Source organism: Macadamia integrifolia, chromosome 1 (genome assembly GCF_013358625.1).
Source record: "Macadamia integrifolia cultivar HAES 741 chromosome 1, SCU_Mint_v3, whole genome shotgun sequence".
In the NCBI taxonomy this organism is placed as follows: domain Eukaryota; kingdom Viridiplantae; phylum Streptophyta; class Magnoliopsida; order Proteales; family Proteaceae; genus Macadamia; species Macadamia integrifolia.
In genome coordinates this window covers 3278352-3411957 of record NC_056557.1, presented here as the reverse complement: position 1 = coordinate 3411957, position 133606 = coordinate 3278352, and the positions used below count along the sequence as shown (strand labels likewise).

The following is a 133606-nucleotide window of genomic DNA, read 5'->3' as shown; positions in this document are numbered from 1 at the left end:
TTTAATTGCGTGGCTTGCGTCTTTAAATTCTTAGATGACGAATGGTTAGGACGTTATTTTTAGGACGGTAATTAGAATTAGATCACAACCATTAATCAGTTCACTTTTGCATTATTAAAAGAAATAAAAAAATAAAGTGGCTGCTCTCCCTGTGTTCGACCCGTAGCTACACTGATCCGTACGCTTGCGGTTACATTTTAAATCTCAAACAGGCCTCAACTCTTTCTTAGTATAAAATTTTCTGTCATTCATAGACATTCTTTTATGACATGGATGATCATGACTAATTGTCTTTCGACTCAAGAATTTCTATCTCAAAGGAATATCTCCATCTCTAATTGCTGCTTATGTTGGAATTATTTTGAAACTGTTGAGCATCTGCTTTTTTTAATGTTCTTTCTTTAATTCTGTTTGGGGAACTATCCTTTGAAAAATATGGTCTTCTTCCATAACTATTCTTCCATTTGAAAAGAACGAAAATGGATTTTGAAAATTTTAATGGCAAAAACTCACGTGACTCTATTGGCAAGTTGATTTTTAGTGCAACAATTTATCATATTTGGTGGAAAAAAAATAAAAGAAGATGGACTTCTACATCTCATACTCTGGAGCAAATTCACGAGGGTATCAATTTTGATGTTTGGAACAAAGTCCTTTACAAGTGTGTTGGTTGTCCAAATACAAGTTGGAACAGACCTCTAACTTCCACTTAGGATCTCCCGCTTTTCTCTCCCCCTCAGTTTTTATTTTATTTTTTTCTCCCCTCTTTATTGGTTGTATCCTCTGTTTTTGTTCTGCTTTATTTCCCCTCCCCTACCCCCCTTTTTTCTTGTTTCCACCGTACCTTGCTTTTTTCTTCTTCTCCATCCGCCCCCTTTTTCTTTCTTTCTTTTTTTTTTCCTTCTTATAGTCCCTGCTTATTTGCTGTTGTTTCTTCCCTCCCCCTGGGTTGGGTTTGTCTAACCTTGCACTTAGGGTTTGGTCATGTTCCTCTCTTGGTGGGTTGCCCTACTTTCTTTGGTTGAGATGCTATCCCTTGTTTAGCGGTTTGGGCTTTGTCTGTTGTATTTGTATTTTTTTTTTCTTTTATCTTTAATATATTTTCCATTCAGAAAGAACACGTATGTATAATAATTATATGGAAAAAAGAAGTTAGAAGGCAGGGTGGCTTCTACACCCTGGTAGAGAGAGGGGTGAAATGAACTCCCCACCCATGAAAAATGGGATCCGCTGTGGTTGTTGTTTCCGTATGTGCTCCCATTGGTCCCCACAGTGGTGTAGGGCCACATTGCTTTTCAGGAAAACCTCTTCCGAATTATATATATATATATATATATATAAATATATATGTACATCCCGGTATTTGGATTCGGATGGTTATTTTAATAAGTAATAGTGCGAGTCAACTGCTTCTTAATGATTAGTTTAATAAAAATACACATGTATACTAATTATATATGATATATCTAAAATATTATATATGTATCTTATGATCTAGATTTTCAAAATCGAATAAAAATTGTACTAACTATTGCTTTTTAAAACTGAATAAGGAATTGTTTACAGAACATAATAAAAACTATATCGAAATCAAACCGACTCAGTACAATTTTCAGTATTGGAAATGAATTTATGTTCTCTGTATGGTGTGGTTTTGGTTTCTCCTTTCTGTCTCTTGTATTGAATCAAAATCATACCAATTGACACCCTTAGTGGTGGTCATGATTGTTCACAAACAAGGCATGTGGAGGAACTTGGAAGATATGATCTCTTGTGATCTTCACCACTTCTAGTTGCTTAAGATAATAAATTAAAGAAGAAAATACATTACAGTTTTGAAAAATATTTTCTGTTCAAGAACGTTGTCAATAAAAATATCATTTCATAGAAGTATGAGAGAGATAGATATAGGTGGAGCTTTGACTTTGACCACTTTCTGGGATAGAAAACCCCTTTTATTTCACAAACACGATAGAGGGGGTGCATATCGATAACTTTATATGAAGATGAAAGAGATATTGAGAGGGTTTCCGTGGTCTAGTTCAGAAAATCTTTTCCTATAAATTAAGGAATAAGGATTTGAATCCTTTCTTTTTCAACATAGTGGGTAGATTATAGGTACACCTGATAATAAATTAAGGAAGATTAATTTTAAAATTTTATTTTATTAATATAATATGAAGATAATAGGTGTATGTCATATCTAGTGTAAGCACCAAGAAATATCAATAATAAAAAATTTATAAATTTAAGAGCTAGATCTGGCCTGTAATTCAAATAATTAATTAATATGGTAAATTTGACATTTGATTTTTTTTTTTTTCCCCTTCTAATTTAGTTTTCTTTATTTTGGCATTGTTTATGCATACGCAATATAATAAAGCTATTTCTGTTTGAGATAGAAGTAGACCTTAAACAATGTATTAGAATATTTAAGTCTTTTTTTTTTTAGGTAGTCACATGTGTTTGAATGATGTTTAAAATATTTCTTGAAAGAGCTTAAATATCCTGAGAAGCAAGGCGATGTGAGACAATGTCCCCGGTCGGACACCTCATTCTTATGTGGATCCCACTTTTAAGACAATTGTGTGTAGCAATTTGTTTGTTTCATGCAATTTAATTATTAATTATGGATCGAATTTTCCTTCAGCCACAGTGAATGGGACCGCTACTGGTCAGATGTGTATGGAGATGTTGGAAGGGTATTTTGGGAAGTACATGGATGGAGTGGTGAATGTTCCAATTTGATTGAAGAGAAAGTTTCCTAAAATTATTGGATGATTCTATATGTATTATTCATATTTATATTTAACAATGAATTAATGCCTTTAACCGTACATTTTGTAGAAAGTTTATTAAAACAATTATGGGAGAAAGAATCATGTCCATCTAGCATTCGCCACACCCACACATAGATCCTGTTTTCGGAGGCTGTGAAAATATGCCCCGCCTTTTGAAAATAGGGGCTGTGTGTGGACATGAGGAACTCTAGACGGACAACGTTACTCCTCCCAACAATTATTTATTTCAAGGTTACTGATCTTTCTTTTCTTTTCTTTTCTTTCTTTCTTTCTTTATTTATTTTTATTTTTATTTTTGGATTGAACAAAAAAGGGAAGTGTGAGGAAAGATGACAAGAAGACACTAGAACATGAATATAAATTGATTTTTTAATTATTTAATCACATTTATCATTCATCATTTTATAATCTTATTTATTAATTCTTACTTATTGGATACTTTTATTTTCTTTAAGTTTGCCCAAACATTTGAAATCGTAAGTTGAAAGTATTTTCATATGAGAGAAAATTACCTTTCACACAATAGAAAGACTCAAAAAAACAAAAAAAGTCTTCCTTAGATCCTCACCCAAGACCTTCCCTTGGATAATTAAGGATCAAGTTTCTTGTGGATAAAGAAATTCCCTATATTTATTGCAGTTAATCCTTTTTTTATTTTTTTGCTAAAATTCAACAAAGTATATATTAAGCTCAAAAAATAAAAGGATATACAAGATTTACATCTGAGCATACCCAAAGGAGCAAGATGCATAAATTTATACACAAAAGGACTTAATTCTCCACCTTCAGCATGTCCATCAGCAAAGAAAAAGAACCTCAATATCCATCTAAAGGAGCCATTTTCGGCATTGCCATCAGCAGCAACCTTTAGACAAAGAAAATGCAAACTATCTAAGCATTGTAGAGACAAGAAAAAAAAAAAAATCAATCAAATTGGTATCCAGGTCTTTCCACACTATCCCAAATAACATCACGATAGCCAAAACTTGGATATGATAATCAATAATAGGAGTTTTGAGTCATAGCACATCTCTTAGCGATGAAATCTATAATCACATTCTCTTCCATGTAATAATGGTAATCTGACAAATAATAGAGTTTAGAAAATGTTGAAAATAAATTCATTTTTGCTGGAACTTCGGAATATTTCCTTAATGAATGGAAGTAACTATTATACTAAAATCACTCGCAATCCATAATTTCTTAAAGTCATTATCCTTAGCTCTAATTTATAGTCATTCGATCCTCTTCTTTTTTTTTTTTTTTTCTGTAGTAATGTGATTGTTCATTAGATCGTGAAAAATATGCGACTGGAATGTTATAGTTTTCCTTCAGCAATGGGGTGGAAGATAGCGAAGTTGTCTTGCACGAAACCGAAATGGACCGAAACTTTTTCCAATAAATAGAAACTTTTTGCAATAAATAATGGATCTTTGAAGTCTAAATTTCTAATTGATAAAGAAGAGGAAGCCTTTTTGTTTTCTATCTTGGACATGACATGAAAGCTATACCACTTGGAGTCGTTGCTCCTTCCTCGTCAGATGTGCCACTTCCCTTGAAGTGTCGCATGATAGAATTCCAGACAATTCAACTCTCACTATAATCATTTCATTCACTAATATGAAGGACCCCAATCCTTATTAATTAGGTCAAAGTATATCATTAGCCTAACGAGAATGATGCAGTTTGTCAGCCTAAAAAATCTATCACATGGCATGTCAGATGGGTCCAAATTTTATGAACAAGTAGACCCATAAGTCTATGATCATCATGTACATGTCTTTCAATCTAGAGCTTTGAAAATCTAGGACTATAAGAAAGTGTGTAGCAGTGTAGTATAGTAGGTTTGCATGATGTGAACATTGCCATATACATGAAATACACACTAATACACGGAGAGTATATTGTTAAATTTGGATCTAAAATTTATCAAACAGCCTATCAAAAATGTTCATCTCTTGAACAGAATTGCCACATCATTCTATCACATAGCAAAAACTTGTGAAACGGTAAGAGATTATAATCTTAACATGTCCGTGAAGTGGTATTTTCCTATATTGATTGTTGCAATACTTTAATAAATGAGTAGATATTATGTACCTGTTTCATATAAAAAACTTTTAAATTTCTAAATTGGGTCACTAACCATTTTATGTTGTAGTTGTAATACTCCCACCTCCCCAGCCCCACACCCCCAAAAAATAAAATAAAATAAAATATTGCCATCTTATAATTTTATCTTTATTGCAAGTTAAGGACACATTCCCTGACCACGTGATAGACATGGACAATGCCATTTTATGAAGCAGTAGCATTTTTGTAATTTTATCACACACTTTATGTAGTAGGGACTGAATTGGTCTATTCTGGTTAATTTCTCTGTGACATAGACCCACCAATGTTACCCACATGGCAGGTAATGAATTCTAAGGGGAGCATGTTGTGCTAAGCTTTTATTTCTGGATTTTGGACTACAAGTCTACAATCATAAGTTGGGGCGATGAATAGTGTAGCCAAGGAAGTTACCAATAGATTTAGCTAAGCAGAAAATATGGTGTTCATGGACAAAGATTAGTAATCTTTAATAAAAGGGTTTTGCTAAGTCTGTTTAGGTAAAAAAAGGTTCATGAGTTCCCACTAGGTTATAGGACTTATGAACTCCAAAAATAACTCTGACAGGGGTTTAAGTCAATCCAGAGAATGGAAACTTGTTAGGTTGTAGATCAAGAAAAGAGTAACCACCTCAGGCCATCCGGTTAAACATGTCTTCCTAATTATTTAGTATTTTAATTAAAATTAAATATTCTCAAACTAACAATACATTCATTATCCTGATCTTCAAATGTAATTTAAAGTAGAGAAAGAAATGAGAGTTTCTCGAATCTAACTACATTACTTTTTTTTTTTTTTGATTAAGAATCAGAGAACGAACTTTATTAATGAAGAAAGAAATTATGGAACAAAGATCAAGATCAAAACCATTGAATTACAATTCCACCTTCGACAAAAAATAAATAAAAATTACAGATATATATATATATATATAAATCTATTTCTAGGTCTTAGTTGAGAATCTCAGTCAATATCTTAAATGGAATTTTCATGCTTTAGATGCCTATAAGTCACGTTCACATGTGGAATGGAATTTTCGTAATTTCCAACATGTTCCTATTGTAGTCTAGGTTTACCGTATTTCTTAAATCTTAGGATTTTGTATGTTTGCTCTACATGCAATATACTAACCATGTATCGTAGCTTGACAAAGATGAATTCATCCTCTATTTTTTCGTATTCTTTCATGATGCATATTGGTTTAGATTTTCTAGTATACTTATGATTGAAGTTCGATTTAATTGGGTGTAATGAGATACCTAATACCTTCCTTGGACCAAAACCTAACATGAACCCAACAGTACCTCCTATAATAAAGGTTGCAAAGGTTAAGCATGAGCCTTAAAACATTCACATTTGGTGTGAACTGATGAGAAACACCTCTAGGGTTTGATGGTGAACTTGTAAACCATTAGGTTTGATGGTAAACCTAAAAAATCATTGCTTCGGTTGTGAGGCTGGAAAACAACTAGTGTTTACGTAGTGAGCCAACTGGTAAAGCGGTCAAACCAGTAGCTCAAGCCGGTTGCCTTTGGGCTTCTCGGATGCTTTGTCTAATAGAACTAGATGGACCAGTTTTCAGGCCACCTACCCAGAGCCTTCTCTGGTTGCTAAAACCAATAGAATTGGTCTGACCGGCACTAAAGTCTGGTTGCCCAAATTTGGGCTGAGCAAGGGGATTTTTTCCTCATTTATGGTCAGTCTTAAGTCCTTTTGATCTAGGTGAGTCCCTAATGTCATAGACACGAGAATCACCTTACATGCTCTGAGGATATAAAAATGAACTAGAAATTACAATACACAACCCTAAAATATATAGACTCATCTATTTGATGAACACTTTTTGGAGAGAATCCTCTTGAAACCTTGACCAATTTTTTAATCAGTTGATCTCAGACTAGGAGTTGCTGATGGAAGCTTTCATCTTCACCATGCTACAAGGATGGACTTACAGAAGGCTCATGGTCTCTTTTGAAGATGTTACTTTCTACCACAAGGATGGTCTTACATAAGTACATTGAGGTTACCACTTGCTTCCATACATAGGAAGGCCAAGCTCACAATAGAGACTTGACCAACCAAGAACCACTGCACACAAAATATCCTGCATAGTACATACTATAAAACTAAGATTGAGAAAGATTAGATACACCAGTAAGGAAAAGTTTTCACCTTTTGAACAAAAGGAAGGAATCATCAAAAACAATCAAACATATATAATGTCCCAGCAAAAATTTCCCAAAAATTAATGAAAATTTGAAAGATTTATGAAAGATCATAAGTTTAAAAAAATATTGAAGAAAATACAAAATAATATGCAAATTAAATCGTTTTCGAACTATATTTTGGCATAAAGAGCTTGAGAATGAAAATCAACTTATTTCAAAAGTTAAATCGATTTTTTTTTTTTTTTTTTTTTTTTATGGCCACCCCTACTGGTAAGACATCTAACGAGATAGGGTTGCTATTGTAGTACGAAGAACCTACTTTAAAAGGGCTAAGATCACTTGGAGGTCGTGCAATAGAGAGACTACAGGTAACCTTGATCTGCCCTTTTCTTGGTGATTAGTTCTTTAATAGCCAACTCAACTAGTAGGACAATCTAACGAGAACGGGTTGCTATCATGGTAGGAAGAATCTACTTTAAAACGACTAAGATCACTTGGAGATCTTATGATAGTGAGACTGTAGGTAACCTTAATCTTCCCTTCTCTTGTTAATTAGTTTTACAATGGCCACCCCTACTGATAGGACGATCCCGTTCATTTCCCAACACTAGTCAATATGGGATCAATCCTTAGCACTCCTCACATTTAGAACGTTATGGATGGCTGTTCACATTGCATGTGTGGTTTGTTATCATGTTAAAGGATTCACCCAAAAACTCAAGTGTAGTGGCACAATTAATATTTTACATTACTCAAAATTTCAAACTTAAATGAAGTGGAATTATCCCCTAACATTCAACCATAAGAACTACTAGTTTTGTTGATTTAAAAAACTATATGGAACACCCACACTTCACTATTGTAGCCTATCTCAACTATATCACTGAGTATTTAGTTTATTTTCTCCCATACACTATTAGCCACCAGATTAAGATCATATCAATAGATGATTGATGTGCTAATCTACTCTTTGGATTTATAGAAGATCATGCAAATTGGCCAACTGTCAAATTTTAGGCATAATTAATTGAATGGTCTCCCATGCAAATTGGCCAGGATGAGGATGAAACTAATCAAATGGATAGGTAATCACGTGGATAAGAAGAAAATGGAAAGATGTTTGGCTTTCCTACATAGACTTTCTAATGAACTTCCATGATAACGTCAAGACTAAGGAACAAATATTATGTTAGTAATTAGTAATAACTAGTCTAATGGCATAGGTGTAGCTCCACTCGTCTGAAAGATATTGTATGTTAACAGATGTCTTTAGTTCGAATTTTCTTATAATTAATCTATTAAATGGGTTAGATGCAACTAACCGAGCTTTATCTTTGAATCTAAATCGTAAAACCAGTAAGTTCAATGGATTTCTAATAAGCAAAGTATATATATATATATATATATATATATTTATATGGGGCCTAATCATAGTTAGCAAATTCGGATTCGGGAATTATTCGGGCGGAGAATTATTCGGAATAATTCGATTGACTAATTTAAGGATTCGGTCAAAAAAGCTTATTGGGTTTTTTTTTTTTTTTTTTTTTTTTTTTTTTTAAATACTGTTTAAGTGGACCGAATAATTCGGTTTAATCCGATTCGGTCCGAATTATTCAATTTTTATATTAACTTTTAAAAAAATCGCAAATTTTATTGAATTTTATTTTTAATTCGGATTCGATCAGAATTTTTGATTAAATTCGGAAAAATTCAGTTCGGCCAAATTGATAACTAGGGGCCTGATGACCCCATTGCTAGCCCTCGTGGATCCCCGGTATCTAGCCCTAATGAGTCCCTGATCCAGTGTGGGCCTTGCACCCAAAAATAAAAGAGTAAGGAACCAATAGTAGAAGAGTGATTGAATGGTACGGCAACTAGCATTGACAACAGGAAAAAAAAAAATTAATAAAAAGGAAATGAAATTTTATACTGGTGGTGAGATAGGTGATGGAGCTTGTAATCATGTTGTTGGCTGCATGCAATGTGTTGTGTCAATTTGTATGGTTGAAAGGTTGGCAGAGGATAGCTACGAAACCAACTAAAAGAGATAATTAAAAGGATTGGGAGACTGGTGAGGAACTACTGATTTCATTTTGAGTTCCCATTCAATTTTGTTTCGAGATGACAATTCAAAATGGGACTCAATCCACTGTATTTGTTTTTTCCTTGTAGTCTTCATGAAGCCACCTGAGGGTGAGAAAAAGCATCCACTATATATGGATAAGAGTGACAACTAATGAGGATGTGTAAGTTTTAACCTTAAAAAGGCAGGTCCTGGGATGCCTAGCATCTCCCAAATTATTGGTCTAGATTTCCTTTTTCATTTACATTTCTCAGTTGTCACTGGTTTTAGGCCAGATTGGTCGGGTTGTAGTTGGCAGAAAGAAGTTCCATTCTACTCCACTGCTTTCCTGTGGTTCTCTTCTAAGGATCTAAATGTGTGCTTCTTATCATAAAAGATGGTTTTAAAACTAGACCACATCAACTGCTTCCTCAATCAGGGGGAAAAATAGATTAAACCTTCTTAGACCAGAATTAATTGAAAGCATGTTTAAGAAACGGTCTGGGATTGGACAAGTCTGATCGATCTCGATCCAGATTGGTTTTGATTGTTGTGTCTTTAAAAATTTTGGTTTTTTTATCCTACTAACGGTTTTTTTTTTTTGTTAAGAATCAGCAAGAATACTTTATTAAAAGAATTTCAGATTGCATCCTCATTGAACTGTTATTCCACCTTCGGCATGACCATCAGCAAAGTTAACGACTCAATCAAAAGAAACCCATCCCACAACCCCCCCCCCCCAAAAAAAAAAAAGATTGCGAGAACTTGAATCTTGGCCTCAGTTCAGCGTCCCAACTCAAATTCTGAACAATAAACAATGGAGGGATATCCCAGGTTGTAGTGGATATGGTTGCAGTAGCATGTTTTGCCATCTTATCAGCAACCAAAACTTTCCTTATGGAAACGGTGAGTCACTGTCTATGATGAGCTATCCAAGAAGTCGTTACAATACTACCATTGCTCCTATTACCTTCGTCATCACCGATCCAGCGATATGGTATTGGCCAAGAATCGAGATCAGACAAGGCCAATACCAATCTGATATGGTACGGTACAACACCCACGATACGATATGGACTAAATGTTTTTCCTTGTAGTGTATCGGCATGTATCGTGTCGATAGCAACAGATACTGTCACACCTCGTTCTCACAGAACCAAACCAGTGACCTAGTTAACACCTGTTAACCCAAAACCTGTTAAGATCATTTGATACAGTAACCACTACACAGCATACTCACAACTAAAGAAAGCAATTTCTGTGTTTCAGCGAAAGTCTTACATGCAGATACATGTAAATATTCTAATACTCTTGATACCCAAATTGTATTACATAATACATATACCTGTGGGCCCGTAGGCATGATATATACATAAGAATTGTACTTTAAACATCCAGAGTAGAAAAGGGGTAACATCATAAAATAATCAAAAAGAAACCCGGGTTGGTATTAGTGTTGCTGTCCCGCAACACAACTCTCGTATGGGCACTTAACCCCATGACCAAGATCTTCAGGGACCCATCAGTCTTCAACTGGAAACTCCACAGTGGGTCCTAGCTCTAGTTCTTCAGTCGGATAACTTGCAAGATCATCTAAAAGTGGTGTATACGTGGGATGAACTCACTAGCCCAATAAGTGAAAAAAAAGATCAAACAATCATTCGCAATACAAATGCATCTATATGTGTGTAAGTCTATTTTTGTTATCTTAAACCAACTAAATATCACATCTAAGTCATAGGTCATGTGCTACTTACAATCACAGTGCGTGTATGCCCTGGGTACGAGCCACGAACCTTATCCCGCCATACACCTATAGGGTTGCTGGAGAAGGCCAGCCGTGGGTATTGAAAAAGTAAAATGGGTCTTGACCTGCATTAAAGTAAAATGGGACTTGCCCTATATTAAAGTAAAATGGGTCTTGCCATGCATTAATTTAAAAGTAGTACGATTAACCCTCTTGCTATATCACCAAAGTTGCTGATAGTCCTAGTGATCAGCCGAGCGGACTTCTAACCGCCACCGTTGGTACACAATCTTGAGCTTCCCCCCAGTGATATACCCAACACCTAAACCTCTGTTGGGAAGGGTCGTGGCATAGGGATATGTCATTCCTAACTGCATGCTCCTATATGATATAGTAACTACATAGTGCCATAGTGTCCCATTCCACGGGCCACCAATGCATTAGTGTCCAAGCCGACTACAACATCTAGTCTAGCAATGCATCATATGCAATAATTTAAAGTCATCCATCTCATATCTCAAGTAGGAATAAGTATTTAACAATTAAAGATATCAGTATATCAAGTCATAAATGAATTTCATAATACACACATCAATGCATGCAAATGGCATTCGAAGATGTCTAGGCTACACACAATAATGAAATGATGACATGGTTAGTCTACGACAATAATGGAATGATACAAAAACACTCCAAAAATAAAGTCAATGTCCTCTTCCCACTTACCTAATTATGTACAATGATCACCCTTGATACGAGGAAGATCCGACGTGCGATGACGTGAGTTCCTAGTACAACCTATCATAAAGAGATCGAGCTTAATATATCTCTACTTTAAGTTCATAACCAACGGGGTATGATGATCCCAACATGTTTAGAATCACCAGAGGAGGTTGCCCAACAAATTTGGGCCCAAGTGGAACCCGAAGGGTCTGATTGGTAGGTCAACCGACAGACGAGGTACTTGCCGATCCTTGCCTGCAGCTCGACTCAGGGGCCCTATAAGGACCGATGGGCCAGAAGCAACGAGCTAGGTGCCCACCGATCCTCGCTCGACACTCGGCCTAAGGGTTCTACCTGAACCAACGGGCCAAGTGGCCACCGATCTTCCTCATCAATCGAGCCAACAGCCCATCTAGGACAGGCGGGCTCCGGATTGGTGGGTCCAACCATGTCCAGGCACCCACCACTCAGAACCGAGATTTTGCTGTTCACTCCCATTCTTCATCCCACCTTGGGGAAACCACCATAAGTCGATTCGACCCCATTTTTCACAAATTTAAGTTTCTATATCATGATTTCAACATAGATCTAGGATCGATTCAAAGTTCTAAGCTTGGGTTTTACCTCTTTACTCAAGAACACTTCAAAAACCTCAAATCTCCTCTCTAGCTCAAGAGATCAATTAATGCTTCTCGACTCTTAAAATTTCTTCCTCTAAAACCTTCATAAACAACATATAGGTCTTTCATTAAATCTTTGATTCATCATCTCAAGTGGGATTAACAAGATCTAAAAGATTCCTACCCAAATCGAAGGGTTTCACTTAGGATTTCTTAGGGGTTTAAGAAATATAGACTTTACTCACCTCAAATCGTAGATCTCGAGATGAGGATAACTAATCCAGCATTAAAATTGAAATATTCAACCCTGGCATCGCACAATGAGCATCTTCTTCCCCTTTTTCTTCCTCCTTTCCTTCTCTTTCTTCTCTTTCTCTTTCTTCTTTACTTTTCTCACCCACCGTGTAAAACAATAAATGAGGAAAAGAAAGGTAATAAATGCTATTTATACCTGGGTCAAAAATATCTAATGACCAGAGTGGTAGGTTACACTGGTGGGTCCGACCCACCTATGACCACCTACCAGTCAGTCAAAACTTAGCCAAAACATTGGGATTTTCGATGGGACTCAGCCCCGACACATATTCTACTCTCGGTAATTGATCAATACACGTTCTTGACATAAAACACAGCTACATACATTTACTTTGCGTACATGGCCCAGTGATACGTGCAAGTGCACGACTTGGACATGCGGACTTCACTAGGCGCCGACTCCAATTCATCTGACCAACCCAAGTTTAGAGTCATCTTTGCCATCATGTTCCATAAGGTACCCGACTCGGCTCGCTCAGGTTCAGGTCCTGCAAGACCAAACAGAACCAACCAAAAAATTAGACCGGGTTTAGAAAGTAGGGTATCATAGATACGATACATATCGACCGATATGTACTAATACTTTAAACCATGGGAATGATCATATTAGAGTTGATTTGGGAGTAACTACGATACATAATCAACTACGAACTAATCATTTGAGATGGAATGGCCATGTTCAATCGAGGCTTTTGAATGCTCTAATAAAGAAAAGTGATTTGATTCATGTTAAAGGAACTAAAAGAACTAAGCACAAGCCAAAAATGACTCTAGGAGAAGTGGGGAGAAAATACATGTATAGATTATGCCTTGTATCAAGTATGACCTTGAATATATATCTAATTAGAGAGCAAGGATCTATGTAGTCAACCTCATTTAGTTGAGATAAGACTGAGTTATTATCATAAAAAGGAAAAAAAATTATGTTACAATTTCTTTTTCATCAACTTTGACTAAAAAAATATAAATTTTTTTTTTCTACAAGATTTTCTATAGTTAAAAATATATATGTTTAACATATAAAAATTAGGTCCAAAAAGGAAAGGATTCAGACCGCCCTAAATATCTTCCAAATAGTATTTTTTTTTTTTAACATGGTATTTTAGTTGATTAAATTTGTTGCACATAGTATTCAAGTCACCGTCAATCATCTAATAGTAGGCCAAGTGCATGTTTTCAACTGTGTTATAAATGGTTGAAATTTTGATTCTAGCATCTAATACTAGATTGAAAAAATTATGTGCCATTTGTTTGAAAGACTCCTACTTGACTATGGCTAATTATGGTGTCATACTACACCGTTAGTGATCTTCCACATAGTTCAAAATGTAGACCACGATGGAACCCTACGGGTAGCATTCTTTCTTCCATATATATATATATATATATATAAATATATATATATATATATATATACATACATACGTGTGTGTGTGTGTTTGTATGTGTGTGTGGGGGGGGGGTGGTTTTTTCTTATACACCCACTAAAGTGTCAAATAATTTTTCACCTTACTTTCTTCCCTCGTAATATTAATAAACTGTATTTTTCAGTGAGTGCACATCTTGTTTTTTCACATATGTATTAGAAAAATATTTTCTTTTCTAATGACATAATGATAAGTCACTTCCAAATTATTTAAAATTTCTTTTTTACCACTGACTTAAAAATATTTTTGAAATAAGATACAAACAATCAAAATATGGTTACAAGTTCTAGTTATACTTATAGATCAATTGTCATTTAGACAGTCCTATATGGGAGAGGGTTGGGCACGTCACTAGCTTTCATAGAGTTAGGAGGTCAACCAATGGGGGGCTAGGATGCAAAGGGCCTTGGGTCATTTCCAAAGGAGAATGAGAGAGAGTGGCATAGGCTAGGCATCTCAACAGCGTGCCCAGCCTCACCCATCACAAAGAGAGAGAGAGAGAGAGAGAGAGAGAGAGAGAGAGAGAGAGAGAGAGAGAGAGTAGGGGCCAATGAGAACACACTTAGAGACATCAACATGGTGGGTATTTCCACCTTTCATGGGGGTTGGGCGATAATTTGGATGACCCTATGTTTGTGTCTGTGTCTGCACATAGGAGAGGCCAAGCAACCAGCAACTTTTTTTTTTTTTTTAAAGAGAGTGTTTAAAACATAGCTTGGGATTGCTACTTTCCTATTCATTGCTTTATAGGCTATAATCTCAAGGGTGCTAACTAAATTATTGCTAGACTTTATAAAAAATGGATATTTAAACAAAAGATGAGCATTTTCCAAAACTAGATGGATGGTTATCCATGGCCAAAAAGAGTTGTTGTCGATTGCCATAAGAGATCCAAGTTCCTCTATGTTGCTCCATATCTCAAGGACATCCCACTCTTCTTCCTTTGCCTTTCTCAACACATAGAGAAAGCCACATACTACTACTTCATAACCTTTTCCAGTCATCAAATAGTTGGCATAGAGTAAGACACAATTCTCCTCTTATGAGGGCAATTTTCCATCCAGTAATATTTCTTTTGTTATTTGTTATCCTTGTAGTAATCAAAACCATTTTATGAAAGAAATGAAAACATGTTATATGAACAGTTACGGGTTGAAAAGCAATCATCTATGTGAAGATTGGGTTTCTACAAGCCAAAAATTACTTGAATCCTAAGCTTCCAAATATATTAGCACATGATGATGAAAATGCTAAAGAAATCCATATTATTCAAAAGAATGTCATCAAAGTTATACATAATTAAACATGAAAGTGACGGAAAGTTAAGAGTCCCAAAGGACTAGCAATCCAAATTCTTCTTGACAAAATCACAAGAACGCAAGACATGCCATGTAGTCTTATGTTGGTTGTGGCATAAACCACAAAGAGGGTAAATATCTACCAATTTTCATGGAATGTCTTTTGTAGGAATTCCTTCAAGTGTAAGCCTTCAAAAGAAGAGCTTAAATTTGAGGTGGATTTTGAGTTTTCAAAAATATCACCACTAATGTAAATAAGGAGATAAGCATGGGCCACTAGGCACAACTTGGGCCATTTACAAAGGGGTGTTTTGTGCTTTTCACTATTTTCAATGAAAGTTGAATGGTTTTCATTCAACTCCGATATGACCTAATCCATGCAGTTGTGGGGTCAGTATAGACCCGCGGGACTAATCAGGTTGAAAGCCTAAGTACCCGTCGTTAGCAAAAATATATATATATATATATATGTAGCATTAACTATAAGCATCCACTGTAGTTAGTAATTTATTAACCTTGAAAAATCTGACAACTAACTTAGTTGACAAAAACCCTCATTTTGAGATATGACCCCACCACTTATCTCGATCATTGAATATGAAGATTTGAATAATTTTATTGATGAGGGGATGAGGCAACCATTTTCATTTTCTCTCTATTTAGGTTTAGTTCAAGCTTTCATATGGACAAGCAAAAGCATTGGATGTATATATATATATATATATATATATATATATATATAGAGAGAGAGAGAGAGAGAGAGAGAGAGAGAGAGAGAGAGAGAGAGAGAGAAGAGAGGGAGAGAGATATTTGCCGACATCACTATCAAATCAAAAGATAAACCTCTTTAGATTTTGATCACGTTTATTAAATGAGGATTTAAAAGACGGAAAAGGAGAAGCAACACGTTTCCTCATTGATATTTCATAGTGGCCCATGCCACTGTTATAATTCCTTCTCACCTCGCAACCATCTTCACTGTCAAAGTCCCAACCAGAATAAGTGGGAAAATTTTTGGAAAAGGTTTGGTGGTGACCTATAGATTAAAGGGTACAAGAATTTCATGGTCCCCTTGCCTCATCTAGTCATCTATTACCATCACTTTTCCCATCTCTTTTTCCCTAGTGATTTTGATTGGTGTCCATCATCTGTACCTTACTTGCTGTCTTGATGTGTATGGGTGATTGTTTGGCTGTTAATAATACTATTACGTCACCTTTTGATGATACTGTTATCATAATCCACATGTGGTGTTTGGCTTTATATATAGCCTCATCCACTCCCTCCAATGTATTAATAATCTTCTTTCTTCTTGTCCAGGATCCAACATCTCATTAGTAGTTCAAGTTTTTTCCACTGTAGATTGCCTAGAAAGAAAAAGAAAGTCTTCAAAGTTTAGAGGGTGTTCTTATCCTTCACTATGCATGGTGACACAATTATTTTTCATTAATTTTATGTAAATATCATTTCCTTAGGCATAGGTTGTGCTCTTACATTAAAAAAAAAAAAAAAAATTCATTTTATTTCTCCATCTCTTTATTCCTCTTTTATTGTTTGGACCTTAGTTTTTCTTACTTTGTTTACATACAACCATGTAACCAATCTCTATTAAATTGGGATAAAGTTAAGTCTGTTGTTGTTATTATTGTTGTTGTTGTTGTTGTAAGGCATGGTAAAACATGATAACCATGAAGTCTTCCTATTTGTCACTATACATAGGGAATTTTAGCCTCTTTTTTTTTTTTCTATTTTTCCCCAAGTTATTATCATGTGGCCCACTTGTATTGCACAACTTTGAGTATCTTCGAAGATACAAACCTAAAAAAAAAATTTGTTATCATTTCTTCTTTGCTTTAATCAAACATGTCATAGTTATATTGAATTCAAATTCTGCTATTATAATCAGAAAAAGAAAGAAAAAACTCAAACTTTGCACATAAGTAGTCAGTTGGCACATAGCACACAGTTGTTCAAAAAAAAAAAAAAACACAACGAAGATTAAGTTATGACTCTCTTCAAATTTCACAATGACAGGAACCTTGTACATTAAATACACCATTTTCCTTTTAAAAAATGCAGAACGTAATATAAATGGAAGACCATCTAGAATCTTAGTTTTGTACGTCTCTCTTTTTCTCTTGGGCAATTAAGTTCAGTGGGATTAATCAAAGTTTTGTAATGTCGATCCATGTCTAGAAACTAGGATATAACCCTACAAGTCTATCACCAAAAGAGGAAAGGAAAAAAAAACTACAATTGACAACACATGTTGCCATATATTGAATATGAGAGCTCATTGATGTGTCACAATCAATTTGAGTGTCACAGCACGGCATCAAATAAAGACTTTGTCATTAGAGCACGTGTTGTAAATTAAAGGATTAGTTTCTTATTATTAGATTAATGTTTCTCTTTATGTTCAAGTTATGTGATTCACTAAGATGTCACTAAAATAAAACAAAAACAAAGAAACAAAGAAAAAACAAAAGTTGATTTAGTAAGAACATCAGGCTCCATTGTCCCCTCTTTGTGTGTGTGTGGAGAAAGAGACTCATGACTTTTAATACTTTCTTAGAAAGCACGGCATGTTGCATTGATTTTGTTATGTTAAAAACGTGACTTAATTTGAATTGAGACACTTTTTTTTTTCAATTTATTTATTTTACATCTAACATCTAATTAAGTTTAACAAACTCTTCAAACTGATCATACACTTTTCAAGTCCCACTTTTATTGCACTTTTTTTTTTTTTTTTTTTTTTTTTTTTTGCTCTCCTCACTTTAATTGGGGAAAAGTTTTCATCATGAATAACGTTTCAACTACGTTTATACTGATGATTTGCCAATCTGATCTTTTAATAGAATTGGGTACTCTTTTTTTTTTTTGGTTAATCAAGGTGTTTGGGTCAGCTTACGCCTGATTGTTCTTGATTGGCCATTGTAAGAACTTGGATAGGTGCCTTTCTTAGAGTGTGTGTGTGTATTTCTTCTTTCAATTAATTTATTTTGCATCTCATATATGTTGAATTTCAACAAACACCTCAAACCAATCATGCACTTCTCAAGTTTCACTTTATTGCACCCTTTTTTTCATAAGAGAAATGTTTCCTTAATGAATAAGGTTTCAACCACATTTATACTGATGATTTGCTAAGCTGGCTTTTTGAGAGAATTGGATGCTCCTGAATGGCCATTGTGAGAACTTGAATAGGTGCCATTAGCCTCCCCGCCTCTCCCAACAGAGAGAGAGAGAGAGAGAGAGAGAGAGAGAGAGAGAGAGAGAGAGAGAGAGAGAGAGAGAGAGAGAGAGTGTTTTTTCTTCCAATTAATGTACTTTGCATCTCATATTTGATTAATTTCAACAAAGTCCACAAACCGATCATGCACTTCTCTAGTGTCACACCTTTTTTTCTTGTCCTTTTTTTAAAGGGGAAATATTTCCTTAGGGAATAATGTTTCAACCATGTGTACTGAAGATTTTCCAAGTTGACCTTTTGATAGAATTGACTGCTCCCGATTGGCCATTGTAAGAACTTGGATGGATGCCATTGGCCACTCTCTCACACACACATACACAGAGCGATGGATGATGTGCGTGTGTAAATTAGAACTTTCAAAGACCCATAGCGTTTGATACTTTCTTGAAAAACATGAAATACTTGCATTGATGTTGTCATGTTAAATACCTGACTTAATTTGGATTGGTACTGTTTCTTCTTTCAATTAATTTATTCTGCATCTTACATATGATTAAGTTTAATAGACTCCATGCACTTCTCAAGTTCACTCCCATTGCACCTATTTATTTGTTATTTTACAAGGAAAAAGTTTTCATCATAAATAACGTTTCAACCACGTTATACTGATGATTTGTCAGGTTAACCTTTTAATATAATTGCATACTCCTGACTGGCTACTAGTCAAATTTGATGTCTTTATCTCAACCATATGTCATATCATGTATTGGTTTTCCTCTTTGATTCATCAAAGATACTTGTTGAATTCATTTTTCATTATTTTTAAAATTTTTTTTAGTAGAACATGGAATTGTCTTATTGATTTGGAATATTAACCATAGATAGATTATAATATGAATAACATGTATTCATCTTGTATAGAAATTATTAGGGTTATGATGGAATGGATCCAATTTGCCAGCATGTTAGACCAACTCTCTTAAATTATTTCACTTTTAGGTGCTAACATATCACCTTTATTTTTTCCAAAAAAAGATATCACTTTTGTTTTAGAATGGCTTAAAAATATTATCTTCAATGGATTGTTCCGTCCAAGTAATGGGGGAAGCTGCACAAGGACAACCTTTGCCATATATGTTTATTAGATTTGAACTTTTGTGGATATGGTATCCATATCATCATCTAGAAAGGTTTAGTTTTTTTTACCAATCTACCATATCCACTATGGATAGACACTTTACAAACTTTTGAATGTTCAATTGTACTTGAAGAATGGGACTCTTGAAAAAACTTATCAGTGTAATTATTTGCAGATGCAAAAAGAAGCGTATGACGTCAATGTGAAATTCTTTTACATATCCACTCACATAAAACTCATGAGTCAAACTCTCTCTCCTCATTAATACTCATTCTTATTGGATGATTTGTCACCCTCCCCTCTTATTGGTGTAAAACTGCTCTCTAATGTAATATGAAACCTCTCCCTTTGTAAATTGTTTCAATTCTTAGTGCAGAATGGGTAGCCAAAAAAAAATTAAAAATTAAAACCCAGGAAATTTGACAAGCCCAGGAATCTGGGCCTTATGATGGATGGGCATGCTACAAGTCCGGCCATACAAATCCAAACTCTCTTTTCACATAGCTAGCAAATACTAATTCTGCAGGAGCTACCACCTCTTAGGCTACAACATGCAAAGTAGTTTATTTTGGGGGTCGTTTGGTTAGATGTGTAGTGGAGTGAATTGATATAATTAAAATGGGGGTGAAAGTTCCCCACGATTTGTGGGGAAGGATCGGCAATCCACACCAATGATGGTGCGGAGAAAGGTACCACTCACATGACACCCATATAGTCATAGTAGAAGAGAGGGAAATAATTTTGTGGCATTATGGAAAACTTTCTCTTGAAGGAAAAAATTGCAATCATTACCAAAGGAATAAAGAACGCTCTACCTGTTTGGCGCAAGAAATGCCCAGATATAGCAGGGTGTGGGCCAAGCCCAGCATGCACTGAAGATGCTACCACTCACCTTTCCATTGGCCCATGTGCTGGTGTGCACCTGTGCTAGCAAGATAGCGTTCTTTCTCCCTTAACTTTTTTTTTATAGAAGAACAAAATCAATAAACAAAAAATTATCTACATCATTTTTTTTTTTTTTGGTAAGCAAGGAGGGAAGTAGGTATCAGCCAAGAGGTTCAAATTTGAGACCTCCTAGTGAGCATAGTTTTTTTGCACACCATAGCTCACCAACTGCACTAAGCAGTTGTTAAAATTATCTACATCATGGTAAAGGGTCAATGAAAGTTTTCTTTGAATGCTTAACCAGCCCTAGTGGCACATGAGTTGTAATAGAAGTTAATTCTAACAAACGATCAAAAAGTTCCAATGGCCAGCCTCTAAGTACCTTGTGTCAACCAAGTGCAGAGATCAAGGATTTAGATCCTTTCCAATTCTTAATTGTTCAATTCTTATGCAATTCTCTCTATGCACGAAATATTTGTACATTTTCAAAATCAAATGGTTGTGGAAGTTTAAGGCATTTGAGGGGTTAAAATGGATTTAAATTCTAAAAAAATTTATAACCATCAGATTTTGAAAATGTACATGTGTCGTGCGTAGAAAGAGAATTGCACAAGAATTGTACGTTTTAAGACTTGGAGAGGATCAGGATCCAAAGATCAGTTACTTGAATACCAAGAATACTTACGTAACTAAAAAAAAAAATTAACGATAGTTTTGAAAGAAAAGTAAAATAAAATTCACTTCCACATTTAATATGTTGTTTAGTTAGTTGTCTTGTAGTTATGAACCAACCTACTAGAGTGAAATAGGCATGAGGAAAGAGCAATAGACTGGACCAACCTACAAAAACGAAATGGTCCCTCCACAACTAGTCATCCATAATATCAAACAAATCTTTTTTCTCTTTGGTAAATCTACCGGTCATAGGTAAATCTATCGGTCATAGTGGATACCTATTCAACCATTTTTCTTTCCGATTTCTGGTAAACGTTATTTATGTGGGGTTGATGTTTCTCTGTCTTTGTTGATGGGCACTTTGTTCATAACGATGTAGTTTTACATCTAACCACCAAGAATGGGGATGAGCTTCTAACTCTGTCGCAGACTGCTAAGGAGTTGGACTCTAGCATAAGTCAAGTCGCCCAATGGACCCCTTTGCTGGCCCTCGTGAGCCCTTGTGTGGCCCCTCAATAAATCTTGCCAGGCATAGTGGCTCTTGAGCTAGTGGCACCCAAAAAATAAAAAGTCAAGGACAAAAGCTTGTCAAGGACCCAATCGTTTTTTGGTAAATTGTTAAAGGCCCTATCAAGCATCTTGGCCACGTCACATTCAAGCGTTATTCAATAATATAATACAATACTAGCCAGCTCAGTTTGATGCAGTTTGCCTTTATTGATTTTTCAGGTTTTACATTGCTGGCTATAATTTGGTATGGAGGTGAGCCCCGAACCTCAGAGCCACTGACCTGTAATTTAAACAGCTAATAGATAATACAAGGCATATAATTTAATCATATCACCAAATTTCACTTCCACCAATCTACCAGCCACTTACCTATCCAATGCTAAATATAGTCTTGAAACTTGAGATAAAAAAAACACCGACCATACAAAGTTCAGAAATCCAATTGGTGCATATGGTTAAGTGAGACCATCAAATTTCACGTGGCAGACTGATAACCACATCATTGCTTTACATTGGCTCAACACCTTTTGACACATTTTCAGATAGTAGAATATGGAGAAGCTGCTAGCTCCTACCTGCTCCGAAACTTGACTCTTGTGTAAGAGCTTCTGAAGCAAAAGCCTTGTGCAGTTTGAGAGCCAACCAAGGTGTCAGAGACAGATAAAAGCTCAAAATGGACAACCCTTTTCCAGAGAACACAAGACCTTCCACATAACATCACAAACAATACAAATTCCTGTAATTGCATGTATATATAACAAATATCTAACATACATGAAATAAAAATAAAAAATACGAGCTGAAAGGGAGCCTTCAAACCCCTTTAAAGAGTCGATTGAAATAAAGATTATCACATAACCAAGAATATTTAATTGTCATAGATACTACTACTAATGCTACAGTGTCAGCCACCAAAACAATGTTAACCTTTATCAGCTTTGTGGCTACTGCCTGCCTCTCTTCAAGCTGCACGATGGGCACTTGTACTGCTTTATACTCTCAGCCTTGGCAGGTGTTATCTTGACACATTTTCCATGGAACCATCTTTCACAGATATCGCAGCCAATCCAGAACTCATCAGCATTGTAGTTCCCACCACAACTCCCACAAAGGGTTTCGCTGTGTTCATCTTCATCCTCCCCAAAGCTATCGTCAGCTAGTTTCGAATTGTTTTTCACCTGTCCATCACTCGATCTCTGCCAAAGAGGAAAAATAGTTTACATAATTAAAATTCCGACATTTGAGAGAATGAGAAGAGACTACAATCTAGTTATCTTGTCTCACTTTTGTGCTGAGTCGGGATTTGCTTCCACTATCTGCACTGGGCTTGTCTTTCATTGGTTTCCTATCAGCCACAACTTCGAAGACAGTGGGAAGATCATTGATCATACTAAACAAGCGCTTCCTATCAAGAAAATGCCACAATGTTTATGAGCAATTGTAGTACTCGCAATAATTCCGTTTGAAGCAAGAAAATATATAGCATGACAAATACGCACAAAAGCACCCTTTCCACTTCCCCCGCCTTCGCCATACATGGCAGGCTAGAGTGATGAAGTTCATTTTTTTTTTTGGACGAATAAAATACATTTGCTGGAGTTTAATTATAACCATCATTCAGTTACATACTTTTTCAAATGATAAAGGAGAAAAAAATGTCATGGAGCTGCAACCATGCACATACAGATCAAATTCGGAACTAGTCACCAACATGAACAGCACAATGTGATCTGATTGGTAAAAAGACTCCAGTGATTGCAGAGGTAATAAAATATTTGAATTTTACACACGTGATAAGTGCATAATAAGACACATCCAAACAAGGATTAAAAGCATCAAATGCAGCGGAAACAGAAAATTAAAATAACAGTATCTCATTAAATCCACATAGTCTACATACGTGGATCCAATAACACAGATATCCATATACACTTCCAAGGTGGGTAGATCCAATATCACTACAACAACAACTCAGCCTATTCCCAACTAAACAAGGTCGGCTACATGGATCCGTGAGAGCGTAAAATAAAAAATAAAAAAAGACAAGGAAAGAAAAAGAAATGATGCAACACTATTGAGACATCCCACGTAAAAGCGGTCGACTACACGTATCTTTGCCCTCCAAACAGCTCTACTTGATGTCATACTAGAGTCAAGACCTAGCTTCTGCATGTCATTCATTACATCATCATTTATGGTCATTATAGGCCTGTCCCTAACTCTTTTAGCTCCTTAAATCTAGATTTGATCACTCCTCCATACTGAACAAATTTGACCCAGACCATCTTCTCCCTTCTCTCCTTGCCATCCCCTTTGACCCCTTTGACGACAAGATTCTGGCGGCTATCCTCTCCCACAAGTCCAACAAAGCCCCGGGCCCCTATGGTTTCAGTATGGGACTCTTCTCCTCCTGCTGGCACATTATTCGCAATGACCTCATCTTTGCCATCAAAAGTTTCTTCCTCCAAACACACACTACTCTGCCTCATCCCTAAGAAAAAGGGTGCCCTCTCTATTGCTGACTTTAGGCCTATATCCTCTGTAACCTCCTCTACAAATTCATAGTCCAAATTCTGGCTAACGTGATTCGGGTGTTTATAGATTCCTCATCAATCCCAACCAATTGGCTTTTATTGGGGGTAGAAGCATTACAGACAATATCATCCTCTGTCACAAGATCATCAGGAGCTTTGACCGCAAGTCCCACTCCCATGCGGCCCTCCTTAATATTGACATCCATAAAGCCTTTGATTCCATCCGTTGGGACTTCGTTTCCAAAGTCGTCCTCCAGATGTCTTTTCCCCCCTCTTTTGTCCACTAGATCCACTTCTGCATCTCCACTCCTACATTTTCTATTCGCATCAATGGTAGCCCCACAGGCTATTTCTCTTCCTCTGTTGGCATCAAACAAGGATGCCACCTCTACCCTTTCCTCTTCTCTCTTGCCCTTGAGGTCCTTTCCGGCTCTATCCAATCCTCCATTGACCTCCACCTCATTTCCCCCATCCCCAAATGCAAAGCCCTAATGCTCACCCACCTCACTTTCGCTGAGGACCTCATAATCTGTTCCAAAGCTGATCCCCGATCCTTCTATTCCATTATGTCCTCTCTCCGCCTCTTCGAATCCCTCTCTAACCTCTGCATCAACCTTTTTAAATCCAACATCTTCCTCTCTGGAGTGTCTGATTCCCGTCAGGCCCTTCTCCTTGCCAGCTCGGGGTTCTCCCTGGGCTCCCTTCTGGTCAAGTACCTGGGCCTTCTCCTCATCTCCTCTAGGCTCTCTACTCACCATTGTGCTCCAATCCTTGACTTGATCAGGAAAAAGCTTCAGCTCTAGAAAGGTAAGCTCCTTTCTTATGTTGGTCACCTTGTCTTCATCAAGTCAGTCCTCCAATCCTTGTAGCTTTATTGGTCAAGCATTTTCTCCCTCCCCTCTTACACATCCAAAGCCATCGATTCCCTTCTTTGCTCCTTCCTCTGGAAAGGAACTGAATCCTCCAAATTCCTTCACTCCACCAGTTGGTCTAAAGTCTACTCCCCCAAGGCAGAAGGTGGCTTTGGCTTGAGATCTATAAATGACATCAACTTATTAATTAAGTATATTTTATTTATATATTTTATTGTATAGAATTGTATAGATAAGATCTATACAAAATTTATTTACAAATTTTATCAGCAATTCCATTTCAATAACGTAAGGATTTAAAAGGAATATCTTCAATAGAAAAGAAGAATAAATAAAGAGTAAAGAATACCTCTTTGATTTCAGGATCTTTTTTTTTTTTTTTTCCTATTCCCTCGGCCTGGCCTGGTCAATACATAGCCAGGTTCTCTTTCTTTATTTGTTCCGATGAATCATACTCCGTCAGCATCCTCAAGCTCATATGGAAAAATGCCTCCAAACACCACAGCATCCGGATCTCTTGGATCTACTCCTCCCCCCTAAAAAATGACTCTCTTTGGTTTGTTACGAACTCCTAGGATGCTTCATGGATCTGGAGACTATTCTTAGCTGTAGGCCTTCTGCCCTCAATGGCCTATCCTGTTACTGGCATTGGCTCCTCCTCCTCCCTTTGGCTTGATCCCTGGCACCCATTTGGTATCATTGTCAATTTGGTCCCTCCCAGAGCCATTTACTCCTCGAGGTAACCCAAATCTGCTCTGGTTTCTTACATTCTCTCCCACAATGGTTGGTCTCCTCCCCGTTCCTCCTCCCCTCTCAAACCTCTGGTTTGATCTTCCGCCCATCCCTCCTGGGCACCGAGGAAGGGGAGATAAGATCCCTTGGGTGCCCTCCTCTATAGGGTCACCTCGGCCTTTGTTTGGGAATTCATTTGTATCAAGACCCCGCTCATTCCTTAGCATAAAACCATTTGGTTCAAAGGCCATATCCCTCGCCACAAATTCATTGTCTGGCATGCCCTCTCCAACTACCTCCCTACCAGTCTTTCCTCATCCACCAACGCATCCTGGTCCCCCCTCCTGCTGCCTGTGTTGGAATGGTACTAAAGATGTTGATCTTTTTTTTTCTCTTGCCTCTTCTCCTCTTTTGTTTGGAAGGCTCTCAGATCCATTTGGCCATCCCATAGAACTACACTCCCTTGTCTAGAGAGTGGATCTAGAAAAATATGACTTTTAGCGGTTCTACCATATACGACATAGTAGGGAAGCTCACCTTTACAACCACGATCAACCATATTTAGATGGAGCGCAATCTCCGAAGATGGACTTCCAACTCTCGCTCTTTTGACAAGATTTGGAATGCCATCTTCGATGTCAACTCTAAGATTGGCTTTATCCGTCACAGTCCAATTCGAAATACCCCAATGAACAGGGCTCATTGTTGTCTCCTAGGGTCTCCCTCCTTCCATTATCTCCCCCCCAACTGATGTTTCCCCCCTGGCATTTGAGCTCTTATTGGCCTTTATGCTCTTTGGCTCTTCCCCTTCCCCCCTCCCTTTGTATATTCTTCCTCTTGGTAATGAATTATTTATTCTTAAAAAAAAAAAAAAAAAAAAAAAGAGAGAAAGAAAGAAAGAAAAGAAAAAATGTCTCCATTGAACATAGCCATACCACCTTAAAAGACATTTTCAAAGCTTGTCTTGAATCGGGGCAACTCCCAAATCAACTCTAACCTGGTCATTTCGTACTCTCTCCTAGTTTTTCTAGACATCCGTTTCAACATCATCTCTGCTACACTCAGCTTATCGCTTCTTGACTGCCCAACATTCCCCCCTCCAATACATCAAATTCGGTCTTACAACAGTCCTATAGAACTTTCCTTTAAGCTCAAGAGGAATGCACCAATCACACAACAATTTGGATGCACCTCTCCACTTCATCCATCCTACTTTAATTCTGTGAGAGACATCATCTTCTTTGTTTATGGTTGACCCCAAATATCAAAATAGTCGCTTTGTGGTGTCTCTCTCTGTCCTAGAGTTTCACTACTTTGTTATCCATCCTTGTGCAACTAAAATAACATGCCATATATTCTATCTTCGTTCTATTTATCTTAAGACCTCTTGGCTCAAAGGTAGATCTCTATAACTCCAACTTATCGTTAATCCCTAGCACTGTCTCATCCACCAAGACAATATCATCTGCAAAAAGCATCCACCATGAAACCTCACCCTGAATATTCTTATTCAAATCATCCATGATAAGGGCAAATCGATATGGGCTTAAAGTTGATCCTTGATGTAACCCAACTGTAATTTTGGGAACTCACCACCTTGGCCTCACACAATTCTCACACTAGTCACCACGCCCTCGTACATGTCTTTAATTATATCCATATTTATTCAACACCCTTCTCTTTTCCAATACATGCTTAATTAATTCTCCAAGGACTCTGTCGTAGGCTTTCTCTAAGTCGATGAAAACCAAATGGAAGTCCTTATAGGCTCTAGATCTTTCCATGAGCCTCCATAGTAGGTAAATAACTGCTGTCGTTGATCTACTTGGCATAAAAAAGACTTCGTTCCTCGAGATACTAGTTTCTCGTCAAATCCAATATCACCGTGATCGAAAAATCCATCACTTTGTCAAAAGTGTGCTAATTAATTGTACTTCTAATTTTTCATATTTTATTTTATTTTATTTTTATAAAATAAGCGCTTAGTTTCAAAGAGCTCTTTGTTGTCAATAAAGTTTTCCATTTGAGCCATAGCTTAATTTCACAAACTGGCTGAAATTAAAAATTTATTATCATAATACAATTAGAAATATTAGAAAATTGAAATGAAATCTCAAGATGCCATCTATCAAACAATAGATCTCACAATGTTTCTTTCTCCATACAAATCAAGATCAAGTCAATCTCTTCAAGCACATGCACATGAATATGCACATGCAGAGATTTCGACGAAATCTCAGAATTTCAGTTTTTTTTTTTTTCCGAAACGAAATAAGGCTCAAAATAACATTTGTACAAAATTTCGGTCGAAATTTCGGTATCATTTTGGTATCTCGCTTGTCTCGGTACATTCCACGTGTTATAAATACCATATCTCGGTCGAAATTTCGACTCTGTCTCAGTGGTTTCGGTTCCATTTGCATATTTTGAAGGAAAAACACTCCAAGTCTCCAACAAGTCTCTAATTAGCCATATCATCACACATTTTGACTTCCAATAGGCTCCTACAAGATCTACACATTTAAAGCTTCGGAAAGGTAAAGTTCTTTCTCCAAAACCAAGTAAAATTTTCAGAACAGTTCAACGGTTGCTGCCAAACAAATGTGCAACTCTAAAACAATGTCATATCCTAATATTTTTGCATTTTTATGTTCTAAACATGTATATTCACCTTAAAATAAGTTACCCACCAAGTTTCAGGTCAAAATATGGCCGTTTGACCATTGAAACAGTCAGCCGAAACAAAAACAAAAAAAATACACCATTTCGACCGAAATTTCGCTGAAACGAAACGAAACGAAACGAAACGAAACTTCAGTTTCTGAACCCACCGAAACACCGAAACAAAACAAGATTTCGAACCTTGATGCACACTACTATTTTGAAGCATATACATTGTTAAGTGATGTACATGTACCGCAAGGGTATTGTTCAAGGGTTTGAGTATTAGTATCCGGTATTGTATTGGAGGGGTATTTTAAGAAATGTATCGTATCATATCAGAGAGATGCAAGATATGCTAAAGATATGCATGAAAATGGTAAAAAAAAACACGGATGTGCTTATGATACATATAAAATATAGTTCTAAAGCAATAAAACACCTTATTATGCAATATGTAAAAAAATATATTAACTCGATACAAGGATTTGAGTCGTTTTAACCTAATCTAATAATGCATAACAAACAAACAAAAAAAAAAGAGGAGATAGATCTGCAACTTTACCACTTTTTCGTCCAGATCTACTTCGATCAGTGTTTAAACACCAAGTCCCCAAAACTTGTTTAAATAGTGCATATCATGAATGATTTCTTCCAAATTTTATCGAAGAAAAAAAAAAGTTTTCAAGGCCTTCAGTTGCTCTCAGTTTCGTATCTCAATCACGGCTTCTGTTTTGCAAGTGTAAAGGATATTTATATTACCTATATTGGACTGTATTGGTCCCATATTGGACCATATTGGTTGATACAAACATTTAAAAAAAAAAAAAGAATTATATCGATACCTACCGATACCTAAAACCTCAGTATTGTTGTCACCTACAGTATTCTATTGAAATTAGGCTTCTTGTTGTTGATCACAATAGGGGGAGTGTCCCTAACATGATGTGGTTATGTTTCAGTATTTTTCTTTATTAATTTATGACTAGGATTGTACTTTGAGTAGGATTCTTACTTAGAGTCTGCTAGCTGTTAGCTAGTAATACAAATACAGGAGAAGCAAGGTTTTAAGTATCCTTCTGTATCTACCGATACTAGTTTATATGTATCTATCTTTGAGGTCCCAATAAGATACGTAAAAAAATTTGTTATGAGTACATATGAGAAACCTCATGTACATATAATCAATTCAATACACTTGTCTCGTCGTACTTTATTTTCCTTTTTATACATGATATGTTTTACATATTATTTATTTATAGTTTTTATGTTTCAAAACTGCATTTTACATATATCTAATGTAGGAGCTATAGCTCAACCATAGTCGCCTAGGCAACGACTAGGCATCAAGGCGGCCTAGTTGGAGTTTGGGTAACTGTCGCTAGCCTAAGAACATAAACTGAACTTTTGGTTGTAGGGGCGATTTTCAAATTTCAAATGTTGGGGTTTTTATCAATTCTGAAAATTTTATAAAACTTATCATGGTAAAATATTGCTAAAAACCAAAAGTTCGGTAAAATAGTCTATTGTTTTGGAGTCCAAAAAATTTTCATTTCGGTGATTTTAACAACATTTGTACACTTTAAAATGAGTTTAACCGGAATATGATTAGTCATTGCAACTCAAATTTAAGTAATCTTAGACTTGTTGAAAAGCTAGTTTAGAGCAGAATATATTAATTTAGCTCACAATTGTTAAGGCAACTACGTGACTCAAGGCATTGGAAGGGCGCCTAGGCATTGCCTAGATGCCCTAGGCATGCAGAATATAACTATATGAAATATAGAAATGAAAATTCTATATAGTTACGCTTAGATGCAACATAAAAGCAATATGATTTTATTATGCTAGTAATGACCTAATATAAAAAAATTAACATACAAAAGAAAGTCTCATGTAAAAATAAAATCATTTGACTAGTCAAACTTATTAGAGAACAAGAACTTTTCTCTAAATATTAATTTTTTATGACTTGATGTGGCTTAATATTGATTTTTTCGATGTCCTGATGTGGTTTAATGTTGATTTTTTATGATACAAGGTGTATGTAGCATACTAAATAATGTTAGAAAAGAAAGAAAATAAAAAAATAACACTTGGCAACTTAGGTGCCTTATCAACGCCTAAGCGGGCAACTTAGGTGCCTAAGCGTTTATACAGCCTTCCACCGCCTTCGTTTGCCTTGGCACCATGACAACTATGAGCTCAGATAAGAGCCAACTCTACAGTAGGATCCTAAACATGACCAATAAAACAGATTCAAGTAGCAAATCACAGCAACCAATCATGACCAATCTTGAGTCACTATAGACTTCCCAAAAAAAAAAAAAAACCCAGCTCGAGTAAACCGTTCTGCAGGATTTCCAGTCACAAAAGGAATGGCAGTAGCTTCCACACACCTTGTCACCTTGGGCATCGATCTATCATGGACTTCAGCCTATTATTCCTCTTTTGAATGAATCTTCAACAGCTCTTCACATTTCAGAATAGAATCCCGCACAAAAATTGATTGAAAAACAAAGAAAAGATGATTATAGAAGATAGATAATGGGGATATGGGACTTTCTCAGTCCAGGGTTGCTCACCCACGGCCTCTCATCAATCACATTGTTTGGTCTCTCATAAACAGCGTCTCACCATACTCTCTCAAAGAGCAAGCACAAAACTGTATTTCATTTTTTTTTTTTTTAATCAAATCGTTGGCTGTAGATTACAGCAACGACCTTTTATTTTATGATGAAAAAATCGATTACAGTAATGACTCTTGCTTGCGTGGAAAGGAAGCTCCTAGACTTTTCTCCTAATTAGAAACTAATTATAAATCAAATCCAATCTATCTAGTTAACTAAACTAGAAAGAGTCCTAGGAATAAAACTACCAAGTACATAAAGCTGCTTATGAAGTATAAACTAACTTTAGTTAATAAATCCCCCACACAAGGAATAAATTTCCCTAAGAACGCACTAATACAAGTAGTCAAATCCTTAATATTCTTCTCCATGTATGGCCATGGGGCCCACTTAACATTTGGAAAAAATTTCCTCCAAATCAGATCAGCTTGACAGGTTGATTTACCTTGAAAAGAAAGCCTATGCACATATTGGTCTTCAATCTCGATCTCATCTAGTTGGCAAGGGGCCCACAAAAATCTGGAAAATAAATTTCCAAAAAATAAGAAAAATTGATAGCTACCATTGGCCCCAACGAAATCTGTTTTACAGCCCAATCGTAGGCTTGAACTACATCAATATCCTAAGCATTTCTATATGTTTCTTGACCATTTCCATACGTATCTAGTGTAGGTTGCATCTCCTCTTAACCATTTCCATACGTATCTCTTGCGTCTCTCCGATATGATATGATACATCTTTTAAAATCATCGTTCTGATACATACATGATAATGATACTTTAAACCTTGGGAGGGAGGACTACAATAGATCTCTCTCCAAATCTATTCTGGTTCAGCATATATTTTCTACCTCTTTCATTGTTCTCTCTCCTCTCCTCTCTCTTCACAATCGCAGGTACTAGTTTCAAGTCCTGGTTTCATTACATGGTATCAGAGCTATAACTGTTAGAGTTTATGTAATAGGGGTACTTAGGAACTATCATTATATTAAGTTGTATTTTTCCTTTTTTCTCTTTTACCCCCTAGGGAGGACAATGTAATTTCCCTAAGTTATTAGTTTGAGCTTAATATAGGTAGGAAGAACAAAATGTTCTCCCACGATTTGCACTCTTCATTCTCTTTCTCCTCTCAACTCCTCCCAACTCCTCTCCTTCCTTCATCCCTTCTCTTCTTCTCCCTCATCTCTAACCCTAATCCCTTTGATTACTAAATTAGTATCAGAGCCACAAAGTGGTTTGAGAGTCAACTAATCATCTCCTTCCCATTCTTTGATTCTCCCTAATAGCAGCACACTCTGTAAAAAGATTCAACAAAAAGATCTAATGAAGTTCTAGAAGCAAGTTGAATGCTATTGGAGGGAGAGTTGAAGGCTCCAAAAGCTACTATAAGCTCACAAGGAGAAGGGGAGCTCACCTAGGCATTACCGCCAGCCTTAGGTTCTCTCTCTCTCTCTCTCTCCAGCGTTGGTTGTGGCTGCGGTTGGGCTGAAAAGAATCGCCCAGGGGTCCTCTTTGACCACTCCAACCCTTGATTCGTAATTGGGTGTGGTGTTGGAACACAACCACAAACTCTTCTTGCCGCAAGGTATCGCCAGCTTCTCTGTTTGTTGGTTTTTTTATCTAGAATGACTGGTAGTGTGGTTATTGGTTGCCATTGATGAATGTGTTACATCATATGATGCTTGAATATGCGATTGGGATGAAGTTCCACCGTTAGAAGCGGTTTTTATTGGTTTTCTATCAAGTTTTCATGGTTTATTAACTTGCTGGACTTTTTTTGTTTTCTATCAAGTTTTCATGGTTTATTAACTTGCTGAAATTTTTTTGGGTTCTGAGAAGAAGATATTTGGGACTTGTGTTGCCCTTTGCTTTGGATCTCCAACTGTGTTTGTTTAGGAGTATCCATAATTATGTCTGATCCCACTGAACCTCTTGAAGGTACATTAGGTGGGTTGAGTAGTACCAATCCCAGCCCGATTGTCTTTGATAACCCCAACACTCAGATTTCCCTTGTCAAGTTGGATAGAACTAATTATTTGGACATGTCACAATCTGTAAAGTTATCCTTGAGGAGTCGAGGGAAACTTGGGTATATTAATGGGACTATCAAGGCTCTCCCTGTCACTAATCCAGAATACCTAAAATGGGAAACTGCAAATTCCACTATTATGACTTGGCTCCTTCTTTCAATAAAACATGAGATCGACAGAAGATTTATCCAAAATAAAACTGCTTAGGATATTTAGGGTAGTAACTCTCAAGACCTATGACATAGTGGGTGACTTTGTTAAGGTCTATCAGCTCATTCAGTAGGCTCTCTCCATAAAGCAAGGAAATAGAACTATCTCTGACTATTATACTACTCTCGTAGGACTCTGGGAGGAGTACAATCATTATCGAGACTTCAGTTGTCTAATCCTGAAGATGAAGCCAAGGTCTACAAATCCCTTGAAAAGGAATGAGTTCTGATCTTAGTAGGTGGATTGAACTCAGACTATGAGCCAATCCGGATACAGATTTGGGTCGGTCACCCTTCCATCCCTTAATGAGTTGTGTAGTTACCTATTGAGGAGACCAGTAGAGGTGCTATGGACCCTGCTCCTCCACTTGAGAGATCTACTCTTTCTTCCACTGCCCACAGAGAAAGGCGTGGAGGTGGCCAAGGCCAAGGGTCATCACGTTGAGATGACAAGGATAGACCCCAATAGTGTGATCATTGTGGGAAATCTGGGGCACACTCGAGCATAGTTTTTAAGGCGACGCTAAGGCGTCGCCTTACCAGCGCCTTGACGCTGATGCGGTCTAGAGATGGTAAGGCAGTGCTCCACCTTACGTGAAGTGGCGCCTTATGAGTTTTTTTTTTTAAATACATTTTAAAATTACTAGATGAAGATTCTGAATATAGATTTTTTATTGGTAGGTGTATGATTTTGTTAACACTTGAGATGTATGGGATCAGCTTTACTCCACCAAAAATAACCAAAACAAACAAAACAAAAACACGATTCACAAACAGGGTTTGGATTTTGTCAAAGGTTTTAAGAAAGGCCTTTGAGAAGGAATCAAGGAACAAGGAAGAACCACTGATCTAGGCGACCATTTTGCTCCGGCAACGGTGAGCTTCATTCTTCTCTGACAAGAGTAGAAATATAGTGGATGACCTTAGGGCTTAGGCACTCATTTTGGCATCATAGAGGTAAGTATAATAAATACTTGAATTTTTTATGTCTTCTTTTCTTTATATTTATAATTTTGTTTCATAATTATGTATTTATATTATATGTTAATATGTTATGATGGTTGATAACTGATGATTGATGATTGATGAAGATGAACTTAGTTTATTTACTTTATTGATTTGTTTTCTTGATGAATATCTTACATTGGTATAAAAATGAACCTTTAATATTTATTTAACATATGAGTAATAAGATTCAATTAAGATTTGAGCCAAATAGATCGGTTTTATAAAAAAATTACACAAGAATGCTTTAGTTGATAAGGCGACGCTTTATGCCCGCCTTATCGCTAAGGCGATCCGAAAGACCCTCAAACGCCTCCGTCGCCTTACCGCCTTAAAAACTATGCACTCGAGAGAGGTGTTGAGTTCTTCATGGCCGTCCTAGTACCCGTGGTGGATCTACCGACACACATGGTGGCCACAGATGAGGGGCTACAGCCCACGCTACTATGACAGAGATTGATCCTAAAGGACACTCACAGGAAGATACCAATTCCTTTAGGGATAATATTGCAGTGCTTTACCAGTTCATGTCTCAGCTTGATAGCCCATCTACCTCACAAGATGCCTTCTGTTATGCATGTCACCACATATCTACCTTTTATATCTCCGTCGTGGGTCATTGCTCTGGTGTTACTGACCACATGACTGGTACATCCCATTATTATGATTCTTACTCCATTTGTTATAGTAAGGATAAGGTTTGTGTGGCTAACTGTACCCTCTCCCGTTTCTCGTAAAGGCAGTATTCCCATTACCCCTTCTATTTCACTTAATTCCAAGCAAGGACGCATGCAAAAAGATTGACGGGTTGTGGCTAATTATAATAAATGCTGACTGTCAACCTAACACACCACTACAAATCAAACACAGGCTTACTATAATAAGGTTTCAGCTCTCTACCTGACGCACCACATAGATCGGTTAAGCCAAAGCGTCTTACATATAGGGAATATAAAAGACATGAAAGTGGAAACCAACTAAAATAGGAAACTAGCCTAATCTAGGACACAAGTCATAAAAGGAAACAAGGTCTAAACCGACTTACGTTCCTACTCTGTGAAATAAAAGACATAAAATAAAATGATCAACTACTACTAATTACTTCCAACCCTTGTTGGACCAAAACCCTGTGTAGAAACGCAACATTAAAACAAGGAGACCATCCGAAGGAATACGCTTAATGAAGAACGATCCCACTATCTTCTTGAGCTTAATTTCTGGGAGATCTTTGGTAGGATGAAACTTCATAATCTTATTTCCGTGTTTGGAAGCATAGGTATTGGCATAGCCACAATGCTATACTTTCTTGTCAAACAACCATAGTCGACCAAAAAGGATATGGCACACCTTCAAAGGGAGAACGTCACATTAGATTGTATACTGAAATCCACCAATAGAATATAAAACCAAACACTTATCCGTGATCTTCAGATTAGTGCAGTTCACCCAAGCAATATTGTAGGGATTTGGATGTGGCTCTGTCATCAATCCCAGCTTACGAACATCTTCAATGACAACATTAGTGCAACTGCCTCCATCAATGACCAAAGTAAACAGTTGATCATTGCATTTCACACGGGTGTAGAAAATACTACTGCAATGCCAATCTTCATCCTAAGCAATTTTTGGGCGGTTAAAGCAAGACGAAGAACATAAAATAATATGGGTCTTCATCAATGGGAGCAAGGATAAAAGTATCGGTATCAATCGCAGTATCGGTTGGCCAAAATTAAGATATGTATCGGAAGGTATCGTATCGTATCGTATCAAAGAGAAACTAAAGATATACACATAAATGGATAGGAAACATTTTTTATACACTTTTGCATAAAAAAAAATAGTTAAAAAAATCTATACAAAACATGTATTATGCATAAAAATTAAATTGAGAGTATCGCACATAAAATCCAAGGTTTATAGTTGTTTATGGGTGTAAAATCTATATTCCCAACCTTGATTTCCACTTTAGTTAAAGAGAAAAATTGCTGGCAGCAACTTTAGAACAAAAACCCCTCTCAAAAAATCGTGTTTTGCTAAAAAATGACCCATCTTGGCCACATTATCTGACCGTAGTGCACCCGATCAGTACATGTACTGTATTAGTATGCATCGTGATAAATACCAAAACATACATTTCGCCTCGATTTTTAATTTTCCAAAGAGTATCCGTATGTATTGGTACATATCGGTGCATATCGATGGCATATCGGTAATGTATCGTACAATACATATCGATGCAAAAGGATTTTAAAAATTCCATACAACATATAGGTAAGGGCCGATACCGATACGGTACGTACGCGTTGATACTTTAAACCATAACTGGGAGTGCCATTGACTTCACCTAACACACGCTTTTCCCTTAAATCAACTGTTTTAGAACCAAATTGCATTCTGGAATATAAGGTTTAGGAGAATCCTTATAAAGAAAAGCAACCAGACAATTGGGACACTAAGTACTGAAATGTCTATATCCTTTGCATGCAAAGGACTATTGGGGAAACTTTGATGTCCCAAAAGGTTTATTGAAACCATGCCAAGGTGAAAAGGACAATTAGACTATGAAGATGACATTTCTGAATCGTGTCAAGGTGGAGTATACGATCAACTAGGTCATAAAGATGCTATGGATGAAGCACTAGCCTATATAGGCTGCTGAATGAATTTTTTCTTTGGTAAAAGGATGTTTCTTAATGGAACCTATACCTCAAAGATAAGTACTTGTAAAAGCTCTCCGACTGTAGGGACGTTTCAGACTTTCCCCAATCTGATATGCTACCTGTACAGCATCTTCCATTGTAAGCAATCGACTGGATGCAAGGCAGCATTAATTTGAGGGTTCAAGCCATTGCGGAACTGTGCCACCAAACTTCTTCATCCCACTCAAAATTAGAACGATGAGGTCAAATGGCTCAATAATCAAGAACTTATAGCAGAAACACTGCTGCCCAGAAATCAAGTTACAGCAACAGTAATAATGAAACAGCCCTGCAAGTGGTCTTCAAGCTGGTACTAGACGGGTATTCAGCACTCAGAAAAAAAAAATAAATAAAGGAAAACAGAATTTGATGGAGGATTGAGAATGGTGGAAAAAGAATTAGGGAATAGGCATCTCAGCCCTCAGGTTTAAGCATCACCCAACTGCATCCCACAGCATAAGCCATCGTTTTTTGTTTATCTCAAATTTGTCTTCTCATTATAACCGATGGGCTTTAGATAGCCTTACATTGCTTGGACACGAAGACATAATAAAAATGGATACTAATGCTTGAAATAAAACCTCCTAATTTAACTACTAACTTGCAAACCAAGTAAGAGTAAATTAGAAACTAACAAACAACTAATGATTAAAAGGAAACTAACCTAAGTTACAAAATAAAAACTTCTTTGACTAACAAAATAGGAAACTAATAAGACTAACTTGCTCAATAAGAAAATAGAAACTAACTAAAAAAGGAAACAAATCTTCCTAAGTTACAAAGCTTGCTCGCCAAGATAAAACAAAGAAATAAAAATAGAAACTAATATCTAATATCCTAATAAGTACTAGCAACATCTTTGCCAAACCAACTGTCAATATTGGACCCACAGGTAGTTAACGATACACTGTAACAACAGGTTGGCTGATCCGACTGGAGAAAAATAAGGCTGGTTCAACGTATGAAACTAAACCAGATTTGAACCAGAATTGGGCCAGCATTGAACTCTCTTTTTGACAACTCAATCTACATAATTTCCGCTACTTGACAGACTCAGGCCATGGCTTTCAATTTAGCCTCTGCAAATAAGACCTTTCAAGCCGAGGTCAATCTATACCATCTGAAAAATGTTTCTAGGCTGTGAATCCAATCAAGGTACAATTATGGATTGTTATCTCCATAAAAGTCAAGAACATTCAGTTTTGCTACTCTTTCCGTTCCATAATCAGCATATCAACCAGTTCCATATGGTGGTGGAGGTGGCCGTGGTGGTGGTGGTGGTGGTGGTGGTGGTGGTGGTGTGGTGGCAACGGATCCTATGGGGTTGTGTTAGAAGAATCCTTAAATTGAATGGGACTCTTTCCTCTATGTGCAGCCACCAATCGATCAATAGAAGCTTGCTTAGATTCCATCATTGTCTGAAGGCAAGTGACAAAGATAGTGAGGGCAACGATTAGCGGATCAATTTCACCTTTAAAGGAGTTGAGTTGTTGGAGGACTTCACTATTGGCCATTGTAAAGAGAAGAAAAGAAAAAGAGAGAGAAAGAGAGACCTGCGATTATGGAGCAAAGGGAGTCTCAATCAATTATATTGGGGCTGTCCTCTTTCATTCATTAAATAAAAAAAGTATTACAAGTCCTACTAGGAATAGGAAAGAACAAACCATTACAAGTCCTACTAGGAATAGGAAAAAACAAAATAGGAAACAAATAATAATTGCTGACTTCTATTTGTATTCAGTCCTCATAGAACTAGGAAAACCAGAGTCCTAATAGGACTAGGAATACCTTCAAAAGATGAGGTCAAATGGCTCAATAATCAGGAACTTATAGCAGAAACACTGCTGCCCAGAAATCAAGTTACAGCAACAGTAATAATGAAACAGCCCTGCAAGTGGTCTTCAAGCTGGTACTGGACGGGTATTCAGCACTCAGAAAAAAATAAATAAATAAAGGAAAACAGAATTTGATGGAGGGTTGAGAAGGGTGGAAAAAGAATTAGGGAATAGGCATCTCAGCCCTCAGGTTTAGGCATCTCACCCAACTGCATCCCATAGCATCAGCCATCTTTTTTTGTTTATCTCAAATCTGTCTTCTCATTATAATTGATGGGCTTTAAATAACCTTACATTGCTTGGACACAAAGACATAATAAAAATGGATACTAATGCTTGAAATAAAACCTCCTAATTTAACTACTAACTTGCAAACCAAGTAAGAGTAAATTAGAAACTAACAACTAATGATTAAAAGGAAACTAACCTAAGTTACAAAATAAAAACTTCTTTGACTAACAAAATAGGAAACTAACTAGACTAACTTGCTCAATAAGAAAATAGAAACTAACTAAAAAATGAAACAAATCTTCCTAAGTTACAAAGCTTGCTCGCCAAGATAAAACAAAGAAATAAAAATAGAAACTAATATCTAATATCCTAATAAGTACTGGCAACATCTTTGCCAAACCAACTATCAATATTGGACCCAAAGGTAGTTAACGATACACAGTAACAACAGGTTGGCTGATCCGACTGGAGAAAAATAAGGCTGGTTCGACGTATGAAACTAAACCAGATTTGAACCAAAATTGGGCCAGCATTGAACTCTCTTTTTGACAGCTCAATCTACATAATTTCCGCTACTTGACAGACTTAGGCCATGGCTTTCAATTTAGCCTCTGCAAATAAGACCTTTCGGGCCGAGGTCAATCTATACCATCTGAAAAATGTTTCTAGGTTGTGAATCCAATCAAGGTACAGTTATGGATTGTTATCTCCATAAAAGTCAAGGACATTCCATTTTGCTACTCTTTCCGTTCCATAATCAGCATATCGATCAGTTCCATATGGTGGTGGAGGTGGCGGTGGTGGTGGTGGTGTGGTGGCAACGGATCCTATGGGGTTGTGTTAGAAGAATCCTTAGATTGAATTAGACTCTTTCCTCTATGTGCAGCCACCAATCGATCAATAGAAGCTTGCTTAGATTCCATCATTGTCTGAAGACAAGTGACAAAGGTAGTGAGGGCAACAATTAGCGGATCAATTTCACCTTTATAGGAGTTGAGTTGTTGGAGGACTTCACTATTGGCTATTGTAAAGAGAAGAAAAAAGAGAGAGAGAGAAAGAGAGACCTACGATTATGGAGCAAAGGGAGTCTCAATCAATTATATTGGGGCTGTCCTCTTTCATTCATTAAATAAAAAAGGTATTACAATTCCTACTAGGAATAGGAAAGAACAAACTATTACAAGTCCTACTAGGAATAGGAAAAAACAAAATAGGAAACAAATAATAATTGCTAACTTCTATTTGTATTCAGTCCTTATAGAACTAGGAAAACCACATTCCTAATAGGACAAGGAATACCTTCAAAAGATGAGGTCGAATGGCTCAATAATCAGGAACTTATAGCAGAAACACTGCTGCCCAGAAATCAAGTTACAGCAACAGTAGTAATGAAACAGCCCAGCAAGTGGTCTTCAAGTTGGTACTGGACGGGTATTCAGCACTCAGAAAAAAATAAATAAATAAGGAAAACAGAATTTGATGGAGGGTTGAGAAGGGTGGAAAAAGAATTAGGGAATAGGCATCTCAGCCCTCAGGTTTAGGCATCTCACCCAACTGCATCCCACAGCATAAGCCATCTTTTTTTGTTTATCTCAAATCTATCTTCTCATTATAATTGATGGGCTTTAAATAGCCTTACATTGCTAGGACACAAAGGCATAATAAAAATGGATACTAATGCTTGAAATAAAACCTCCTAATTTAACTACTAACTTGCAAACCAAGTAAGAGTAAATTAGAAACTAACTAATGATTAAAAGGAAACTACCCTAAGTTACAAAATAAAAACTTCTTTGACTAACAAAATAGGAAACTAACTAGACTAACTTGCTCAATAAGAAAATGGAAACTAACTAAAAAAGGAAACAAATCTTCCAAAGTTACAAAGCTTGCTCGCCAAGATAAAACAAAGAAATAAAAATAGAAACTAATATCTAATATCCTAATAAGTACTGGCAACATCTTTGCCAAACCAACTGTCAATATTGGATCCAAAGGTAGTTAAACTGTAACAACAGGTTGGCTGATCCGACTGGAGAAAAATAAGGCTGGTTCGATGTATGAAACTAAACCAGATTTGAACCAGAATTGGGCCAGCATTGAACTCTCTTTTTGACAACTCAATCTACATTTCTGCTACTTGACAGACTCAGGCCATGGCTTTCAATTTAGCCTCTGCAAATAAGACCTTTCAAGCCGAGGTCAATCTATACCATCTAAAAATGTTTCTAGGCTGTGAATCCAATCAAGGTACAGTTATGGATTGTTATCTCCATAAAAGTCAAGGACATTAAGTTTTGCTACTCTTTCCGTTCCATAATCAACATATCAACCAGTTCCATATGGTGGTGGAGGTGGCCGTGGTGGTGGTGGTGGTGGTGGTGTGGTGGTGTGGTGGCAACGGATCCTATGGGGTTGTGTTAGAAGAATCCTTAGATTGAATGAGACTCTTTCCTCTATGTGCAGCCACCAATCGATCAATAGAAGCTTGCTTAGATTCCATCATTGTCTAAAGGCAAGTGACAAAGATAGTGAGGGCAACAATTAGCGGATCAATTTCACCTTTATAGGAGTTGAGTTGTTGGAGGACTTCACTATTGGCTATTGTAAAAAGAAGAAAAGAAAAAGAGAGAGAGAAAGATAGACCTGCGATTATGGAGCAAAGGGAGTCTCAATCAATTATATTGGGGCTGTCCTCTTTCATTCATTAAATAAAAAAGGTATTACAAGTCCTACTAGGAATAGGAAAGAACAAACCATTACAAGTCCTACTAGGAATAGGGAAAAACAAAATAGGAAACAAATAATAATTGCTAACTTCTATTTGTATTCAGTCCTCATAGAACAAGGAAAACCAGAGTCCTAATAGGACTAGGAAAACCCATACCCAAAGTCCTAATAGGACTAGGAAAACCCAATGGAGGAGTCTGCGACTTGTGACATGTTACAATCTCAGATTCTTGTAACCAAACCAGTAAAACCAGAAAAAGGGAGAAAGAAAAGAGAACAAGGAAGGGAAGAGAGACGGGAGAAACCGTAGAGAGCCTCAATGAGAGAGCAGCCTGCGATCAGTCTAGAATGAGGCTGATCGCAGGAATCCTTAGCTTATAAAAGAATAATAATAAAGTGTACAAGGACTAGAATGCCCCCATTACAAGAGAACAAACCCTAAAGCACATATAGTGACCCAATAGGACAGAATTGCCCCTATCGGGTCTAACAGCTGATGCTAATCCCGATATCGGATTAGCTCTCTCAACACTCCTCCTCAAGCTGGAGCATACACATCACCCATGCTCAGCTTTGTACAACCACTGCGAAAGCTAAGAGTAAACAAAGACTTAGTAAACATTTCAGTTAACTGATCCGTTGAAGGAACAAATGGAGTCTCAATCAGCTTCTTCAAAACAGCATTACAAACAAAATGACAGTCCACCTCTATGTGTTTGGTCTTCTCATGGAAGACCGGGTTACTAGCAATGTAAACTGCAACTTGATTGTCACAATACATGTTCATTGGCTTGGTCATTGGAAATCCCAACTCCAAGAGTAGTGACCACAGCCACATCAACTCAGTCGTGGTATGAGCCATAGCTCTGTACTCTGCCTCTGCACTGGACCGGGCAATAGTAGTCTGCTTCTTGCTATGCCACGTAATAAGATTCCCTCCAACAAAGGTACAATATCCAGTGGTAGATCTCCGATCACTAGCAGAGCCAGCCCAATCAGCATCAGAGTAGCCAACTAGATCCATATGCCGATTAGGACGGTAAATCAACCCTTTTCCAGGAGCACCTTTCAGATAACAAAGAACACGGACAGCAGCATCCCAATGTGCTTTCTAAGGAGACTGCATGAACTGAGTAAGAACTCCAACAGCATAAGAAATGTCAGGGCGAGTCATAGTCAGGTAAATCAGCTTGCCAATCAAACTCCTGTACTGATGCACATCCTGAAACAGTTCACCATCAACACCGAACTTTTGGTGAGGATCCATAGGAATATCAACAGGTCTGGATGCAAGCATCCCTGTATCAGATAGAAGATCCACAACATACTTCCTTTGAGATAGACTGACCCCTTTCTTGCAACGGATCACCTCAATCCCGAGAAAATAATGGAGATGACCAAGATCCTTGGTCTGAAAATGGCGATGGAGATGAGACATTACTTCAGAAATACCTGCCTCATCATTGCCAGTAAGAATAATGTCATCAACATATACCACCAAGTCCACCAGCTTGTCGCCTCTACGACGAACAAATATTAAATGATCAGAATAGCACTGAGAAAAACCACACGTGACAATGGTGGAACTAAACTTGTCAGACCATGCTTAAGGGGATTATTTATGCCAATAAATAGCCTTGTGCAAGCGAAACACACGACCTGTATTCTCCCCTGAGCAACATAACCAGGAGGTTGCTCCATTTACACCTCCTCCTGTAGATCACCATACAGAAAAGCATTCTTGATGTTCAACTGAAATAGCGGTCAATCAAAGTTCACAGCAAGAAAAATAAGAAGGCGAACAGAGTTCAGTCTAGCAACCGAAAAGAATGTCTCAAAGTTATCCACACCATACGTCTGAGTATACCCTTTAGCAACCAGACGGGCCTTTAACTGCTCAACAGAGCCATCAGAATGATACTTAACAATGTACACCCAGAGACACTTAACCAGATCCTTATCAGGAGGTAAATCTACTAGGCTCCAGGTACCACGACTCACGAGAGCATCCATTTCTACATCCATGGCAGCCTGCCATCCAGGGATACGGAGGGCATCATTATGGGAGCGGGGAACGGAGAACGAGGTTAGTGGAAAGGGACAGTGCAAGGCCATGGATGGGAGAAGAAAGACGAGATAATGACATGAAGTTATCAATAGGGTACACTACCATGGATTTTTGAGTGCAGGAACACGTACCTTTACAATGTGCAATCGGAAAAGTCATCAGGCGGAGGAGGAAGAGGAACTTCACCAACGGAAGATGGCAGTGGAAGGAGTGAATCGTCAGGAGTAATGACCTGGCAATTGGGTTGTCCAGTCTTCTTCCTGCATTGATAAACCTATAGGGCAAGTGAGGCACTAGTACAAGAAGCATCAGGGAGAGGGATAAGGGAGGGTATGGGTGAAGGAGAGGGGGAAGACCACTCCGGATTAGACTAGGACACCTGAGGAGAGTAAAATGATGTACCTTCAAAAAAGGTCACATCAGCACTGACAAAATTACGATGAGTAATGGGGTCATAACACTTATATCCTTTCTGGGTACGAGAGTAACCCAGAAAGATGCACATAGTAGACCTCAGGGATAACTTGTCAACCTGCATATGCAGATTATGGACGAAACATACACACCCAAAGACACGGGGTGGAACAGTCAAACTTGGTAAATTAGGGAACAGGACAGAAAATGGAGACTTATCCGACAAAACAGAGGATGGCATGCGATTAATCAAATAACAAGCGGTTAAAATACCATCACACCAAAAATGTTTAGGAACATGCATGTAAAGCATAATGGCACGGGCAACCTCAAGGAGATGCTGGTTCTTGCGCTCTGCTACCCATTTTGCTGTGAGGTATAGGCACAACTAGTTTGGTGTATCATTCCATAGGTATCACAAAACTCAAATATATCAGTTTGAGCATATTTTGCATTGTCAGAACGAAAATTTTTAATAGGAATGCCAAACTAAGTCTTTATTTCATTATAAAATTTGTGAAACATATGTAAAAATTCAGATCTTTCCTTTAACATGTACAGTCATGTAAGGCATGTAAAAATTCAAATCTTTCCTTTAACATGTACAGCCATGTAAGGCGAGAAGATCATCCACAAATGTCACAATATAGCGGAAACCAAATCTGTTACTGACTCTGCAAGGACCCCATACATCAGAATGGACTAAAGAAAATAAAGACAAACTACGAGACACAGAGCGAGATAGGAAAAACACACGATGATGTTTACCCAACTCACATGCCTCACACTCTAACCTAGGGACAGACTTAAAACGAGGAAATAAAAGCTGTAACCTAGAAAGCAACAGATGACCTAAACGACAGTGCCATTGGAAAGGAGTCACGTCCCCAACAACCGTAGCAGCAGCAGTAGGACAGCCACTATTGAAGTAGTATAACCCATCCTGTTCACGCCCTCCAACAATCGTTTTCCTTGTGTCAAGATCCTGAAATACACAATAGGAAGGAAAGGTTATTGATCAATTTAAAGAACGGGTTAATTGACTAACAGAGAGAAGACTTGGTGGAAATTGAGGGACATGTAAGACAGAAGATAAATTAATGGATGGGGTCGGTGAAATAGTACCATGTCCAAGGACTGGTGTGGAAGTGCCATTAGCAAGGATAACAAAATTGGAACTGACATTAGTAGAAAAATTCTTAAAAAATAATGACTTACCGGTCATATGGGCAGAGGCACCTGAATCAATGATTTGAGTAGATGTAGTAAGAAAGGCTACGTACCAGTGTGAGCTAGAGTAGCAGCGGATGTAGACGTACCATTAGATGTATTAGAGGATGCCTTAAGAATGTGCAAGCGTCAGAGCAACTGATTGATGTTATCACGCAGACTGGTAGTTGAATCTCCTAAAGGTGTTGGTTCAGGATCAACTGGAGCCATTGTGTCAGTACCATCGTCTGACACTGCATGATTAGCTAATTTTGTTGCCCACTCTGGTTTGCCATGCTTTGCCCAACAAGTCTCAACAGTATGGTTGGACTTTCCACAAAAAGTGCACTGGCGAGTTGTACGATCAGAGGGTTGTCCACCAGATCCTCGACCAGTCGACCCACCACCTCCCCCAAGACGGCGACCGCATCCACGGTTGGCATGGAAGGCAGAACTGTCTTTGGTAGGCTAATCAGGTTTAGTAGAAGTAATTTGCTGCAGTCGTGAGTAGGTATCATTCAGAGTAGGCACAGTATCCCTTGCAAGTAAGTGACCATTCACTGCCTTCAAGTCATTGTTCAAACCAGCCAAGAATTTAGAGACGAAGAAGTCGTTACGCTGAGCCTTCAATTTGTCAATGTCAGTGGTCAAGGGTTGGCAGACATTGAGTTCTTCAACCATACCTCTGAAAGTACTATAATATTCGGAAAGTGGCTTGTCCGACTGGAAAAACTAAAACAGTATTTCATAGATATCATAGATACGGGTCATGTTCTTCTCCTGAGAGTAGGTCTCCTTCAAGTCATTCCACACTCCCTTGGCAATAGAATGAAACATGACATTGGCAACGACATCTGGTTCCATACTATTCCACAACCAAATTAAAAGTAATGCATTCTCTTTCTGCCATTGAGCGTAACCAGTGTCAGATTCTTTGGGAGGATCAGAGGTGGTGTAATCAAACTTATCCTTCGCCATCAGATAAACTTTGACTAACTAAGCCCAAAGAAGGTAATTCGAGCTTCCCTTAAGCTTGGTAAAAGTAATCTAGACATTCACATTGTCCGATGCAGAGGAGGTAGTGGTAGGGGTAGCAGTAGTCTTGGTCTCAGCCATGAGAGCAAGAATTAATGACAAGTATGTATTGCAAAGACAACCAAATAAGGAGAACTCACCAACCAAACCTGATAAACAGCAGCCAAAGAACAATCGGACCTCAAGAAAGTGAAAAAATATCCAACCAATAGGGGCTGCTGGTAGGGAATGTCGACCTTGATGGGAGCAGCAAAGGAGGCTTCAAAAGCCAAGTAGAGTATGTAGAGAAGTAGTATAACAGCAGGACATTAAACCGTGAAGTAGTAGAGCTTCACACATAGGGCAGCAGCCAAAAACACATCACACATAGGGGCAGCAGCCATTAAAAACCTGCAGAATTATGTATCGGCTTCAGCGATTCCAGAGAACAAGGGTTGAATCCATGTAGTAGTGGTAGGAAGGCCTGATTGTGTTTATATCATTATAATCAGGTCAAAGAATTAAAGTAGGAGCAGCAATAGGTGGCTGCGCACCAAAGAGGAGTAGCACAGGGATGAGATTAGCAGAGAATGATGATGTAAATCCTTGATTTGATTACAGAAGCTCTGATACCATGTTACAATCCCAGATTCCTGTAACCAAACCAGTAAAACTAGAAAAAGGGAGAAAGAAAAGAGAAAAAGGAAGGAAAGAGAGACAGGAGAAACCGCAGAGAGCCTCAATGAGAGAGCAGCCTACGATCAGTCCAGAATGAGGCTGATCGCAGGAATCATTAGCTTATAAAAGAATAATAATAAAGTGTACAACGACTAGAATGCCCCCATTACAAGAGAACAAACCCTAAAGCACATATAGGGACCCGATAGGACAGAATTGTCCCTATCGGGTCCAGCAGCTGAAGCTAATCCCGATATCGGGATTAGCTCTCTCAAAATGATAGACCCCTCCTTTCTCTCGATAGACTTCTAACAGGTACCATGGTGCAGATAAGCAAGAGAAAACTCAAAGAGAATGGAAAAATAGCGAAAATATGGAAGTTTGTGACAATAATAGAAAACTTGTAATTAAATCTAAATTCCTCAATGAGTGGCAGTATCGGAATCATAAGAAAAAATAAATTAGAATTACAAGGTCTAACAGTATGTGTTAAGGGTAAAGTCGAAAGACAAAACAAATTTAGGATAAAGGATAATAAGATGGGAAGGGGGTGTAAAACTGCGAGATAAAGGGAAAATAAAAATAAAAGGATGGGAAAGGTACCATAACTGACAAAAGGGAGGAGAAGGGATCCCGGTCGAAGACGAAACTAGTAGGGGTATTGGAATAGCGAAATTTCGGAGTGGACTATGATGGAATTTCTAGGAACACCGACGGAAGACTAGGAGGTGATAGGTTGCGTCTTGCGTCGAGTGTTGCGGACAGAGCTTCGAATCAGGTATGGATTCTCTCTCTCTCTCTCTCTCTCTCTCTCTCTCTCTAGTAGTTGTCAGAAACCTTGTCCATTGATTATAGCCAATATAGAGGGGAAATAAAAGACATGAATTGGAAACTGTTAGAAAGCATCGTAGGAGAGGGAGGAGACTGCAAGATAGCACAGACTCCTCCCCACGATAAAGTTAGTTCCCCAATTGGGGTAGGAGTCCTAGTACACTAGGACTTGTGGTAATTTACTAATTAGATTATTTAGTTGTTAGCTGATTAGTTTCCTAGCTTGTTTCATATTCCTAGTCAGAGTAGGATAGCTGTCCTACTACTATTGTAGTTGAGAATTATCTATTTAATAAGAAGAGGAGGGCAGTCCAATCTACAAGATTGAGTCTGCCCACCGTAAAAGGCTCTCTCACTCTTTTCTCTCGGTCTCTCTCCCTGTCTTTTACTTATTCTATATTTTCTACATGGTATCAGAGCTTGTCTGATCCACACAATAACAATCGGTCCTACCTTCTAACTTACTAGTTAGAAAAAGAAAAAAAAAGAGAAAAAAAGGGTCTACGACTTCTGGTCTCTCTCTAAGAATCTTGCGGCTCCTTTAAGGGGGTGTTTTTCATCCCCTAGTTGGCTGAGAATGGGAATGGAGGACTGAATGTGAGAATCAGTCATATGTGTTAAAAGAGGTGACTCAAATTAGTAGAAGAAAGTCTGGTTTTGGAATTCTTTTGGATTGAAGAAATTCTGGATTTCCCTTCGAATCGATCTCCAGAAAATAGGCCAATCGAAGTCAGATCTGTTCAAGGTTTTGCAGGCTGATTTAGTACCTTCTAAAGAGCCTTTGATCCTTAGCTGAAGGATATCTGAGCACCTCTGCTGCTGGAATTGAAGATTACTGCTGTTTTCTCTCTCTTCAAGACCTAGAATCAAGAAGTTTAAGAACTTTGTATCTGACCATCAGAATCTGCCAAGATTTATAGGTTTTTGTTCCCTATAAAAGAGCTACACTCGACCCAATTTTCAGCCCAAACTGAGGTTTGCAAGTCTCAACCGCAACCGTCCAGGTTAACTCCTATCGCAGGTTCTCTCTCCTCATTCTTTGGGTCTGTTTTTTTTTTAAAACATAATCTGGGTGAAATTGTACTATTGTAGAGTCTATCTCTGATTATGTTGTGCTAATATCTGGACCTATTTAGTGTCAATATTAGGGGACTAGTTTGAGTACCATTGAGGGTACTATTTCTGATTTTTTTGGGGACTGTTATGAACAGTACTTTGCTGTTATTTGAGGTACTGTTTGGAGTATTTTTAAGGACTGTTTTGAACAACTTTGGGGGTACTTTTTGAAGGAACTGCTTGCTGATCTTGTGTGATTAGATCGATAGTTTGTTTGATCCTTTTCTGTGTGCACTAATGGCTGACACAGAAGGGAAGAAAGTTGTCACAGAAGTCATCACATAGACTTACAGAAAATAAACTTGTAGGAGCTGCCAATTTCTATCAATGGAAGAAAATTTTGCAGCTTGGTTTGACTGGTCGGGATCAGCAGGATCATCTTACCAAGGGAAAACATGCCACTGATGCCACATGGGATACGGTTGATGCACGTATTCTCGGACAGCTACTGAACTCAATGGATAACTCCATAGTCGATGTTGTTACCCACATTGATACTGTGAAGGAGTTGTGAGACTATCTGAATGTTCTATACTCTGGACAGAACAACCTTTCTCGTATTTATGAGCCATCTTAGGATTTTTATCGGACTGATAGGAAGGGTCAACCCTTAACTCAGTACTTTGCTGAGTTCAAGAGGATGTATGAAGAGCTGAATTCTCTACTCCCTATTAGCAATGATGTGAAGAAAATGCAAGACCAGAAGGAACAACTTGCAATTATGGGTTTCTTGGGAGGCCTTGGAACAGAGTATGACTGTTCGTTCTCAGATTCTTGGAAGAGATAAGGTGGCATCTCTTGCAGATACCTTTTCCCGAGTCTTATGGGTATCTAGAGAGACTTCTCAGGATTCCACTCCAGAGAAAAATTCTGCAATTGCAACACAGGGTAATAATCGAGGAACCTCACGGGGTACAAGTAATGGTAGTAATAAAGGACAATTCACTGGGAACTCCTCCCTTGGTAATTCATGGACAGCAAGCACATGTCATCATTTTGGTAAACCAGGACACATCCAATGATTCTATTGGAAACTTCATGGCAAATCCCCTCAAAAGCAGTTTGCCAATTTAGCTACCGTTGACGAACCCAGATCATCTAAAGGTAGGATGGTCAAAATGACCGATGAAGAATTTGCACGGTACAATCAGTTTCAAAATCCAACACCTTCACCTTCCACTGCTACTCTTGTTCAGACAAGTAATGCCATTTCGTGTCTCTCCTTTTCTTCTTGTCCCTGGATAATCGATTCCGGTGCTTCAGACCACATGTCAGGTGTTTCAGATATATTTTCCTCTTTTAAGAAGTCCTCTGCTAATGTCACATTAGCCAATGGCTCTATTTCCAAGGTCAATGGTACTGGTACTGTTTGTCTTAATACCTCTTTATCCTTGTCATCTATCCTTTATTTGCCTGAGTTACCATTCAACCTATTATCTGTAAGCAAGTTTACACAAGCTTACAATTGTTTTATAATCTTTTTCTCCGACTCATGTGTTTTTCAGGATCTTACGACGAAGAAGATGCTTGGTAGAGGTCGTAGGGTTGGGCAATTATACCTTTTTGAAGACAATGCACCTTCCACAGCCTGTTTGGGTACTCTGTCTCCTCATCAAGTTCACTACCGGGTGGGTCATCCGTCTTTACAAAGCCTACAGAAACTTAATCCCAGTTTTAATTCTCTTTCTAGTTTAGAATGTGAGTCATGTCAGTTTGGAAAACTACATCGTGTTAGTTATTCCCCTCGGGGTAATACACGGTTTGCATCTCCTTTTTCTTCGGTACATTCAGATGTATGGGGTCCTTGAACTATGACATCTAAGTTAGGTTTTAAGTATTTTGTCAGTTTTGATGATGACTACTCCAGGACGACCCGGCTTTATTTAATGAAAAATCGTTCTGAGTTATTTACCATATTTTGTGATTTTGTAGCTGAAATACAAAATCAATTTGGCATGACTATCAAAATTCTACAAAGTGATAATGCAAAGGAGTACTTTTCTGGTCCATTTTCTGAGTTTATGGCTACGTGTGGCATGATACATCAATCTTCTTGTTCAAACACTCCCCAACAAAATGGAGTGGTTGAACGAAAGCACCGTCATTTGATGCAGGTTGTTAGGTCACTTATGTTTGAAATGAAGGTATCCAAATATTTTTGGGCCGATGCTGTTCTCATGGCTGGATATCTTATTAATCATATGCCTTCCTCTGTTTTGTGTGGTGGTATTCCCCATTCCTCACTATTTCCTTCTGACCCACTTTTTGTTCTTCCCCTCGTGTTTTTGGTTGTATTTTCTTTATTCGCGATCGTCATCCAAGTTATCAAAGTTGGATCCTCGAGCCATCAAGTGTATCTTTTTAGGTTACTCCCGTACCCAAAAGGGCTACCGGTGTCATTCTCCAATACTTCAGAAATACTTTGTTACTGTTGATGTCTCCTTTTTCGAGTCCACCCCATATCCAAATGAGTCATTTGTTGGGTCTGAATTGGATGATGATCTTCCCCTTTATGTTCTCCATCACTCTAACCCGTAGGTTGCCACCGAGACAGAGGTGCCACCACCACCTCCTTTACAGGTGTATACATGACGTGTTCGAGAAGCAACAGCACCCCTTCTCCCTGTGACACCTACCTTATCATCTTCGTCTACGGATCCCACCCCAGGTATTCCTCTTTCTGACTTAGACCTTCCTGTTGCATAATGTACGAGTGTTCGGAGTTGTACCCAACATCCTATTGCTGATTTTGTGTCTTATTCTGGCCTATCATCTATTTTTTATTCCTATCTTTCTACTATTTCCTGCCATCTTGTTCCTAAGACTCTTGCAGAGGCACTGTCTAGTCCTAGGTGGAGGAATGCTATAAGGGAAGAACTACTTGCATTGGACGAAAACCAGACTTAGGATCTTGTATCATTGCCCTCTGGAAAGAAAGCTATTGGTTGTCGTTGGGTTTATGTGGTTAAAGTAAACCCTGATGGTTCTCTTGCTCATTTGAAGGCTCGACTGGTCGCCAAAGGGTATGCTCAGGTTTATGGGGTTGACTACCTGGATACTTTCTCTCCTGTAGCCAAGCTGGCCTCCGTGCGTGTTTTGATTTCTCTTGCGGCCTCATCCCATTGGCCGTTATTTCAGCTTGATGTCAAGAATGCCTTTCTTCATGGTGACTTGTACGAGGAAGTCTATATAGAGCAACTTCCAAGGTTTGTTGCTCAAGGGGAGTGTGGAAAGGTTTGTAAGCTCAAGAAGTCCTTGTATGGCCTAAAACAGTCTCCTAGGGCGTGGTTTGGAAAATTAACTGATGTGGTGTGTGCATTTGGACTATCAAGATGTGATAGTGATCATTCTGTGTTCTATCGGAAGTCCAATAGAAAGAGGATATTTTTGGTTGTTTATGTCGATATTATCATTACTGGAAATGATGTTGAAGGAATCCAAAGTTTGAAGGTATATTTGCAACAACACTTTCAAACTAAGGATCTTGGACGATTAAAGCACTTCTTGGGAATTGAAATTGCTCAGTCAAGAAAAGGAATTTCTTTATCTCAGAGAAAGTATGTGTTAAACCTGCTCTTAGAAACAGATATATTAGGATCCAAGCCCATTGATACTCTAATAGATCCAAATGTGAAGCTTATGCCTGAAGGAGGTGATGTGTCAAATGATCCTGAGAAATACAGGAGGTTGGTAGGAAAGCTGAATTATGTAACGGTGACTCGACCTAACATTGCTTTTCCCGTTAGTGTTATGAGTCAGTTTCTTTTGTCCCCACATACGTCACATTGGGATGCCGTTGTTCGTATTCTGAGATATCTTAAGAAAGCTCCAGAATGTGGCCTAATATATTCAGATCATGGACACAGTAGTATTGAAGGGTTTTGTGATGCGGATTGGGCTGGTTCTCCATTGATAGAAGGTCCACTACAGGATATTGTACTTTTGTTGGAGGAAATCTTGTCTTGGGAGAGCAAAAAACAAACTGTTGTGGCGAGGTCTAGTGCTGAATCTGAGTATCGAGCCATGGCCCATGTTACTTGTGAGTTGATGTGGATAAAACAGCTTCTAACAGAGCTTGGTTTCGGTTGCATTGATTCTATGCAGTTATGGTGTGACAACCAAGCTGCTATTCATATTGCTTCTAATCCAGTGTTCCATGAGAGGACAAAACACATTAAAGTCGATTGTCACTTTGTTCGTGAAAAACTACAACAAGGAGTTATTTCTACAAGCCATGTTCACACAGGAGAACAACTTGCAAATGTTTATATCAAGTCCTTGGGGGGTGGTAGAGTGGATTATACTTGTAACAAGCTGGGCATGATTAACATCTATGCTCCAGCTTGAGGGGGAGTATTAGAAAGCAACGTAGGAGAGGGAGGAGACTGCAAGATAGTGCAGACTCCTCCGCACGATAAAGTTAGTTCCCCAATTGGGGTAGGAGTCCTAGTACACTAGGACTTGTGGTAATTTACTAATTAGATTATTTAGTTGTTAGCTAATTAGTTTCCTAGTTTGTTTCATATTCCTAGTCAAAGTAGGACAGCTGTCCTTCTACTATTGTAGTTGAGAATTATCTATTTAATAAGAAGAGGAGGGCAGTGCAATCTACAAGATTGAGTCTGCCCACCGTAAAAGGCTCTCTCACTTTTCTCTCTCGGTCTCTCTCCCTCTCCCTCTCTTTTACTTATTCTATATTTTCTACAGAAACCAACTAAAATTGGAAACTAGCCTAATCTAGGAAACAAGGTCTAAATTGACTCTTAACTCCTACTGATGTAGATACGCACCCATGGAGCAATCTATATCCATTTAGGTATCCAGCGAGAGATGAACCGGACCCATATTGAGTCTTTGGCTAATAGGATATTTTAGGAATATTATTTTCATGCAATCTTTTAATTTTTGGTAACTTAGGTAAGAGATAGCTACTAGGATTTAGTTTCCAATTAATTTGAGTTTCCAAATTAGAGTAGATTTCCTTTTAATGTTGGTTTTCTTTTACTATTTAAATGCATGTAACCGTTCAATTAGGGAGAGATTTGAAGAATGATGAATTGAGTTAATGATTGAGAGCCTTCGGGCAGTGTGTGATTCTCCTCTCCCCTCTTGTGTGAATCTCTTCTCCCTCCCCTGCAACTCTAAGCATCTCAGGGATTCTTCCCTACCCCTACCAGCCCTCCATTAACTTGGTATCAGAGCCAAAGGATCCCTTGCTCTCCTGAAACGCAACTCCCTTCACCTCCCACAGTAGACCTTCCACCTCCCACGCTACTCCTTTTCTCTCCCTATTCCCTCCCCATTCTCTGTCGCGGCTCTCTCGAGACTGAGAACAGCCCTAATCCCTCCATTTTCCCTCCCTTTGATTCCCAACAGAAAAAAAGGAGAGAGAACCAATTCTGTCCAGAGAAGAATCGATCCCCCTTGTCTCACCACCCTCCTCTCTCTCCCAAGTTCCTGCGATCGAACTAGGGTTCTAACAGCCAAAAAAATGAGGAAAGAAGTCAAAGAAGAGAAGAAGCAGAGAGAAACAAAAGACAGAAGAACAAAAAGAAGAGAGAAGAAGAGGAGAGAGAGAAGCGGCTACATACTTGTTTCCGACCTCTCCCATCGCCCTGGTTCTATCGCAGGACCTCTTTGTCGGTTATAGTATCTCACCCCTTCTTTTCATCGACTCCTTTCTTTGTCCCTTTTGTTTTTCCATAATTACCCCTCCTTATGTCCTCATTCTGATTTCCTTTTTTTTAAAGTTATTTCCAAGTTTAGCCCTCCCCCTATATATGGTACTTTATTGGGTTTCAAGTTGCCCTTCTGTGTTTACAAAATTGCTACTCACTAAAAAACTTCTATTTATTTACCATTCTGCCATTCACTCCTTGCTTTGAGTATCCCACCATAGTGATTTAAAAAAAAAAAAAAAAAAAAAGAAGCAAAACTGACCAATGGATCTAGATCTTTTATTGGATATCCGTCAAAAAATGCAATTGATGCAAAAGAAGCTGGATGAGATTCAACGACATTGCACGGACATCAAAACCCAACCACACTCTACCTTCAACTATGTGATCTCAACCTATGAACAATAAGTAGACGAATCAGAAGATGGATCACCAGTGATAGAAGATGAAATGGCACTGTTAAAAATTGAAGATCAATTTATGGAAAAATTTAAATCGGTTGATCTCTTCAGTGAACCGATAGATTTTATTTTCTCGAGTCACTACTTCACCAATGAACTTCACATCATGGATTTCATAGCATTTAATCATGGTTTTGATGGTGACTTCATACAGGCAAGGATGGATATTGATCGATTGGTGTTGATTCTCTCGTTCTACAAAACTCGTGGACAAGTTTTTCTCAACATCGGGGGAATTGATGTAGATACACACCCATAGAGCGATCCATACCCATTCTGGATATCCAACGAGAGATGAACCGGACCCATATTGAGTCTTTGGCTAGTAGGATATTTTAGGAATTTTATTTTTGTGCAATCTTTTAATTTTTGGTAACTTAGGTAGGAGATAGTTACTAGGATTTAGTTTCCAATTAATTTGAGTTTCCAAATTAAAGTAGGTTTCCTTTTAATGTTGGCTTTCTTTTACTATTTAAATGCATGTAACCGTTCAATTAGGGACAGATGTGAAGAATGATGAATTGAGTTAACGTTTAAGAGCCTTCGTGCTATGTGTGATTCTCCTCCCCCCTCTCGTGCAAATCTCCTCTCCCTCCCCTGCAACTCTGAGCATCTCAGGGATTCTTCCCTGCTCCTACCAGCCCTCCATCACCTACATTCCTACTTTGTGAAATAAAAGACTAATATACTACTAATTACTTCCAACCCTTCTTGGACCAAAACCCTAGGCTGCACCGGTTCTTCTTGGCTCTTGACTTCCAAAGCCGGTCACGATTGTCCAACCAATCAAGTGCAACTGTATCTACATCAAGCAAGCTTTGAAGGATCTTTTGGCTGATTGTGCAGGCCCATTATATGGAGTTACAATTTTGATTCAGCTCCTATTATATAGTAGACTCCTAGTTATAGCAACAGCAACTAAGAGTCCCTTTTACTTTAGTAAGTAATTATCTCCTTGTAATAGTATTGGATCTTATTCCAGAAGATCCTAAGTAGCTTGGCCACAAAGTAAATCCCACACATGGTAGGCTTACTATTCTTTGTAACTGTTGATTGGTTATTATAAATAGAGAAGAGGGGCAAGGTGCCCACGATTTTGATGCTTGAAGACTTTCTTCCTTGTGAGAATGGCTCAGAATCAGCTGCCGGTTCCTAGGTAGTAAAACCTAGCTGGTTAGTCGTGAACCTAACCATAGGCTTGGTGGGGATACTGAGTCATATCCCCCCTTCCTTATCTCATCTTCTTCTCTCTTTCTTCTTCTACTTCACTGTTCTATCAGTTCCAGCAACCTTTCCTCTTCCTACCATTGCCATCGTACGGGATTTCTAAAACCTTTCTTCTTGAGGCTTGTTCATCTACTGTTGCTGCTGTAACTGTTACATCTCATTAAGTTTCTGCAGGATTTCTTCAAGTTTAACCTATCTATGGTTTCTGTTTTAACCTTCTTTTGGTTGGTCTTTCGTCATACTGTTACAGCACATCCAACCATCGGTTGGGTCTCATGTGATAAGTTCTTCACCTCTAGTACCCCTTCATTCGACCTTGGTTTGGTTACCATCAGATTTCTAGATCTGAAATTGTATCGTTCTATCATACTTCCTATAATTTCTGTTTTCTATCAACACCAATTCTGGAGAATACATTAAGTAGGATTCCTACTTTGTCCGACTTGATTTCCAGCCACATCCAAGTGCTGGTTATAAACTTATTTAACTCTTTTATATTATGTCCTTTTCGTTATATGGTACGTCAGGTAGACAGCCGGTAACTTATTATAGTCTACCGTTATAAACATGTGGCTGATGTGTAGTGGTGCGTCAGGTTGACAGCCGGCACTTATTATAATTAGCTATAACCATGGTTTAAAGTATCAATATGTATCGTACCGTATCGCCCGACATGTATCGATATCGACCCTTACCGATACGATACATGAAAATTTTAAAATCGTTTTTATATCGATATGTATCCTACGATACATACTGATACACCAGCGATATGATACTATACGCACCGATACATACCAATACTCTATGTAAAATTAATAATCGAGGTAAAATGTACATTTCGGTATGTATCGGTATATATCGACCGATACATACCGATACAGTATGGCACAGTCATATAATGGACAAGATGGGTCATTTTTCAGAAAAACATGATTTTTTGAGGAGTTTTTGTTCCAAAGTTGCTGCCATCCCTTTTTCTCTAACTTAAGTGGAAATCAAAGTTGGGAACAAAGACTTTACATTTATGGGACAATTAAAAACCTTGGATTCTTACTGCGATACTCTCAATTTAGTGTTTATGCATAATACATGTTATATATAGCTTTTTTTAACTATTTTTTTATGCAAAAGTGTATAAAAAAGTGTTTCATATCCATTTATGTGCATGTCTTTAAAGTATCTCCAATACGATACGATAGGATACCCTCCGATACAAATCTTAATTTTGGCGGACCAATACCAAGACTTTAATCCTTGGCCATAACAAGTCAATCTTTTTGCATGGATCCCTATGCTCATCCTTGCTTGGAATCCCCATGTAACCGACCCCATAAAGTTGGGCTATGGTTTTGGATGTTGTTGTTGTTGTTGTTGTATACTATGTCCTTTCGTTTAATCTTCATATCACTGTGATTTTGTCCTATGTCATGCCATCCATTAATCTATCTACTGGTTAGTGCACTTCATCACACAACATGGATCTAGATTACTAACTTGCAGGATTGCAAGTAACATAAACTTTCTCTTAGGTGTACCAGTGATCAAGCCAATACATTGACTTGATTGATTAGACTTGAACACATATACTTATTGTTCACAGGGAAATTCTTACTCATAACAACTATATAACAATTTAGAGAACATTGTTTTCACTGAAAAAAAAAAAAATTAGAGAACAACTTGTTCAAATGCAACCATAAGAAGAAAGACAGCATTTGTATAAAAGATCAAGTACTTCCAAGTTTGGCTTCCTCGATCAACTAAATAACTCAGGATAGAACTCCAAAAAAGGCCCAATAACTATGTGACTCAGAAGGGGAGACGAACAAGCTTCAATCAACACTAAAATATGAATCCAATAACCTGAAGACCACTATTTAAATTTCTTGACCAAAATAAAATATGTTACCGCCAAAGAAGCCCAAGGATAATAATTTCTATGAAGAAAAATAGCAGACCAAAAATCACAAATAATTCATGACCCCCATCTCTTCAGTCTCTTTTGCAGCTCAGAATATATCATAATTAGGGGGGGGGGGTTCCTACTTTCCTAGGTGTTGGGTGAGAAGTAGAGAGGATGATCCATGTACAAGCGCCAATGTCATAAGGCATATTAGATAACCTTGCCTCCTCAGCGACTACCTCATAAAAAATCTGCCCAAGGTCAGCAATTGACATGGCGGATATGATGGCCAAACAAGGGGATTGTGAGCACAAGATTGTGTCATGGCATTACTTTCCTTTACAAGGCTTTAGTTAGCTGTTAACCTAGACCCTGGTGGAAGTTTAATAATTTCATCTCTCATCCTCAAAAAAAACCTTGTCATTCCCTCAAAAAAAAAAAAAAATGGAAAAAGAAAAAAAAACGCTTTAAGCCATTATCTAGGACAACAGCTGGGCTAGACTTGGTCAACAAGGTGCCTAGGAGAGCCCTTCCATCCCTCCTTCCCTTTCCACCTGATTTAAAATGTACAATCAATGTGGTGAATGTTGGCAAAGGAGAGTGATGAATATCAGATGCAACTTTAAAGAGAAAAAGGTTCTTGTAAAGCTACCATATTTGACAGGGACAAACGTGGCACCAAGCGAATCCTCAAGGTTCTATAAAAGATGAAGGAGATCCAGAGGATCAGCAGACAATGGTTAATACAGAGAAAAATCTAATTCCACAATGAAAAACTAGGGAAAGAGAAGATAAGAAGTAAACTACAAGTATCCAACAAGGGTACCTAACTTCAACACTAGAAATAGCTACTATGAGGCAAAGCCATTAAAATAAAAAATCTGAGTCTCAAAAAGGTTGCTTACAAGTGACCTCCTTTTACAATAGAAAGGCACTAACTACTCCTAGAAACTAAGCTTGAGAATCAGAAAACACAAGCACAAATTATTACAGATATATTGAACTTCTACCACTTAGAAACTCCAACTTTAAACTTGGACCCTCTCACATATCATAATTCATATAAGAACTTTAACTACTTTGTACTCGTATCTTCCCTATTAAATACATGCATCCCATCCATGCACTAAGACAAGCAATATTTATTTTTTACACACATCATACAGAGAAAGGCACTATTATAGACAACACTTGATGTCGAATCGAGGCTGAACTGAGTTGACCCTTTCGGCAATCTTGACCGAGATGAACTGGGTCCGGTTGGATTTTTGAGCTTAGTAGAATCTTTTAGGATTTATTTTATTTGGGAAAGATTTAGTTATTTTATATTGGAGGATATTTTTGCAATCTTTTATTTTGGTAGTTGTTATACAAGTAGGGAGTTACCGATTCGAATTTTGTTTAGTTTCTAATTTTATTAGTCTAACTTTCGGGAGATATTAGGAGATTTTACTTCTATTTCAGTTTGGTTTTTAATTTGGAAGTTTTAATTTCAGTTTGGTATAAAAAGGCATGTAACCCAACTTGTGAAGAGATGATGTTTTGAAGAATGAATGGTTATTGTGCCAGGTAGGTACCATAGCAATGGTCGTGTGTCTACCCTACCGCCAGATCTGGTTCAGCTCCAACCTTTCTAGTTGCAGGTTATTCTAAGGGAACCTTAGTGCTCTTGGAAGGGCAGGTTGTGGCAACTCTAGGCCTGGAACATCAGCCTCTACCGATGGGTAATGAAGGAGCCTTCTCCTTTTCGCTTCTCTGTTCCAACGCCTCCTATTTGGCTGTTTAGATGTTGAAGACAACACCTAATATCAGAATCGTGGGCTTCCTCCTTCAAAAAAGGTGTTTTCTTTTGTCTATTATTCTTTTGTCCTTTGTGTTTCCAAAATACCCCTACTTTCCCCCCTTTTACCTCCAACCTTTGCCTTAGTTTTGCTTCCTAATTTACCCCTTCACCATAATTCCTAATTCCCTCCATATCCCATCATTTACTTGAACCTCCATTTACCCTTTAAGATTCCTTTTTATTTACAAGTCTGCCACTCTATTACAAGAGTCCTAATATTTACAATTCTGCCATTCTATTCTTGGGTTGTGCCATTGATTAATTAAGTGGGCCCTAAGCGATCCGACTTCAGTCCTAGAAATCTGGATCCACATTAACACTCAAGCCCCAAGTTTTTACCCCACTCGATGAACTATTTGAGGTTTAGTAGTTATCAGAAAATAAGATATGCAAATTTAGGCCATAAGTAAAACAGAGTACTTGTATGCTTCGGCGACAATACCAAGAATCTGTAATCAAGTACCTGTAAGTAGAAGAGAGAGAGAGAGATTGAGGGAGGAGGAGTTGAGATTGCTAGAGAACTGCAAGGAGAAGGGCAGCCAATAGCTTAGCAGTCCCCCCTCATTGTGTCTTTATAATAATCAAAACCAACTACAATTAGAGACCTTGTGGAAATAGAAAATACAAATCATAATCTAACTAATTCAGGAAACACGGTACTAGCCTAAGTCTAGCCTAACTAGGAAACAATAAACCAAAGATAAAGCCAACACCATGACAGGGTCAAACCACCTTATCATGAATCATGATACATATTTTGACACTCCCTCTCAAGCTGGAGTATACACATATCAAACGGCTCCAACTTGGAACAAAAGAATCGATATTTAAAGCAACACCAGTCTTGAATAACTACTGTAGATGCCGAAGAGAACTTTACTCAGGTAGCAATACCAGCTCAAGCACACCAATCATCAGCAGCATCAGTAGATAGTAATCTTTGTGTCCAATAAAATTAATAAGGGATGGGCAAAATAATCGGCAGTGAACACCAACCGCAATCCATAATATCATATCAGCAACAGCATCATTAAAAGCTCTTCCCAAGGAAGGTATGTGGTAAGTAGACATCTTCACTTAAAACGCAATAAAAAGTGTAGCATCCAACAATAAAATTATAAGCCTTTGTCAAATAAGGCATGTAGTAATCTCTACAATGAATATTATGATAAAAGTGCAGCATCCAACAGCTACATCAGAAGCCCTTCTCAAAAAAGGCAACTAGTAATCTCCCCAATGAAGATTATAATAAAAAGTGCAGCATCCAATAACTACATCATGAGCCCTTCTCAAGGAAGGAAGGAACAACAACAGGAACAAAAAAAAATGTGATTACTAAAGACCACATAATTAGAGATTTGATTAGTAAAGATCAATCATTTTGAGCCCCAAACAAAGGTCTAAGAAAACTCAGCATAAAGTTGCCAAAACCAGACAGCATAAGGTTGCTGTGAACCAAATAAATTGCATTTTTGCTAAAATACCATCTTCATAGATAAAACTGTTGCTAAGGACACAAGCAAATAAATAATAATAAATCTTCAACCGAAATAAATTTGAGCTAACAATAACCCCAATCATTGATAACTTGAGATAAGCAGATAATAATCTCCAATCTCCCCATCAAATGTAGCATTACAAGTGAAAAAATAATTTCCAATAACCAGCATCTCAAAGGATGACCATCACAAATAATCCCATAGTCAAGAGCATCACAATAAAACAATTTCCAATCCCCCCCCTCATGGTTGCAAATTTGAACAAATAATCTCCAATCACCATGCCTGGTTTAAAGTATCTCCAATACCGATACGATACCCTTCAATACGTATCTTAAATTTAGCCAACCAATACCGATACTTTAATCCTTGATCTTTAGCATATCTTAGTGTATCTCCGATATGATACGATACGATACCCTCCGATGCATATCTTAAATTTAGCCAACCGATACGGCGACCGATACTGATACTTCAATCCTTGTCACCATGTCATGCAAGAACCAATTTTTCAAAAATTGCAACCCAAACTAATGCAATTGGGGGCCCTCATAAGCATTAAAATTGCAAATATACAAACCAATGGTAATATTGCAAATAATCCATGCAATCCCGGGTTGAAACCCAATTATCAGCCACACTAATGGGAGCAACCAAGCAAATATACCAAACAATACAATTCAAGGTCCCGAAACACAACTTGGATCACTTATGGGCACACCAAATCAACAAGACTTCAAATATTAAACAGGAAATGGTAGTGTCATAAATAACCAAAACATTCAAGGGGTCCAATGGGGGAAATAAAAGAGAAGGGATGGCAGAACTGTAAATATCTCAAAAGGTTAAAAAACCCAACAATAAAAGGGAATGGAAATCTTGTAATAACCAGATTTACCCAATGGTTAAATTGGTTGATAAAGATGACACGACAGGAATTAGTATTTATTTTCAAAGGCAGACTTGGAAGCAAAAGGTAACTAAGGACAAAACAAAACAAAAATGGTAAGGGGCAATTTTGGAAATTATAGGATTAAAAACTTTAAAGCAAACCCACGACTTCAGGGTTTGAGGTTGTCTTCAACCTGGAGACTAACATAGGATGCTCTCCTCCATAAGAAGGTTCTTGTGCCTCATCATCAAGTCCGCTGTCAAATCCGACCCGGAGCTTGAATTGACTTTGTTGGTACTACACCCGCACCTGAAGGACAATTTGAGAGTGAAAGGTTTAAGATCTCGATCTCACCACTAGTCTTGCTCAACCAAAAAAGAGAGATCTGGCGAGATCTTGATCTTGCATTTTTTCCCAGCCGACTCGGTGATTGGTCTCAATGACCATATGGTCTTTGTAGCCATTAAACTTGTCATTTACCCTATTTTACACCTTCTAAACACAATGGAAACATTAGTCTTTAAAAAAAAAAAAAACCCAAAATGCTACTTTGACTTCGTACCCTATGTAAATAGTCTTCGGACCCTTCACCCCAAGCTATTCCACAATAAAAACAAAGCAACAGAGTATCTGGGTCTCTTGGGTTTACTCTGTTCCCTTCAAAAATGATTCCCTTCGTCTGCTTCCCCCTCTCCCAATGCTTCCTAGATCTGGAGATGCATTCTCAATTCCAGACCCTTAGCCCTCCTTACAATTTCTTACACCATTGGCAATGGCTCCTCCAACTTCCTCTGGCTTGACCCCTAGCACCCTACAGGCATCCTTCTCCCCCTTATCTCCCCTAGAATAATCACAGTTACTGACTTGACTCGTTCTGCCACCGTTGATTCCATCCTCTCTCCTACTGGCTAGTCCCCCCTCTCTCCTCCTCCCTTCCTAATATTTGGTCTACCCTCCCTCTCGTCACCCCCGGATACCGAGGCACTCTGGACACCATCATTTGGATCCCCTCCTCCTCGAGCCGCTTCTCCTCTACACCTGCCTAGAACTTTGTCTACTCTAAAGACCCTCCTATTCCTTGGAGAAACATCATCCAGTTTAAAGGCCATATCCCTCGCCATAACTTCACTGCCTGGCGTACCCTCTCCTACTGTCTCCACACACAGTCTTTCCTTAACTACCGCCACATCCAAGTCCCTACCTCCTGTTGTTTGTGCTGGCATGGTACTGAAGATGTTGACCATCTTTTCTTCTCTTGCCCCTTCTCTGCATCCATCTAGAAGAAGGTCCTTCGCTCTTGCTGTCCATACACTCGTCCCATCCTCTCCCTTCCCCGGGAATGGATTTGAGTAGACATGACCTATAGTGGCTCCACCATTTGCGACACAGCTGGGAAACTAGCCTTTTGTGCCACCATTAACCACCTCTAGATGGAAAGAAATTTGCGTAGATGGACCCCCAACTCTTGCTCCTTGGAAGGGATTTGGAAGGCCATCTACTTTGATGTGTCCTCTAGGCTTAGATCTCTCCACCTTTGTCCAGTCCGTGATACCCCAAGGAACAGGCTCATTGTTGTCTCCTGGGGCCTTCTTACTTCTACCCCAAATGGTTGTATCCCTTAGTTAATCCTTTGGGGTTTTGATGCCCCCCTTGTGGATTGTGTTTCCTTTGCCCCCCTTCTCCTTTGTATATTCGTCTCCTTGGTAATGAATTATTTATTCATCCAAAAAAAAAAAAAAAACAACTATTGACCATGTTTCTATAAAAAAAAAACGATTTTGAGAAGGTTTTTTCACCTAAAATTGTTCTTGAGAAGAAAAGGATCTCCAAAGGTTGATGATGAAGTGATAATCTCTAATATCCACGTGTTGGAAGTTGTTAATCTACACTGTAGGGGAGAAATTTGGCAGGAAAAACCTCCAAAAGCTCACTCTTTCTTCACAGCAGGGCGAGATAGGCGAAAGATGTCGAGTTATGTCGAGTTATCTCGTGTTGGGTCAAGTTGAAGGTCGAAATTATGTACATACCCCATGTGATTTGGCCTCGAGTCGAGTCAAGACCGAGATATTCACTGAGATCTCAAGATCTCAAGATCTCGAGATCTCGACCGAGATAATGTACATTTAATATATCCGCTCTCATCTCGTCTTTCCATTTTCAAATAGCGAGATCTCGCCGAGTTCTTAAACCATGGACAGAACCAGCAAGTATCAAATGGAAGTCCATTCCAGTATCAATCAACTTGAAACTGTATATGGAGAATCTCAAGCTATGGCCCTCTTAAATGCAATTGATAAGCACTCAACAGATTACAATGGTCAGGAGCATTTAGTCTGCAACTAACCTCAGCAGAAATCAGATTACAATGGTAGGGATGGCATTCAGCGAGTAGGTACTTAGGGTTGAAGTCTCCCATAAGTATGCAAACAAGCAACCAATTTTCATTCCAATAGGAGAAGCTTTAGTTGGGTTACAACCAAGCTCCACAAGACCAGCAAGTACTGTTGGAAGCAGGGTTGCAGCAGCAGTCTTCAATCTGCACCAGTAACAGAATCAAGAGTAAACTAGGATGATTCCAGCAACCGAGAACGAAATAAATCGATGAATATCACCAACAGAAGCTTGTGATTGCAGACTAGCAGCGAAATACAGCAGCCAATAAATATTGGTGAAGCACAACATTAGTTCTTCAGCAGTAAATAAATCTTCACTACAGTTCTTCGTCCAGTAACATCAGCAAGCAACGAAACCAAAACAGCAAGAATGATTTTCATACACAATCTTCATCGAAACCCTAGTTCTTCTTCTTCTTCTATGAACTAGGGTTTCCTTCTTCAAACCAAAAACCCATAACAACTCTCAAAACAGAAATCAAGGAAAGAATCAGGTACTGGTTACAGATCTAATAGCATGTGACAATACCAAGGATCTGTAACCAAGTACCTGCAAGTAGAAGAGAGAGATTGAGGAAGGAGGAGTTGAGACTGCTAGAGAACTACAAGGAGAAGAGCAGTCGATGGCTTGGCAGTCCCCCTCATTGTGTATTTATAATAATCAAAACCAATTGCAATTAGAGACCTTGAGGAAATAGGAAATATATATCCTAATCTAACTAATTTAGGAACACAGTACTAGCTTAAGTCTAGCCTACCTAGGAAAACAATAAACCAAAGATAAAGCCAACACCCCGATAGGGACAAACCCCCTTATCGGATTTTAACAGCTTTGACTCTCAGTGAACTACTGGAGGTTACTAATTACTGGAAAATAAGCTACAAAAATTTATGGTATAAGTAAAATAGGGTATATGGGATTTGTCATACCATTCAGCAAACATAACCAGGTTGCGAGTCTAACCAAGTATGAACCCACTAATTCATCTTTTGAACTTCCTGACTTTAGGTGCTTTACATGGTATACAGGGTTAAACATTCAAACACTTCTTAAAATTCTATGCTCTAATAATCAATTAGAGTCCTTTGGTCCTTTATACAGTTTTCAATTTCACATAGAACGGGAAAAAATAAATAAATGAAACAGTTCCATGGTCTGTTTGAGGGGTGGGGAGATAGGGATAAAGGGAGGAAACTTCCCTACTCGACCTTCATAGCAAGCACAGTGAATCATTGCAAACCTTCTAAAGAGTTCAAAAGATGCATGAAGAGAAAAAATCAGTAACTGAGTGGCAATCTGTTCAAAATCACCAGAAAAAATAGTTGAAGTAGGGTAACATATACCCACAGAATCAATGAGCAGTGAAAGGAGGTTGAGCCTAATAAGCTTCTACACTATTATGAGGGGTAAAAAACGAACCCTAATGATCTGCAATACTGAGTTCCAGATAACAATAGCAGATCCAACAGGATCAGCACTCATCAGTCAGTTTGCTTTTAAGAGTTAGTTAAGCTACAGCCACAATGCAATTCTATACCAGATTCAATGAATAAGTTACGCAAAAGCAATGAACACAATAACAAGAGATGAAAAGAACTGAATCAAAGGTTTGGAGCAGCCAAAAACTCGGCTGCTGTCTAAGCGGAAATTTTTATAGTAATGTCGCAACAAAAACATACAAAGGAAGCCTTTCAGATATAACTGCTTCGAAAATCTGAATTTGACATGAATTGTTAGTTAGAACAGATCCTGTAAGGATGTAGGTTCATATAAAAATAATACCACATAAATTTTGGCTCCTTGGTGCATGAGTAACATTATTGCAAGAAGGTTTCACACGTGATGGTAGAAATTCTTCTCATAGACCCAATAGTAAGTTAAAACACCAAAAAATGGCAGATGTACCTCTGACATCACAAAATATTCATCCCATCTATGGTCCTCTAGGCTTCAGGTGGCATTACATTTAACATACCACCACCAGAGCTATTAAATAATTTAAATTGGAGTCCTTAAAGATGAACAACTACAACACTCTTCTTGAAAACATAGCTCTACCACTCATCATGTTTGTTAGGTTGCTCCACAAAATAAAATTCACCATGTCGACTTTATTGAGAGTTAGGATTCACCACCTCAAGTGGTATACTATTCATGCAATAAGCCAAATTATACAACAAACCAAGTTGGTGCTTTCAGAAAATATGTCATACTTACTAACATCAAGGAACAAAACTAGAACAGCATATTCATCACCAACAATCCACCACATTTATGACCCAAAAACCGGATAAAGATCACATACCTCTCATTGCGATTCAGACGAGCCCCAAAATAGAAAGACACGGAGAGCAACCAAGAATCACTGTGCACAGCAACTAATGAAAGCCAATCTTTGCGGTTCATCCCATCCCTTGCAAAATTGATCCCTAACGCTGGCTCGGGCAGCTCAGGCGGAACTTCCTCAGCGGGAAGAGTGACTTCCCAGCTCTCATTTGGGTGTCCGTACAGACACAAATTTTCCTTCTCTGAACAATAAAGAGAAATAAATAAAATAAAAAGAACAAAATAACCTAAATTTTTCATATAATTAAGCAATTTAAGAAAGAACAAAACAAACACTGCCAATATACAAGCAGAAGCAGGACACGAACCAAAACCCTAACTTAAAAAATTAAAAAATTAGAAAATAAATAAAAAAAAAATCCTTACGAGCGGCCATTGAATTTAAATCTCTAAACCAAAAAGTACCGAACGAATAAAAAATTAATAAAATTGAAAGTACCTGGATCGCAGAGTGCGTAGAATTCATCAACATCTGAGAGAAAGGAAACAACAGTGATGATGCGGATCAACAAGGATCAATAAGGATCAATTGCGACAAGAAAATCAAGATTCAGATAATTCAAATCTGCAGAAAAGAGTACCGTAGGTCAAAGCTCGAACGATCCCGGCTCTCCGAGCACTGTAGTCCTTAAAGATCTCTTCTACTGTACGTGGATTTGAGGTAATGGAAGCCATTTCCATGCTCCGGATGTGTGGTCGATATGTTTGCTAGGAGAGCAGATCGATCGTCACGGAGATCAAACGCTTCGCTCAATTAAAAGAGTAGCAGAGACGGTAAGAAATAGAAGAGGGTATAGTTCGTTAGGTGTCGCCGCTCGTCGGAGGCCAAGAGGTCCATCGTAAGAGCGGATTAACGAACCGAAGGCTACGGCTCTTTTTTTTTAATTTTAATTTCTCACGTATTTTATTACCCGAAAAAAAATTCTCACGCTTTAAAACACAGGAAGGATATTTCCGGTATTTTACTAACTTCTCTACGTTCTCTAAGTTGGGCCGGGACGTAGGAACAACCCTGTGATGACGCGTGTGATTTAATTGAGATTCTTTTTTTTCTTATGACATTTTAATTGAGCGCCTCGCAAGAAGGGTCAATCAATTGGGTCGGGCTGGGCCGGTTTGTTAGGTCTAATTGGGCTTTCTTATTTTAGGACTTTGTATCACGATCGGCCTATTTAAGTAATCGGTCCTCACACGCTAGGCATGGTGCCATTTATAATTGGTGGGTTTGGTAGGTTGGATACTTGGTCCTTAATCACGCTAACAAATAATATGGCTAAACAGGTCTTAGTTGGGCTTTAAACTGGTTGATGACACATTTATTTCAAAATGAGCTATAATTGAATTCAAAACAAATTATAATCAAGCTTTAAATGGTCTTTAAACGTTTAATAAACGTGGCTCTACACGAGCTCTAAATGGGCTATAAATGGACCTTAAATATGTCGGGCTAAGTCAGGCTATTAATCAGTCGGCCCAACACCCTTGACCGGGGAAGTAACTATTAGGCTATTAATAAATGTGTCACTAATAGTTGGGCCAGGTCGATTTGGGTTTTAAACAATCAGGCTCAATTCTCCCTACTACTCCAAGCATGTAATTGACACTCCTATGGCCCTACCCATATTCTTAGGGGGTTGTTTGGGGAATCAGATCAGTATCAGCCTTGTCTGATCCCAATTCTTGGCCGAATCACTAGATCAGCATTGATGACAACCAGATGTGTTTGTCCAATAAGGATCAATCCAGATCAAAACTAGATCAATTCCCACGACCGATTCTAATATCTTAAACCATGCCTTGGGGACCAGTGATCCTCTTTTATCCCTTGAAATTCCTGGTGGAAGTAAGGGTTTGTGACACTGTGGGACTCGTTGGATCCCACATCATAGTTGAAAAATTAGGTTTTCCAATTTCACTCAATCTTTCAGAAAAACTTGGTGACTTGACTTGGTTAAACCTCAACAGGACGAGTAACTTTTTTTTTAATACAATAGGAAGAAAGAACGCAAGTCGAAGATAGAAGTTCTGAAAGTAGCCTTCCAAGATCTCACCGGACTTCACCTAAGGCTGGTAGCACCAAAAGAACTTCTTCCAAAGAAAGCTAGGGTCAATGGAATGACAACAGCTCTTCCCCTCTGTCTCCAAGTCGTTTTCCACCAACAACTTGTTACATTAGTAGATTTAAATTATATATTAGCGACACAATAGGGGTAGTTATACGAAATGGGTATAAGAAGTAATTGAATGGGACTAGTGGAAATCATAGAAAATTGCAATTAATAGAAGCGTGAATTGTTAAATGTTATCTCATGTGTCTATTTATTTAGCAAGAAGTAATGAAGAAGATAGTAAATGAATTCATAAATTGTCTCTTAATGTAGAGGTAGGCTTTCTTTATCTAAGCTAGACGTCGGTTACTCAAGTTTGGACGGTATTGGTTCCGCCCTCAAGTCAAGGTGTCCATGCATTATGATAATACCTGAAGAAATGTCTTAGCATTTTTACCATTGAATTTGAAGTTAACTAAGAGCCCGTTTGATAACGTTTCTACCGTTTATGTTTCAAGAAACGACAGAAACATAAATTTTCGTTTTTAGAAACAGAAACGAAATTTAAGGTGTTTGATACGTCATGTTTCTGGAAGTCGATAGTAACCAACAAAAGAATGGCCACGAATCGTTTCCAGAAGAACTTGTTTTGCCTGGGTTGTTTCTTGAACCACAAATACGTTGAAATTTCAATTTCTAGATCTGAAAACAAGTGAAACGAAACAGTTTTATCAAATGCTTTTTGTTTCGTTTCTGCCGTTTCTGTGTCCAAAAACGTATTTCTTGAAACGTTATCAAATGGGCCCTAAGAAGTGATTGATACTCCAACATTATTCAACATACTTCTTGGCCGTCCTTGGTCGCATAAGGTGGGAGTGGTGTGTTCATCCTTGCATTAGAAGATCAAATTTCTGTTCAAGAGAGAAGTGGCTACCATCACAGTATACCCGGAAGTAGTCAACTTTATGGAAACCATTGAAGATGGAAGTAACAATGGTCAAGAGACCCCGAAGTCCACTTGGGAGGGATCGAACTTAGCGTTGTCAACGCCATTTTTGGATTATCCAGGTTTCCCCCTCCAAGAGCATAACGTCACTAACTCTGCCATACTGCGTATGTTCTTGCAGATGGACTACATTCCAGGAATGAACCTGGGAAAATACTAGCAGGGGATCATCGTTGTGCCAGTTCTCCCTGTCAATGTTCAACTCAATGGTTTGAGATACTGTCCAACCGATAAGGAGATACAGATCTCGGTTGAGAAAGAGCAAAGATAAATTGGGGAAGCCGATTGGAAAGAATCCAGGTCCAAACGCAAGAGGTTATGTATAAGCCACCAGCACCGGTCAATCAAGAGTAGAAAGATAGAGAAGAGCACCCCACTTGAGAAGCATCCAGGGTACAACTGAAGAAAGCAGCCTGGTACCATCAACATGGCCCCATGAAGACTCAAATCTGATCAGACTAATGAACAAGACAAGTATGGTCTCAGATTTCAACTCCTAAATCCTCCGGCAACACTAAAATAGGATTTGCTTATTGATGTCGATCACACAACTAGGATTCCATTGGATCCAACTGAATATGAGAAAGAAACAGCAGAGGGGAGCGACACGAAAGACCGACTATTTTGAGACAATTGAACTACGAGCAATCATACATTCTCTAACTAGTGATAAATACAATAAACAAACACAACCTTGAACACCCCAACAAAACCATGGGGTTAACAGGCAAGCAAGAGATTATAAAAGCTACATTATTATACATCTAAAAACTTCCAAAAACAAAAAAAATCACACATCAATTCAGGATAATTTGTGCAGGAAGGCGAATTCCAGGTGCTTGCTCTTCCATTGAGAGCTCCTCACCAGGAACAAGTTTCAAAACAGACCTAACTAAGAAGCTATACCTTTGGCGAGCCTCAGCAAAGCACCTACCAAGAACATTGTTCACCCAATCCTCTAATGCTTCATACCTGTCCGATGACCATGCAGCTTCAAGTATCTGTTCCATGACTTCTGCATCAATCTCCAGCAGACCATCACAACCAATTGTCTTGCAGAAGCTCTTGTTGATCTCCTTTAATATTTTGTCAGCAAGGGCATCAAAATCAAAAGGTTTGAAATTGACTGTTTCATCCATTTGATTAAAAAATTCTTCCAACCAAGCCTCCGAGTTCTCAGATACGGTGTCACTGTCATAGTTTCTGTTTTCTGTATCATTTGCCTCCAACTCTTCAACAGGAAGATTCAAATCTAGACTTATATTTAAGGACCTGTGGGCTCGCTTGGCCACCTCGAAGGTTTCATGCTGCTCTGCCAGGTCACCAGGATCAACCAGTTTCCGCTTATTCACAAGCAAACCAGAATTTCCTTTTCTAGGAGTAAACAATACATTTGAATTGTTGCTTCTGACGGAAACATTATGAGCACCTCCAATAAAAATTTGCATTTGCCTGGGTCGAGCTCCTAGAATTCTCTCCTCAGAGAAATTAACAGGTTCTTTTCTAGAGAAGGGGGTTTTCATACCCTTTGTTACTGTTGAAGCTACCACAAAGATCACATTGTTTATGCCTACTTCTCTTCCACGTGAGTCTGAAAATTTTCCAGTCCTAATAGCTGAGGACAAGCTACGTTGGGCCAGTGGATCAGCCTTCTCTATATTTTCAATGAAGACCACTGACAAGGGGTTCTTGCTCAACTCCCCAGCCAAGAAATCGACAACAGTCTTCCCTCTGAATTTCACATCGTAATTACTCATGTCATGGCAATCAAGGATCTTGTTTGAACAGCTGCTACCATCTTGGGAACTTAGATCCACACAGATTAGGCTGTACTCACTGCCAAATATTTCCTCTGCAAGGGCCAAGGAAATTCTTTTCTTTGCAACCCTATCAGGTCCAAGGAAATTGAACCACATATCTCCTTTCAGGTTTGTGCCACGACACCTTGCCCCTTCTGTCCTGCACTGGATTATACTTTCACTAATAGCATATATGGCTTCATCTTGCCGGCCAACCTTGTCCATAAGGCCTCTCAACAGGTTCTTAAAATCTATTGGATCAAAAGCCCCCGTCAAATCAGGAGCAGGGTAGGTGGGCGACTGCGCAGGACGGTTTGAAACACTGTGGTTGACCACATCAATCTTGGTAGGAGAGGAATAAGAAGAGTCTTGCAGATGTTCTTTAAGAGATAGACATGTTGGTTTCTCTGGTCCCTTATTTGTACATGCATAAAGTGATCCCAACCCCAAATCTGTCCTCACAGAAGTTGCAGAAGAAGGTGATGCATGACCATCTGGCACGTTTGAACTGGATGGAGTGCACTGGGGGGACCAGATACCCTCTGCCTCGAGGTTTTTGCTCTTAGAAGGTGTTACCTGTAGTCTGGAAAGGAAATTATCACTCTCACTTTTCGGAACCACCGAAATAGGCCTGTTCAGTTCAGGAGTAGGAACCCTCCTCTCCAAGTTCATAGACATGGAAGGAATAATACCTTCACATCCGCTTTCAATTAGGGAAGCATTTTTACAGTTGCCATTGTGACCATTATTTCTTTCTATACCATCTACCGCAAATGGAAAACCTACAACAGTTGGAAGACTCCGGGATCCAGCCTGATAAGTATTCACTTCAGCCTTTCTGCAGCTTTGGTGATGATGCAGACAAAAATCATTCCATTTCCTCTGCAATTCCAAGACTTTAGAATTCAATATTGATCCATCATCTCTGGCCTGCACTGAAATAATGGAACAGGTTTTTTACATAATCTTTTTTAACAAGCTCTTCTATGCAGTTACAGAATGGGTATATTAGTGATGAACCATACTAAGTATATTGCATAAAACTAGGTTAATAAAGCCATGTGATCCAGGAAAAAGACTGCCATCTTCAACAATAAAACTTGAGGGAATGATTTGAAAGATCGGTATTAGATTGTTTGAATTCCTGATCTAATTGTGTCATACTTAAAAAGAAAAGCTGAGGGAATGATTTGAAAGGTCAGTATTAGATTGTTCATATCCCTGATTCATATTGGTACCAGGTAGCAGGAATGATCCAGATGATTTCGAACAACACAGGACATTATCGGTCTGGAACAATCTACCCAGTACCCTCCATAGGTATCTTAAAATCCCTGCCTGATGTACCAACTGGCTGTGAACCATCAAAGACAGACTATTCGCTGCCATCATTTCGTGCATACCTTAGTTCCCACCAAGGCATCTCCTAGTAAAAACTAGCAACCAACCTGCTATTCACTCCTGCACTCCCACCCCAGGGAAAAGCAAACCCGGGGGAGGGGGGGAATCCTAATAATGTCCGTATCACCCACAACCAATTATACTTCTATAGTTCCACCATGCAGAAGAAGCACAAGGTAGTTGATTATGAATCACCTAACAAGATTAGTTTCTGAGTGGGGAGGAAGAAAGTGAAGGCAAAAGGATAAATTTCTAGGATCGAAAAATCTAATGGTTTTGCCCTGTCTTACCCCCCCCCCCATTTCTTCGCAGACAAATAACAAAGAAAAGGTTGCCTACATATAACTTACATCACCATCCATTAAATGATTAACATGACTAGAACTTCACATTCCCCCCTAGTGTATGACAAAGGTGACCAAACCATAGGAACACAGAGATAACTTCAACAATAATACACACCTTTGCAATATCCAGTTCGTGGTTTAGGTTCATTTCGGCTGCATGCAGCCGGGCAGATAAACTTGATTGGCACTGATCTCCAACTGAAACTGTGCATCCCCCTTTTAATATGTCAGAAAGTTCTTGTTCGTACTTCTCATTGCATAAGTGACAATGGGAAACAGATTCAGATGTGCCGCTTAATGGTCCCTTCAGATCAGATGGTGCCGAAAAAAACCCACCAAATGGAACAAACGACTCCGTCAAGCTGTAAGTATATCATGAGCATGGAACTGTGAGATCCAATGACACAATAGTCAGAAGTCTAAGTGAACACCTGGATCTAGATATCAAAGAAGATGGTAAATTCGAACAACAAGACAAAGTAGAACGAATTTCAAAGGTGCCATGAAAATAGATATATGCAGAAAAATATTATACTTGGTTGTCAAACAGAATCACAATTAAGCCATAACACATTACAGTATTTCCTACCGCCTGCCCAGCATAGTGCATTACAGATCTGTGTGGCAGACACCTCAAATATTCATGACTCAACACCTCGTCACCCTTATCCACCAAAATATAAGTTCATTATCCTGAAGTAGTTCTAACCAAATAGTATCAGAACACCATCACATTTTGTATTTCAAACACTAGGTTTAGGGAAGTATCTTTTTGTGTTGCGATTAGCTAAGTCTCAGGCAAATATCATAAAGTCATCCCATCCAACAACACTTATCTTCACAAAACCACACTCTTATCCCAGTCCCACCTTGAACCCAAGCCTATCTACAAAGTCCTCATGTGGCGATCCCTTTCTCCTTACCTCATCTGATACATACACCTCCTTTAGTTCCAACTGCCATAATTCCCCCCCCCCACCACCAAAAATCCTCCTCCATTAAACCTAAATCTTTAATTAGTAAGCCTCTATACCCACATCCCCAAGAGCACCTTGTTCATGGTTCTCAAATCCTAAAGCTAAGTAGCTAACCCTCCTATTTGCTTTGGATGTCACATCCATCTATGTCTTAACAAATAATAATATTTCATTCTTTCTCCTGGCTACCCACAAAAAGTCTCTTTGAAATCATTCCAATCTCATAGTAATCAGTAGTGGTATCTTGAGCATTTACATAAAATATAAAAGAATATAAACAAGCTCTTCATCAACCTTCCACCCGTACGCAACAATCCCACCACTCTCCCCCCCCACCCCCCCCCCCCCAAAAAAAAGAGGAAGAAGAGAAAATACTTAAGTTATTCTGAAACCAGAAACTGACTTGTAATTAACAAAAGAGCCACTGAACTTGGAAATTTCAAAAAATTAAATCACAAGTGAAAATAAATTGACAATTTAAAGGGTGAAAATTCCCAAATACAAATATTATGATTAAAATTGCAAAAAAAAAAAAAAAAAAACAAGTATAAATAGTTCAAACATAAACCAGGTTTAGTAGAAATATGTATATTTGAGAAGACAAGGACAGCCTTGTCTAGGGAACTGAGTTTTAAATGTACAGAGAGAGAAAGCCATGTGCAATGACATAAGAGTATAGAATATGGTCTGGTAATAATGTAAGGTTCGATGAAATTGGCATGCAAACAAAATTTTATTATGTATATATTTTTTAAGAACATTAATAGAAGTTAGATATAAGAATATGAATAAATAATAAACAAGGGAAAAGTACAAAATAAGTTGGAAAAGTATGAATAAAAAGATAAACAAACTCAACTCAGCCTTATCACAACTCAATGGGGTCGGCTACATGGATGCTTGTTCTCCAATCAGCTCTATTCAAACCCAAACTTGTTACTACTCCTAAGCTATGCATGTCTTTCCTCACCACTTCTCCCAGGATCATTTTAGGTCTGCCCTTGGCACTTTTAGTTCCTTCAATCTGAATCAAATCATCCCTCCGTTCTAGATCATTCAAAGGCCTCCGTTGCACATGTCCATGCCACCTCAAATGACTCTCTCGCAACTGATCATGTATCAGAGCTACTCCTAAATTAGCTCTAATTTGTTCATTCCTTATCCATTTTTTACCACTCATCCATCTCAACATCTTCATTTTAGCTACACTAAGTTTATTTATATGGTGTTTCTTCTCAAACCAACATTCAGCTTCATACATCATCACTCACCATACACCTATTCTATAAAAAATCAAAGTAAGAAATAAGAAAATTTAGAAATGATAACAACCTTAACACTAGGAAAAATGCATGTTTACCTATACTTGATAGTAAAGTTGAGGTTCACCAACGTTGGGGGAAAAGATATGTATTGGGTACTACAGGGGTAGATTTCTTGTAGGTAATTTTTGAAGTTCACCAATTATCATCAAAATCAAAATTGTGGGCCTTGCCTACAATCAATACATGAAGACACGAAAGGGGACACTCTATTCTAACAAGAAACTTATCCAGTGATCATAAATGTTGAACAATTTAAACTTAAAAAAAATTATGAAAAGAACTAGGCACATGAATAAATAATTGAATAAAACATAGCATACTTATCCCTATGCGTGCGCACCACAATTACAGCTATATATAAAATTAAATATGTACTTGTGACCTACAAGGTGGGATCTTAGGATTTCATCTCCAGAAAATGTCTTTCCTCAGCAGAGTGTATAACTGAGGATGACATATCATCTGTAGTGAAGGCAACTTTCCAGAAGAAAAAATATCCCAAAGGTTAGTAGGATTCTGACACAATCCTGACACAATCACAATATTAGAATTACAAAATTACAAGTACAGATATTGGCAAAACACAAACAATTCAGAATCAGCAAATAAGTTCTAGGAGGAAATCTCCTTCACACAGGGTGAAAAAAACTTCGGTCCCATGTTTAAACTGGATTTCAAAATACTCATTTCTCCAGACATATAAAATCTGAAACCTTAACTATTATAGCTTAGGTAGGTATGTTGAGAGATAGGGCTAACAAGACATTAGTAGAAATTGATATGGGTCACCCACCTTTGGGGTCGGGAGTAGAGACCCGTGGAAGGTTTGAGAGAGGTGATTGGCAGAACTTGTAAATCCCAATCTTTTTCTATAGAAGGGAACCTTCTTAGGAACTTCAGATATGTCTCATAACTTGCTGCTTCCGCCATCAACCACAAATGCCCATGGTAAAGCTTCAACAGCTTCGTCAATTGGGATACCAAATAGTTCACAACATCGACCGAGCTATCAGCAATGAAACCTTTCAAGTCTCCAATGTTAAGGATCACGCCCGAACCAGAACAACTCCCTACTGATCGACTTAACTCCTCAAACCTCAAATCCAGCGAATCCTCAATCCTAGTGGCTAAGATAAACTCTGAAACCTCCTTCTCGATACAAATGAAGCTCAAATCAGATAGCTCAGCAGGTAATACATCGGGTTTTTTTCTCTGTACGCATTCCGCGAAGCTTCGGACGGCGTCATGAGCGCAAACACCCACAAGCAATGGATTCCTCGCGCTCTTCTTCGCAAGAATCTCCCCAATCCTCTTGCAATTGTCGTCTACATCGGAAAGCCCAGAAAACCCAGAGAAACCCGGAAACGGAAAATTGAAACTCGGTCTACCAGACTCAGAGTCTCCACCAGTTAAATTGCATAAGAAGATTGGAGGGCACCGACGAGGATACCGGGAGAGGGGCAGCGTAGGCGGGCGAACAATTGCTAACTTGATATCGCAGCTTCGAAAACCCGCTTCTGCAAACACTCTACTGACAACAGGGTCATCTAGAATGGACAATATCAACTGTCGAAGCTCAACTTTAACGCACGAAAGCGAAGAGTGCTGTTGCTGCTGCTGCTGCTGCTGTTGCTGATGGAAGTGGAAGCTTTCAGGATGCCTCCTTTGATTCGCTTGAGAGCGTCGGATGGCAGCCATGAGAGAGTTAGATATGGGAGGTTCATCCAAGGCCTGCGATGAAGGGAGTCGATCGAGTGCAACACTGAAGCAGAGCTCGAGAGCTTTGAACTGAAGGCGAGGAGAATAAGAAGAGCTGCGAGCCCGCGTGCACGCCTCGCGAAGCGACGACGAGGGCAGCGCTAGGAAAGCCGAGACGGCATGTAAAGAGGTAGTCTGAGCGTGAACACGGCGGCGTGCGACGCCAACTGCCTCTTCAAGCGCTTGCGCAGCCTCGGGTGTCAAGCATTGCCTAGCAGCGCTAACCGGAGTTGGCATCGCCGGCGACCATAAATATATATAGAAGAGTAAAAAATAACAAAATCAAAACCCCTTCTTCCCTCAACGCCAGCAAACCAAATAAAAAATTCCAGTGGAGTAGACTTCATCACCTTTTAATAATTTAAGTAGAGGAGACCCTTGTCGCTGTTTGTTATCAAGAAGCCATCGTTGCTTCGTGGGACCCTTTCTCTCTGAGGCCGTTGAACAAACACATGGTGATCGACAGATTCTCCCCTCACAAAAATCTCTCTCCCCTCCCCCGCTCTCACTTTCTCTCTCTACCCATGATAGGTGCCGCCCCCACGGCGCATCAGTGAGATGCCGTGCCCACTTATGCCGATGGGTCCATCTATCAACTCACGTCAGTTATTCCAATGAGAGAGAGAGAGAGAGAGAGAGCTGTTGCTATTTGCTAAAAGATTGCATGTGATAAGGTGGAATGAAGAATAAGGCCTTCCACCCACTACCACACACATAGCCATCAAAGCTTCAACCTTCAAACTTAAACCTTCAACCTTCAAAACCTTCCAAGCCATTTGTGAGAAAAAGGAAGAAGATCTTATGGAGGGTCTATCCATTGGAATCTATGGAAGGGTCCACCAATTTGGAACACATAGCAGAGATCGAGAAGCATCCATAGTCCCTGTTTGATTGAGGGTCTACCCATCAGAGGAGGTTTGTTTGATCCTTCTCTACCGACTAAACTCTTCTTTCACATTAATGGTTGTTCTTGTTCAGGGGAGGAAAAAGGTGTTTGATGGATGCGTTTTTGGTTTCTTCTTATTTGTTCAATCTCACGATCCAACGTTTCTTTCAATTACTTTTTGCCTGAGAGAATAGGAAAAGTGGAAAACCCAATAGTCCATAGGAATGATCCATAAGGTCATAAGGGCACACAGCCCAAAAGCTGAAAAGCTCAAATCCCCGAGAAGCGGGTGCTTGAAAAGAAGGTGCAGAATAGGAATTGCAGAGTTGGGATTGGGACACATTTGCCATTAAATCAGAAAAGCTGGAAGAGGTTTGGTGCCTAGTGGCTAGTGTGCTAGGGTATCAAGGCTGAGTGGACTAAACCGAATCGAATCGTCGAATCACACCGATATGAGTTTATTAGATCGTTTTTTAAACTGAGTTTCGAACCGCATTAAAACCGATTAGATACTGAATTGAACGTAAAAAAATCAACCAGAATCGATATAGCCGATTAAGGTTTTTGGTAGCAGTTTGGTGCTAGAGCTAAGGTGTCAAACCTAGCTTGAGTGGACGAAATGGAATCAGGTCAACTTATATGAGCTTATCGGATCATATTTTGGGTTATGTTTTTGTAAGATCAAAACTAAATTAGATTGCATCAAAGTGAATAAGATATTTAACTGAACTTATAAAAACGGACCCAATTTGATAGAACATGATAAAAAACTGATACCAATCACCCCCCACCACCCAAAAAAAAAAAAAAAAAGTTTTTCTTATGAGGGATGAAAAAAAGTTAGGTGCCTAGTGGATGAAATCAAACAGACATAGAGCTTCTTAGATCATATTTCAAGTTAGGGTTTTATGAAATTGAAATCAAATCGGATTATATTGAAATCAATAAGATACTAAACCAAACTTCTTTTTCTTATAGGGAGGATGGAAAAGAAGTTAGGTTGCCTAATACACTAGTCAAACCTAGCCAAAGTGGAGGAAACTGAATTAAAGCAAGCCAAACCAATATGAGCTTATTGAATCATATTTCGGGTTGATGTTTTTGAGACCAAATCCAAATCAGATTGCACCGAAATTGGTAAGATAGTTAGCCATTATCATCTGAGAATAAACTGATATTAGTATGAAATTTATTAAAAAAAATCTTGTACTTTAGAAAAAATGAAATCAAACTAAATCTAAACCAAGACCATTGCATCTTTATTGAATCATGTTTTGATTTCACTCGTTTTTACAGCGAGATCAATGAATCAAACCACAACCCAATCAGACCAATTGATTGACACTCCAAAGTGCAGATCTAACTTCTTCCAACAACTTCATCCTCCAACATATATCCAATGGCCGAGATAACTTGAATATGCATTCTAACATCTGTCAACAGTAGAAAAGATGTGTCTAATTCCTCTCAATCTTTGAATGAATTGTCACAAGATCATTGGTGTTGAAGATGATCTTTTTCCTAAGTGCACACCTCACTTATATCATGAGTGCTTGCTCATGTGGGAATAAAGCAAAGGTCTCATAAAGTCACATCACATCCCTATCTGTCTTTCTATCTCTTTCTAAGTAGCCCATCCAAGGGCTCAAGGGACATACCTCCTAAAAGCTAATTGCTTGTGACAGCTTCTTTGGACACATTTGCATACCATTAACACACAATAAAAGGGCAATAGGCCTTCAAACGCGTGTGTGGTGTAGGGTTAGTATCACCTCCTTTTCTGAGGAAGGAAGAAATAGCAATAATGACCAAAATAGATAGAAGACACAATGAATGGTTGAACATCAAACTATGTCCAATCACGTGAAAGGAAAAAGCATTAAAGGGTATTTATTTTTACTTATTTACCAAAAGAGTCCTCGTAATAGCTGTTTTCCTTCTTGATCGGGGCCTACAATACTCTTTTCTTACATGCCCTAATTGCATGGGGGTTCTTTTCTTGTTGATTTGATAGGAGATGTTGAATTCTTTTCAACTATTGCCAAACAAAGTATTATCCCTCCGCTTGGAAAGTCTTTAGCCAACAAAAAAAAAAAAAAAACCCCACTAGAATAAATCGTTTATCGAAGAAGTCAGAGTAAATCCTTTAAACCCCCCTCCTTCATTTACAAGAAGTAATTTAACAATGCCGCTAAAAAATGGAAGTCCTTGCCTCTAGAATCCATCCAAGATTTGAATGAAATGGTATCAATCATGGTTTTAAACATAGGTATTATATCACTTGTAATGGGCGATCTGTATCGATTTGGCATGTTTTCAATTCAGATACTTGGCTGATACTATATTGGTTGAAAGGCATGGATTAAGGGTAAAAAGTCATAAAAAAATAAAATAAAATAAAAAATTTCTTAAAGAAAATCAAGGGTATTTTTGTCCAACATAGGTGATTCAATATCAATCTATTTTGATATTATTTCGGTTTTTGTGATGGTCAATATCAGTCCTGAAACCATGCACAAACACCATAGTCTCGGCCGATATTGATACGGATTAGTTGTATTAAGCAAAATCGGATCATTTTATCTTCAAATTGGACAAAAATTCTATTTAGACCAATTTAATAAAAATATCAATACACCATAGTGCTAAAACAATATGCATGATAATGACATCTTTTGATAATGACATAATGATATATCACTTTTAATTTATTTTTAAATTACATTTCTACCTTTATCTTAAAGAAATTTTTTTAGAATAAAATGAAAGACAATCAAAAGGGGAAAAATTTTAGCTGCAGCCCAAGTAGCTGCAACCCCTTGCTGGTAGCTAAAGAAATGGAATAATCACTTCCCTTTAGGGTTCACAAATACCCTCCTAGGTTATAGTATTTTTCAAAATACCCTTTTAGATTCTATTTCCTTAGCTACCACAGGGGTTGCAGTTACTTGGCTGCAACCCTAGCAGTAGCTAAATTTTGTCCATCAAAATGTATTAAGTTTTAATATGGCGTCAATCAGACATTCCTTTTCAAAAATAAAAGATGAATAATAAAAAAATAAAAGAAACTTTAACAAGAGTCCTTTCTATCCTTCTATGCTTCGTTATTACCAGTGAAACAACTTGTCACATGGCTTTATATAAATATCCAATCATGTTGTCAAGAGAGTATTATTTTAACATAAGACCCAATTGGTTAGGAAGAAATTATTATTTTTTAATATAATTACACAATCTAATTAGTATAAAAAGTTGCATTCTAAAAAGAGCAGATAATTTAGAAAAAAAAAAAAAAGCAAAGAAATTTGGTGAAATTTAAGAAGAAAAGCCCTAAGCTTGAAACCTTATTTGGTGTCCACATAAAAGGTCCAACAATGTCCCAAACGGTTTGATGAAAGCTTCATGGAACTTTATAACATTGAGGTTACTTTTTTTAATTTCCTCATCATTGACCTCAAGTATGTTCTCCCTATCTTCCTCACATAGGCATTTATTAAGATGCAAACCATGATTTAAAATAAAATAAATAAACAAAAGAGTGGTTAGTAAACTGTGGAAAAGTAATCAACAAGTAACTAGGAATCTTATCTTGTTTGGGGATTGGGTCTAGAATATGCAGTTGGGATACCATATGAAGTTGACCAAAAAAATAAAAAATAAAAACTTAAAAGAGTTTAAACTCCATGTGATGTTTCACGTGTAGGAAAATCTCAAGTAGGGATTCTTTCTCTTTATATATGAGGTATATCACAAAAACTAAACTCTAGGGGAACTTGTTCTCATGAAGCTCACAAAGTTCAAATTCTTCTTTGGACTCTTATCTTTTCCTCGTGGTTTTATGTATCAAAGAATTGTCTTATATTCATTGCTTCGGATTAACTACCCAAAACAAACTCTTAATGATGGGTTTTCTCACACAGAGATAGAGAGGGAGACCATACACGTCCAGCAAATACTTCCCAAAGAAACAATTGTTTACGATGTAGTCACTTTTCAGTATCACATAATAACCTCCAAGAAATATATTTAATTATTATTAGACCCTAGTATATTAAAATTACTTGTCGAGAGATTTTGTAATTATGATTGACCCGATAAAACATTTTCAAAAATATTTAATAAAATAAATATAACAAATAGTATTAATTTTAAAAAACCTTGTGAACAATTTATGAAAATACCATCAGATCCATATTTGTGTCCAATTAATTACAAATATCCTCTCTCTTCAAATTCTCTTTAGAGCAATAGATTCCATTTTGGGAATTTCTTTTGACTATGATCAAACATCATGATCCAATAAATCGATTTGTAGTCAAGGTGTGTAGGAACACGAAAAAATAATACGTATGGTTTTTGCTACCCTCTTCCAAATGTTGGAAGAAAAAGGGGATATGGTTACTTGGGAGTTGCCTGATAGATAAGGGTCTACGACTCTTAAATGTCTTCCCCTTTTTGGAGAAGAGAATGAATTCCAATAGATATCACTGCTCTGCCTATATTTATGGGTATGCTTCAAGGTTACAAATTGGGAACATATTAGGTACTGCAAGGTTAAGGTACATCGACCAAGGGACATACTCATCATTCTCATATCTTTCGGGGAAGAGGGAGGGAATCGAATTATAGTTGCGACCTTGATTAGGGTTTAGGATCTATACGAATTACAAAATAAAGAATGACACCATGACTATTTATTTTTTCCGCTTCATTGTGTCACACAAGCCTAGAAACTTCGACCTGAAGGTTGAGTACATAATTTTACAAGCCATTGTGGCAGCGAAGAGGCTTGTACACCATGACTATTCAATGGAGTTTAGTCCAACTATCAGTCTGAATACAAGTCAAGTTACGATCCGGGGAAGTTGTCAGGTACTCCAATCATTTGAATAAAAATCGGTCTATATAATTATCGTGAGGTAGTGGAGGAGACTCTTTGTCAAGGATAGATGCAAATCCTTCCACAGTTAGGAGCAGTTTAATGCTCCTATTCCAATCTACATAATTTGATCTGCTCAACTTATAGTCATTAATAATGGCGCTCAGGGCAAAATTGATCGACCTATTGTGGGATCTACAATGATGTACAAGAAAAGAAAAGATGACCCTAATCTAAAACAATTGAATACAAGTAGGAAAAACTAAATCATTGATCATTCACACTTTAATTTTTCCTCAAAGCTTATCAGTGTGAATTAAAATAACTCAACTCTTACATACGCAAATTATCCTGTCCAGAATAATTGGACATGTGTTGGTTGATTGCATTTATTCTATCTACCACAAAGTCTTCCAATATTTTTTTTTTTCTACTTGAGCACCATGTTCATTCCTATCGACTGACACAAACTAAAGTAAAATGCATACTTCTTGTTTTTAGAATGAATCATGATATACTTGTCCAAAGATTCTGTAACTATGAGTAGACTAATAAAACATTATTCAAACCCGAGTCTACTAATAATACTCATCCAAAGATTTGTATTTATGATTAGATTAATATAATATTTCAAAAAATATCTGATAAAATAAATAAAATGAAGGATCATGCAAAAAACCGTTGTATGGGGATGAGGGTTTATAGTTCATCCCTCTTAACTCTATCCAATTTTTGTGTGTATGGTCATGCACCATGCACGAACATGCACGACGATGCACACAACCTTTTACTGATATATATTAATAAATAATATCAATTTTAAAAAATCTTATAAACATTTCATGCAAATGCCACTAGAGCTGGATTTTTGTTCAATCGACTACAAATATTCTCTCTCTTTGATATTCTCCCACAGGGTAGTGAATTCCACATTTAACATCTCTTTCAATTACTGTCAAATACAACAACTCCAATATACCGACATGTAAAAGGGTGACATCAACCATCAATGTGCCAAAATTCACAATGTGTCACTACATCGATAAGGACCCCTTAGGTCAAGGAACCAAATGTATACTATTAATAAAAATTTCATTCTGACCGATACCTTACGTCTTTCCTTCCATTCAAGGTAATTAGTCTCGGCCTGTCTATTGTCATTGAGAACAGAGGTAAGGGTGGTTTTGTTCATCATATTAAAAAAATATGTAAATCTAAAATTGATATACAAGCAATTAATACAGTATCCGATTAATATATTCTCCACTAAACAAAAACATAAGGAATATATGCAACGAATATTCAATGGAACTACACAAAAATAACTTCCCTCTTAGTCGCTAATGTGCAACAAAGTTGTGCACTTGACATGCACAAATTAGCCTTTCGGAGTTCACTGTGCACATTCTTTGCTGTCAAATAACCCTAATTAGGTATTGACCTCCAATATACGTCGGCCACCTGAGTGACAACCTTTCGGAGTTCACTATACACTCAAGGCAAGTACGTGCCCATCACTAAAAGTAAATTATGACTTGGGGATAATACCCACATTCAAGGGCATGCCCTACCCACAATGTTCATCTTTTGTGACGTTGGAGATGAGAGGGAGCAACTCATATATCAAACCCTAAAGTTAGCGTACTGGAGTTCCCAAAGAGCTCTCAAGATAGTCCTCACACCCACCGTGATACCTTATATGACTAGCATAGGCATATAAAATTATAAGGTATGGTCATGGTATTCTTCAATCATTCTCTAATGATTGCTTTGTATCTTAATATAATCTTGTAATGCTGCCATTTGATACAACATCCTTATTAAAGACATTGGTTCCTCTCTTTATATATTTCTCTATCTTGAAGCGCACCATATGTCTCTACTAAATTACATCATATGTACTTAAGTTAAAGTTACATCTCATGAATTTAAATTAAAATTAATAAATAAAAACCCCTGTGAAAATCTTAAGAAAACCAATCCTCTCCATTTAAGGTTGCTTAAGAGGGGATACATTTATTAAAATGGGAGAAGATAAGAAGTGACATATAAAGTAAACATGCATCTCATAATCACACACATCACATGAAAATCCCATGACCATCCCTTGCTACGAAATAAAGTGTTAGGAAATAACAAGTATTCCATTGCATAAAATTTGATGATAAACATTAAGCAATGGAATAATATTATAATTATTTCCTAAATGGGAATATTGCATTAGACTTGGTCAGTTCGATAAGGGTCAACCTGACTTGACCTTGACTTAGAGCCGGGGCTTTATTTTTCCAGCCTCGAGTCAAGGTTGGGCCGAGCCTAGGCCTAGTTAAGGGGACTCAAGGTTGGACTGAGATTTCAAAAAGTTTAGTCCAATCTGTCCTTGTTGCAGCTATTTATATTACTGCAACATAGTTATTTTCAAGCTCGAGATTTAACCATCGGAGAACGTGCATTCGATGATGATCTTTTTTGAGTGTTGCATTCCTTTGAAGGAGTATGTCACTTGTGTTTTATGTAACCTCAAATTTGTCTTGTTAGAATTGTTTGATGTGTTCATTGAGATCTTTTTTCCATAAAATTTTTTGGATAAATACTATGTCAAATTGCTTCTGCTGTCACCTACAATGGCAACATATCTAAAAGCTCTGAGTGCGCAAACTAGATTATTGTTAGGCTTTACAAAAAATGGATATCTATACAAAGGTGAACGTTTTCCAAAACTAAAGATATGGTTATGTATGGCCAAAAAGAGCTATTGTCAATTGTCATAAGAGCTCCAAGTTCCTCCATGTCGCTCCACATCTCATGAACACTACATCCTTCCTCTGTTGCCTTCTGTAACCGATGGAGAAGGCCCTGTGCTGCTACTTCACAGCCTTTTCCTGTCATCAAATAGTTGGCATAGATTGAGACACAATATGTTATATGGGAAGTAACCCATCCAGTAACATTTTTTTTTTTTTTTTTTTTTATTGTTATCCCTGTGATAATCAAAACGTTTTTATGAAAGAAAAGAAAGCATGTTATATGAACACGTATGGGTTAAAAGCAGTCACTAAGTTTTCGGAATTTTGTGAGGATATTCTGTTAGAAACCCAATAATCTAGTTCTTTTAGAATAGTATAGGGATTGGGTTTCTATAATCCAAAAAATACATGATTCCTGAGTTTCCAGATATAGTAGCACATGATAATGAAAACACTGAAGAAGAAATCCATATTATTCAGAAGTATGTCATTAGAATTATAAAAATACATGAAAAAGATGGAAAGTTGAGATGTTTAGTTTTGAGTCCTAGAGGACAGGCAACCTAAATTTTTCTTGAAAAATAGTAGGAAAGGAAGACATGCCAAGTAGTCTCATATTGGTTGTGGTACAAACCACAAAGAGGGTTAATATCCACCTATTTTCACATAATGTCTTTTGCGGGAATTCCTTCAAGTGCAAGCTAGTCACTAAAAGAAGAGCTTAAATTTGGGGTGGATTTTGAGTTTCAAAAAATATCGCCACCAATGTGAGCGAAGAGATGAGCATGCATATATGTTTGAGCATCCAATATAGTTAGTAAGTTGATTAGCTTTGAGAAATTTGGCAACTAGCTTAGTTGACAAAGATCCCTCTTTTGAGAGGTGGCACCACCACTTATCTAGATCATTGGACATGGGGATTTGGATAATTGTATTTGTGAGAATGAGAAGGAGAAACTAATTTTAAAGATCTATTGGCTCCCTATCATAAAATCATTTGCTTTAAGTAGTTTAGGGTGATGGTTGTCGATGGGAAGTGAGAAATCAACAGAAATAGCATTTGAATTTGGTAACCAAGGATCATTTCAAAAATACATATCAATGCCATTACCAATTTTCAAATAAATCATATATATATATATATATATTTAGAATGAGTTGGATACTTACAATAGTTTTCCAGCAGGGAGATCCATCTTTCTTCAAAGTTTTGGGATAAAAACACTGACCTATTATGGAAGTACTTAGCTTTAAGAACTTGAGTTCATAAAGAATTTTCATTATTGAGGAGTCCCCAGCCAAGTTTGAGGAGTAAGCCTTTGTTTTGCGTTTATGAGCCACGGATGCCAAGGCCACCATAAGATTTAGGTGTGCAGATTTTGTGCCAACTAATGAGATGGAGTCTTTTGTTTCTATCAATGTCTTCATTCCAAAAATATAAATAAATGAAATTTATAAAACATCAAACAAGATGATATAAAAAATAGAGCAGACTGAACTAAAACCATTCTACTAGCATAGGATAGAAGGTTGGTCTTCCACAATCCTAATCTTTTGTTCACTCTTGATCACATGCAAAATGGAGCCGGATTTCTTGCAAAGGTCCCTTTCAATCAAAAGGGCAACATTAAAGGCAAGTTCGCTTTTTTCCGAAATGAATGGTTAGCTTAGATAAGTCAGAGCAAAGATCTAAAATACATTTAATAATGGTTGTATAGTCATGTGTAGCCTTGTAAAAAGATGAAAGTATCATTAGCAAATAACAAATATGAAATAAAATTTTATAGAAAATTGAGACATTTGATTAGCTTAGATGAAAAGGTCACGAAATAATTTCCTTTTCATCTCCTGCGAAGCATCTTCCATTCTAAAATCCCACTAATTTAGTGGGACTTTCATAATTCATGAAATTAAAAAAATTAAAAAATATATCTACTTTATGTGCTCTATAATACTACTATCCACCACCAAAGTCAACCAAAAATTTCTACTAGTCTCCTACCCAAAAACAATAAAATAAAACATTTCTACTAGTCTTTTTCGCCTCTCAATTCTCATTCTTGTCTTTTAATCCCAGCAACAAGTAACACCCATTAGTCAAGTTTTCCTTATTCCCCTTTGAATAAACAAAAGCCTACAAGTTATGACAAGTTGACATCATTTAATATTTCAGATCACTTAGATTTCAAATCTTGCTAGATGTCTTTTTTCGATGGCTTTTTTATTCTTGTCCTCAACAAATATGGTGTAGGAGAAGATATTGACGTAGACAAATAGAAGGAAAAGTAATCACAGATTTGCAATCCAGCGTGGTTGCGTGAAATGCTAAAAATAGTGATTTGAAAGGATCCAAAGTAGTATCTAACTCAAGATCTTATTTTTCGAATCTTACTTATTACATAGCATATATCCTTGCATCCCTCTTCCTTTTTCAGCCACACCAGAAGACAGCACAAAGGTTAGGGACCATCGCCCTGGTTCAATGCACATCAAGTGTTTGAGGTATTTTTCTACACACAGCAATTGTTGGAATTTTTTTTTCTCTTCTTATTTTTTGCTAGTGATGGATATCTAGGTATTCGATCTAACTAATCCTATAGATCCATATTAATTCTACAATCATATGAATCAAGTCATATCAAAATTGAATGAGAACCATTCAATTTTCACTGAAAATAATAAAGAGCAATAAACACTCTGATATGCATGACCGAAGATTTATCTAGTGGAAATCGAACTTAAGACATCCTTATACCAAATGTTAACTGCTCTTATTTGCTGCAATTATTTGATCAATTCTGTCATTCCCGTCTCAATTGCATAGCCACCACAGGTTTCATTTTCCACGTTGTGAAATTAGTTAAAGCATTAATAATCACACCAGGGAAGGGTGGGTTGGCAGTAATTAAGGAGATCAATAATTTGGGCTAGCAGACAGACAGCTTGGCTTCTATAAAAAAAAAAACAGACAACTTGGCCCACCAGAGACTGGCGTCTGGCCAAGCTTTGCTTGCAACACCTCGGCTTCTTTGTTTTTTTAACAAGCTTGGGCACATTTGGACAAGTGGAGATGCGTTAAGAGTCTGATAGAAACGGATTATAGGTTGACCATGTAAGCCACTTGGTTGAAAATTTTTCATATATATATATATATAGTGTGAGAGAGAGATAACTTCATCGGTTTAGCGTAGAAAAAACTAGATCAGTGGGTAAGTGGGAGGATGCGGGAAAGTATATTCAGTGTCCGTTAAAAGGGATCGACATGATTTATTTGCATCCTACACAGTGGGTGTTTCCTACAATAAACTGGCAGAGTTTTTATAAATTTTTTTTTATATATATTTATTTATATACTGCTGAGATGACATGAACGTTTTGAAAGAGTTGAAAAATACAGATAATGATTTGCCAAAATAATCAAATGGTATTCTTGGCAATAGGGAATGTGGTCTAAGTCACTTCATTTGATGATGTTTAAAGACTATGTATGTTTCTAATGGTGTAACCAAAGCAAATGCAAATTCATCTTCAAGATAAAACAACTCTTTGTTTGTGCTAGTATTGTACATTTTTACTATATCTTTTGGGTTTTACAAAATTATACTTCGATTTGAAAAAAGTTTTTGAAGGAGATTGATAAATCAAAGAACAGTCAAAGAAGATGGATAATAATGTGCTAAGTGGATATACACATAAACATGAGTGTGAGAATGTAATACTAAGACATTTTGGAAAAATCACTTCTTAAGTATTAGGGACGTCCTCTATTTATAGAAGAGATATAGGACCCTTTGAAAACATATGCTCGTAAGGATTCAAGAGATATCGGAGGACACACAACTGACATTGGTTGGTAAAACCTCATTACACGTTGACAGAGTTCAAAATATGTTGGTATGTTCTTGGCAAACCCCGACTCTAAATGTGTTCTACTTAAGGGTGTCAATTGACTGGGTTTTGGTTTTTCGGTTTGATTATGATTTGATTCTTTGATTTGGCTTCGGTTCTAATTCAATTCTGTAATAAGTTGTAATTCGATTTTACTACGATTTCAATTCGATTATACAAATGGTTTCACTCCTGGACCATATTGTGACGGATCAATAGGGAAAGCTGATTGCTAAAATGGAATGAACAAATGAATACCATCTATAAATATAATCATCCCCTTAAACGATGACAACATGGGCTCCTCAAAAGATGTGGTTGATCAGAATTAAGAACTCAAAAGAAAAATAATCAGAAAAGGGTTTAGGGGTTGACTATCTCCTTTAACTAAAGATAAGGAAACAGGAAAAGAAAAATAAGATGAGAAGTGCTAGACGAAATACTTACCAAGGGTTCTACAGTCTAGATTCTAACTCTTGTGAGAGACAAAACAAGTAAAACACAAAATAAGATATTTTAAAACTTCCTTTTTTGTTTTAAATTGGTTTAATACTAATAGAAACCCTCAATACATGAGTTATTAGTTGTTACTACGAAAAAGATGGATAGTTTCTAGATTAGTCACATGTCAAATTATTTATTTATTAAAATCATAAAATTCAATTTATATTATATTTATCTTTCTTTTTCCAACTGTTAAACAATTTGGATTTTTTTTTTATTTACGTTTTAGCTTTGCTTTTTCTATTTCACAATAATTTGTCCTAAATTTTAGTAAATAGTGAGAAGAGGTTGGTGGCTCGGTGGCTTGGTGCCTATCGCTATACAGAATTGGGCATCTGGTGAAGGTGGTACATGACAATTGAACGAGGCATCTGGTAAAGGTCATACATGACAGTTATAAGTTGGGGAAAATTACATGATTACCCACTTCTGGGTTTCTCTTAACAAAATTACCCATCAAAAGTTTGAGTTAACAAAAATACCCAAAATTAGGTTCCCTTTACAAAATTACCCACTTAAAGTTTAAATTAACAAAAATACCTAAAATTGAGTTTGGATTTACAAAACTACCCACTCAAAGTTTTAGTAATAAAAAAATACATGATTATATGTGGAAGATGAAGAATCACTATTTTGGGTAGTTTTGTAAACTCAAACCTGATTTTGGGTATTTTTGTTAACTAAAACTTTGGATGGATAGTTTTATAAACTCAAACCTAATTTTGGATATTTTTGTTAACCAAAACTTTTTGTGGGTAATTTTATAAAGGGAAACCCAAAAATGGGTAATCATGTAATTTTCCCTATAAGTTGTCTGAAAAAAAAAATTAAATAAAAAATAAAAACAGTTTCAAGTGGTCATCACGCAAGGCCTAGCAGAAGTATCCACCATACGATATACATGATCGATTAAGAGGACTCTTCATACATCGAAGCAAATCTAGGGTTTATCCTGGTGGTTGGCATTTTTTAAATTTAAACAGTGTGTCAAGGATTGATAGCACTTACGTTATAAAATTATTAGTATTTTTCCTGCTTCAAGAAACTTGTGACCCTCTTGGACTCCTTTTTGACCCCTATTTGGTCCTTTGCATTCCTTTTGTGGTTCTTAGTGGGTCCCTTCAAAAAAAAAAAAAAATCCAATATGAATGCATGGTGTTGCCAATCCTGTGTATTGCTCAAACCAAAAGTTCACCGGCAAAACTTGTGCATATATTTTTTTTGTTAACAAACTTATCTCAGCTCTCTCATTGGTTGAGTTGCTAGTTTCAGAAAAACCGGCAGCATACCAAAACTCCTCTGCTAGTAATTCAAAAATAGGACGGCTAGGATGGAAGGGACATAGGGGGCTTTTCGAAGGAGAGGAGGAGAGAGATAGCCACAGCCTTGGGTATACTACTGGCATAACCAGCATTTTCCCTATATATATATATATATATAGAGCAAGTGTTTTTTGTCTACAAAAGGCCACTACACCCATACATAGGAGAGTGCACCCGAAGCAAAGGCACGGTGGTCATGCATGCCCTTGTGTCTATGGCTTAGGTACCTCTCGTGGACGTGGATAGAAAACTTTGTCCCACATATATATGGGGAAGATTTTTCTCCGTCTGGGATAGTGGCTCATGCACCAGCGTGAGGACCAATGGGAACTCATTAGAAGCATCAGCAATGTGGAATCTCCACCTTTCATGGGGGTGAGGTGGTCATTTTGTCTCCTTAGAGTCTGGCACAATCCCTACACTCCTAGAGAGAATTCTTTTTCCCTTCGTGTGTTTGTGTGTGTGTGTGTGTATATATAGGGGACATGTCTTCTGTCTGGGAGTATGCCCTTGCACCCTAACACAGGGGGTGTGAAATGATCTCTATGCCTCTCCTAATCGATATTCAAGCAAGCGTTTTCAATGGCCGATCTACTGGCACAGCGGCCACAATTGTAACACCCTGAATTTTGAAGCAATTGAACCCCAATATTAGGACTTGACTGATAAGAGGGTAATTGACTGTCATATTATGGAGCCCACATGTGTAACAGTTTAAGAGAGGAACTAGCAAATTTATTAGTCAAGTAGGAAGTGTAAAGCGGTCCAAAGTGGTAGAAATGATCTCACACTTAGTAGATTAAGTAAGGCAGGGGATTGGACTACTGGGGAGCTAAAAAGAAGGCAACCGGCAAGCTTTCTGCTGGCAAATCGGCCAGCTGGTTTGGTAACAGAATGCCAAAAATCTAGATTTTTCCTTTGTGGGTTCCACCTCTTTGCAGTATAATTCTACCCTCTTACCCTATGTAGGGGCATGTTTAAAGGTTCTAATGCACTAAATTGCATATGAAACTATGGAGCCTATGATTTGTTATTTGATTTTAAAGATTAACAAAAAAATGAGTTTATTTTAGGATAGCTAGCCAAACGGACCCTAAGGTCTGTTCTGACTAATAAATTCACCCCTCTTGTTGCTTTGTTTGGATGAAACCAGAGAGGAAAGAGGGAGAAGAAGGAAGGAGAGAGAAAGAAGAGGAAGGAAGAAGCGAGGAGGGTGCTGCCACGATTGCTGCTACTGCACCTGCCCCTCTACTGCTGCTACTACTCTTCTCTACCTGCTGCCAGTAGCGGTGGAAGGCTGCCAGAGGTGCTGTCATAACTGGGAAGAAGTCTATAGTTGGACAGCTGCACCTGGGCATTACCTACCATGACTATCAAACCCCAGGGAGGCAATTTACCCTAACTGACACAGTAATTTTAGCTATGGTAGAACTTGGCTAGGGGTACGGTTAGTTATTAATTGAAACTGGTGGTAGGAATTTGCTTGTGGGGACCCAATACATTCTCCCACAGCAAAAGCCCCAATTCCTGGATCCCAATTGAGACCCAATTGACTATAGGGTTGTCCCATAAACCTTAGGTAATCAGGAGTGGGATTGACCTTGACATAATCTCAATTTTTGCCTAGGAGTGGTTAGAAATTTTAGCTGGGACACCCAGGGTGAAAATTTGGATTAGTGGGAACCTAATTGACTTTGTGCCTTATGTTGAAAACTCAAACCAGACTAGAAGATGATTCCATAAATTATAATTTATTTAATTAAATGTGTAGGAAAAGGAAAATTGGCTGGACAGATTATGGTCTGGTCAATTGAGCTGGAAATTTAGCTGGACCCTAGGAAGCCTTATTGGAACCAATTCACCTACATTAGACATAGGTGAAATGAACGGCAATTGACCAATATGATCCCTACTCATGTTCTACATGATTAAGAAACCTTCTGGGACAAAAATTGAGTTCCAAGACTGAAGGAACTTAACCCGACAGAATTCTGTCGAAAGGAGGGCAGAAATTCTGCTGTCAAAGAACCTATTCTATCAGGGAACTGGCTTGCTGGTTTGGCCCTAACAACATTGCTGTTATTGGTTAAATTTTAGCCCTAAATGCCCGACAGTATGTGTGTCACGCCCCGTTCACATAGAACCGGACCGGTGACTGGGTTCCCTCCAAGTAACCCAAAAACCACCAGGATCATCTGATACAGTAACCACAGCACAGCACGCCACACATGATCAATGGAATATAATAATATAATACAGCAGAAGTCTTGTCATCGTTAATAACCTGTAATTCCCACATACTCTTGATACCCAAATTGTTATGTATAAAATATTTACATGTGGACCCGTAAACATGATAATTACATAAGAAATAGCAATTTAAATATCGAGAGCACAAAAGAGGAATATACCAAAAGAATAAAAAAGTACGACAAACTGAATCTATCACTGTTGCCCAGTAACACAACTCTCACACGGGCAACCTTCACCGTGTTCAATTTTTTTGGGGACCCACCAATCTCCCACTAGGGTTTCATCAGTGGGACCTAGCACGGGCTTCTCTACCGAATAGCCTATAAAATCATCTAAAATGTATGTACATAAGGGGTGAGCTCACTAGCTCAGTAAATGGAAAAAAGACACACAAGCAAATGCAATTCAAATGAATACTATATGCGTGCAATTCATTTTAATCCTAGTCCACCTAAACAATCATTCTAGGTCATAGGTAACGTGCTACTCACAACCACAGTGCGCGTATATCCTAGGTCCGAGACACGTTCTCTATCCCGCGATACACTCATAGGGTTGTCGGAGAAGGCCCACCATAAGCACTCGAAAAAGTAAATGATGGTCGAACCACAAAAGAAATGTAAACCGTGGCCGAACCAGAGCAGAAAAGTAAATCGTGGTCGAACCACAGTAAAAAAGTAAATCGTGATCGAACCACAATAGAAATTGAAAGCAGTACGATTGGCTCTCTGAATATATCACCAAGGTTTTCAATTGTTCTAATGATCAGTCAGGCGTACTTCTAACGACCACGGTGGTCCGGGACCGACGCTTTCCCCCAGTGATAACCCAACACGTAAACCCCTGTTGGGAAGGGTCGTAGCATGAGGGTTTATCAAATCCTAACCACATGCTCCTACATGAGATAGTACAACTGCATAGTTCTTCCGTGTCCCATTCCACGGTGAACCAAGACAATTGTTTCCAAGCCGACTACGGCATCTATTCTAGAAAATCCCAATGACAATAGGAATGTCAATATAGTTTATGAGTGCAAAGGATGCCAAAAACATTCCACAAATTAAGAACCAAAGTCCTCTCCCCACTTACCTATTTTCGTAGGAGAATCGACACTTGCGGTACAAGAAGATCCAGAGTGAGAGGATAAGTTTCTTGAATCCTAGCACAGACAAAGGATTTAGAAATACGTATAAATAGGGACCATAAACGACGTAGGATATGGTCACTATGCGAATAATAGCGTAAGGAAGGTTGTCGGCGAATTTGGATTCTATCGGAGCTCATTTGATCTAATGATCGGTCATACAAGTGGGTCAGGGAACCCACCAGTGAAATCTGCAAGACCGACGAGTCATATAAGCGAGTCAGAGACCCACCGGTCTTACCCGCCGGTAGAACCAAAAGTGTAGGAATAACTAGTAGGTCTTCACCGATGGGTCAGGCACCCATCGGTCTTACCTGTTAGTTCCCACGGACTCTGCTATTTTTCTTCCTTCTTCTATGCCAACATTTGAAACTCTAATGGGGTGATTCTCACTTCATTTTCCACACATTTTAAGCTTCACCTACTTGATTGTACCATAGATCTAAGACAACAACAAGATTTGGGAGAAGAAATCATACATTTACTTGTAAAAACCTCAAATCTTGAAACGCTTTTCCCCAAACTCAAATGCCACTTCAAAACCTCCAATCTTTGTTCCTCTCCTCAAATACTTCAAAAAAAATCACACATAATGGCTCTGTTACCCTCTAGACCAAACATATACAAAAAGGGTTTCATCAAACCTCAAGATTCATGGTGTTACTTACCTCAAAATGAAGATCTCAAGTCATCGGTCGTTATTCCGGCGATGGACAAGCAAGGTGCGGCTTCGGAATCCAAGGGAAAACTTTATTCCTCTTCCTTCTTCCTCTTTTCTCCCTCTTCTTTACTCCTCTCTCCCACTTTGCTAAAAACCATAAATGAGGGAGAGAGAGAGAGTTATAAAGGCTATTTATACCTTGGCTCATAAATATCTTGTAAGGCCTGTTTGGTTTTACCTATTAATGGATCAAAACACATGAATCACATTTCTAGGCGATGTAGCCGCCATCTTTGGACATACAAGACCTCATTACAATGAGGAGGTCAAAATGCACGTACTCATCCAAACCGGACATGCTGGGGTCCACAAAACCCGTGGGTCACACTAGTGGGTCTCGCACCTACCAGTGACACCCACCAGTTGGCCAAACAAACCAAACTTACTATATTTTAAAGGAAAACAGAGTCTTAACATGTATTTCATTGTCGTCACGTGTTGTGGATCAAGTTCCTATCATTCAAATACGATAACTTATCTTTTCTATTCATACATGGCCTTGTGATATGTGTAAGGGCACGGCTTAGGCATGCGTATCATCTTAGGTACCGGCTCTATCTCATCTAGCCACCCTACATTTGACGTCACCCTTATCACCATGTACCACAAAGCACCGGCATCAACCTGTTCTGGTTCAGACCTTGTAAAACCAAAGCGAACTAATCGGTCAATAAATCGGGGTTTAAAGAGTAGGGCTCTACAATGTGTGTATGGATCTACTTGCCCCGAAAGTGAGTGTATGATATGAAAATACAAATTATGACACATGGTAAAGAAAAAATACCCAGGGTAGAGGGCTGCTGTGAGGAATGCTAGTGTGGGCTCTGGCTGTATTTGAGAACCTCACCCAAGTGCATTTAGAAGCTATGGAGATTAAAGACTATTCCAGTTAGGTAATTAGTGACCTAATTTCTATAGGTTAGTTCCAATAGTCTAAAAATTGACTAATTGGCTATGTGGGTTGGGTAAGTAACCTACATAGTAGCTAAAACATGAGTTGGGATGTGATACCTTACTTTCTAAACCCAGTCTAATTACCCGTATTGACTTGGTTTGATCATATAGGGGCTAAACCGAAGAGAACCGACATAGGTACCATATGGAATATGGTAGCATGGGTGACCTTGAACTCGGGTTGGCCTGACATGACCGAGCGGGTACCAAGTGTAATATGTGCACCCAAGCCTTACACTTACACATACTACAAGGCCATGTACAAAAAGTAAAGGTACGTACTAGTATTTGTGGGTGCGAACATAATCTAATATTATGTGAGAGTTTATTCCCAATGAAGCCCACCTGAGATAGCCTACATGAGAATATAAGATATTTTGGGGGCCAAGGTATAAAAGAGGTGACATTAATTGTCTTTTCCCTCATTAATGATAGTTGGTCGATGGGAGAGTAAAGAAGAGAGAGAAAGAAGAAGAAAGGAAAAGAGGAAGAAGAGGAAGAAAGAAGAAGGGAAAATCAATCGTAGAGTTTCACCGGAGCTATGTCTTGGTATTTTAAGCCCTAATTAATGATCAGCTCGCCAAGATCTTTGATTTGAGGTAGGTATTGTACACATTCCAAAGATTCTTAGGAAAACCCCTTTTCTTACACCCTCTTTTTTATGTTTGGGAAAGAACCCACTTGGATCTTGCTAATCCTACTTGGATAATCAAATCTAAGGTCTAATAAAAATTATATATAATGATTTTGAAGGATCTGAAAGGAGTGTTGGTGAAGATCTAGAGTATTTGGAGGTTCTTGAGTAAAAGAAGTGAAATTTGGGGTTTCATTGGTGTTCTTGAGAAAGATGTGAGAATCTTTCTTTTTCTTTTGATTTGATCTTAAATCTAGATTGAGGATACATGACTTGACCTTAGATTAATGATTTGAGTCGCCGGATCGGCTCCAAACAAGTTCCCTAAGCCAGAGAAAAGTTAGGGAAGATGTTGGAAGAATTTCGTTTCAAGGCTAGGGATATTTTTATCCCACCTATCTTTAGATTCTGGCCCACTTGAGTTTCCTAGAACTCAGTTTCTAGGCTCTAATGTAACCAGTGAGCTGAAATTGGTGGGCTACATAGCCTGCCTATCTTTGGCTCTAGCCCACCTATCTTTCCAGAATTCCTAAAATTTGTTCAAATTTGATGGGTAACCCCCATTTTTTATTCTAAACCCTATTTTAGTGTTCAAACATGATGATTTTGACCCCAAAATAGTGAAATGATAAACTATTATATTTATGATAGATTACAATCAAAACACACGTACCCACACATCGGATCTTTTTCGTACCGAGTACAAGCACCGTGTACATATAAAAGTAAGTGGGGAGTAGACTCTGATTAAATTTCAAAATATTATGCATCATTTGACATGTGTTAGTTTGGTCATGTCATCATATCACTTGTGTGTAAACTAGATATCACATATGCCATATCACGTATTATATGTGCATTTACATAACATGCTATGCTTTGCTTTATAATAATTATCCTTTATGTCTTGATGTATGTGATGTAAGAATTTTATTTAGACATGATGTATATGCTAGATTAGATATCGTAGTTGGCTTGAAAATGAGTGCATGGTGACTCGTGAAATGGGACGCAGCGCCATTGTGTAATCATACTATGCTCATGTAGAGGCATGTGGCTAGGATGTGATTTACCCTTATGTTGTGACGCTTCCCAACAGGGATTTACGTGTTGGGAGATCATTGGGGGGGAGCATTAGGTTGCGGTTGTTGAACTCCTGCAGCGGTTAGAAATACGTATGGCTAATCACTAGGACAGTCGATAACCCCGGTAATATATTCAGAGAGTCAATCGTACTGCTTTAATTTTTGGTGCAGTCATCCATTTACTTTCTATCATTTAAATTCTAATGCCAATGGTGGGCCTTCTCCGATAACCCTATGGACGTATCGCGGAATGGGGTTCGTGGCTCATACCTGGGGCATACGTGCACTGTGGTTGTGAGTAGCACATAACCTATGACCTAGTAATGTTGTTAGGCTAATAGGGTTAAAATGAATTGCATATAGGTGCATTTGTATTGTGACTGTTTGTGTGATTTTCCTTTCCACTTACTGGGCTAGTGAGCTCACCCCACGTGCACAACTCTTTTAGGTGATTTTGTAGGTTATGCACCTGGAGATCAGGAGTCGGGTCCCATTGTGGAGTTTTTCTCTGAAGACTGGTGGGTCCCCAATGTGTTCGAGTACGGTGCCGATTGCACGTGCAAGGATTGTGCTGCAAGGCTGCAGTGACTCTTGTGTGATTCTTCTAGATTATTTTGATGCCCTTTTGATGACTTGGTGCTTAAATTGTTATATTTTTGTATATATATCATGTCTTCGGGCCCAAATGTATATAATTTTTATAACTCAATTTGGGTATCAAGTATTTGGGATACAATTACTGATATTATTATAAACAGGTCTTCCGCTAAAAATACAGGTTTGTCTTAGTTTAGTAGAGGTATGCTATATTACAGTTACTGCATTGTTGATCCTGACAGGTTTGTGAGTTAACAGATGTTAACTCGGTCACCGGCTCTGCTTTGTGCGAGCGGGGTGTGATATGGGATGCTGGCTTGGTCAGCTAAAGGAGATATTGACTTGGGACCAGTATACTCTTTACCAGCTAAGTGTGGATTCCAGTACGGGAATTCAATCAGGTTATAGGCGGTAAAATCTATAGATGATGAATAAAATAAAAAATTAACCTCAAATAGGATTATAAATTTAGGAACCTGAAAAATGATCGGCAAGGATACGCATAATCGAAAATTTAGCAAAAAAACATCAGATTTGGGTATCAGATAAGTGGGTAATTGTTTTATTTTTTACAGAGTGTTTCTATACTTTTATGTTTCTGCATGCTCATGTATAATGTGATGGAAACCATGTTTTGGATTTATTCTGTATAAATATATATATATATATATATACATTGCACATATGGCATGATTTTATCCAGTTGATGTGATCGAGGTTTTGTGGATGCATGGTATATAGCTATGTGATAATAACTGTAGCATTGACGGTCTCAAGCACGGTGTGGCCGACGTGTAGATTCTGATACTGTGGGCTCAGAGGTCGGTTTTACATTTATGGCAATAGATGTGTGACTAGATGCTATGATTGCTATGGGTACATGTAGATGCATATGGTTAGGATTATATCGCAGTGCTATAACCCTTTTCAATAGGGGTAAAGATATTCATTAATCCCACTTGGTGGGTGGTCGCAAAATATTACTACGTCCAAATATGACGTATTGTATCTTGAGAGGACACAACATGATATGATGTACTGTACACATAGCTGTCAGACAACATAGAAAACCGATGACGGTGTGGGATTCTGGGACCATAGCTATTAGTGATTACTATTTAGGGATTGGTTGGAGGACTGAGGTTCTTTCTGGGACTAGCTGACTCCTCCTACTTGCAACTACGTTGTATCTCTGAGGTCTGACGTACTGTGTAGGAGATACCACCTATGTTTCCTATAATACTACTACCCATATATATTTAAACCTAATAACTAGAATGTAATTTCAATAACAAATGAATCGTGTGGATTATGCATATGGGGCATTTGATGTGATATATGTATAAGCATGTGTTAACATCATGACTTGTGTGTGTGTGTGTGCTTGCTTGCTCACCACTCTTTGGGTTTGTGGAGCTCATCCCTCGTTGATTACTCTTTTTAGATTGTAGAACCGGAGCTAAGACGAACAAATGATTAATATAGTTGTAAGGTTGTATTTGTGGGACACAATGAAGTTGGATAGGATTATCCTTCTGCTTATTTATTTACCGTTTTTATTAATGGTTTGTAAGGTTTATTTATTAATTCTGCAACCTGTGGAAATCATCGTTTTGGGCATATATTTATATTTATCACTGTAGATTGGTCACCACATATGTGCTTCATATGGACTGTATATGCGTACTTTGATTATGACAGGCATTCTCGAGAGGTAGGTATGGTTATTTTACTATGTCTATGATCCTAGGTATGATAGGCTGACTGGATTGGAAATCTAATATCTCATTCCTTAGCCAAAATTAAAGCAGGGTGTGACAATTCCAGACGAAAAACATTTTTCCATATGTATAAAACCACCAGCATCAATAATAACGATGCTGGTGGAACGGCTGTTTCAAACCATCTCAGGATGTAGTTATTTTGCTAGATAGGAGGACATACCAAGCAATGCATAGAAAGGAAAGGTTGTATATAAATCATTGGAACGGCTGTTGTACCTAATTCTGTTTCACTAATCTATTTTTATTTCCATCAAAATAATAATAATAATAATAATAATAATAATAATAACGAAAAGTCATTAATAAAGCTACCAATTGAAGTACCACGTGAAGGGGGGACCTGGTCACATAGTTCACTAAACTAAGGGGGATTCAAATAATGCTTCAAGCACAAGTAATTCCTGTGGTAGTACAAGAAAAGATAAGAATGAAATAGTGGGAGCTTTGATGCCATGGTGGGGAGAGCATCTCTTTGAAGATAGAATGATGTTGATAGCCTTCTCTATCGAGGATTCGATTGAAAAGTGTAAAAAGGCCAAAAGGAAAAGGTATGGAAAAGAAAGGAGGTCTAATCCAATGGGGACCAACCCAACCACTGGGAAGTTTAAGTCCCCTTTATTTGGCTGTGCCATTTATTATGACAACTTTTAGAGGGAGAGAGAGAGAGGGAACATATTCAACGTTCCACTCTCCTTTGTCATTGAAAGCTGCATTTTCTTTTTCTTTTTCTTTTTGCCTTTCGAATTTGCCTTTCCACACACACAATGGCTAATTAATAGTAAACCTTTTCCTATAAAGTTGTCTAGAAGTGTTTGATGATCTCTTCCTTCACCTTGTCTTATATATATAGGTTTTCTTTTGAGATGACGTGTTCCTAAATTATGGTATGACAGTCAAATATATAGATTTTTACTTTCCAAGTTGCCCATATCAAATCTATGAGCTCTGTGGTTTCTCTGGTCAAGTGAGTCATAATATTTAGCTTTGATAATTATGGATCCACTTCTCCAAACCCTCCTCAGGAAGGGCTTAAATTATTTTAGTGAGAAATTGGTGTGGCCCTACTCTGAATCCCTTATCCCTTACCTATGGGTTGTGTGCCACTCATCCTAATGTAAAATAAAGTAGTTTAAAATGATGAAGATTACGAAGACATCGAAAATACAACGAGACAATGGTAAAGGGTTTTTTTTATTTTTAAAGGAGTTTATCTGGATAACTCTGTCAGACTTTAAAATTTTATGGATAGAAGACGAATGAAGAAAATACAATGGGGACATAATCTGCTTACCCCTAACCCAGCATATTAAGATTTTATTTAAAAAAAAATAAGGGAAGAAGAAGAAGAAAAACCCAAATCAAATAAAACAAAGGAAGGATGATTATATAAACCAATCACTCTTTGATTTAATAAAAGAAATTCGAGAATTATCATACATGAATGCAATAGTAAAGTTGAAAAGTTGATAGACTTATAATTTTTAAGACCTTAAACCCCTCTCCCTCCCGCTCTTTAATGCAAAGTACAAGAGCTACTATGACCATCGAGGAGTACATGACCCATATAAGGCCAAAGGCTAGAAGGGTTCGATAGATTCATTTATTCAAACTACAACTATTACTACTAATTATTATATAAAAGGAAATGGTGTAGGGTCTGATTCGAATATTTATCCTTGGGCCCACTGGTCTTCACAAGCCAACAATCGATAGTTGCACCAAATGCAACCCCCCCCCTTTAAATTTGATAGCTGACCACATGTTTCTGTTATTATTATTATTATTATTATTATTATTATTATTATTATTATTATTATTATTATTATTATTATTATTATTATTATTATTATTATATATTTTTTTTTTGCTTTGGGTAAGCTATTTCTCTTACTATCCAACTTAATGGATTTTAATAAAAAAATATAGAAAAAACTTCTTGGATTTGTCAAGTTGATATGCCATATGGAAAAGATAGGTTCATTCTTTTTAATATATATATATATATATATATAATGAGGCATGTGCTAGCAGTACAGCGATCGACTGCTAACCCTATGAAGCCTGGTAAGTCCCTCACGACCTACCCTCCCTAAACTCCACTTTATCTAATATTATGTGAGATTTATTACCTTCCATATGCCTACTAATTGAACGTTGACTTTCGATCAGGCAAGGCTAGGTGTGTAAAAGTTTCCTAGCAAGTAATATTGAAGCTATCCAAAGATCATAGCAAATCTTACCTTATCCATTGCGAGGCATTCTTCTTTCCATTGAGAGAAATATTTATGGGTCTTAGACTCTTATCTAAGTGACAACTCCTTAAAAATGAGAATATAATCTCTCTTCCCAACACTTGATTTGTTTGATCTTACAGTGACCAAGGAGAAGACAGAGTTATAAAAACCCCCTTTGTACCTACACATATTATTTGATAATATCCCTTGATGGAGTGGAGAAGTCCAAAAATCCCAAGGTGTCATCAAAACCCCCTAAAATAAATAAATAAAAGAATCTACCTAAACATGTACCACGTTGGTCTTTCAAACCCCCTACCCCACCCCCCCCTCCCCCCAAAAAAAATTAAATAAATAAATAAAAGAATCTACCTAAACATGTACCAAGTTGGTCCTGCCTTTGCTAATAGCCTAGAATCTAGAAGCAAGGGCTTCATCAAATGGGCACTACTTGAATGATCCCTCTAGTTTCACCTAATAGGATCTTATGAGTTACCAAAAAGAAAATAGGATCATATGGATTGAACTTATATTTTTTGATTTACATTTAAGTTTAAACTATCGGTAACAAAAGGTTATTTGTTTAAAGTTATATTTACTATGTATTTATTATTCATATTATATGTGTAAAAATCCAAATATTTGTTACGTAGCATATTTGTCAGAGCCTAAATTTTGTGAATATGTAGACCCAAGCAGATTCCCTACTCGCATGCAAAATTTTAGTCTAAATTGAGATTTTCAAATGGAAATATAAAGATTTGACCCTTCAAGACTATGGGGACTGCATAGTAGTGGTCAGAGCACTTTAAGCGTGAATAGATATACAAGGAGAAGCATGCCAATATATAGGAGGGTATTTAATTAAGTCTAAAATTTGACACACCTAGGCCCCATTTGGTATCGATTCTGTTCCAGAAACTCTGTTTCATGTCAAAAACGGAAATTTCAATTTCTGTGTCGAAATGCCATTTTTAAACGATTTAAGGTTGTTCGGTGAATCTGTTTCTGGAATAGTTTCATAACAGAAAACCGACAGTTCTGCCGTTTGGTAATGCTTGTTTCAGAAACTTTTTATTTTTAAGTCAATAATTACAGAAATAATATTAAAATAGGTTTAGAAATTACTTATCTTTTGGGACAATAAAGTATTATATACCAAATAAAAAAAAATAGTTTCAAAAGGACGAATAAAGTACAGAATTAACAATGCCTTGTCCAAGTTAATTATTACATAATTCTTCAAATTTTCACTTTTTGTCCAAATGCATGGAGGATGTCTTTCATCTTATTTGTTTGGTCCTCTAATCATTTAAGTGTTCCTTCCAGATATCCTTTCATATACTCGTTCGAAGTGGACGGTGGTGTGGATGATGTTGATGTTGAGCTTTCTGAACATAATGTATGTTGTATAGTAAAGATATGTGTTTCATCTTTCAATCATACAAACATACCACATCCACGGTTATCAGCCTATATCAAATAATATATATGATTAAGGTCGTTGAAATTTAACATCGAATTTAAAAAAATCTAAAATTATCTATAGGTATAGATCAATCGTAGAAATAAATTACCCCAGTTGAATTTAGGCAGCATAGAAAATATTGTCCCTTCTTTGGACCTTTCATTGCAGTTTGTACTTTGCATTGACCTTTACCATATCTACATAGATGTAGTTGGTTCACCTACATGAAAAAATTACATGAATCTTGAAACTTGAAAAATTTTCTTCCAATATTTTTACCCGACTTGGTTATATATTTAGCATAACTCTTCCTACAAATTACACAATTTGCAATTATGAGTGGGGCATAAAAGAAGTCATCTATAACAGTAACTTAAATATCAAAGAAGTTAATATAGCATCTAAATATATGACATGCATAATAATATATCAACTTGTACCACATACATAAATGTAACATAAAACAAGTACTACATCACTTGAAATAACAATTTAGGTTTTCAGTTTTATCAAAATAGTTATCGATTTTAGTTTTTAACTAGTTCAGGCATCCTTTGCTATCTAACCATTGCATTTGTAATTCTTAGCCTAGTGGCATTCATCTATTTTGCCCTATTTCGTTGACTTGATTGTGTTGTAGAATGATCAATGAAATCTTTATGTGGTGGATTCATGTCATCTTCTGGAATTTTTAAATCATCACTCATTCCCACGAATTCAACATCAGTAATATGCTCTTCTCGAATATAGTTGTGTAGCCCACAACATGCCAGTACGATTGATGCCTGAACTTTCACTGGGAATTTGTGCATTAGCCTTAAAATTTGAAATTTGTTCTTCAATACCTTAAATGTACATTCAGTGACATTTCAAAGTGATGAATGCCTATAATTGAACAACTCTTTTGATATTCTTGAGGATCTTCTACGCCCTTTGTAGTCCGATAGATGGTATCTCTCATCCCTAAATGGTGTCAAAAATCTAGATTGGCTAACATACCCAGAGTCGACAACATAATACTTTCCTACAAGCGAAAAATAATATATGTTATTACATATACACTCAAATGAAAATCTAATATATTAGAATAAAGTTAATATCTAGAGGTGGATGTGAAAGTCAATCTAGGATCACTCCTTGCCTGTTCAAGTACTCAACAATCATTTGCACTATCTTCCCATCCCTCATACACATATGTGAATTGCATGTCAAATAAACATGCACACATCACATTTTGAGTTGTGATCCCCTTTTGATTCATATATTGAGTTTGATCCTCTCTTAGAACTACCGCATGAATATAAGTACCATCTATATCGCCAATACAGTGCTATGACATATATTGACAATTAAATAGTCACTACATATAACAATATAAATATGCATATATTTAATTACAAACATGTATCATATTAATATATTTATCCTGAAAAAATGGTAGTATTTCGAGTTCTATGCAATCTCTATTGGTATCATATTGACGTCTGGTGGTCTGATGTTCTCCTTAGCCAGGCATTGCATTGCAATCAAGACAATATTGAATGTTCGACTAACTATTTCTCTTGAGTGATTGAAATGATTTTGGGTGTCCTTATTACTTGAACCCTTCCCAATAATCCATAGGAACATTCCAAGCTGTTCATCCACTCGGATGTTGGTCATGTCTTTCAACCATCCTCTATGTCTAACATAATCACATAGGTTAAGGAAGAAATGACGTTCCATCCTAAACTCTTCATAGCATTTGTTGGCATGCCCATTCAATACCTCATGCATCATGACAGCACCTGAAAATACACTATCCCTATATGATTCCCGAATATATACAGCCTCACTCAGTAATTTCATTCCCATGCGAATGATCATATCTTCTTCATCACTAGAAGTTTCACATAATGCATTTAACATAACTGCAATAAATTGACAACTACTTATCAATTTCAAACAAATAACTGTAAAACATAACAATCTGACAATTTGTCTCAACCCAAAACACATGTTCAACATTACACATATCAATAAAAAAAAATTAAAAGAAATAAAACACAAGTAGCCATCATTGAAAGTATTGTCTTGAATCCAAAATCATCAAAAGTAGCATTCAAACACAACCATCATAATTAGTCTCAATAGTAGAATCAGACAAAGGGCCCATTGCCCCCTAAACTACTCTAAGGCATCTAAAAACCAAGTCCTCTTAATAGGTTCTGTACAGACAAATAGCTCCCTCCAATCAGGATCAGCACACATACGACTAGTGGCCTTTAAGTATGTCTCCTTTGACATATCCGGTATGGAGAATAATACCGCCTCATATGCACTCACACTGAAATCTCGAGGACGAGATGAATCTTCTCCGTTATGAACAGGAGATGTAACAGAAGTACTGGATGCTTTCTCAATTTTGATGGATAAATACTTCTCATACAAGTCATTGACGTGGCTATCTCCCTTATTGGAGTTCTTTTTTCTTCGTCCCGAGGTTATCCTATCAAGATTTCGCTTTGTGGTTGTCTGAGTTAGAGTTGGAGTTGGAGTATCCTCATAGAATGGGTCATTCATGCCTAAATGCACTGGGGTGCTAGGAGATTCACTTGCTCAATATCGTTAGTATTATCAGCCTCGATGTCATCCAAATCTTGAGCGCTATCAACCCCTAAGTTTCCTCTAGCATAGGCATCCCCAAATATCATGCTCAAATTTGACCAGTTTTTTAGTCCATACTTCTTGTATTTCAACCAACCTGGGTTTGTCTGCATAAGCAGTCATTGTATATGTCAGATGTACTACTCATTACAATCTAATTTTGAAATAATTCAACTAGCTAGTAAGATTTATTGTACCTGTATTGCCCTGTCCCATACGGACTCATCATCAACTGTGACTGATTTTGTCATTGAGTTACACCCAAATCCGGTTGTTAAGTAATCTCTTGAATTGTTGGTACTCGTGTTTCAACTTGTTCATTTTGTTGCATAATTGTTCTCTCCCAACTGTACGATTTAAAGCCTTCTGAGATTGCTTTGTAATGTCCTCTCATCCAGTTTTGTTAAATGAATTACTGGATTTGTGGCCATTTTTTATAGCTTCTTTCATTGCCTCAATGAAAACAGTAGTCTCAAGTTCTGACCACTTAACGGTAGGGATACTACTTCCAGACATTATAAGTTAGCGTAAAAAGTCAGCATATTGCGTTATTATAAATTATTCAATAATACAAGATTATAAAATCAATGCAATTTTGAGATAGAGCCCAATATGTATCTCAAACTTCAATTCAGTTGTCATCAATTTTGTGCTTAATTTGGATAAAATAGATGAATTTTCAATCAAAGTAATGACTAGGAAATTTTGTAAGTCCAAAGTTAAAGGTCTAATTAACAATCAAACTCAAACAACAAAATAGGAATTGAACATCTCATTGAGGCTAAAATATGATGCGCAAGACCTGTCCAAGTTTGACAACTCCAGAATACTCCAAAGAAATGACTAGGAATTGCATGTTTTATTTGGATCATCACCAACTACATCTAAGGACATAAATATAAAAATTGATCAAAAATGGAGCAGAAATAATTGTAATTGATCAATGGTTGTGATCATGCATTAATCAAGTACAAGATGATATAAATGCCCAAGAAAGAGGACCCCTCCAAATATCAAGTGATTGAACCTTCCATGTGCATCATGTGTCATGTTCTGTGAGGAAAGACATCAAACACTGTTTGACCCAGTTCTTTTGAGATAGCTTCTATGATTTTTAGGGTCCCAATATGTATCAAGGGCACTTGTGGTGCCTCTATTGTCTTATTAACAATGTTGTTCCCTAAGAAAAGGGGAAGACAAGTGGGTGGTGGGCTCTTCTTTTGGGATTGCAGTTATCACTATGTACCACCGTATATGTCCTAGTATCCCTAAAAATCCAATGGTCTGATCTGATACTCTGATAACAAGATATGAATAGTTTCCTTCAAATGAGTAGAAAATGAGCCAAGGTTGCATGCAGTATCAATATTCAATAACTACATAGTCTCAACTTGAGAACGAATGAACTGAAGCTCTCTTCTTACATCTCAAAATAGAAACTCCAAAAATATTAAATTCCATTAAAGTAAGATTTATTGTAAGAAATTCTTATCAATTTCCTTCTTCGCATGAATGAGAAACTGTAAACATTTAACAACATAAGTATTACAGAGGTTTGGCAACTAAATTTTACCAACATTAAAAAATAAAATTTGCTTTCCCTGGGTTTGATGGTAAACCTTCAAAATTTTCATTTGTAGGTTTCATTGAAGTACATTATTAAGCAACAGAAATATCATGTATTAAGCAAACTCATCCATCATTCTTCAATAAAAAAATGACAAATTTTAATGGGAAGTATAATTTAAAACTCAACATTTTTCTCATCACATTGGATTAAATGCAGGACGAGAACCTATCTCATTGGAAGCTGCCTACCAAAATGAATAAAGAGAAAAAAATAAGATAAAAAAAAAATATTAATATAAATAAGAAATATCAGAACAACTTCATCAACAAACCGACTAAAGTAAATAGTAAAAGTAGGAACCCAAATGCCCTCTGTTGCTGCCAAAAAAACCCTGCTAGTCGGACCTGCACAAACACAGACGACGGAGGCCCGGAGCTTTGTCCGGGGTTAGTCCTCTGACGCTCAAGTCAGGGTCGGCCGCACAGTTCAGTAAGGGAGTAATGGTGAGGGTATCAGAGCTTACCTTCTTCCTTCCTCTCGGCCTCCTTATATCCTTCTTCGGGGCTAGGGTTTCCTTCTTGTCTTTTCCTCTGTCCTTCTCCCGTACGACCGTCCTTCTTGTGGGGAATATTCCCCTCATGCAAACGACGTGATCCCGCATGATTGAGTGATCGAGCGTGCTTAAGTGATCGAGCGTGATTGATTTCTTGGAACCCTTATCTGGTGGCGGACACGTGTCTCAGAGGCGACACATGTCATTTCCCCACCGAGAGATCAATTTGGCTGTATCAGGAGCCCCCTTACTCCCACTAGGAGTTTCTTCCTGTGGAAGTAACCAACTTCCTCGCAATCACCGCTCTTCCTTTTTTTTTTTTTTTGGCCTTATACCTTCGGCTTTGGCATTGCTGGCGACTAAGGCTTATGGTCGACCGAGGGAAAGACCTTTGGTCGACTCGGCTCGGCCTTACACCGAGCCTCCTGCCGAGGTGAGGACCTTCGGTCAGGTCCGTTCGGCTTTGGCCGAACTCCCAACCGAGAGGGGGACCCTCGGTCAGGTCCGTTCGGCTTTGGCCGAACTCCCAACCGAGAGGGGGACCCTCGGTCAGGTTCGTTCAGCNTTTTTTTTTTTTTTCAGCATTATTCCTTCAGCCTTGCCCTTGCTGGCGACCGAGGCTTGTGGTCGACCGAGGGAACGACCTTCGGTCGACTTGGCTCGGCCTTACATTGAGCCCCCTGCTGAGGTGAGGACCCTCGGTCAGGTCTGTTCGGCTTTGGCCGAACTCCCAACCGAGAAAGCCGAATAGACAACCGAGAGAGGACCCTCGGTCAGGTCCGTTCAGCTTTGGCCGAGCTCCTAACCGAGAGGGGGACCCTCGGTCAGGTCCGTTCGGCTTTGGCCGAGCTCCCAACCAAGAGGGGGACCCTCGGTCAGGTCCGTTCGGCTTTGGCCGAGCTCCCAATCGAGAGGGGGACCCTCGGTCAGGTCCGTTCGGCTTTGGCCAAGCTCCCAACCGAGAGGGTGACCCTCGGTCAGGTCTGTTCGGCTTTGGCCGAGCTCCCAACCTAGAGGGGGACCCTCGGTCAGGTCCGTTTGGCTTTGGCCGAACTCCCAACTGAGAGGGTGACCCTCGGTCAGATCCGTTCGGCTTTGGCCGAACTCCCAACCGAGAGGGGGACCCTCGGTCAGGTCCGTTCGGCTTTGGCCGAACTCCCAACCGAGAGGGTGGCCCTCGGTCAAGTCCGTTCGGCTTTCGTCGAACTCCCAACCGAGAGGGGGACCCTCGGTCAGGTCCGTTCAGCTTTGGCCGAACTCCCAACCAAGAGGATGACCCTCGGTCAGGTCCATTCGGCTTTGGCCAAACTCCCAACCGAGAGGGGGACCTTCTGTTAGGTCCGTTCGGGCACAAACCTCGAGGCTTCGTATCCTAACGTGGCGATGCCATTAATGCTCGGGTAGTCGTACCGCCCTTCTCCCCATCTATATAGTGTGGGGGGCCATTTGTGGGGCACTTTTCTTTTCCCTTCGGAGAGCTCACCTTCGGCCTCGGTGTCCTTTTTGAACCTTCGTCTTCATCCTGACTTCCCCTAGCTTAGCGACACCCACAAAAGTAAGTGATGTCTTCCTCGTCGGGCTACAGCCCATCGTCCTCCGAGAGGACGAGGCCGAAACGTAGGCATAGGAGTCCAGGGGAAGTCCGAGGGATGTCCTTGGATTCCACCGACTCTCCCTCCTCTCGCGACTCATTGTCTGCGGCCTCGCCATCGGGGTCCAGGGGTGGCTCCAATGGCGAGGGGTTCAGGAAGAGGGTGCTCAATTCCCGAGCCCAGATCCAGGAGCCCTTAGAAGTGGAGGATCTCAACATCGTCTCCACGATGGACGAGCCAGAATTGGAGGAGCTGAGGGCCTCCTTCGGTGTCTCGGACGCTTTCGAGCTCCGTCTACCCAGACCATCCGATCGACCTAGCTATCGGAACTCCGAGGAGCTGTGCTTGGATAAGGAGGCCTTTAAGGCCGGCCTTCGGCTGCCCCTCCACCCTTTCTTCACCCAAGTGTTTCGGCACTATGGGGTATGCCCGAACCAGCTAACGCTGAACGGGTGGCGACAAGTGCTAAGCTTCGTCGTCTTCTTCGTACGGCACCAGAGGCCCCTCTCCCTCCCCCTCTTCATTAATTGTTTTCTTCTTCAGGCCTGTAAGGGGCTTTCGGGTTGATATTATTTTTGCCCCCGAAAGGACCTTCGGTTACTGAAGGGTTACCCAACTTCCATCCACGGGTGGAAGGAAAAGTTTTTCTTTGTGAAGTCATCCGAGGGGGTGCCCTTCGGCACGGTCTGGGATATCCCAGACCTTAGGGAGGTGAACTCTGCCCCTGCGCTATTCGGGGCAGACGCGGAGTCGTTGGCAATGTCGAGGAGGCAAGAAGACTGTTCTCTAGTTGAGGCCGACTGCCTCAAGTCCGATGCCATACTCTTCAGATTCGGGCTTAGCCCGGGTGAGTTAGGCTAGCCCCCACTTGCTTCCTTCGGGTGTCGGTTCTTCGTACTGATTCCCATGTTTCTTTTTGTAGTGCAAGTTACCAGGGCCGAGGCTAAGGCCGTCGCCGCGGTGAGGCAGGCACAAATCAAGGAGGCCAAGGCGCGGGAAGCCCAACAACAACCGAGGCCGAAGCAAAAGGAGAAGAAGGGGCCATCCTCCGAGACCCCGAAGAAGAGGTCCAGAGTCGAAGGGCCGAGCGCCGAGGAGGTCTAGGCCCTCGCTGCTCCAGGCCGAGACGGGCCTGTGCAAGACCCCTCCCCTGCCGTAGCCTCCCGAGGCCCGAGGGTGGCGACAACGAGGGCCGAGGTGGGGTTCATCCCTCAATGGTCAGTGAAGGAGGACGACACGCTGGCCATTGGGCGGGACGCCCGTGAGTTGGTGTTGAAGTGGAGTCTTCCCCAAGAAGCCACCGAGGCTCAGAAGCAAGGGACAGCGGCCATGATCACGACTGCTTGCATCTTCATGGCCGGGGTAAGCTTCAGTTCCCCTACCTTCATTTTTTTTCTTGTCTTAGCCTTCTGACCTTCGGTGCTTCATGCAGGCTCAAAATCAGATGGGTCAACTGGCAGCTCGAGCCAAGGCTATGTGCTGAGACCTTGAGGTCGTCAAGAGGCAGAAGGTCACCCTGGAGAACGAGCGCTCCCTCCTCCTCGAGAAGGTGGAGCACTCTGAGAAAGAGCTCATCTTCGAGTGCCGAGAGTGCGATCGGAAGCTCACGGAGCTGAAGTCACAGGTGAAGGCTCGAATTCAGGAAGCTGAGGCCCAAGGGGTTGAGGAGTATCAGTCCTCCAAGGACTTCAGGGAGGAGATAAAGCGCGCCATCACCCCGGGGTTCACAATGGGCCCTACCGAGGTCCGAGATTGGGTCCTCGAGCGTTACCCCAGGGTCTCCTTCGAGGACAGTGGCCTCATCTTCGAGGACGACGATGTGGAGGCGGCCCCATCAGCCATCGAGGTTGTCGATGCCGATGGCGGAGGCTGCAACAAGGAAGGTGAGGTCCAGCTGCACCGAGAAGTCCCCCCGACTCCCGGCCATGGAGGTTCGGATCAGGAGACCCTCCAAGCCGAAGACGAGGCCGCGAACCCGACTGACGCCCCTTGAGGTCACCTCGGGCCTCACCTCAGACCACCCCCTTTTTGTCATGTAATCAACCTTCGGCCTTCTTGTAGTCTCGGCCTTTAGGCCTTATGTAATCAGCCTTCGGGCTTTTAATGTAACTACGGCCTTTGGGCCTATCTTGTAATCTTTGCCTTCGGGCTTTATGAATGCATGAACCCTTTGTCTTTCATTTCTCTCGTCTTCTGTGTCCCTCTTAGTAATGTAGTCTTTAATCCGTAGATAGGTGCAAAGAGGCCGAAACCCCTAGTTGCCCCTCTTAGACGCATGGATCCGAGACTTGGTCGAAGGCCGATCCTTTGATAGTCAGATGAGGGCCGACCCTACAAACATCAAGCAATTTTTACCAAGTGTTCACCTTCGGCTCCAGTCGAAGGGTCTCTTAGACGCATGGATCTGGGACTTGGCCGAAGGCCGACCCTTCGGTAGTCAGACGAAGGCTGACCCTACGAACATCAAGCAATTTTTACTAAGTGTTCACCCTCGGCTCTAGCCGAAGGGTCTTTTAGACGCATGGATCAGGGACTTGGCCGAAGGCCGACCCTTCGGTAGTCAGACGAAGGCTGACCCTACGAACATCAAGCAATTTTTACTAAGTGTTCACCCTCGGCTCTAGCCGAAGGGTCTTTTAGACGCATGGATCAGGGACTTGGCCGAAGGCCGACCCTTCGGTAGTCAGACGAAGGCTGACCCTACGAACATCAAGCAATTTTTACTAAGTGTTCACCCTCAGCTCTAGCCGAAGGGTCTCTTAGACGCATGGATCAGGGACTTGGCCGAAGGCCGACCCTTCGATAGGCATCGATCCCGATAGTGGATTGCCTTTGGTAAGTTCCTTCGGCCCTGGAGTCGGGTCACAGGTCGACGGTGGGACCCTCGGCCAGGTCAGCCCAGCCTTGCTCGTGCCTCGACCGAGGAGTGGGTGCTAGCCCTGCGGAGCTTGTTCTCTGCCTGAGGCCCCTGATAGAGGCGAACACCATCAGCCAGTTCGGCTCGGCCTTTGCCCGAGGCCCTGGCCGAGGTGATGACCTTCGACCAGTTCGGTTCGGCCTCCGCCTGGGCCTTGACCGTGGTGTGGCCCATCGGTAAGCTCGGCTCGGCCTCCATCGTTGAGGCCCTGACCGAGGTGGACACCGTCGCCAGCTCTGCTCAGCCTTTACCCGAGCCTTGACCGAGGTGTGGCCCATCGGTAAGCTCGGCTCGGCCTCCATCGTCGAGGCCCTGACCGATGAATTCCTCTCAATTGCCATAAACCATCTTTCATATTATCCATGAATGAAATCTTCTGGAATTTAAGATGAATAATTACTACTTAAGAGTGCACAAGGGCGAGAATTGCAAAAACTACAAACGACAAGTGTGCGTGCTCACAACTTCACTACTGATGGAATTTTCTTAAGTTCTGAGAGTTCCACGATTGGGGTACCCTTCCTCCCCCCGTAGTCTCTAGGTGATAGGACCCTGGTCGTATTACCTTCGAGACTCTGTAGGGCCCTTCCCAATTTGGATCTAGCTTCCCTTGATGTCTTGGGTCCGACACTTCTGTCCTTCTGAGGACGAGGTCCTCCTTCCTGAACTCGTTCTTCCGAACTTTGGTGTTCTAGTGCCTCGCGACCCTCTGTTGGTAAGCGGCGATCCTTTCTTGAGAAGTTTCTCTGGTTTCTGCCAAGAGGTCTAGATTCGCTCGGAGCCCTCCGTCGTTTTCGTCTTCGTTGTAGTACCGAATCTGATGGGTAATAGCCCCTATCTCCACTGGGAGTACAGCTTCAGTGCCGTATGTTAACATGAAGGGTGTTTCTCCGGTAGCTAACCTCTCAGTAGTGCGGTAAGCCCAGAGGATGTGGTGCAACTCGTCTGCCCATAGTCCTTTGGCATCATCTAGCCACTTTTTTATTCCTTGAAGTAATGTACGGTTGGTTACTTCTGTTTGCCCATTGGTCGGTGGATACCCGACGGAGGTTTTCCTGTGGTCAATGCCGAGGGCCTCACAGAACACGCTGAAGGTTGGATTGGCAAACTGAGTTCCATTGTCCGTCACCACAACCTGGGGGATTCCAAATCTATATACTACCGCCCTTTGGAAGAAGTCCCTTATGCTAGGGGGAACGGGCCTAGGATGTCGATTCCCCACATGGCGAACGGTACTGGGCTAGATAAGGATGAGAGGTCGGTAGAATGCAGCCTAGGCACGGAGGCAAACATCTGGCACTTGACACACTTCCTGACTAGTGATTCTGTGTCCTTCCTCATTGTCGGCCAGTACAGGCCCTGCCTTAGTACTTTATGCACCAGGGCCCGGGCTCCAAGGTGTTGGCCGCATATCCCTTCATGCACTTCCCGGAGTGCGTATTCGCCGTCAGAGGAATCCAAGCACTTGAGGTATGGTAAGGTGAACCCTATCTTATATAGCGTCTCATCCTTCGGGAAGAAGCGCGTTGATCTCATTCTTATTTTTCTTGCCTCGTCCTTACTCTCTGGGAGCTTTCCCTCTTTGAGGTATTCTGTTATGGCATTCATCCAGCTTTGGCCGTTTTCACCTACGGGTAATACCTCGCGAGGTTTTTCGATGCTTGGCTGTGGTAGTACTTCGAAATACACCGCTCGTCTAAGTTCTACGAAGTCGGAGGTGGCCAGCTGTGACAGTGCGTCTGCACTAGCATTCTCTTCTCGTGACACCTGCCTTACCTCAAATTCCTTGAAAGCCGCTAACCTGTCTGGCACCGTGTTCAAGTATTCGGCCATCCTTTGCTCTTTGGCCTCGTATTCTCCATTCACCTATCGCACCACGAGTTGGGAGTCGCTATGCACTACCAGTTCCTTCACCATCAAAGCCCAAGCCAGATTAATTCCGGCTATTATCGCTTCGTATTCTGCTTCGTTGTTGGAGGCGTCGAAGTCGAACCGTAGGGCGTATTCTACTTTGAAACCCTCGGGGCTTACCAACACTATTCCTGCGCTGCTTCCTTCACTGTTGGAAGCCCCATCCACATACAATGTCCAAGCCTCATCTCCTCTTTCCTCGGCAGATTCCTGTGGGTTATCGGGGATTGTCGTCTCCGCTATGAAGTCTGCGAGGGCCTGTGCTTTAATTGCGGTTCTTGGCTTGTACTGGATGTCGAATTCTCCCAACTCTATGGCCCAATTCACTAAGCGACCGGACATATCTGGCCGCTGCAGTATCTTCTTCAGGGGCTAGTCGGTGAGTACGCATACCGTATGTGACTGAAAATATGGTCTCAGCTTTCTTGCTGCTATCACGAGGGCGTATGCCACTTTCTCTGCCTTTCTGTATCTTGTTTCGGCATCTAGAAGGGTTCGGCTGACATAGTATATTGGCCGATGTTGCCTTCCTTCCTCCTTCGTCAGTACGACGCTTACCGCCACTGCTGATACAGTAAGGTACGGCTGCAAGGTATCCCCGGTGTTCGGCTTCGTCAGCAGTGGGGGTGCGTCCAAGTACTCCTTCAATTGTTCAAAAGACTTTTCGCACTCCTCCGTCCACTCGAAATTTTTGGTCCCTTTTAGCGCTTTGAATAAGGGGAGGCATCTATCTGCAGACCGAGACATGAACCGCCTGAGGGCGGCGACCCGACCCGTCAGCTTCTGGACTTGCTTCACGTTCTGGGGTGACCTCATGTCCCGAATGGCTTGTATTTTGACTGGGTTGGCTTCAATTCCTCTCTTCGAGACAATGAAGCCGAGGAACTTTCCCGAGGCTACTCCGAATGCACATTTTGTCGGGTTCAGCTTCATGTCGTACCGTCTCAGCACCTGGAACGCCTCTTCCAAGTCTTGGATGTGTCTTTCCGCCTTCAGGCTTTTTACGAGCATATCGTCCACATATACTTCCATGGTTTTTACTGGGCCTTCAGTAGCTTCTCCACTTCCTCATCTATTTTCTTCTGTCTTTCGGGGGCAAAAGTCCTCTTTTTCTGCTGCACTGACTTCTTCATTGGGCTAACATTCAGATGATGTTCTATCACCTCTCGATCTATCCCGGGCATGTCCGAAGCCGACCAGGCGAAGACGTCAGTGTTGTTCCGTAGGAATGAGACTAGTCTTTCTCAGTGCAACCTTGGCATGGTAGCCCCAATCTGAAATTGTCGAGTGTCATCCCCTTCTTCGACTTCAACTTGCACCAAATCTTCAGCCGACTCCCCTTGTTGATAACTAGCATCATCGCGTAGGTCCTCTATCGGGAGTGCCTCACCCGCCTTTTCTTTTCCCCATAGTGTAGTGGCGTAACACCTCTGGGATGCCTCTTGATCGCCCCGACACTCCCCGGCACCATTTGTATTACCCCGTTTCTTAAACCCGGTCTGATTAAGCGGTTGAACCGGTTTAACCATGCAAGAACCGAGCCAGAGGAAATTAGAGCAGGTTCCTTATGGGCTATGATGGCACGGGTGACCTTAAACACCGGCTGGCCCGACAAGTCCGAGCCAGTGCCAGAAGAGACAGGAGTGCCCAAGCCCTGTACATGCACCTACCATAAGGCCATGTACGGATAAAGCAGGTATTATAGCCGTATTTTAAGATATATACGTATGCTACACCGTATGCCAGGGGTGGGGTTCGTGCCGAGGCCTAGGGGTGTCAACCGGTCAGGCCGGTTCGGTTTCGGTCGGGCTTAATCGGGCTTGAAGACTTTCAAAGGCTACACCGTGTCCGCCCATTTAACTAATCGGGCTTAGTTATTGAGGGCATGGTACACTTTATATTCGGTCGGTCGGTCTTGGGCTATAATCGGGCTACCTTAATCGAGCTTTAGTCGGGCCTTAACCGGGCTACGGACATGTTTAATGTTAAACGGGCTTTAATCGGTTTTTAAACGGGCCCTCTTTAAAATGTGCTATTATATTCCGGCCCACTCATGCAAGCCCAAAAAAATGACAATAAATCAATAAATGATGCCAAATATAACCATTATTTAAAATGTGAACATGTCTTTACTTTTTAGTTTTTATTCTTTAATTTGGGGGGTAAAATAGGTATTCTACAATCATTAAAGGGTCGGGCCAAGTCGGTGCACAATAGGCCAGTCTCGGTCGGGCATTATTCGGTCGGTCTCGGTCGAGCGCCCGACGGTTCAAGTAGAAAAATCGAGACCGACCATTTATAAACGGGCCGGGCTCAAGCCCGACACGTTTAATAAACGGTCCGGGCCAGGCCGGTCTTTAAACGGTCGGTCCCGGTCGATTTACCCGGTTCGGGCCACAAATTGACACCCCTAGTCTCTGCCTTGTAGTTATTTATCACTTTATAGTAAAGAAATAAGTTGATTTGAAAAATGAGAATGCTCATGGAACAGAAGAAAACCTCTTCAAATTCATCTAGTGGTTTTGCTCCACTTAATTCTTATTTCTTCAACTTGTTATGATAGAAAAGACCCTCACGACAACTTTACTGTTCTCTCTCTCTCTCTCTCTCTGGTTTCCCCATGATGCCAATGTCGAGGAATCTCTCATGCCACACCAATGGCGGCTCGAGGAATGGTATAATTAATTTGGGTCTCACATGATTAAGATAGAATAGAGAAAATCATTAAAAAAAAGAAAAATCCATGTGAGGGCACACTGGCATGTGGGACCTTAGGTTACGTATTTGTCAAATGTACTCATTTTGTCAAATGTACTCATGTATATTATAAAAGTACGTAGTTTGTCTATTAGGGTTTGGAACCTTAGTGTAGGTATCATGGACCTCCGCTCAAGATCGCGATATGGCGCATAGCGCAAGTACACATGCTGGGGTTGGACCCTAATGAGATGAGATAGTATCCCCTGGTCATCAAAATGCTAAGGGGGATACACGTTATGGGTAAAAGGAAGTCGCCACAGAAACGGTCTAGTCCTAAATCTAGGTCACTAAAAACCCTGAACTAAGTATCTAAGGATGACATGTGAAAGCCTTAAACCAAGTGTCTAAATTATGTTAGCTAGGTTATGATGCAAATAATGAAATGATTACGCTAATTAAATAAGCCTAAATGATTTAATTAATGTATTATGAGTCTTACATTAAGCTAATTAAATAAACCTAAACCTAGGATTAGTTTAGCAACTTATGAAACCCTAAATTAAACTAATTCGATTAATTGAGCCTGACCTAGATGGATGATTAATGAATTTGTGAGATCCTAAATTGAATTAATTAAAATGATTAAATACAATCCCTAGTAATTTGTGAAATAAATTATTGCAGTCTAATTGGTAAAAAGATTTTTAAATTAAATGGGGCCTAATTAAATTAGAAAATTTAAATGGAAGCATGTTACTAGTCTACCTAATCTAGTTTAGGAAGATTAAATTTAACCTATGGTTTAATTAAATAAATTATGAAACCTAATTACCCTAATTATGTTTATCTTGAGCTAATCCTAAAATAAATTAAGCTTTTTAACATCGAATCGTCAGGTATATAAAAAAAAGACATGTTAATTAACACACTGAGCAAGGCCAACATGACATTGACTAACTTATCTAAAACTAATGATTTCAAACATGGCAAGACATTCAAATTTAAATCTAAATTAAACACACGTTAATTCTAAAAGAACCTACTATTTGAGATAAAAAGAAATAGACCGAAACGGGTTCATTTTTATCAAACCGAAAACCCAAGTAACGCACCTAATGCTACGAGCCGGCTTGAGGGGGGGCCAGCCACGCCCATACTGACCTACGTCGTAGACTACGGCCCATAGACCCATTTGCTGATTCAAAATCCTAATTTAATAGAAATTAGTAAAACCCTATGGTTATCATATGATTCAAAAATAATGAGTAAAACCCAATCGCTTGATCCTAAGAGCTGGATTAGAGTGACCCTAGGACTCCATATGGAATCCCCTAAAAATATTAATTGAAACACGACTAAGGCAAAGGTGAAATAGGAGAAATATCACACAATGATAGGGGTTGGAGAGTATATTACGATTTGAATTACAAAAATAAATAAATAAAATAAAAAACTGGAATGAATAAACAAAAAAAATGAACACAAAAAAAGGGTTTCGGCCGTAAACTTCTATACTGTCCTGATCGAAGAAGAAGGGGACACTGTGGGGGAGAAATCTACTTTCGGCCAAGGAAAAGAATGGAGAAGAAGGGATAAGAAGGGGATTGAGAGGACAGTAGCAGCCTCGGCACCATTGCACCTTCAACTAAAGAAGATGGAATCTCGCCGGAGCTACCGCTGCTGCTGCCGAAGGCATCGATGGAGCTGGTGGTGCTGCGGTCGGAGTTTCACCAAGAAATGGGTTAGAGAAAGACACACAGGGTTCGTCGGTCATAAAGAGTGTGATGGCGGCGGCGGCTAGGTTCTTACAAAGAACAGAAGATGGAGGATAAGATGAGAAGAAGAAGAAGAAAAAGAAGAAAAGAGGTGAATAGGTGCGGCTGCAGGCTCGGTTGCAGCAGCAGGGAAGAAGAAGAAGAAGAAGAAGAAGAAGAAGGAAGGAAGGAGGAGAAAGGTGTGGCTGCAGGTCCGGTTGCAGCAGCAGGGAAGAAGAAGGTGTGGCTGCAGGTCCGGTTGCAGCAGCAGGGAAGGAGGAGAAAGGTGTGGCTGCAGGTCCGGTTGCAGCAGCAGGGAAGGAGGAGAAAGGTGCGGCTGCAGGTCTGGTTGCAGCAGCAGGGAAGAAGAAGAGGAAAAGAAGAAGAAGAAGCAGAAGAAGAAGAAGAAGAAGAAGAAAGGAGGAGAAAGGTGCGGCTACAGGTTCAGTTGCAGCTACAGGGAAGAAGAAGAGAAAAAGAAGAAGAAGAAGGAGAAGGAAGAGGAGAAAGGTGCGGCTGATTTTCTGCTACAGGGAAAAGGAGAAAGAGAAGAAGAAAAGAAGGGGGAAAGAGATTAGGGCTTGAGATCCTAATACGGCCTAGATTAAAAGAACAAAAAATAATTTAAAAAAAATCTAAACCAAATCAAATCTACTTAAATAAGCATGTTGGATAAAAAAAAATCAATTAAATCTAATTAATCTAAAAGAATCAATTAAACCTAAGTACCTTTAATTGGACAGGAATAATTCAATTCACATCTAATAAATCGTATTGAACCAAACTGAAACTAATTAAACATAATTAATCTAAATTAATTAATTATTAATGAATTAGAAACTAATCTATTAAATTAAACTAATTCTAAATCGCTATTGGGAAAAAAGAAGAAGAAAAAAATAAATACCTTAATCTGGCTTTAATCAAGAAACAAGAGAAGATAATTCTTGTGCTTCAAGCCTCAAAATCGAATCGAATCGAATCGGACTAGGTCACCCGGCTCAAGGAAGGATTATACATTCAAAATTTTATACTTGGAGAGATTCTTTATTAGAGAGAGAATTAGCAAACCTTCATGGGTCCATATTCATTCTCCCAAATTTTCTTCTCGTTTTGAAAGAGAGGAAGGGTTATTTTTATAGCCTTGGCCCTTGAGACTTAAGACAATTCTCTCTTATTTATTTTCGATGTGGGACTAAAAAACTAGAGAGAATTGTCCAAAAATGCTTGCTTTTGGACAAAGGGTTTTGAGTGCCATGTGGCACTCTTTGGTTGCTCGGAATGAAATCTGATACCGAACTTTGGAGTCAACTTTCGGGGGTCATATCTTTCAAACCGTTTGTCAGAATTCAACGTATAATATGTCATTAAAAAGCTCAGTTCGAGCACTATCCAATGATGTGAGACACGATTATAGTCTTGATCGGAAACCTTTACAAAAATATGCATAAAGTAGGGACCCGGATCATATAATGAAAGAGAGAATCGGGCGTCGATTCGCATAGTTCTCGCATCAAAGTGTAATGTCCGACTTGAGGGGGCAAACAACAATAATCCACAACATCATATTCTAATTTTTGAAAACATTTTCTCTTGAAAGTTATAGGAAAAAAAAATGGTCATTTTCTACTCTAAGGCTCCGTTTGGTATCGTTCTAAAAAAACGTTTCTGGAGTTTTTTCGTTTTATTGGAACGAAAAAACGGAATCTTCTGTTTGGTGCACTTATGATCCGTTTCTGTTTTTTGGAACAAAAAGTGAAAAAAAAACTGAAAAAACTAGATTGGACGGAACTCCAAAATGGAGTTCCGTCTTCCCAGTTTCGTTCCATTTTACAAAAAAAAAAAAAAAAAAAATCCCGATAAAAATCTGAAATTTTGAAACACCATTTTTTCGTTTAAAAACTGTGTTTTGACATAGAAACTGAAATTTTCGTTTTTGACACGAAACGACGTTTCTGGAACAGAAACGATACCAAACGGGCCCTAAGTTTAAAAATTCTGCAAGTCTAAAATATCCAACATGTAATCCTTCATATTGTCATCATTGCCGGGGGATGACAAAATTCGGTGTCTATACTTAGCTTATCTATTTGTCAAATGTAATTATGTAATTATCAAAAAAATATATTTATGTACATGATAAAATTAGTTTGTACATAAATATTTAAAATTTTATACCATAGGATTTGATCATGAAACATGCTCATACACTTAACAGGATTGCACCCCATCTATGTCTACTCATTCATTGATCAATGAAACGGGTGTAATTGGTTTCACCATAAAATTGAAATGATTGTCTTAAATTTCGAATCAAGATTTAATATTGGGGCAAGAAAAGATTAATTACTTTTTCGGTAGATTAAGGTTGATGGATGATGAAAAATAGTTCTATCTATTTTCTTTAGTTTAAAAATGATCATATTAATTAATTAGTTTTCTTACATGGTTTGCCAAGGAGTGGCCGTAAAACTCTAACACATGACAATTAAGGTGGGTACAAATATTGTGGACAGGTAAACCCCTTGGTACGCTATTTACATATCAAGTTCAGCTCAAGAGGATTTTACTAAGTGACAAAATAGAGTTTTCATAACCCAAAATCATGGGAGAGTGTATTAGTTATTAGGGGCACTAGGACATAAATAGGCATATTCTGATTTACATGTTTTGATTATTGCCTTTCCTATTTCTTTTTATTTGTGGATTCTTTAAGACTCTGGTTCTGTTCCACCACTAATCTATGTTTCATAGGGAACTTGAGAGATATTAAAATTAAGGGTGTTGATTGGTTCGATTTTGGTTTAAACAGTGCGGATCGGTTTGGTTCACATTTATTTGATTAAAACCATAACTGTACAATTTACTAAACAGTTCCACTTTCTGAAACCATCATCGTTTAGTAAACGGTTTCTGTTTCCACAGTTTCTAAATGGTGTCGGTTTCACAGTTTTAAACGGTTTCGGTTTCAGTTTATTCTATATGGTTTGTAAAATGGTTCACAATCGATTTGTTATAACTTGCAACCATTTTTAAACTGAAGATCATAAGTTTATCCAAAAATAATTGGCAACCACAAATAAGAGATTCTATATTAACGATGGTATGTCTTACTTTGATAAACTAGTGCTATTTCTTTACATGACCATTCTCAAACATATAGAATTAATACCATACAACATCCAAATCCAGTCTTCTACAACATAAAATATTAAAATGACAGGTGGTTAAGCTAAAACACCCCATTTGCGATAACAAATAGTAACATATATGGATTACAAGTTCATGATCTAAAGTCTAAACTTGAATTGAATTGCAATAAATCATACCAAAGCAGGATGGACACTTAATTTAATTGTTAATTGTTATACGGATTACTGCCCCTGTTTTATTTAATTGTTACACGGATTAATCGGATCGATTTAAATGGTTTTAAACGGTTTCAATTTGGTTTGAAACCAACGGGTTTTGCGGTTAAAACCGACCCGACTTGTTTAGTTAATCTGCCTGAAATTTGAAACTATAACCGCACCATTTACTAAATGGTTTTGTGGTTTCGATGTAAATGGATCAGTTTGGTTTCAGTAAACAGTTTCGATTACAAATTCACATCCTTAATTACAATGGGGAGAGATTATCAGAACATATTTTCAACTTTGCAAGAAAAATATGAAGGTCGTCCTAGGAGTATTTCCACTTTATATATATATTTATTTAAAAAAAAAAAGAAAAAAACATTTATCCTAAACAATAACTGTGCTACATTACTATTGTAAAGAGCTGCAAGCTCTCCAAGTTGGGGTAGAGAGCGCCACTTTTAAGTTTGACTATAAATGTTTTTCGTACAAAATCAAATTAAAGTCTGGGGTTCAAACCCTAAACCTTGCTATATATACTTGTAACCTTTTGAGTAAGTAGTTATGCCAATTTTAGATCTATATAAAGAAGATCTTGTCAATTGTTCATATCTTCTTTTATATTTTATCTATCTTCGGCTATGTTTGGTAGCCTTAATGTTTTCCACATACTGCTATCCTTACTTGTAGCAATTTTGATTTACAGTATTCACAATTGTTAGCTCTCTCTCTCTCTCTCTCTCTCTCTCCCCCTCCCAACATAATACCACGTGCACATGTTTTTACTAGTATATATATAAATATTTGGTAAGACTATTGTCTATATTATATGTTTTAAGGGAAAAGGTTGGGTATGTCGCCGATATCAAGTATGCTAGCATCCATTGTGTCTATCTCTCTCTTCCCTTTTTTTGAAATGACCATCATATCCTTCCTGAATAATACTCCATCATGTGTTCCTATTGGTGCTATCCGCTAGCATATTTGATATCGGCGGCATACCTATCCCTCTCCCATGTTTTAATTATATACAAAGTTTTCTTTCATACATTTTCTATGACCGGACAAAATTACATCCCGAGCTTAAGCACTTTTTTCCTATACCCATATTCACAAAAGGCCCAACTTGACCTAACCTAAGATTTACTGAATGAGAACCTACTATGGGTTGAACTTTGTGGATTAAGATCCTCTTTATCGTAGGGGGTGCTCGAGGGGTACCAGTGAGCTCCCTCTCTCTCTCTCTCTCTCTCTCTCTCTTTGTGGGCAAGAGAATGCTACCTGCTTGTGCAGTCAACGCTTAGACCGATGAGAGGCCACGCAAAGGCATCTATAGCGCATGGCACAGGAAGAGCAACATAGTCTTTTTGCGTCTGCCTGTGTCTAGGCGTAGACATATGCAAAGGAGATAGCTTTCTTTTCCCACATATATATATATATATATATATATATATATATATTAGCGACTGTGGTCTAAAGAAAGCATCCTTGTATGTTTTCCATTTATATATATTTTTCATTAACCATTATGGCTTCAGCAATCCCTAAACTGGCCTGGAAATTGTTGAGAGGCCCTCACCTTAAATTTATTTGGACTTTATGTGTTTGGTTTCATTCTTGTATTGTATCACACGATAGTCTTTCATTACTTGGAGATGTATGCTTGATGCCCTTTCACCCAAGACTAACTCCAGAGACGATCTATTCAGGTAGCTCCCTTTTGTTGCTTCTCTATGAATGGGTTGGGAATTAGAGGCCATCTATTCCCTTTTGCCTCCCAAATATAGGGAGTGATCCTTAGCTCATGCTCCCCTTCGAGGGGCCTTCAGAGGAATGTGGAGCTTGAGGCTCAATGGATGGGGAGCTATTTCAAGGGGGATTTGATAGGTTGCATTGCTAAGCTAGCATTTTGATATCTTATAGACCACATTTGGAAAGAAAGGAATTTCCATATTTTCAGGAAAAAGACTAGAGTGAAATGCAAATGCACGTACGTGTTGGACTTGAGCCCGGTCTGTTTATAAACAGATAGTACACGGTGCAAGGGGGTAAGCCCGATGGGCGTTTGACCGATGCCTGACTGGCACAACCTATTTTACAAGCTTGACTCGGCCTGACACGTTTAGCTCCACCGTTTATATGCATGTTTTGATTTTCGTTTGGATAGAATAAGGTATATAATGATATTTTTATCACTTGTTGAATGTAATTTCCCTTATGTATAATATCTTTTCTAAATTATTGATGATTTAATAAAATATATTAAATATAAGACAATTAAAGACCTTTTACAGTTTTATTCGTATATTATCTCATTTAAAGCTCGATTAGTCGATTAAGGGAAGCTCGATTAAAGCCTAGTACCCGACCAAAAACACCACAAGACTGACCGAGACCAACTTATTCCTTAAAAAGGTAGGTCACAATCCAAAGATATAGGCCTCTAGCTAGGCCCAACCGAGACCGGTACAACCCGACTGATTGACACCCCTACATAGACTTATTTTCCGTAAAAGTTAGGTACCCTAACTCTCATTTACCAAAAAAAGAATAATCTTATGTGAGGGCTATTTCGTAATTTCAAATGAAGTTAAGGCAATTATTTCAGCTAAAACGAAAGGCGGCTAGTGTTTGTTTAGGATTCCTGGGGGTTTGAAGATTTTGGGGGTAAGGAAATGCTGCTGCAGATTTAGAAGAGAACGCAGCAGCTGCCCCCTGACTGAGCAGTCACCAATCTCTAACGGAACTGAGAAGCAGCGATAGAGAATTAGAGAGAGGGATTGGAGATTATGGCATCGTTGTGTCTTTCGGTGCCTATCGCTTCAAATTCGAGAGCTGTTGCTTCATCAGCAACTTCGATGTCGTCGGTGAACTATTGCGTCGCCTCGCCGATGCTAGGACAGCTAGGTCGATGCACTCTCGTTTCTATGCCATTGATGATATCTCGAAGGAGAGTGATGCGCTCTCGTAGGAATCAGGTTGTTTGCATGGCTCCTGAGGAAGAGAAGATGACTCGCCGTTCTCCTCTCGATTTCCCCATCGTGAGTTCTCCCTTATCTCCCACAGATTCTCCTGTTTGCATTTTTCAGGCTGTTCTCTGTTTTCTGCTCATTGTTGTTTTGGGGTTGGTTTATTTATCCTGTTTGCTGTGATTTTTAATGTGATTCAGAAAATCCTATGCAAGGCCTTGAGTTTGATTCCTCTCTCTCTCTTTTCAGTGGAGCTTGATTATATGCTTTCTAGTCAAAATCAAAATTAAACCCCTATAAATTTGTCTAAATTTGAATGCTCCTGACAATTCTTACTGAAAATGCTCCTATTACTGAAGATTAAGACTAACGATCCCACAAAAAGGAGAGGAACATGGGCTGCTGTAAATGAAGGATTAAGGCAATTTCTGATGTAGAAGTATATGATTGCTTACAAACGAAAGAATTTTCTTTTTTGCGTGAATGGAAAAATTTAATTAAAAGAAGAAGAAAAAACAATACAACTGCCAGGCAGGCTACACAAGGGGAGGACCCCAAGCAAAGTAAACAAAACAACCAACAAAAAAGGAGCAATTCTTACAATATAGACCAAGGATGAATCTATGGGAAACAAATGTCAAGTTTTCCAATCTATTGATCAAATATAGTTCGGGGAAACCTAATGCTATGACTCTGTCTTGCAGTAAAAGTGCAATAGCCCTCTGGAACAATGGCATTTTTAGGAACAGTCACACCAACCTTGGTGAGGTAGTCAGAAGATGAAGGCCGCCATTCAGTAATATTGGTAAAGGAAATTTCTTTACCTGGATCTACACCATCTTCAAGAGGCAACGTTTTCAGGGTCTCTTTTCAAGAGGCCATAGAGGTTGTCAACCTCAAGGGATGCATCACAAGGAGGCTCCGAAGAGGGATAAAGGTGAAAATAATGCTGCTTTCTTTCCAAACTCCAATCTCCCAGTTATAGTGATCATCGGAAGGAGAGGACTTCTTTTCTTTCCCTTTAACTTCAATATCCGTATGTAAAGGAATATCCTTCACAAATTCTACTAGATATGATTGTGATTTGTGAGGGAAGATCCTTTATAATCTCTCCCTCTTCAAGCGTCGAGGGAATTAAATTTTGAATCCACATTCGAATCACCCAAACCCATATCTTTATCCGAGCCCACATCAGCAGCTTTTACATTTGATACATTGCCAAGAGTGATGTAGGGGATTTCCTAGAAGACTAGGGTCCCTACAAAAGTAACTCAATTATGGTAAGACAAACTTAAGGGGGGGGTCTTGGGATTAGGTTGGGGTTTAGGTATGCTCAACAAAACAAGATTCAACATGCAATAAATAAAGACAAATCAACATGTAGCCAGGAGCAATGTTAATCTAAGCGGAAAAACACATAATAACTTACTAAAGCTTCAAGTGGGGACATGGGGAAGGGAACAAACATTATGCGAATGTTAGGTTCAGCACAAATCAATCTAGACACCAAATAAGAGATGCAAACAATCAATGTCCTCTAGCAGCCAACTAAAATGGAAACTCAGGAAGGGTTTTAGAGATATAACAGTGAAGAAAAAAAAGACTTAAAACAGTAGGTAAATTAGGTATAAACGAGGGGGCAGGGGCTGGTTTCAATGCTAATGGACTGCAACATATAATAGGGATTAATGGAGGTGGGGGGGTTTAGTTTGATTACTTACCTTGTTGCTGTCCTGGTCTGAGGAGAAAAGAAGGGACCAAGGTCCTCCTAAAATAAAGAGATGCAGTCCACTTTAATTGATGAAAAAAATCCAGCCTGCAGAGAAGTGTCCTTTACTGTTGCCGATGGAGCTTGTATGTGTGTGTGTGTGTGTGTGTGTTGGGACTTTCAGCAGCCCACGGACAGCATGTGCAGCCAGCAACAATGACCGAGAGATAAGGGATGAAAGAGAGAGAGAGAAAGAGAGTCGTGATGGAGGGAGAAGGTGAGAAAAGGAAGAGAAAATCGAGACAGAGATAGAGATGGTGAGAAAGGGAGAGAGATCGAGAATGAGAGGAGGTCGTGAGAGGGAGAGAGGGACGCTGGCTTTGCCTTTTTTCTTTCAACAATTTCATTCATTAAAAAAATCTCCCATCGTGGCCAATGGATTTACATAAATAATAGGATAATTAGTAAAAAAAAAAAAGAAAAGGCTAATCTAGGAACATAATCTTAGAAATAAAGTAAACTTCCTAAAAAAAAATAAATAGGAGTGCTATTTAGTTTCCTACTTAACTCAATGACCTAAATAAATAAGATACTGGGAAATAAACCTACTAAAACAATAAATCAAATGGGGGCCCACAAAATCTTGGGCGATAGGAAAGAGAGAGGGAATCAACCAGCATTGGGTAAGGCTAGTCGATTCCTCCCTTCGTTCCTTCTTCCTTCTTCTTTCTTCTACTTCCTTCTATTCTTCCAGCCACAAAGATGGCTGTTTCTTCTTCTTCTTCTTCTTCTTCTTGCGTCTGTACACCTTGATGTCTCCATCAATGAGTTGCCTCAAACTCAGCAATCTTATCCTCATACTAGCTGGACTAATGCAATCACTGAATATTTTTCCTTTCTCAATTGCTCCCACGGAATTTGGGACTGAATTTAAAACTGAAGATCGATTGCCTTCTAAGGACATACCCGTATTAGTTGCCTCTAGGCCCTCCACCTTAGCAATCTTATCTTCAAACAACCGAATCCTAGGACTACTGCAATCACTGAATATTTCTCCTTCCTCAATTATTCTCACGTAATATGGGACAGGATATGCTTTCCATTATTATCTACTCCACCTCCCTTTTTGGAGTTGACTTTGAAAAATATTCCGATCAGCATCGAAAAATATTCCGATCAGCACCAACACCACCATTAGCAACTTTTCCTTGCCACCACAACTGGCAGAGTACTAACACCTGCATTCCAGTGTAGACCAGATGCAGACACAATGTTTACCTCTGACGGTTTTTGATAAATGATACTTTCCAATTTTCATATGCGTATCGGCTTCCCTATGTATCACCTCACGAACTTCCCCATTCTCCACTGGAGTCTTGAGTGATGCAGAATCGAGGTTGAATCGAGTTGACCCTTCGGGCAATCTCAACCGAGATGGACCGGGTCCGATTGGATTTTTGGATTCATTAGGATCTTTAGGATTTTATTTTATTTGGGGATTATTTGCAATCTTTTAATTTGGGTAATTGATAGTTAATTAGGGAGTTACCAATTTGAGTTTTATTCTGTTTCTAATTTTATTAGTGAGAACTTAGGAAGCAAATTAGAAGTTGCTAATTTAGTCTTAGATTTTTATTAGGCAAGTTTTAATTTTCAGTTATTATATAAAGGCATGTAACCCAAGTATTAGACAGATTTTGAATGATGAATTGAATTGAATTCAAGGTTTTAGTACCGGGTATGGTGCAAGACGTGTGACCCCTTTCCCCCTATTTGTGCTATTCTTCTCTTCTCCCTTACAACTCTGAGTTCGTTCAGGGTTTTCTTTCCTTTCTCTACAGGCCCTCCATCAAGTGGTATCAGAGCAAATTTCCTTCGAAATCCTTTACTTCGATGGCGTTTCCCCTTCCCCTTGAATTTATTACTCTTATTGAGGAACTTAAGAAGAAATTTGATGATAGAATGAAGGAACTTCGATCAGATTTTCAAAAGCTTAGTGAAAGTACCAAATGCTTGTGTGATAAGGTGTGCAACATGATCGAGGATGGGTTAGTGGTAGACAAGCCGGTTGGCACTAGATGTGACGATCAAGATGAACTTAGCGGTCCGATCAAGGTTGCATCTAAAGAACTGATCGATTGTCCACTTTCAATTGTGAAACCCCAACATTAGATTCTAATCAAAGTCATATCATTCGTTGGCGACCATCCGGAGACGGTGACAGATGAAAGCACGATGTGCTGGATCATAGCCCCATCAAAGCCAATGATCGTGGATGTTGATCGAGTGGTTCTGATCCTTTCCTTTAAAACTCGTGGACGAGTTTTTCTCAATATCGGGGGAGTTGATGCAGAATCGAGGCTGAACCGAGCTGACCCTTCGGGGAATCTCAACTGAGATGAACCGGGTCTGATTGGATTTTTGGATTCATTAGGATCTTTAGGATTTTATTTTATTTGGGGATTATTTGCAATCTTTTAATTTGGGTAATTGATGGCCAATTAGGGAGTTACCAATTTGAGTTTTATTCTGTTTTTAATTTTATTAGTGAGAACTTAGGAAGCAAATTAGAAGTTGCTAATTTAGTCTTAGATTTTTATCAGGCAAGTTTTAATTTTCAGTTATTATATAAAGGCATGTAACCCAAGTATTAGATAGATTTTGAATGATGAATTGATTTAAAGGTTTTAGTGTCGGGTATGGTGCAAGTCGTGTGACCCCTTTCCCTCCTATTCTTCTCTTCTCCTTGCAACTCTGAGTTTCTCTTAGAGATTTCTTCCCTTTTCTTTACGGGCCCTCCATCACTGAGTCATAACAACAGTAGAATCAAGGATTAAATTATCAGCATTGGTTGCCGTATTTGTTGGTTAAATTTAAGATACGTATCGGAGGGTATTGTATCATATAGAAGATACGCTAAGATATGCTAAAGATCAAGGATTGAAGTATCAGTATCGGTTGCCATATTAGTCGGCTAAATTTAAGATACGTATTGGAGGGTATTGTATCGGTATTAGAGATACTTTAAACCATGAGCAGAACTTTGCACATCAATTGAAGAATGCCATCAGCTTGCTTGGGGTGCACATGTTTCCATTCCTGCTGATTTTGTACTTTATGATTGAATTTCGTAGAACGACCTTCTCTTCCGAAGGATGCTGGAAGGAATCCACTTCTCTCCTAGCTTTGCCAAGACTATTACTTACTGAGATAGAATGAAGAGAGTACAGATAATCTCCACGGCCAAACACAAGACAATGAGAGCATCTCAGAAGGTGCCAGTCATAAAGCACTTCCTGAGTAAAGGCCCGCAAGAGAGTATTACTTGAGTGAGAGACACCTTATTCAAGAACCAAATTGGGATACACAACAACTTGTTTTCCATCCTGCAATTGCGTGAGACAAAGTGAAGTTTGAGTCCCTCATTAGTTCCAAAGTTCCGGGAGAATAAAGAAAGCCATAAACCACTAACATTACGGGCAGAGTAGGGCATGAAACCGTTCAAATTATCATCCCCTGGCCAAGAAACAGAATCAGAACCTTTTGATCCATGCCTCCCCTGTAACTTCTCACCAGGATTGACAATCTCACTGACCATGCCAGCTTGAGCCATACTAACTTCTTTGTCCCATACAATCAGTTGAGCCCTTAAAAAAGAACCAAAGTTGAGCCCTTCAAAAGGAACTAAAGTTAGCCGGAGGAGGAGGAGGAGGAGGAGGAGGATGGACATGTGGGGAAAAGGATGGGGTGTTGCAGTGGGAGGGACAGGAGGGCGTGTTGCAGTGGGAGGAAGGTGTGTTCAACCTAAAAGTTCTATATTAACTATAAGTTTATCTGCTCTAGCCTTCACAACCCTCTTATCTCACAAATGAAAGATATTTTCATAGGGGCAAATATAGTATCTGATGGAGGCCGGTAGGGGGAGGGAAGAAATCCCTGAGATGTCTTAGAGTTGCAAGGGAGAGGGAGGAATTGCACAAAGAAAAAGAGGGGGGGGGAAATCACACACAACCCTCAGACTTCAACGACATAGACTTAATTCATCTTTTTCATTCTCTCCTTTTGTCCATTGGTTACAACCAAGTTTATTTGAAAAATAAAAGACATAAAAATAAAAACTCAACTGAAATATAAGCTAGCCTAAACTAGGAAGCAATTCATAAAAGGAAGCAGGCTCTAAATCGACTCTAACTCCTACGTACTCAACTTCCTAAAATAAACAGAATAAAATAAATTAAAAATATTATTCTCTTAAATAAAATAACTTCTAAAATCCTACTAGATTCAAGACTCAAATATGGGTCTGGTTCATCTCTATTTGGATACCCAGATGGGTATGGATCGCTCCATGGGTGCGATTTCTCATAAGGGAGAAAATCGCATCATGCCCAGGATGGACATGTAATGCAGGAGTAGATTACAAGAAACTACCCCAGCAATTTATAACCCTAAACAATACCAATAGGACCATGAAACAAAGAAATAATACCATCAAATAAACCCCCAAGGATATAATACCCGTATAGGAGCAAAACCAGCACAAAACACAACCCGATAGGAGAGAGAAAGACCTGCTATAGAGCTGGAGAGAGAGAGGTGCGGCCAGGTCTGTAGGAGTCCGATTGAGCTGCACTCTTGGGCGTAGATAGTCCCTAGGGAGGGTACAAAAACCCCCAAAGTTGAGAGGATTCTGACGGCTGGTTGTGAAGTTACAAGCTTTCTTGATTTTCTGACCTAGGAGAAATA

General features: G+C 38.8%; 3 protein-coding genes across 4 annotated transcripts; 1 reads left to right on the top strand and 2 right to left on the bottom strand.

The window, feature by feature from the left end:
- Positions 1–22364: 22364 nt before the first annotated feature.
- Positions 22365–68318, bottom strand: LOC122078129 (PHD finger protein ALFIN-LIKE 2-like). Its single transcript, XM_042643993.1, has 5 exons — positions 68005–68318; positions 67863–67895; positions 67383–67605; positions 22965–23085; positions 22365–22876 (listed from the first exon to the last, which is right to left on the bottom strand). The coding sequence occupies exons 1-5, from the start codon at positions 68102–68104 to the stop codon at positions 22625–22627; spliced, it is 729 nt and encodes a 242-aa protein (XP_042499927.1). The 5' UTR covers positions 68105–68318; the 3' UTR covers positions 22365–22624.
- A 2798-nt stretch (positions 68319–71116) lies between these two features.
- Positions 71117–79003, bottom strand: LOC122078116 (protein SMAX1-LIKE 6-like). Of its 2 annotated transcripts, none has more exons than XM_042643985.1 (3): positions 77120–79003; positions 74140–74386; positions 71117–73158 (listed from the first exon to the last, which is right to left on the bottom strand). In XM_042643985.1, the coding sequence occupies exons 1-3, from the start codon at positions 78319–78321 to the stop codon at positions 71275–71277; spliced, it is 3333 nt and encodes a 1110-aa protein (XP_042499919.1). In that variant the 5' UTR covers positions 78322–79003; the 3' UTR covers positions 71117–71274. The 2 variants fall into 2 exon arrangements, with proteins under 2 accessions (XP_042499919.1, XP_042499913.1); XM_042643979.1 differs by having other exon boundaries at positions 71117–73206; positions 77120–79001.
- A 47805-nt stretch (positions 79004–126808) lies between these two features.
- LOC122076260 lies at positions 126809–127225 on the top strand (the record flags this gene model as incomplete). The annotated part of the gene is given in 1 exon segment (XM_042641589.1): positions 126809–127225. A coding segment is annotated over 1 exon segment (253 nt), but the record flags the coding sequence as incomplete, so codon positions are not given.
- Positions 127226–133606: the final 6381 nt, after the last annotated feature.

Coding starts and splice junctions, on each gene's coding strand:
- LOC122078129 (XM_042643993.1), bottom strand. CDS start 68,104: ATGGAAATGGCTTCCATTACCTCAAATCCACGTACAGTAGAAGAGATC. Junction 67,896..68,004: donor CGTTCGAGCTTTGACCTACG/GTACTCTTTTCT, acceptor CCTTTCTCTCAG/ATGTTGATGAATTCTACGCA. Junction 67,606..67,862: donor CTACGCACTCTGCGATCCAG/GTACTTTCAATT, acceptor TTTATTGTTCAG/AGAAGGAAAATTTGTGTCTG.
- LOC122078116 (XM_042643979.1), bottom strand. CDS start 78,321: ATGCCAACTCCGGTTAGCGCTGCTAGGCAATGCTTGACACCCGAGGCT. Junction 74,387..77,119: donor CTCTACTCCCGACCCCAAAG/GTGGGTGACCCA, acceptor ATATACTTACAG/CTTGACGGAGTCGTTTGTTC. Junction 73,207..74,139: donor ACGAACTGGATATTGCAAAG/GTGTGTATTATT, acceptor ATTTCAGTGCAG/GCCAGAGATGATGGATCAAT.